The 125,311-nt window shown below is 32.9% G+C and overlaps 2 protein-coding genes across 4 annotated transcripts; one reads left to right on the forward strand and one right to left on the reverse strand.

Moving 5' to 3' along the window:
• The first annotated feature begins 912 nt into the window (after positions 1–912).
• LOC120420698 (homeobox protein orthopedia) lies at positions 913–96,028 on the forward strand. 3 transcript variants are annotated; one of them, XM_039583792.2, is made up of 8 exons: positions 923–2,140; positions 24,829–25,037; positions 25,146–25,307; positions 78,374–78,443; positions 83,548–83,682; positions 83,864–83,989; positions 84,086–84,363; positions 94,724–96,028. In XM_039583792.2, exons 1-8 carry the CDS (start codon positions 2,107–2,109, stop codon positions 94,946–94,948), a joined length of 1,239 nt encoding a protein of 412 aa, XP_039439726.1. In that variant the 5' UTR covers positions 923–2,106; the 3' UTR covers positions 94,949–96,028. The 3 variants fall into 3 exon arrangements, with proteins under 3 accessions (XP_039439729.1, XP_039439726.1, XP_039439727.1); XM_039583793.2 differs by having other exon boundaries at positions 928–2,140; positions 25,173–25,307; XM_039583795.2 differs by lacking the exon at positions 83,864–83,989 and having other exon boundaries at positions 913–2,140.
• Positions 96,029–102,008: 5,980 nt separating this feature from the next.
• LOC120420697 (uncharacterized) lies at positions 102,009–119,824 on the reverse strand. The gene is made up of 5 exons (XM_039583791.2): positions 119,585–119,824; positions 113,275–114,409; positions 112,874–113,213; positions 112,672–112,813; positions 102,009–102,692 (listed from the first exon to the last, which is right to left on the reverse strand). Exons 1-5 carry the CDS (start codon positions 119,649–119,651, stop codon positions 102,223–102,225), a joined length of 2,154 nt encoding a protein of 717 aa, XP_039439725.1. The 5' UTR covers positions 119,652–119,824; the 3' UTR covers positions 102,009–102,222.
• Between the last annotated feature and the right edge of the window lie 5,487 nt (positions 119,825–125,311).

Genomic DNA, 125,311 nt, shown 5'->3' on the forward strand with positions numbered 1-125,311 from the left:
ATTTGATTAAGAACCAACTGAAAGCTCAAGGTGAATATTTGCACAAAACTTTCAGTTTTTTATTTAAAGATTGTTCTAATGAAGATTCAAGAGCGCGAAAAATTATCCCAACGCATCTTCGTCAAGGTTAACCAAGCTGAGGATCGAACCTAGGTCGCTCCGCTTGGAAAAGCGAAATGTCAACACGGAGCACAGGGTCATTTTGCATCATCACTCACCATCGCGCTCTGCTGGGGGTTGTCAGAATCAGAAGAGGAGAAGAGCGAAGAGACGAATGGCTCGACGCTTTTCCAGCATTGAGTGTGTGAGAGAAAGAGAAAAGATGGGATAAATTCACCTAAAAGGTGAAAAATTGCGTATTGGTTGATACTTCTTTAAGTTTGACTAAGTTGATAGGGTTAAAACGATTTGATATTAAATCAAATCCCCTTCTGTAATACTATTTTTTAAAAGTAAATTGTTGTTATCAAGCTGCTCAAAACCACCCGGAAAGTGCCAATTTTTCTCTCTGAGTTTTATCCTCCAACATTCAGAAAACCTCAACATTCGTCCATCTGTTAGCCCCACGCGAGCTTGGCAAAGAAAAATTACCTTTCCACTCAACAGGAGCGATTTTTCTGCAAAAAAAAAGCACTTCAACCTGAAACTGCATTCCAAGACTTTTCCCGCGTTCTGCGCAAGCCCTGGAAAGGAATGCATTCCTTCCCTGTGCCGTATAGCGTTCGCAGCAGGCCACGCCCATCGCCATGGTCACACGGCTACCACACCGGCGGCGAAACGCTTCAGTTCGCTGTCAACTGTCAAAGCTGGCACGGCTACTTCACGGTTTTTGGCTTTTGTTTCGCGCAAACAGGTGTCACGCACTCAGTTATAAGGTTATCAGTTTGACAGCTGCGGTGTTTACATCGCGCGCGTTGATTAAAGTCACGTGTGTTTTCGCCAGGTGGTGGTGGTGAGTGGTTTGGAAGTCACGCCTACTTGCGATGCAGCTGTATTGGTGCGAGCGAGACCACGAGATTTGCCACTGGAACGGGTCGAATGAATAAGTGATGAGCCCACGAGGTGTGAGTGAAACGGGTTGCTTTGTTGTTGCGTACTTTGTGTTGGTGGATGCTGGCTGGATCAGCCGTAGCGATGTGTTGTTATCTGGCGCGTTGATCCCCGTGTTCTGATACGTCGTCGTCGTCGTCGCCTGCTGTGGTGGTGTCATCCACTGGAACCGGTTTCCCCTCGCGACACCAGAGGCCAGACAAGGACGGAAGGGCTGCCAGGTCGTGGATGCTGCGCCGCCTGGGATCAGTACCAATCCAGCAGTGGTCTTGGCCAGCCAGGGTTAGGAGCGTGCGCGTCCGTGTGTGTCCGTTCGTGTCTTAGTGACCTGCCACAGGTTCTTCCGGGGGTCACCCCCGTGTCACCACTTCCTGCTACTCCTGTTGAATCCTCGAAGTCGTCCGGACGGCCAAATCCCACCAGACCTGAAAACAGACCAGACAGCCAGGAGTTCACAACGTGCTGGTCGCTGGAACCGTCGGGACCGTTCTCCGTCGCGCGTGCCACTTCTTCGTCGGAGTGTCCTCCGTCTCTCGCCACGGGCCGGGGCTGTAATGAATTAAATTTGTTAGTTACTCATTTAATTAATACAGGCCCCTAATTAATAAGCGTGAGAAGTGTGTCTCTGCCAGTGTCTTTGAGGCACTTTTTTGTTGCTGCTGTTGCGTCGGGAATTCCGGATCTTTCGTGAACACGTGAACGTGGCCACGTGTGTGCAACTAATTTCGCAAGTGATTAACCTTGCTGGTGTTGGCGCTACAACCGGAAGTGAAAACGAAAACGTGGTGTCTGTGCGATGCATAATTAAACGGAAATGGATAAACGAGTTGGGCTAAAATTAGCAGAGCTAAAATATCCTGTGGCGTCGGTCAACCGACCAAACTTCGACAAAATGATGAACAACCGGTACTGAATTGTGTGTTTGTGCAGTGAATGTGATTGTAAATCGGAAGTTTCTTTGATTTGTGATCGAAGAAGGAACGTCCCATTATCTTGAACACCGTGACGCAAAACTTCAAGCTGTCGGCATTGTCCATTAGAAACTTTTCAGCAAACATGCTGAACAATCTGAGCGCCGCCGGGTTGGGAGGTAAGTTCGATATATTGATGTTTTTATATTACTTTATTAAAACAATTGTCTATATTTTGATTGAATACTTTGAAGTTTGATCATGTTGGTACAGTGGAACTGGACTGATTTTTTTTTTTCAAAAATAATTATTTTATATTGGATCTGATGCTTCTCATCATGTTCACTGCATTTATTTGTATTATGGGATGTTCATTAGGGTGTAATATGGTTGTATGGAAAAAAATAAAGTTGTCCAAATTTAGTGAGCACAGCACTTTTTCAGTTCCTATTGGGGTCCTCAACAACTCCTCAAAGTTTGGGACCGATTGGTTTAGTCCTCACTTTGCGCAAAGCGATTAAATTTTCCATATAAATTTGTATGGAGAAAACAATTTTTTTGGATTTTGATATTTATTAAATCCACGTTTCATGCTATATCAAAACCGGACTCATATTCGGATGCTCTGGAAGGTGCTCTACAACTTTCCAGAAGAGCGTGTTCAAAACTCGTCTAAAACGTGTTTTTTGCTCGAAAATCACGTTTTAGACGAGTTTTGAGGGCGCTATATCTTCTTTCAGGAGCAAGTTAGCACCATACTCTCTTCGGCAAAGTTGTAGAGCACCTTCCAGAGAATCCGAATATAAGTCCGGTTTTGATATGGCATGAACCGTCGAATTGTTAAATATCAAAATCCAAAAAAATGGTTTTCCCCATACAAATTTATATGGAAAATTGAATCGCTTTGCGCAAAGTGAGGACTAAACCAATCGGTCCCAAACTTTGGGGAGTTGTTTAGGACCCCAAAAGGAACTGAAAAAGTGCTGTGCTGGAAAATCGATTTTGATATTACACCCTAATGTTCATGTTTGGCAGGTTATGGAGCCTGTCTAGAATCCATTAAAATTTTATGATTTTCGCTACTCGATTTCAGTTTTAAACTTTTTTTAGAAACTTTATCTAGACTGTAGACTTTTATTTGTCTTGTTTTAAAATAGAATTTACCTTGGTATTCTCTCAAGTATCAGAAAACATGTCAATCTAAAAAAATATTATTCTAAACAACTTGAGTATTTTAATGCAAATTGTTTCTAAATGAACCATAAATAAATTTTAAACTCATAATTAATGTTGAACAAAATTTTAATATAATTTGATGTTAAGCAAATCAGCAATCTTACAGAAGACATTAACAAATGATAGGAAAATTGAATAAATCACAAGGAAAAGAGTGTGTTTTTTGGCTCTTGAGGGATAGAAAAAATACAACTTTGACACAAACTTTCAACAATCAAAAATATTGGATTGGATTGCATTATTGGATGCTTTTTGTTTCCATTCCTTAGGCTTTTGGCCAAAACTTGGACCAAATCCCTGAGATTAACTCGAAATAGTTAGCATCTTTGAACAACTTTTTTAAATTTCAAAAAATTTGTCAAATGCAATTTGAGAGAGAAACCGGACTTGTAAAGAAAATAATTTGAACAAAATGCTTTTATATGATTCTACAATTTCCAAGGGTCGTGACAGGCTAGATCCAACTAGCTGATAAAAACCAAATTGTATAATAAAACTAAATTAAATTTTTTTGACAGGCATTCATTTGAATAAGCAATTCATCAGTGGGAGAGTTTGGGGTAATATGGATAATGAGGGCAATTTGATTTTTTTTTAATCCGTTTTTCTTCGGATATGAAGTAAAACTGACAATGTGAGTGACGAGGTTCTAGTAATGGCTTAGGAGTATGGAAAATAGTGAAACGCTGGAATACACGGAGAAAAAAGAGTTCCCAAAATCGTGAACAAGCGTTCATGAAAATGAGAACCTCGAACAAAGTGTTCAAATCCCATGGTACGATTTTGAAAAACGTACCATGAAATTTGAACACTTTGTTCGTGGTTCCCATTTTCATGAACGCTTGTTCACGATTTTGGGAACTCTTTTTTCTCCGTGTATAGGACAGGTTGTTTTGGTAAAATTCGCAAATGATTCCAAGAGCGTTCTTGGCACCTCCTTATATTCTTATATGTGGGGGTTGTTAAATAAGGTTTTCCTAAGATTTTATGGCTTGTAAATATTGTGCAATTTTACCTTTTTTATCGCTAAAATTTGGATTTTTCGATTGAAGGTATACATTTTTAAATTTTAGTTGATATTTAGTAAGGATTTTAAGATTTAAAAATTCAACAGGTGTGATGATAATCTTGACAAAACTTATTTTAACTTTATATTAATTATATTGTCTTTATTTAGTTTTATTATTTTAATGTCCGATTGGTTTAAAATTGGTAACTAAAAATTTTAAGATAAAATAAACTAATTTTGGGTTTTTAATAAACTGTTATGAAATGACTAGGTCCAATTCAAAATCAAATTTAATTTTGAAGAGCTACTGAATTAGCACTGTTAAATAAATCATTACAGATTTATTATCTGTTTTACTGACTTGTCCCTGGATTTTCATGAGGATTGCTTTAGATTATCAAAATTATAGTTTCACTTGAAACTAATCATGTGCCTAATCCAGTTTTTAAAATTATTTTCAATCCAGTCATTTGATACATATAGTTTGTCTTTCTATAAAATGATATTTTTTCATAATAAAATGAAATCAAATCCTTCAGCAGAAAACTATGAATTAAAATATAAAGCACTTGATATTTTTAGAGCGTCCATTTCCCGTTTTTTTTGTTTACACAAAAACATTCTTTTATACGATCACAATGGCATCGAGGAGATTTTTGAAATGAGTCAATACTTTTGAAAACTTTTAATACAGGCAAACTACATTTCTGGAGTTTTTTTAAAAGGTCCAATAAACCAAATTTCTAGTTTTTGCTTTTTGGGTGTTTTTGAAACCGCCTTGAGTCAGGGGTATTAAAAACACCTCAAAAAGCAAAAACTGAAAATTTGGTTTATTGGACCTTTTAAAAAAAACCCAGATTTTATTCAAGTCGAGGGGTAAAGGTGACAAAAAAACAAAATTTCAAGCCAAATTTTCAAAAAGACACATGTATTTATGAATATTTAAGTTATACGTCTTTTCCGAACTGTAATCCCTGAACTCAAAATTTGTGATAAGTGATAATTTGATTGAAAATACAATAATAAACCTTAGACAATAAAACCAGTTGGTTGGCACATTGACCTCATGTGATTAAATGATGTTAATTTTTTTTTCGTAAAATGAATACATTCACATTCCATATTGAATTTGACAAAAAAAAAACACAAAACAAAAAATTCTTAGACATATTTGAAATTAATTTGAAGGGGAGACTGTTTTTCCGCAAAATCATCAAAGGAAAGTTGAAAGTTGGAAATTTTCTACGACCAAAGAAGGCATTTTGCATCATAAATTCGTTATTAAAAATCTGCATACAATTTTGCAAGCTGTGTGTACAAAAAATCAAAATCTGTACCTTGAAAACGGATTTTTTAATAATTAATAACATAAAAAATTTCGACAGTTTTGTTCCAGCAAGAATCAGTTCAATATGGAGCGTCGGATCAAGGTACTCTTTGTTGCGTTGGGTTCGTATAAGTCCAAGGAAGGTTCTTACGCCAAAGTGTGACAACTTTAGCCACTCTGGAACCGATTCCGGAAAATCTGCAGAATGCATAGGAATAGTTACGTAAAAACAAATTTTGATTACAGGAGGCTGAGTAAGCAAACGAGCTAAAAACGTCAAGAAACGAAAAAAAAGACGTGACGAAAATTGTCGAGTTTAGCTTGACAATCTCTGAAAGTATTCTTTTGAAAAATTGTAAAATTTTCTTTAAATTTGCTTCCAAGAAATTGCACGGCAGGGTAAAGGCAAAATTAAATAAATCAAGATAACTTAGAGTGGTCCAAATCCGGATTGACCCATCACTAGGCTAAATTCCAAATTTGTGCTCATTCTGACCAAGGGAACCCCTCCAATGGTCGCGCAAAAACGTTTTTTTTTTCAAAAGCTTTTAAAATTTTCAGCAAAAAAATCCTAAAAATATGTCTTTGAGAAAGTTGTTCTAAATTTAATGAAGGTTTAATGAGTAGATAAAGAATGGAAGACTGCACGGAGAAAAAAAAGTTCCCAAAATCGTGAACAAGCGTTCATGAAAATGGGAACCATGAGCAAAGTGTTCAAATTTTATGGTACGTTTTTTCTCCGTGTAGTCTGTCCTCCACAGGTTAAAAATCTGGAACAAAGTTCAAAGACTTATAGGGAGGGTTTCCCGTGGTCAGAAAGTTTTTTTCATATTCCCAAATAAATGTCCACGTGGTTTATGGATGGTCCCCTAGTGATGGGCCAATCTTTGAATTCAGGGGGTAGCCCTGAGAAAGTTCAGATTTGGACCACCCTAATAAACATGTTCATTAAAAAGGTTTTGTTCAAAACTATGACTGAAACTAAACTTTAAAAAATGTAAAGACATTCTGCTTCTTTTTGATTTCGGTGGACTGAAATTGAAATTAAACAAAAATTGTGATTTGTTTCATTATTGGTCGTCTTCAACTAAGCCCATTTAGCCGCAAGCAAATCTTGCCGCCGTCACTTTCGACCGTCGCCGTCTGCTGATCAGTTTCAATTATACCACTCCAATTAAATTATCATAATTTCAATTGTTATCGCTCAATTATAATGTCATTAATTACCATGGTGTATAAATGCAAATTTACACTGGCTGGCGCGGTCGAGGCGGATGATGTCTACGCGTGACCATTTAAGCCCCCTCTCCCCCCTGGGGGCAGCTTGTAAAAGGTCTCGTGAGTTTCAAGCTTTTTTTTTTGCTCCCGCCAGAGGGACACACACACACACACAGACATCACTAGTTAGCGTCACATTATGCATGTGCTGTTAATTTATACCAAATTATTATATTACATTTTCTATTTAAGCCCACTGCGGCGGCGACAGGGAAGGTCTGCAAAAGCTTTAAGCTCGAAATAAATTCCACGTGTGAGAGTGTGGGAGAGCGGGGATGACACGTTAAGCGGTTTCGATTCCACTAAACGCACACCACCTACCTGAGGATGGTAGAGGTTGGGCAAAACTTTTACAATTTATGATCATTTTATGAAATAGTTTAGTGGCGCGCGCGCGCGTTGCAGTTGGGCTTAGTTCGCGTTTTGATTTATGTTAATGGCTCAACACTTGGTTCCGTTGCTGTGTGACCATTTGTGAACCCCAATTGTGTAAATTGTGTGTGTGTGTGTGTGTGTGTGTGTGTATTTTGTGCCGTGAGTCCAACGATCGCTAATGGCCACTTGAATCGTTCGCTGCCCAAAGTTTGCGCTCATTTGCATTTGCGACGTTTGGCGGCAAGTTTCTATCGTGTGCGGGGTACAAATTGTAAACAGATTTTCGGGGAAATACTCAACAACATTGTGTTTAATTTTCGTTGTTTTCGTAAAGGTGTTGTTTACACCGTACGCGTTTCTTGATTTGGCGGTTACCGGTCTTACGCGCGTAGGTTTTTGTGCCAACAGGCAACCGGTTCCGATAGTTTGCTGATGTTTTGACACAAATTTAAACATTGGCAAGTACTTGAATAACGGACATGCAATGCACAGAAAGAAGAATGAAAACATCGAAGTTTGAAACGATTTTCTTCAAAATTAACTTTCGTTTTTGGACTGTTTAAAAAAAATCATATCTTTAATCTTATTGAAATGAATTATTTACTACTTGAAGGTAACATTTTGCTTTTTCATATAGAGCAATTCCAGCTCAAATCAGGATGTTTTCTAGTTCTTTTGTACCCGAACCTCTCCGGTTTCAATAAAACTTTTTAGACATATTATCCTAGGCCAATATAAGCCATGTTTGTGTATATAGAGAAAACTGTGCTCAAAAATTACATTTGAGAAGGGCGTGTTAAAGTATTTTAAATATTTTTGTATTTTATAATTTATAAATAACTGTGTCTAGAAACCATTGCATTGTATCAAAAAGTAGTCAAAGACAAGCTTGTATGCAATTGGACAGGCTTTTTGAAAAAAAAAATACTCACAGAAAAATATACACCACTTGTACGAGATTTCTAAATTTTTAAGTTTACAAGTAAAATTTTAAGGTGATGTCACAATTTGTCTTCGTTAAAAAAATTTGAGAAAGAGATGTTACAAAAGACTCACAAAAAATTTCTCTCCTATCCTAAAAATCATTTACTGATACAATTTTTTGAAAAGTTGTCTAAACGTCAAAATTTTCAAAAACCAATAGTGGGAATCGATGCCCCAATGTAATATGGTTGCATGGAAAAAAAATAAAGTTGTTCACATTTAGTGAGCACAGCAACTTTTCAGTTCCTTTTGGGGTCCTAAACAACTCCCTAAAATTTGGGAACGATTGGATAAGTCCCCACTTTGCGCAAAGCGATTCAATTTTCCATATAAATTTGTATGGAGAAAACCATTTTTTTAGATTTCGATATTTTAAAAATCCACGTTTCACGCTATATTGAAACCGGATTCATATTTGGATGCTCTGGAAGGTGCTCTACAACTTTCCTGAAGAGAGTATGGTGCTAACTTGTTCCTATGAAAAGATACAGCGTGTTCAAAACTCGTCTAAAACGTGTTTTTTGCTCGAAAAGCACGTTTTAGACGAGTTTTGAGGACGCTGTATCTTCTTTCAGGAGCACCATACTCTCTTCGGGAAAGTTGTAGAGCACCTTCCAGAGCATTCGAATATGAATCCGGTTTTGATATAGCATTAAACGTGGATTTTTTAAATATCAAAATTCAAAAAAAAGATTTTTCCCATACAAATTTGTATGGAAAATTGAATCGCTTTGCGCAATGTGAGGACTGAACCAATAGTTCTCAAACTTTGGGGAGTTGTTTAGGACCCCAAAAGGAACTGAAAAAGTGCTGTGCTGGAAAATCGATTTTGATATTACACCCTAATGCCCTAGATAATTTTACCTAAAAGTCTTCATATTGATCATAGTCCTATGTCCAATCCTTGTAAAGATACAGCGGTTTTAAAATTAAAAATGTTGAGAAAATAGGGTTTTTGGTGGTTTTTGGAAGTTTGCCTTTAACAACTTTTTAATATGACTCGTTTTAATATTTACTTAAGATTAATTCAGGTTTCTACCACACTTAAACAAAGATACTATTTTCGGTTATGACGTTATGAGCAATTTAATTAAGCTTATACATCCTACTGAAATGCTGCCAAAGGCAAACTTATAGAAAATTTGACGAGCTTTCCGGTAAAAATATTTTTTTTTGCATAGGACAATATGGAAACTTTTAGGTAAAATTGCCTGGGGAATCGATTCTCACTATCGGGTTTTCAAAATTTTTACGTTCAGACCACTTTTCAAAAAAACAGTATTAGTAAATGATTTTAGTTTTTTAGGAGAGACATACCATCCTGCATTTTTCGTGAGTTTTTGTAACATCTTAGGCAATTTCCTCACAAATTTTAAACGAAAAAAATCGTGACATCACCATGAATTTTAACTTTTAAGCTTAAAAATCGCATTGAAGTGGCGTGTATTTTTATTTCAGTGATTTTTTTTTCAGAAAGTTCGTTCAATTTCCTTAAAGTTTGTATTTGAGCACTTTTTGATACAATGCAACGGCTTCGAGACACAGTAGTTTTTAAATTATGAAATACAAAAATACTTAAAACACTTACGCCCTTCTTAAATGTCATTGTTCAGTACAATTGGCTCCATATACAAAAATGGCTTATGTAGGCCTTGGATAACATGTCTTAAAAGTTTTATTGAAATCGGAGAGGGTCGGGTACAAAAGTATCAGAAAAAAACCTGATTTGAGCTGGAATTGCTCTATAGGCTCTCTACTTCTTGTTGCTGTAATACAGTGGATAGAAGAAATGGAAACAGAACTGGTTTTAGGAAAATTATTGGAAAAATTATTTTTTTAGTCTTACCCAAACAGTCAAAAAAAAAGCAAAGTAACGACCCCCGGGTCTTTTGTGGTCCCTGTTGCAAGTTTCTGCTCATTTCTAGGCGTCCGAAGGTTATGAGTGGTGAGTCACCCAAAACCTCTTTTACGCAAATGGACCGACGTTTTACTTCCTCATCCGATAGAAGGCGTGGTCAGGCAAATCTCGTCTCGAAAAATGCCACCAGGTCCGTCTGGGATTAAACCCAGGCTATACTGGGGTTTAGAGATTACCACGCTAACCACTAAACCACCGGACCCGGCACCCAAACATTCATTTATTTTTAATATCTCATTATGATTGGTAAAATTTTCAATGATCAAAAGTTTTCCGATTCCGTTGAAAAATATATTATAATCAAATTAGAATAAAGACACATTACAAAAGGGCATAACATTGTTGCTTTAAAATATTCGTTGGATTTTCTTATGCTAAGATTTTTTTTAAACATTCAAAATCGGACAATTTTCTGCTAAGATGAGGAATAAAAATTGTTAAAATTGAGTTTTTTTCTAGATGACAACCGTTGGTCCAATTTTACAATATTTCAGAAAAAATAATTATAGATTCTAAAATTCAAGCTAATACTTAAAAGGTCAAACATTATTATTTTGGGATCTATTGTTAAAACTTGCACTGTAACGTTCAATTATAGCTCCAAGAACGCGTTTTAAGATGAAATTAATTAATAGAAGTCAGTAAAAGTCTCAAAATTCTAAAAAAAAACATCCGGAAAAAGTCGGGAATTTGTGATACATTGTTGGAAAGTCTGGAAAAGCTGGAAATTTCAAACAAATCTGTCTGAAAAATATTTTATAGCTCTTAATTAACTTTGTGATAACTCGTATAATTTTCAAACCAATTGCACTCAATCCGTCTGGATTGTCTAGATTTTTTTCTTGATTTTAATTCATTTGAGAATGAATTTTATTGACATTTGAATGGAAATAAGTTTAAAAAGGGGCATAATCAAATGAAAAAATGAACGTTTTTTTAACTTTGCAAAAAAATATTTGAATTGTGAAACAGATAATAAAAATTAGAAAATTTTCATTCAGGCAGTTAGTTTGTTTAAAAATTGATTTTTATGAAAAATAGAAGAAAACAATGAACAACAAACCTGATTTCTCAGATAGTCACATTTTTTTTATATTACATAACTGTAATCATGTTTGAAGTGTGTTAAAATTAATTAAGAAACAAAAGTTAATTTAATTATAATCTATTTTTTGCACTCTATTTTTTATTTTCCAGTTAAAATTTAGTAACAAAACTTAATGTTTGCCAATTTTTAGCCTTGACATTTTTTAATATTGTGTAGGCCGATTGTTCAAGTTTTATTTCTGGATCAAAATTATGAGTTCCATTTTTGAAGTTTTTTTTTTACAAATTTCTAGCTTCTTTTTTTGTAATTTATTATCAAAACTTTATCGATGGTTGATATTAATTTATTTTTATTTGTTATTTGGGTAAGAAATGTTGAGAATAGTCGCGATATGAAAAATAGGATCTGATTTGTCACCCCTAACCTATGAAAAGAAAAATTAAAATCACCGAAATTTTTTGGTACTTAATGAAACGAATAATGTAAATAGAGGGGTAAAATTACAAAAATAAAGTGGAAAGGACAACCTCTATTATTGAATGAAAATTATTTATAATTTTATTTTAAATATTTTTGAAACATTTTTTTATTTTTCCTTTAATTCTCTGTAAATGCAACATCTCCTTTAACAGGAAACCCCGTTGCTGCCAACAGTTTTCCACACTTACACACGCACACGTCAATCTCCCTGGGGTCTCTTTCATTTTGAATTATGAAAACTTGCACCAGACTTTTGACACACCAAGCACCACACATGAGTGAGCAGACACAAAAGTTGACTTTTCACGCCGCTGCTGCTGGAAAATCACTGCTTCTGCTCACTCACTCTTACGCTCATTTCCTCGTTCTTTTCTCACTCACACTCACAGACGGGATGGATAATGGAGGGTGGAAAAAGAGGCCGTTTCACGCCTGTTTTCTAGTTTGATGCCTTGCCAGATTTTGACCCCCGGAAAAAAAACGATGAGTTTGCTTGTTTAATGTGGAGGTAAAAAAAGCTTGGCCTCTAAAATTTTCGCTTGCAGGAAAATTGGATCGATAAATCGTTGAATTTTTCGCTGTGTAGAGTGATCAAATTCAAACGCAAACGAAAAGTACAATCTCGCAAAATCCGACGTAAATTTCGCACTTTTGCAGCGTTTATTGAAAATTTCAGCACAATGCTAAAGCTGACAACTTTTGTTCTGCTCCTCCGCGTTACATTTCACACACTGTCAGAGGCTGGCAACGGCGTGGCTCGTGAAAATCTCCAGGCCGTTAAAGTCTCAGGTCGTGACAGCGGGGGAATGTTGAGATTTTCCTTCCCTTTTCCACGCGCCTGGGGAATGGGAAGAAAACGGACGCGAAACCGAACCGCGATCGATACTGATAATTTATGCATTTTCATTAGTGGGAGGGAACTTTAGACATGGCGGCGTGGGCGGTTTGTGATTTTGTGAAGTCCATAACTTGGTTGGGAAATCAGCGGGATTGTAAATGTGTGATGAAAAGTTACATTTGTAAAATTTCAAACCATCCCGGGCAGACGGTAATAACAAAATGCATACCATTTCAATAACAAATACTGTTAAAATAACAAAAAGAGTTATGGACTCTTCTTGAAAAATCCATTTTTGCATAAGAGTTGAATAACGGTTTATGTTATCATAACAAAATTTGTTATTGGTCTGATTTTGATTGAAAGCCAAAACAACTTGGGAATAACATTTTTTGTTATGGAAGAATAACACCAACTGTTATTGGCATGATCGGATTAGTTGTTAAAATAACAAAAAATAATAACAAAGATTTGTTCGAAGAATAACTATAAATGTTATTAATCTGTTATTACAATAAGAATTGAATAACAAAAAATCATAACGACGAATATCAAATCTTGTTATAAATAACAAAAAATGTTATTGGCCTAGTATTTTCAAGTATCAAAAAATGTTATTACAAAGTTATTAACGTCTGCTCGGGATACCTGTCAGAAAAATATTATCGAGCAATTTTGTAATATCTTGTACTATATTCAACCCAATTGCACTCATTTTCGTCTTGAGAACGTAACTCAATATTTGGAAGATAGTTGATTTCCGGAAAAAAACCTAGCTATAAAATGAAAAAAAAAATCTTCTTGAATTATTTTTTTTAATGAAAAAAAGAAATAAAGCAATAAACAATAAACAACAAATCGGAATTCTTAGATATTTTCATATTTTCCAATATTATACAGTTATACTGGAATCATGTTTCAAGCGAGTTTGAATAACAAATTTGATTATGAACTTATTTTACTTTTATTTTTTTTTCTCCTTTTTTATTTTCCAGTTATAACCGAATAACAAAACTAAATGTTTTTCAATTTCTAGCCTTGAAATTTTTAAATATTGTGTCAGCTGATTGTTCAACTTTTGATTTCACTGTGTATTCCGGTGACAATCGAAATTGTTCAATGTTTTTTTTACAGAGACAAGAAGATTATCGAAATAAGGTGCTTTCTATGGTTTACTTTAATAAAGTTTTTAATCATATATCCTTCATTAATAATTATAAATTTTATGTTCCAGACATGACCAGCATGACAAAGAAAAACCAGAAATGTGACCTACTCTGTCCAAATGTAAAGTTTCATGATCAATATCTAAACCATGAAGTTTGAACCCATACCACTTTGCCAAAAAAAATCAAAGAATGGTTTTAAAAATTCAAAAATTGTTAATTTTTGATTTTTTTTTTTTGAACAATTTTGTCATTTTCTGTAAAAATTTCAACCTATTCCATTATTCAATCTTTTCGAGCACCAATTTTTTGAGGTTCACATTTGTGTTTGGGAAGTGCAGTGAAAGTGAATGAGCATTTAAGGTTAAGGTTTCCCTAATAAAATCAACAACAAAAGGTACCGTTAACCGAGGTGTTATTGATTGGATTATTATTTCTGGAATATTTTTTTTGCTAAGGTTTTTCTCAAGACTAATATTTTTAAAACATTTACTGGGGTATGCCACAAAAGGTTCATGCACTATTTAAAAAAACTTGTATCAATTGTGTTTAAAAAAATAGTTGCGTTAAAATTCTTAATTTGAAATCCGGGGTGACTTTGATAGTCTTAGCTTTTCTTATTAAAATCAGACATAAAGTGTTCAAAATGTTTTCAAAACCATGAATAAGGTTGCTGATATAGTTTTCAAGAAAAGAAAAATCAATGTTTATATTTCTTAGTTGAATAAATACGCTTTTTTAACAAAATTTATGTAAATGTTCGGAAAAATTATTTGAAAACTGAATTATGCTTAAAGTTGGTTGAAACTAGTTTTGTGTATACAAATACCAATTTGTATTACATTTTAAACTGAATTAGAAGCACGAATCAAATGTTTTCACATTTTATATGAAATTTATTCTACAGAAAATTCTTATAAATTTAATGGTCTTTGTTTAAAATATGTTTCTAAAACACATAATATTTATTATTTACAAACTTTTTAAATTTTCATTAGAAATCATCCAAAGAATCTGAAAATGCATTTCGTTTTCGAATTTGAAATCATGTTCATTGAGAAAACCATGACACTTTGTGAATTGAAAAATAATGCTATTCATCAACATTTTCATACTTATAATCAACTAATTTTTCAAACGTTTTAAAATTTTATGAAAACATCTCCTAGCAGTACTTTGAACACTTCTCTACCACGGTCAGTATGATTTTTTACCATTCCATACGTAGTTTATTTCTAACCAAAGTTTTGCGGAAAAATCTCAAACCTATCAAAGTCACTCCGTTTTACGGTACTTGAAGTTTGTGACAACGTTTTCATAATTTATTTTTGACAAAGCTTCAATGCAAAAGGTAACAGTAAACTTAAAACTATGAAAAGCTGTTAGAAACCAAAGTTGTAAATAAAGCTTAATTTCAGCGATTTTGACTAGCGTTAAGTTATTATTCTGTTTCATTTTGTCGCATTGCTTAAAGATTTGATAATATTTATACAACTTTAGCTTGGCAATTGATTTTTTTTGCCTTTGTTTTTAAAGTGGTACACTAAATTCTTTAAGCCATTGCAAATATTTTCTACAAAGTTTTCATTAATTTAAACTTTTTTTATGAGTACAGTTTATTAAAAGTAGATAGGGGTTGATTTTCTCAACTCAACTTTTAAATGAAATTCAAACATTTTTCTTTTTATATGGAGTGGAAGTTATTTTACCTTTTGAAAAAATAAAAAAAAAACATTGAAATGTGGAATTGTAGTTTAGGCCTTTACAAATATGGTTAAAGAATTTATCTCTAGAATAATACTAAAAGTTTACAAAAACATAGAGTTAAAGCACGAATCCTTACTTAACTGGATTTTTCATTGAAATAAAATTGAAAACATTGAAATACTGCCAACTTTATAATTCAACATTGATTTTTAGAATTATGTATAAAAAATCATAAAATTTAAAAGGAAACCAGACAAAAGTATTTTTGACATAAATTCCAAGATACTTTAATTTTTTTTAAGTATGCAGCTGTTCTCATGTTCAAGCACTCTTTTTGCCTTCCTCACCTAACTGAGGAAAGGCTATAAAATCACTCGAAAAATGAACTTCTTAATTCGACCTCGTAGACCCACCTTCACGTATATCTATCGACTCAGAATCATAAGCAAATGTCTGTGTGGATGTGTGTAGGTGGGTGGACAAAAAAAATGTCACTCGATTATCTCCGGACTGGATGAACGGATTTTGACCGTATTAGTCTCATTCGATCCGTCTTGGGGTCCCATAGGTCTCTATTTAAAATCAGCAAAATGATTTTGGCGTATGTCCGGAAGATTGTAAAAAGGGTGGTTTTTGCAAGAAACCCTATCATGTTATACATTTTCAGAAAGGTATTAAAAAGACCTTTCTAATGAGCCCAAAACATTGAAGATCTGACAACCCTATCAAAAGTTATTAGCACTTAAGTGTTATTTATACACGTTTTGGAGGCCGGATCTCAGATATTTCAGTAAAAATGATGTCGGGGTCCATCATGCGATCCATCGTTAGTTAGATAATCGAAATACCTTTCAAATGAGCCTAAAACATGAAGGATCTGACAACCCTATCAAAAGTTATTAGCACTTAAGTGTTATTTATACACTTTTTGGAGGCCGGATCTCAGATATTGTGATAAAAATATTGTCTGAATCTTCCATGTGAACTATCGTTGGATAGGTTTTTTTATCAGACTTGCCGATAAGCCAGAAAAATTGAAGGTCATCGAACCCTATCAAAAGAAATGAGTATTAAAGTTTATTTGTTAAACATGTTAAGGGAATGTTGCTATTTTTACTGAATGTATTGACTTTATGAATGTGAGGAAGGTACCAACCACCTAAAGGTGGATTAAGTAACGTTTTTTTTTAAAAAGAATAAATTTTAAAAAAATTACCGTATCGTAAAATTGTATTTGAAAGTTTTGAATTATATTTATTTTTTTATAGTTTAAGTTTTCTCTAAGAATCAGAACTGTGAGAACTTCAATTTTTAAAGGATTTTTGTAATAAATTTTGTATAATTTCTAATTTTGCTGAAATTGTAAATTTATTTCGTTGAGCAATATTTATTCTTTATTTATTCTTATTATTTGAAGTTCTGGAAAAGTTGAGAATTTTAAAATGGGATTTGAGTAGGCATCCTGAGTTAAGAATTGCAAAATGCACTAAAAATTTAATTTTGGAACAATCGTTCTTCGTACTCTACGATTCTTTTTTCTTTTATTTTGTTCCTTGATCAGAAATCCTGAGTTAATTTTTTTATATCTTGGGTCATTTTTTAATTTGATAGAAATTTGGTTTCAAAATAACTTTTATGTAAAGTTGGCCCTCAACCATTTCCCGTTTTGTAACAAACTGATTTTTTTCATATTTTCAATGTTGTTCATGGAATAAAAAACAAAATTTGCCATATTCGGCGATTTTCGGATGAACCGTTTTTGAGAAAGGGCTAAAAAAAGCTTCAAACTTCTTGATCGTTTAACGAAAATAAAAACTGGTTTAGTTCTTCCAGCCAAATGTCTACCCTTTTTCTCGTCCCAAGTTCAAACCCACAAAGTTCCTTGGAAGTAACCAAATCGAAAACATCTCAGTCTGATACTTCAAAACGAGACCAACAAAAAAAACACAGACGTCCAACCCAAAGTGTGTGGTTTACACGCATGACTGACTTTTCAGCTTTCAGAAGTCTCAATATCACACGCCACGGACGACGTTCTGGAAGATATCTCTTTTCTGGCCAGGTCAGTCTCAGCCGGTGTGAGGTGGTCCCCTTGAATGACTCAAGTCAGCGTCACCAGCGAGTTCAGTGAAGCATGAATGGTAATCATAAAAGCCAGCCCAGCAAAACAAACTCGCTCTGTCGAATGTATACCTCATTATAATGATCATTTTATCCCTCTCGGACACAGGTCTTCACAGGTTTTGGATGGAAAGGGGGGGATTGAACGCGCTGCGTTGTAGGACTTCAGTATAAGTCAAAACCCGTGGACAACGCTCCTGGCGGTAGCAGGTCGTCACGGCCTGTCTTCACGTTGTGGCGCGAGATGCTTTTAGGGCCTCCGGAGGAAGTCTCTGGGAAATCGGTATTATTTCACAATTTGGGAAAACATCCTTTTTGAAAGGGTCTTGAACATTTCTAATCAAACAAAGTCAAAACTCAAAAACAGAATTTTGGTCGATTTCCGAGAGAATTTCGTCTCGTTTGCTTGGGGAGAGTCCAGCGAGGGGGTCTTGGAGTCTCATAAAAAAGTGCACCACAAAACGGTAGCCAAAATCGTACACATGTGTTAAAATTAACACCTGCGCCCCCGTGTTCGATGAGGAATAAAGTTGAAATAAAAAAAAACACGTTCAACGGCGTCGAGTTGATGAAGTGGAGAGGAGAGAGACTTCAACAGCAGAGGACATTGGACATCATAATGAAAACACAACGGATTTCATGTGTGGGGTACACTTTTTCATGAATTAACCACACGTTGGAAGGGGGCAAGGTGGGGAGAGTTCGGCGGGAATGCAGCAGACAAGTTTGGTCAACACGAATGCGAAGTGTTGAGTTGCACTCGGTGGGACTGAAAAACGGCTGATGGAAGCTGACAAGTGCATCGATGCGTTCGCGGCTACCGGTTGTAACCTAGATTCTCTCGGGGCCACCGCGTCCCTGGACAAAGAGTGGACGTTGCCAGCGTTGGCTTTCGGGTCTGTATTGATATTGATTTAAATGTGAGACTGGTCGAATGCTGATTTTGACAATTTGTAAAACGTTTTAGCTTTAAAGAACCCAAAAGTTTGTCAACTTCAATTTTCTATTCCGATCCAATCAAACCCTTGCGTGGCTCATTTTTCGAAGGGATCCTGGAAAAAGCCTCAGGTTAGATTACGCCTAGCTTTCTTCTTGTAATTTATTAACATAACGCCTCCGTTTCGTTTGACCAGCCATGAACGCTTTTTCACGATTTTGGGAACTGCATTTCTAACTCATAATCAAAGCTCTGGAGTCGGAGTTGGAGTGTGAGTCGGAGTCGCCAAAACTCGAACAGCTGGAGTCGGCTAAATTTTATGAGCTGGAGTCGGAGTTGGAGTCAGAGCCGAACATTTCAGATAAACGTTTCGATTTATTTATAATCTTTATCAAGGAATAAATAAACAATTCGACCGTTTTGATCTTTGCCACACGACTGCCAAACCGATAAAAAGGACGATTAACAAAAAAGGGCGATTAATGGTTAAAAGGATTTCAGATAAACCAGAGTAGGAGACGGAGTCGGAGTTATCTAAAAATCAACAAAAAATATTACTTTTTAATTGTTCAGTATTTGTAGGTTAATTAACAAAATTTCTTATATTTTCAATTGTTTTTTTTTTAAATCACATGCACTGCGTTGCCATTTTTATTTATTTATTTTTTGATAGAGATTTATCAGATGCCATTATGTTTTTGAGGCATTTTTATTGTGATTGGAATGCTTTAGAGGTGGGCAAAAAATGGATTAAAAAAAATCTCTTGTGCGATTAAACTTTAGCGTTTATAGACTTTATTGATTAAATCTGAATGTAGGAAAAAGTTCACAGAATATTTTCTCCAAATAAAATGTCAGCATCAGTTCAATTTTGGCAAAAACAAAAAAAAATGATCAAAATTTCTTCAAAATCCTAGATTGAAGTTTGGATACCATTCAGTCATTTCAACGTTTAGGTTCGAGTAGAAATCATAAAATAGAGACCACCAAGACCCATAGTTACCAAGGACATCTTCTTGGTCTTAGATATTTTTGTTTTTAAATGATTTTTAAAAGTACAATGTTAATTAACTTTAAAAATCATGAAACGAAAACGAAACTATTGGCACTACGCCCCCCGGGGCATGGCCTTCCTCTAACGTGGGATTTCTGCTCCAGCGCCTCTGACGAGACAGGAGAAACCGGGACCGACGTTTTACTTCACCATCCGATAGAAGCTCAGTGGATAAGGCGGGAATCGAACCCGCGTCTCATAGCATCAATCATATAAGTTTAAAAATTAACCTTTTTATCAACATTTTGAAAAAGAGCCACAGAGCCGTTCAAAAGAGCGGCTCTTTTAAATGAGCGAACGAAAATGAGCGGCTCCTAAAAAAGAGCGGTTTTGCCCACCTCTAGAATGCTCTGATTGAGTTTTTTTCACTATGATCACTAAATGATAACCTGTTAATCAAATATATAGTATCATAACTAGAAAAAAAAGACAATATTGGTTGTGTTGTCAGAACTAATCAATTGATTCTCGACTGCCTCCTTTTACCTATATGAGTGTACCCTTTCAATTTAAATTTGACCAATCCAATTTAATCCAGTTCTTTCTGAAAAAAGTACACACATAGTGTTTACTCCGAAAGCGAATGTCTTGGAGAATTAAAGTACATCATTTTTCAGGAATAAAAACATTAAAGATAAAAATCACTGTTTTTTGAAAATCCAGCAAATAATCAACGATTATAACAATCTGCTACTTGAAACTCAACATGCGCATTTTGTTTATAACTAAGTACAAACAAATTAAAGTGTCGCATTTAAAATATTTGAAACTGCAAAAAAAAAATCAAAAAAGTTGCAACTAATTTTGAAATAATCATTGAATTTATTAAATATACCAATTATCCTAATGTTCCTTGGGCCAACTATTTTGATACTGTTGCAAATTGTCGTTGAACAAATTTCAAGTTCCTAAAAACATAATAAAAAAATAAAAAATAAAAATTATAGGATTTTCATTTATTTTTCAAATTTTATTCAACCGTTTAGAATTTTTACATAATGTATATGTCCCACGCCAATTTGCAAATTGTCTACTATTTTAAATTGTAAATTTGAGTTTTATTAATAAATCCAAAATTTTCTTAAAAAATTGTTCTCCTTAAGGAATCAGCATGTGCTGGTTGTTGCCTTCTTGAAGCCACTAGAGGAATTTTTGATCTAAATGAATTGTGCTTCAAAATTTATATAATTTTGTGGCACAGTCATTGACGTCCTAGTTGGCAATCATTGATTAATGACGATTTCCATAACATAACAAGGAATGGGATAATCGTTACCAAAAGGAATCAGTCACTATTCTAAACAACTTGTTGAAGGAATTTTGTCAAAATATTGAAAGAGACGCAAAATTTATATCTTTAAAGGAAAAATCATGACGATGATGGAAGTCTTCAAAACTGAATATTTTTATTTGTGTTCTTTTAACGTATAAAACTTGTAACCTAGAAACTTTTTTTCCGTTTTATGATACATACTTATTTTCCTTGAGAAAAACTTGTACCTAGAGAGATTTAAAATGATTATATTTATCATTTCTTTGTTCAAAATAATAGCTAACTATTTTTGAAATATTTAAAAATATGTGGCGTCGGAGTTGGTGTCAACAATTTGTTGAAAGCTGGATTCAAAGTCGGAGTCGGCTAGAGTTGGTAGGCCGGAGTTGGAGTCGGTGTCGGAGTCGGTTGGAGCTGAAAGCTGGAGTCGGAGTAGGCTAAAATCAGAAAGCCGGAGTCGGAGTCGCTCGTATCCGCAGCCCTGCTCAAAAGTGATTAAAAAATCATTTGAACATGCTAAATTTTGTAACTGTCATCTCTTGATCAAATTTTATTCGTTTTTTAAAGTATCGTCATCTTGATAAGTCCTGCCATGACTTGCTCCACTTGTAATTAGAACACTATTTCAACCGAATAATTCGAGCTTTATAAAATGCTTGAAAATAAAAGAATTGAAAGAAATAAGTTCAGTCTTTGTTCGTAGAATGTTTTCACCCTCTACAACAGTGTTTCTCAACCGGTGAGGAATTCCCCCCTAGGGGGGAATTTGGCCATTCTTATTACTATGTTTTTAAACGTTTTTCCCAAAATCCTCAATACTAAAGCTGTTTCTTTTAAATTTTATTAAAAAATAATATATGAGCAACTCTCTACGAAATCGGACGATTTCGACCATTTTTATTTTTTGTATTTTTTTTATTTGACTCAAACTTTGTGGGGGCCTTCCCTATGACCAAATAAGCTATTTTGCGTCATTGGTTCACCCATACAAGTCTCCATACAATTTTGGCAGCTGTCCATACAAAAATGGTATGTGAATTTTCTGATCAATTTGGTGTCTTCGGCAAAGTTGAGGACTTTTGAGAAAAAAAAATAGGAACACGGAAAAAAATCTGCAGATTTTTTTATCAATTTTTTTTATAAATCTCAATTTCCCAAAATACGTATTTTTTGATTTTCAAGATTTTTTGATATGTTTTAGGGGACAAAAATCCGCAACTTTTGAGTCATAGAGAAACATGGTCAAAAAATCTGCCGCCGAGTTATGAATTTTTGAAAAAATAGTGATTTTTTGGAAAAAATCGAAGTTGTCTGCAAAAACAAGTTTGACATTATTTTTTAATGCAAAATTGAATTTGCAATCGAAAAGTACTTTACAGATTTTTGATAAAGGGCTCCGTTTGATTTTAGCGAAATATTTGCAGTTTTTCAATTTTTAAAAATAGTGACCATGAGTGACCATTTCTAAAAATATTTTTTTTGAAAAGTTCAGAAAATTTGCTATAAAATTGTCTAAGAGACATTGAAGATTGGACCTCGGGTTGCTGAGATAGAGCCGCTTTAAGAAAAAGAAACACGAAAATTGAAGTTTTCTAAATCTCACCAAAACAAGCCACCTTTTTCTAATGACGATATCTCAGCAATGAATGGTCCGATTTTCAATGTTAATATATTTAACATTCGTGAAATTTTCCGATCTTCTCGAAAAATATATATTGAAAATTTTTAAGTCAAGACTCACATTTTAAAAGGGCCAAATATTGAATATTACGCCCATTTAAAATGCTAGTCTTGATTTTCAAAATATTTTTTTCGAAAAGATCGGAAAATTTCACGAATGTTTCATGTATTAACATTGAAAATCGGACCATTAATTGCTGAGATATCGTCATTAGAAAATGGTGGGTTGTTTTGGTGAGACTTAGAAAACTTCAATTTTCGTGTTTCTTTTTCTTTAAGCCGCTGTATCTCAGCAACCAGAGGTCCAATCTTCAATGTCTCTTAGACAATTTTATAGCAAATTTTTTGAACTTTTCAAAAAAAAAATTAAAAAAATGGTAACTCATGGTCACTATTTTTAAAAATTGAAAAACTGCAAATAATTCGCTAAAATCAAACTTACTGTGGCTATATCTTGAAAACGGAGCCCTTTATCAAAAATCTTTAAAATACTTTTCGATTGCAAATTCAATTTTGCATTAAAAAATAATGTCAAACTTGTTTTTGCATGAAACTTCGATTTTTTCCAAAAATCACTATTTTTTCAAAAAATCATAACTCGGCGGCAGATTTTTTGACCATGTTTCTCTATGGCTCAAAAGTTGCGGATTTTTGTCCCCTAAAACATATCAAAAAATCTCGAAAATCAAAAAATACGTATTTTGGGAAATTGAGTTTTAGTGAAAAAAAAAGTTGATGAAAAAAATCTGCAATTTTTTTTCCGTATTTTTTTCTCAAAAGTCCTCAACAATACCTACAACTTTGCCGAAGACACCAAATTGATCAGAAAATTCACTCAAAAGTTACAGCTGTTTGAATATTTACATACCATTTTTGTATGGACAGCTGCCAAAATTGTATGAAGACTTGTATGGGTGAACCAATGACGCAAAATAGCTTATTTGGTCATAGGGAAGGCTCCCACAAAGTTTGAGCCAAATAAAAAAATACAAATAAAATCCATTTCCGGTTTTGGTAGAGAATTGCTCAGTAGTTAAATTCAATGGATTTGCATGAAGGTAAAAAAAACTGTTGACAAAAATCTTCAAGCATTTGTATTTTTTTGCGAAAAAATTATATAATGTAAAACTTACACTTTCTACAAACATTAAGGCCAAGATTATGATTTTTATGCATTGATGCCATGCAATAAGTTGCAAATTGAAGGGGGGAATCAAGTTCTTGAAAATTAGCCAAGGGGGGAATTTATGGAAAAAGGTTGAGAAACACTGCCCTACAACCACACCTGTAGACCCAAAAATCAACTCTATCATAAATTTTGATCTTAAAATATTTAAATATATTTTCAAATGAATGAACATAAAGTCAGCAAGATAAATGCAAATGGAAATACTGAAAATTTAACTAGAAAAAATAGAACTAATGAAATGAAGGTTTTTAGAGCAAAAGTTACGGAAAAAATAAAAAAGTTAAAACAAATGTTTTGCGTTAGATGGTTAAACGATGCCCAACGATGGCCAACTGTTCAAACTCCCAAATTGCACCAAAAGTTCGAAAATCGTCTCCACAACTCCATGCTCACCTCCACGACCCCTTTTCGACTCAGTAAATGTCCAACCCGACGGCATAAAACACACACCACTTTCAGGAACCATTTTCCGTTCCATATTCCCCTAAAAAAACCCATCCCAGCAAAACGAAGCCGCCCTGCCCCGCTCCTGCACAACCGGTGATAATGTTTAATTTAATTTTATTAAAACCTATTTTATGCTGCCACGTTTTATGTAGATGAACGTGTCGTTGTCGTTGGAGCACCCCCCGTTTCTGCCATCCTATTTTCCTCGATTCCAAGTTCTGGTTGTACGTGACCCGGGCTCTCCCCCCTCTTAAAATTCGTGGCTCGACTTTCCACACCTGCTGGTTTCGGAGTTGGCTGCTGCAGGTAGTAGCCCCGGAATGGGTGGTTGGCGGCGACGGCGATGCATTTATCGTAAAGTAAAATTCCGAAAACTTTGGATTCCGTTTTGGGTGGGTGGGGGACGCGGGGTAAAACGGGGATGTTCAGGACCGAACAAGTGTCTGTTAGTGTCACACACTCTGGCGGTGGAGGGTGGTGAGGTGGTGTGGAAGGGGGAAATGCATTTTCGTTTTTCCAGATGAGAAACTATGCAAAGTGTCGTCGTGTGTTATTTCCAATCGGTATGGCTTGACATTAAAGTAATGAGATTCGAATGTAACTTCTGTTTTAGCGAAGAGATACGGTTTCAAACATTTAACAAATAACCTAAAATTGTGAACTTCATTACGCCTGGCTTCAACATAATTAGCAATGTCGTCCTATTACGGACTCCACACCGTGAAACATAAAAATCAATACGGCCAATTAGTGCAACCCGACACTGACATTCTGATTCCATTCTCTCTATTCCTCCCCAGGACCAAAAGAGTGCGACCTGCCAAAGGGGGGCCTCACCTCGCTGCACGGCGGTGGCAACGGATTCGGCACGGTTCCCAACTCGGCCGGCGGGGCCACCTCGGACAGCAACGGCAACCGGTTGCACGTCGGCGGTGGTGCCAACTCCGGATCTTCCGGGGGCTCATCCGGCGGCGGACTGTGCGAACCCCACAACATCCACCAGGACCAGGTAAATGTAGCATAGCGTCCTGGATTGGCGGAAAGAGGGGGAGTTTCCCCCTTCTATCCCGTTCCAAAAAAAAAGTGATGAACGGCCCGTTTTCTTACTCTCCCCTAGATTTCAATGGACAAAAATGGCAAACAGAAGCGGCACCGAACCCGTTTCACGCCGGCCCAACTGAACGAGCTGGAGCGGTGCTTCTCCAAGACGCACTACCCGGACATCTTCATGCGGGAGGAAATCGCGATGCGGATCGGGCTGACCGAGTCCCGGGTGCAGGTGAGGTTCACGAAATTTTGGAGAGGAAAATTCGTATTTTTGAGAAATCTCGATACATTTTGAAACTCGCTCTTAAAATTCAAAATCTTAAATCAGACGACTCACTCGACACTGTCGTGATAACTTGTTTGACGTTCTGAGAAAAACGCATTTTAATGTTTGACCTTGAATAAACAAAACATAAAGGACACAATGTAAACAATAACAAACACGTTTTGTTTGGTTTACCAAACTGTGCATTGTCCCGAAGTTTGGTTGAATTTGGTTTTCTCAGTCCCGAGTTAAAATTAAAAATGTTTACAGTAGTCGGGCGTGTACGTGTGTCAAACGCGTTCTAACCTGAAAGCCATCTGGTCAGTTGTCGCACTAACAGTAATTTCCAGGGTGTGTCAAGATAGCACGACCGTTAAACACAATGCGCGGAGCTTTTTTTGGTTTTTTATTGAATATCTTAGGATTGAAATTGAATTTTGGGGATCTGTGAAAGTCAAAAGTTGAGGTATTGTGAGCTGCACAAAAAAGCGTTCATAACTCAATTTGACCCACAAAGCACGTGCGACAAGTTAGCACGACAACGATGACTTCTATGATTTTTCGCTCATTCAGTATATACAGAGCATTACAGATTTTCAAGTGATGGCAAATTTTCTTTGAAAAAAAAAAAATACTATAAAAGAAGATGTTATGTATTACTTTAAAGCCGTGAGGTTTTAAAAAGACTGAATAAGGAACAAAATTAAACTCACTTCGGTTATATTTTGTTGTGCCTAATGTGCTAATGTTCACTCAAAGTTAAACGTTATCCAATCTAATCAATTTCGATGATCAGATCCATGTCAAAAATATTGTGAAAATGTTGTAAACTGGTTTTCACAAAATGTATTTTGTGAATTCTAGTTTTGCCGAGCATCTCCGAATATCAAGCTAAACTACAAGTATTTGAGAAATAAACTAAAATTACTCAGAAATGTTACCAACTGGATTTGAACTCATCTTTCTCAAGTCCAATTTGGCATTTTTCACATCTTTATTGAAATAGTTGTCAGAAAACTTTATTTAATAAAAACATTTACTTTGTTTTATTCTGTTTATATTCAAGATATTTCCAGATATTTCCAGAAGGAAACTCATTTCAGAGTTGTATTCGTTTTTCAAGAATTAATTAAGGTTTCATCTAATGAATCTTAAAATAATTTCCTGTTCACTTTGAACAGTTTTTTGGTAAAGAAACAGATACCTTTTTTCCCAACCAATTCCAAGCTAGAGTGTCCAATTTCCCGTCCCGGGAATTCCCAAAACAAAATATTTCCCGTTTCCCGGGAAATTTGTAAATTTCCCTGGAATTCCAGAAATTCAGAATTCAGAAATGTATACTTCCACATTTTCTTATCTTTTGGAACCATTTTATGGGAAAATGCCCTGAAAAAAATAAATGAAAAAAATCAACATGATTTTATTCAAATAAAATTAATGTTTAGTTCTTATAGAGTTAAGCAGATGATCATAAATGTTGATATCAAGATTTATTTCTGATAATATTAATTTCTTAAGCAACTGGAAATAGATCTTGTCTAATGGAAATCAACTATTCGATTTTGGTGTTATTCAATTGAAAAGTATATTAACACCTTACCACCAAAGTAAAATTTAGATTTTGTTTTGTCGTTTTTTTTAACCATGATCAAATGAGATGAACATCGAATTGAAGAATTACTTCAATTCGTTTAATAAGCTAGTATTAAAGAAATTATCATTTGAAGTGATAGAATTATGTAGGTGCAAAAATGGGCGTTAAAAGGTTAAATAGAAAAAATGGAAGACTGATTGTAAAATTATGTTAATTTATCGTAGATTTCAAATCATGTTAAGCTTTCAATAGAAGTCAATTATAACCCTGAAAATCATGTGACATAATAAAACCATAAGTAAAGCAAACACGAGAAGTTAGATTAAAAGGAAAAACATAAAAGCATTGCCATTTTTTTCAAGAGCTTAAACCATTATGATTTGTTTATTAAAGTAATTTTTCATGAAAAACATAATTTCTGCATGTTTTTTTTTCAATTTTAACTTAATTTGTCAAAGCACACTCTCTCAAACTGATCACGGAGATAAGTTTAAAACAAATTTTATGGTTGTGGAGCATGGATTCATTTTACTCACTGTAAAAAATTTGTGATTAAAAAATACTTCTCATAAATTCTCGATTTGAACTTATAAAATTAGAAAAAAAAACTTTCTTGCAGTTGTTTGATTTGGATATGAAGTCAAGTTGTCAATTGATCTTCAGACTTATTTTAACCATTAAAATCGCTGTCGTATACAATTTTTTATGCAAAATATTGATCAGAATCAAGATCAGATCAACTTTCAATGAATTTCAAATTTCCCGGAATTTGTAACCCCGGGAAATTGGACGCTCTATTCCAAACACATATTTCTTAAATTTTACTCGTTTGAGGCCACATTTGACTCAATAGTTTTAACTAATCGTCAAAGATTTTAAATTATTAAAAAATCAGACAGTTCAAGATGTTTTTTTTTGTTTTTTACTTTGAAAAAAAAAAACCTTTTTATTGTTTATTATTAAATTCCTTTTAAGTATTGAGTTTTCAGTCGATGCAAGGTATATTTTCTGAACTTTTATGTTAACTTTACAAAAGAATTTTGAACTAAAATTACTTTGAAATTATCTTAAATACTGTGCTCTCTGTAAAAATATCAAAGCTTTTTAAATTAGGCTTTTCACTATCAATATTTCGATGAAAATTTACAAGTCAACTCGAGTTTTGAAAGCTTCTGTTAGCAATTATCTGAGATTTTGGCCTTCCGATTTTTTCCGTTAATCAACTGGCTATTCAACTTGCAAATTTGTAGGTTTTAATGAGGATTACACCGAAAGAATTGATGCACAAATAATTTTTTTAATTTTGTAACATTTCAAAAGGGCGTAATATTGAATGTGCTAATTTGAAATGTTAGTCTTGATTTAAAAATATGAAAATATTGTTTTCGAAAAGATCGGAAAATTTCACGAATGTTTCATATTTTCACATTAAAAATCGGACCATTAGTTGCTGAGATATCGCCGTTAGAAAATGGTGGGTTGTTTTGGTGAAACTTAGAAAACATATCAATTTTCCTGTTTATAAATCTTTGCATGGCAAAATCTCAGAAACTAAGTGTATGAATAATGATAAAAAAACAAAAAAAAAGAATTTTCTTAGCTTTTAAAAAAATTCCAATCCAAATTAAAAAAAAAAATGAATGGCTGCGACTATTTCCAAAAAAAGTTACCTCAAAATCGCTTTGACTTGAAAACGGCGCACTTTATCTAAACTTCACCAAAGTACTTTTTGATTGCAAATTAGATTTTACATCAAAAAATGATGTTGAAATTTTTTTGCGACCGATTTTTTGAAAAAATCAGTATTGATTCAACATTTCATCACTCGGTCACAGATTTTTTGCCCGTTCTAGTAATTTCTGAAAAGTTGACATTTGGTGTCCCCTAAAACATATCATTAAATAAAATAAAAAAAAGTATTTTTTTGCAAATCAAGTTTTAGTTAAGTGAAAATAAAAATCACCAAAATTTGTTTTACCGTATATCTTTTTTTCAGTGTAGTCCTTACCTACAACTTTGCCGAAGATACCAAATCGAACAAAAAATTCCTTCAAAAGAAACAGATTTTGGAGTTTTCGTATGGACAGCTCCCAAATTTATATGGAAAACTAAAGATGCAAAATGGCTTCTTTGGGTAAGTTTCAGCCGGGTTAAAAAATCCAAAAATTAAAGTTAAAAATTAGTCGATTTCGTTGAGAATTGTTCCCCTGCATCTTGTTGTTTTTTTTTAAACTTTGATGATACGGCCATTGGCTGCTGAAATATGGCCATGCTTAAAAAAATAACAGAAAAAATTTTTTTATCAGTGATGACGAATCAGCCCTCGATATCTTCAACACTTTGGGATCCAACTGTTCCATTTTCAATGCTAAAATATGTTTTTTTTTATTATTAAAAAAATGAAAATAATATATATTTTAAATCTAGCTCAACATTTCAAAATATGAAAAATAAATATTTTTAGCCTTTCCAAAATGTTATTCTTGATTATAAAATTTCGAAGTATATGTTTTTGGAAAGAGCAGCAAATTCAACAAAATTTTCATTTTTTCACATGGTAAAGCGGATCATTGGCTCCCGAGAGTATCGATGGTCAAAAAAAAGGAGCTGATTGAGCAAAACTAACAAAATCTATTTTCCTGTTTTTTTATTCCTTGCATATCTTATGAACCAAATGACGTAGCAACAAAAATCAAATTTAGTAAAATGTAAGAAATTTTCTCAGATTTTTGAACATTTTTTTTTAGAAAAAGGCAAACATGAGCACTACATTTAAAAATTGAGAAACTGCGTCTTTGGGACCATCCATAAACCACTTGCACACCTTTGGGGGTTTGAGATATCCAAAAAAAGTGTTCACGTGGTTTATGGATGGTCCATTTTTTGTGATACTTTTGCTTTATGCTTTATAAAACGGTCGAAAATTCATGAACAATTTATACAATTTTTGCCATGGACGTGTTATTAACTTTTCTATAGTTGGTCTAGACGAGATCAGAATCCAGAATAGAACTGTCAGACCATGGCTGTCAAACGCTGATCAAAAATACAATTAAGAACAAGACAATTTTCAACAAAAAATATATTTACGAAATGTTGTTTACGGCCCAGATGTGTTGGAAAAGAGTGATAGAAAAAACTATCATTTGGGTTTGATAACACTGATTTACAAAAAAATACAAAAATTACGGCGCAGGCTCAACTCGAGAGGAAGCATGAAGTTTGAGGTCCCCAGAAACACGTGCACTTTGAATTTTTCAAAAATATTTAGACACGGCCGAATGGGGTTTCTCCAAAGTTTGCATGGAGAATTATGGCGAATTGAGCCTCCGCAGAAATTTTGTTGGTCGGTGTAATTCCTTTCATTGGGTGTAGATGGTTGATGTAATAACGATTTGCAAGTTGTTCATAGAATTACTATGAAATGTATAAAAATATATTTCACCATATTATTAACAACAGCCGAATTAAATCAATGAACCAAAAATTCAAAACCAAGATTTAAAAAATCCACGCAAATTTTACGTTCAACGGTGAATCCATCGATTAGCAAATTTGTTAACAGACAGTGGCAAAGTTTCACTAATAGCTTCTAAAATATGCATTTGCTACACAAAACTATTCCGACGAGCCAGAAATCCTGATCTTCTAGCTGGACACTCAGGTCGCCATACCTACAGAATGGGAAACGGGGTCCACTCGACTGTAACTGTAGAGTATTGATTTTCCTGGTCATCGTCCATCCACCACCACCGACATCGACAACATGTCTAATGAAATGGTAAAAGCATCCTGTCAAGAATCTCGTCCTTTTGTAACACACGATATCTGGTTGTGTCTGGAAAATGCGGGAAAATCCTTCCAAGATTTGCGTGCGTGCCGTGTTCTGCTCGGGATGGACTTAAGGATTTGACGTAACGTAACGCCTCAACCTGTCACCTGTGGGCAGGCCACACCAGATTTATGGGTAAGATTTCAAAGCAAGACATAGGTCATTAGGGCCAAGATGGGGGGCTGTTGGTTGGAGGTCAGAAGATGGTCGTACATCATGTTTATGCAAATGAGTGATGCTGTAAATTTGTGGTGAGGGGATTTCGAAGGAAATATTTGATGTCAAGCCTTAATCTGTCGGTGATTAGTGAGAGCAAGACACACACGTCTGGTGGTTTGATATTTGTTTGCGGACGTCTTAGGATGATTGATTGCCGTGTAGGAAGGTTTTCAGGTAATCCTTTTTGTATCGTGTAAACAATTTTTCACTGTCAGTATTTTTTCTATATCTAGGTCTGTCTTTAAAATCATATTAAATCAGTCTCAAATACCATCTCTTGAAATCAACTCTATTTACTCTCATCCCAACAAAAAACCCGACTTTCGTGAAATCAATACCCTCGCAATTCCCATCGGACTATCTTATTTAACACTTTGCCACCAATGTTCACCAAAGTCACGCAAATCATCCAGCCATCCCAAAACATTACCGACGGTCGAGGGAGGGTACGAAAAACCCACCAGGAAAAACACCTACATCATTCACCACCACTCTCCTCTCCACCCTACCTCCCACCAACAGTCAAAAAGCAGTCAAACCCGACACAAGACAATATAAAAGCATTAGTTACATTATTATCCTTTTTAGATTAGATACACCATCTGTAAACATTACAACACTCCTCGCGCGCGCACACCGAAAAATCGCATCACCCCTCGTCGAAGGATGCAAAGTGATTTATCGCCACCACCACCAACACATGAATCGAGGGGTGAAATCTGGGCTGGGGGAAAAAACTAGGTGTGTGCGTGTGCGCGGTCGAGGCAAAAACAGCTGATTTTTATTATTCACTTTTCGGCGCAATCAATAGCAAAGTGGCCGGAACGAACACGGTCAACGGGCGATGCAAAGGGGCTCGACCTGAAGGTTGTTCTATTTTATATTGTTAAAGCTGCTCGGAGCTGGGACGATGATTGACGTTTTTATTTTTAGTGTGTGCATAAATTAATGAGGTGTGGATGGGTGGATGACGTTGGCGTTTTTTTTTACGATGCATGGATTTTACTTGAAATGATCATTTTCTCATCGGGAATTTTTTGAAGTTAGATTTTTTTTATATAAAAAAATGATCAAAATTTGTTTTAAACTCTAAATTCAAGCAAAAAAAACTAAAAAAAATCTAAAAAATCTTGAGAAATACAGACTTGAAATGACCACAAAATTTCACAAAAGTTTAATTTTTAAGCAATCCAGAAATCATCAGTTGAAAAATAAGGGAGACTCTAAGAAAAACTAACTTTTCAAAAATTTCAAACTTGTAAGAAGTGTTTTATTACCAACCAGCATTCCGATAAATTAAGTCCGAAAAGGAAAATTGAATACAATTTTCTCAGCTTTTAGAAAATATTTGCAGGAGTGCACTTCCTTCATAAAATTTCTTTAAATAACAAAAAAACTCTACAACTCTCGAAACTGTTGACTTGAAAATAATGCACTTTATTGAAAAGTTTTTTTCCAAATTTATTTTGAATCGCAAAAAAAAAATAAAAAATTTCAATAAACTATATTTTAATCCTAATAATAACCGTCAGTCCTGATTTTCGGGTCAAAGATCAAAAATCACTCACTCATCGCCGAACGAATATCATTGCCGACTAAAGCGCGCAACCATTCGTGAGCGAACACGACTCGCTAGCTACAAATACTTCGTCCCTTTCTTTACCTTCTCCGCCCGTCGGCCAGAGTCAAAAGTCAATATGTTAAAAAAGGAGAGAATGTAGCAAAATACCAACGCGGCGCTCTTTTGGACATCACTACAACATTTTAATTTCTATTTGTATTTTTCATGGTAGAAATAGCTGTCAAATGTGTATAAACAAAATTGTTTTTATTTTTTTTTATAACTTCGAGTTCAAACTTTTAAAAAAAGATTATCAAAAACAAAGCCGATCGCAGACTATTTTGAGTCAGCTTTGAGCGAACCGATTCGAGAGAGAGGAATAACGAAAGAGAGAGAGAGAGAGAGTATTCAGTAGCGATTAGAATAGAGTGACAAACGGTAGAAAACGGTCAGGGCAGTTTTGCGTCGCTTTTTTTAAATGATTTAGAATTTATAAATTCAAGATGGCGACCATAATGGCGGTTATGAAATATTGAGAAAATTCATTTAATATTTTTTAAATGATTCAATTCAAAAATTTAAAAAAATGGTCAAAAATGTTCATGACTCGAACAAACCTTCGGCTAATCGAGTTTGGACTGAAGTCCTTAAAAATATTTCTTTCACAAATTCATTGATTTTTGTTTAATTTACATGTTGTGATACTTCATGCCTTTTTTTAATATAGTTTATTTTTATTGTATTTTTGTTTTTTTTGTAGGTATTTCTGTGAAAATATAAAGTTTTAAAAGTTTGAAATAATACCCGGGCAGACTTTAATAACAAAATTTATGCCATTTCAATAACAAATACTGTTAAAATAACAGCAAGTGTCATGGAAACTTCTTGCAAAATCCATTTATGCATAAGAGTTTATAACAGTTTATGTTATCATAACAAAATTTGTTATTGGTCTCATTTATTTGAAAGCAAAAACAACTTGGGAATAACATTTTTTGTTATGGAAGAATATTGGGGTGATCGGATTAGCTGTTAAAATAACAAAAATCTCGTTATATCCGTCTGCTCAGGGTATGAAATTCCAAATTTACCCGAGCAGGTAGAAATAACTTGGAAATAACATTTAATGATATTTAAAAATACTAGGCAAATAACATTTTATGTTATTTGTAACATGATTTGTTATTTGTCTTTATGCAATTTTTGTTATTGAATTGTTATTGTAATAACAGATTTATAACACCTTTTGTTATTCTTCGAACAAATCTTTGGTATTATTTTGTGTTTTTTTATCAACTAATCCGATCATCCCAATTACAATTAGAGATATTCTCCAATAACAAAAAATATTATTCCAAAGTTGTTTTGGCTTTCAACCAATAACAAATTCTGTTATAATAACATAAACTGTTATTAAACTCTTATACAAATATGGAATTTACAAGAAGACTCCATTACACTTTTTGTTATTTTAACAAATATTTGTTATTAAAATGGTATGGATTTTGTAATTACCGTCTGCTAGAGATATCTAATAAAATTGTTAGTTTCAATATTTTATTTCAGGGACTTATATTTTGTGTCCTAGAAAACTGTATATTTTATATATTTTTGTGTTTTTTTAAGTTAGTCACGAATTGTATAAAATAACACATTTATGCAATAATTTGTTATCATTTTAAAAGTGCATTGAAATTGAAGTGAAATTCAAAAGTTTTGTGACGGGGGCATTTGGATGCTGCAAAATTTAACCTTTTAGGCCGTGAAAAATCACTTGCTCTTTAGGAATAAATTTTGATTCAAATAAAAATATTTAGAGAGTCAACCAGAATATTCAAAAAAAATTACCACAGTCCTAAAATGTTCCATATCAGCTCCTAATGGTTCAGGCCAGTGTAGTTAGACATTTCATGACAAATTGAAAAGACTTTTCTAATGTGAATTCTACATTACAAAAGAGGTTACATGGGAAACCGATTTCAACTGAACTTACAAATCTTGAAAAAGTTCTATACATTATCTGAAACAGAGTTGCCAGATTGTGAAAAATTGTGAATTTTCGAAAAAAATGGTAGTGTTGCCAAAAATTAAATTGCTTAAAAAACTTATTTTCAGCACGTTATTAACAATTCAGTCAAAAAATTTAAATGTTTGTTCAAGCCATTTAAAAAAAAACATTATTTGGTTTTCAAAAGGGTTTAAAAATTAGTTTGTCATATTTTTATTAAAAATCAAACTTACACGAAAATAAAAATAAAAATACCTTGATTTTATTGAACATTTATGTCCAACTATCTTCCCTCTCAATTAACTTTGGCCGCTTGGCTTGGCGCACCAAATCCCGAAAATCGTCAAACCGATCCACTAAATGGCCTCCCCGGAACAACGACACTGCTAAGAAAGGCAATCAAATCATCAAACAAATCGTTTCCAGCTCCCGGAAAGAGCAGCGACCGATCGAGGAAGAACGTGTGGCCAATTCGGCTCGCACTTTGGGCTTCAATTCCAGACACTCGAGAGGGGTGGCGAAACCTCATAAAATCATAATGACATCATAAAAATCGAATCACAAAATCCGGGCAGGGTTTTCCCTCTTTTTTTATGGTGTTTGCCATTTTTGGCGGCTATAGCAATTTCCAGAAAATGGGGCAGGAAAATCGTACACTTTCTTTGTGTCGTCCCCCCACTTTGTTGTGTAAGTGTGTAGAAAGTGAAAAGATAACGGTAGGAAAATCCATGCAATCTGAAAGAGGTTAAATTTTCATACATGTGAGGTGGCTTTTTGCTGCAAGGAAAAGTTTATCCATAAAGGACCAATTGTCTGCGCAGCGGGAATTTCCCTCCTTGCAAGCATCTTCGGGGAGAGCCAACCTGGGAAAACTACACACACTACTAATTACGCGGTTCATTAGTCCACTGCAAGAAGCCCACATTTGGTCCCGATAATAAGGTTGATTGGAAAAGTTGATCCTTTTTGTGGAAACGGCATTCCACTGTTCCTTTGGAAAATTTCCCCAAAAGCATCCGCATGATCCCGGTTAAAGCCACTCCCTTTTCGGCAAGACAAGATAACCTTGAAATATTGGCAAGCATCTGCAGAGCACTTTTCGGCGCAAAGATTATATTCAAAGTGATCTCTGCAGCATTAGGAGACGGCAGATTTTGGGTGGGGGGCCTTGCAGTCTCAAGTTTTTCTGGTGCAAAAACGTGACCAGACTGTGGGAAAAGGACAACACCAGCAGCTTGGGGGTAAGACTGATTGATTTATGGGATACGATAATGCGTGTGAGCTTTGACTTTTTTTAAGCGAGCAGTTTATTGAGCGATTTGGGAGGATTTGAAGATTTTGTGTTAGTGTTGGTTTTAAAGATATTTTTTGCAACAGAGCAATTCTAGCTCAAATCAGGAATTTTTCTGATACTTTTGTACCCGTCCCTCTCCGATTTCAATGAAACTTTGTAGACGTGTTATCCTAGGCCTATAAAAGCCATTTTTGTGCATATGGAGCAAATAGTACTCGAGAATAACATTTGAGAAGGGCGTAAGGTATTTAAATATTTTTGTATTCTGTAATTTAAAAATTATTGTATCTCGAAGCCGTTGCGTCGTATCAAAAAGTGGTCAAAGACAAACTTGTAGGAAATTGGACGGGCTTTCTGAAAAAAATATACTGAAACAAAAATACACGCCACATCTATGAGATTTTTTGATTTTTAAGTCTAAAACTTAAATTTGAAGGTGATGTCACGATTTTTTTTCGTTTAAAATTTTTGAGGAAATAGCCTAAAATGTTACCAAAAGACTGACGAAAAATGCAGGATTGTATGTCTCTCCTAAAAAAATACAAAAATCATTTACTAAAACTGTTGTTTTTAAAAGTGGTCTAAACGTCAAAATTTTTAAAAACCGATAGTGGGAATCGATTCTCCAGACAATTTTACATAAAAGTCTCCGAATTGACCATTGTCCTATGTCCAATCCTTGGGAAGATACAGCAGTTTTAAAAATAAAAATGTTGAAAAAACGGGATTTTTGGTGGTTTTTGACAATTTCTATATGACAGACTTGGTTTTTCAGTCTCGTAAATATTTTTAACGGAAAGCTCGTCCAATTTCTCATAAGTTTGCCTTTGACAGCATTTCAATTGGATGTAAGGGCTTACAGATATAAGCTTAATTACATTGCTTATAACTGAAAATAGAATATTTTTTTCAGTGTGGTAGAAACCAGGATAGTAAATTTGATTACGTAAATATAAAAACGATATAAATCAAAAAGCTTTTACGATACGATGCAACGGCTTCGAGATACAGTAATTTTTAAATTGCAAAATACTAAAATATTTAAATACCTTACGCCCTTCTCAAATGTTATTCTCGAGTACTATTGGCTCCATATACACAAAAATGACTTATATAGGCCTAGGATAACATGTCTACAAAGTTTCATTGAAATCGGAAAGGGTCGGGTACAAAAGTACCAGAAAAAATTCTGATTTGAGCTGGAATTGCTCAACAACAAACCAAAGGTTTTCGAAATGCCAACACTGTAGGTTAAAAGAATCTTTGGATCAATCTTTATTAGGAATATTAGTGGATTAGAAAACAATGCATTTACCGATAATATCTGGCTCAATATTCATTCATTTTTCGATGCATTTTTCAGTCTTTTTTAAACGGCGTAGTTCGATGATTTCATACTCAACCTAGATTTTCTTCCTTCCTTGATTTGTTGATGCTTGGAGAATCGACTGTTCTTGAAATAGTTTACCTAAGGGTACTTTGAACTTACCACACAAAATTGGTTTAGCGTGTAACACAATTTTTTCTTTGAAAATTTTAGAAGACTACAAGATACAAAACATTAAAAATCGAAAAGAAAATTGTACGGAACTGAATAAATTTTTGTTACTTTGTTAATATGTTTCACAAAACGGTCACTGTACTCTAGGGTGCCCAGAAAATTGGACTTTTTTTCAAAACCTCGCTCCACAAGCGGAGTATTGTTCCTTTAGCAATATTAGGACTCTTGGCCAAATATGATGAAAATGGGTCAACATTTACCCATTGATACTCGAAAGTGACGTTTCCATAAAAATTTATGGAAACCACAATTTTCTTACGGTTTGGTCTGTACGGTGCGCTACTTCCATTCAAATATTGTTTTTACCAACTTTCGGGTAACAATGGGTTAATCTCAACCAATTTCGCTCAAAAGTTGCACAGATGTTTAGAATATAAAAAAAAACTGTTTTCTGCTTGTAAAGCAGGGGGTAAGTTTTTTGGAGCACCATACTCTCTTGTTGACAAAAATATAAATAAAATCATGATTATTAATGTCTTAAATATTCATAATTAAGGATTCCTAAATTACTTTTCATAAGCTTTCTAAGATTAAAAAAAAACGAAAAAGAAACTATTAAATAAATGTTGAAAAGTCTCTAAAAATTACGAATAAACAACTTAAGATCCTGAAATTCTATTCAAAATTCTGTAGCTTGAACATTTTTCCATAAAATTATAGATATTTTCCAAACATTCATCGACATTGAATGGAAGTTACAATTCGGATAGTTATTTCTTTGAGATCAATTCAGGCTTTCTGTTTTTCTTTGTTTTTTTTTAATTTTTAAATATTTGAATATCAAACCTGTTCGAGCATGATATATTAATAAATGTTTTTTCAATGAGAAATTTTGAAGAAAGTTTCAAAAATGTCGATGGTTGGATTTTCTGTAGTTAAAATAAATGTTGGTTTTCTCTTAAATGCGGTGAACTTAATCATAAAAACTTTTCGATTGCAAATTTAATTTTACATAAAAAACTTAAGCCATTAAATTTTTTTGACTGAAATTTCTTTTTTTCCAAAAAAACTCAACTTTTTCAAAAATTATAACTCGGCAATTTTTTGTCCATTCCACAGTGGTCCAGATCGCAAAATTAAACGGAAAACGGATTTTCCCAAAAAATATGAAGTTTTTGGGCTTTGGTGTCCTCAGAAGAGTTGTTGCAAATGGAAAGAGCAACTTTTGGTTTGATTCAAAATTAGGGTGGTTCACGGTAAGGGTGATTTTGAAAATCTAACTTGTCAGGAATATGGCGCTTTTCGAGATATTTGAGTTTTAAATTTGCATCTTTTTTACCGTAAAATGGCTGTTACTTTTGACCCTTGAGTCCAAATTGAAGTGTCAGAAAATAAAAAAATATCTAAAAGTGCTCCAAACAACACTTTTCTCTAAAACTTAACCCTGAATTATTACGTTAAAAAACTGATTTTTGAAGGCTTACTCAGATGTTTTCTCTAAATTTGGTCGTAGAAGGCGTAGATTGCGTGATAAAATGTTGGTGTATTCGTCAAAGTAACAACAACTTTTTAGAAGACGAAAAAAATTCCAAAAATATTCCTGAAAAGTTGGATTTTCAAAATCACCCTAATTGTGAACCATCCTTATTTTGAACAAAACCAAAAGTTACCCTTTTCCATTTGCAACAACTCATCTGAAGACACCAAATCTCATAAACTTCACAATTTTTCGGAAAATGCATTTTCCATTTAATTTTGCGATCTAGACCACTGTGCATTCTTTTGTATGGTTCAAAGGTTGCGTTTTTTGTATATCGTAATTACATATCAAAAATATTTAAAAAAAAAAATTAAAATAGATTTAAGGAAATTGATTTTTGATAGCAAATTAATTTCAAAATAGTCAAGTTAATATTTTCTAGTCGATTTGGTGTTTTCGGCAAAGTTTTAGGTATTGTTGAGGATTGTTCAGAAAAAATAGGTACAAGGAAAAAAAATGCCTATTTCCAAATTAATTTTTTATCCAAAAATCAATTTCCTGAAATCTGTATTTTTTTATTTGTGTGATTTGTACAAACGCAAATTTTGAGCCAAAGAAAAGTATGGACAAAAACATTGCCACCTTATTTATATTTATTGTAAAAAAAGAGTGCTTTGGAAAAATATAAATTTCAGTCAAAAACAATATGACTTCAGCTTTTATGTGAAATTAAACTTCCAATCGAAAATTCTTTTCAGATTTATTGATTTTAATTTGTGACTTTTCAAGGAATTTTTGATTGAGGACTATTCAGAAGTTTGTGAGGACTATTCAGAAAAAATAGGTACCCAAAATGTCCCAAAATCCGTTTTTTTTATTTTTGATTTTTTTATATGTTTCAAAATTGTGTTAAACACAATTCACATTCTTCGCAGATTCCCAGCAACAGGTCCCTCTGCACACCGCATCACACCGATTTGTAATCCAAACTTTATTTACTTTCTTATTAAATTTCGCCACGTGTCACCTACTAGCAAAAGGTGGGGTGGAAGGGATGCTGACACGCTCCAGCGATTTGTATCACACCCACTATTGCTTGGCGGCTTCTGCCAAGCAGAAAAAAACACGAACACAGATTTGAAAACAAACCCACAAACAGAGATTTCCCATCTATATTTGCACTGCCGCACATTTAAGGGGGAAGGCAGATCGACTTCGCCACAGGAAACTAATAAAGTGAATATGAAGTCAAATTGATTCGTTCAACGGCGCAATCTGGATAATCTGGAGCTGATGGATGGAATTACATCCCCGTGGTGACGACATTCCTCACCTTTCCCCCTCTTCGATTTGGAAGGAATTTCGAATTTCTCGAGTTGAAAAAGGGGTGAAATTGTCTGCTCGAGGCTGTGTGGGGAGAATGTTTCAGGAATTTCGGAATGAATTGATTTCGACACAAAAAAGATGATCATTGCTACGTCTAACCCAAAAGGTAAACATGGCTTGTTGAGCGAACAAAAAAAAACCTGTCTAAATCGTATCGAATTTCAGTGGTGGTCGCCGACCGCACAGCATACCTGTGGCCAACTTGAACTAATGTCGATGATCTGATTTTTTTCACTTTCGATGGAATTCAAATTATTGGGTTGGGCAGGGTTGCCAAAAATTGGAAACAATTGCGCCACAAAACTTCTCCACGTGGGATCCACAAAATTTATTCACACTCATGTAAGGCGAGGACCACGTGGATTTACGGCCGGGAATTATTCTCCTCGCGCATATATAAATTGACATTGTGGGGATTAGGCGTTGACTTGGCCGGGCCGCCAGTCAGCGTTGGGCAGAATTTATAGCCTGGTGGGAGGTCGTCCCCCTGGGCAGCAGGGATCTGGCGCGCGGAAAATGTAGGGTTAACCATGCTGTGATGGCGTGGAAAGTCCGTTGGATTTTGCATTTTTTTCTGTTGTTGTTCTTGAGCTTTCTGACCTATAAATTTTAGCTGCTCGGGGATCTTGAGGAAGGCTGCTGGACAGATTTGTGACTGTGTGGATTTGGAGAATACTTTGGGGGTTGCTAGAGCTTCGAATTATGGATTTTTGTTTTTGTTTTTTTTTTCGTTTTACTATGGTTTTGCTCGATTCTTTAATCAAGGAAAGTCATATCATTGCATTTGGCTAAAAATCATGGGATTGAAATTCAAGTAAAGATTTCAAAACTGATAGTTGCAGAGGAGAAATCTGGATTGAAAATGAATTACAGAGAAAAAAAACTTGGGAGGTTGAAAACTTGCTACCTTCAATATTTTCCACTTATGAGGAATTTGACAGTTTTTGTTGACACACAATCTGCCACCTTTTCCAGATGTTATAATATCATTTGTTTTGCAAATCACACTTGAGTAATTTTCAACAACTTTACAGTTATTTGCCAGATCTTTAATTTTGATTTTTATGAAACTTTCTCCAAACATTTCCGGTGTAAAAAGAAGCCATTTTGCATAATTATTTTGTCTTTAATTTAGGTCTCCATGGATGCTTACAAAATCTTTAAAGGGGATTTCCTGATCTATTTGTTATCTACGTCAAAGTTGCAGGCCTTTCAAAAAAAAATAGGTACACGGAAAAAACTTTTTTTTATGTTTTTACTTTTTATCCCTAAAAACTTGAGAATTCAACATTTTTTTTTGATTTTCGTTTTTTTAAATATATTGCATAAATAAGGTGCAAAATCTGCTAGCAGAGTTATGATTTTTTTAATATGATTTAAAAAAAAACCCCCTGAAAAACTGTCAAACAAAAATTGAAAAATCATTTTAAGATGGAAAATGAAACTTGCAATCCTAAATGACTTCACCCATTTGTTTTCATATAATAGGTATTTGAAGGTGAAATTGTGTCGAAACTTGATTGACATTTAAAACTACTTTCTTAATTTAATTCACTCCTAAAAAATATTTTCGAAAAGTTGGGAAAATTTCCCACATTTTCACTTTTTGATTTTGTTGAAAGCAGTCCTTTCTGCTTGCTGAGATAACATATCTTAAAATTAAACTTTGTGAAAAAATCTTTTTTTTCAGTTTCATCGAACTAGCCCTAATTTATGAAAATGTCCAAGATAAGTTTTTAGCCTGAAAATTTCACAATAGCTTCATTTATCAACATTGAAAATTGTTTTCTAGATATTAAGCCTTATTAAAGGTACATATTTTGCAAGGTTGTTAACGATAAAATTATCGAGGTTCGATAACGATAACGATAGTTCTATTGTTCTATCGTCAGGACGATAACGATAATCTGTCGTTATCGTTATCGTTATTCTGATAATTATCGGCGATGATTTTATCGACGATAACGGACGATATCTTATATTTTATATATTTCTAAAATAAACTAAACCAACCAAATTATGTTGAATTTTCATGCTTCCTCATAGTACTTATTTTTTTGATAAGTTTCAAAGCATAAATATTAAAAAAAATCATAAAATACCGTATTTTGAAAAAGCACTAAATTTTTTAAAATTAACAATATGGGTATCAAACGATTCGAAATTTTGCATGTATTTTAACTGTTTGAGAGTTTTTTGAAGGAAATACTCACATTTTCACAAAATAACGTATTTTCTCAAAAATACTCAAATTTTTATAATTGCAATACGAGTATTAAACGATTTGAAATTTTGCATGTATTTGAGCTGTTTTAGAGTTTTTTGAATGAAATATTGAAATTTTCACAAAATACCGTATTTTCTCGAAAATTCTCAAATTTTTATAATTGCAATACGAGTATCAAACGATTTGAAATATTGCGAATATTTGAGCTGTTTTAGAGTTTTTTGAATAAAATACTGAAATTTTCACAAAATACCGTATTTTCTCGAAAATTCTCAAATTTGTAAAATTGCAATATGGGCATCAAACGATTTGAAACTTTGCATGTATTTTCACTGTTTAAGAGGTGGGTAAAAGTTCACTTCGATTGATACCCATATTGCAAACCATGAAAATTTGATTTTAAAAATACGGTATATAAATTTAAGTATTGCATTCAAAAAACTCTAAAACAGTGAAAATGCATGCAAAATTTCGAATCGTTTGATACCCATATTGCGAATTATAAAAAAATTGAGTATGTTCGAGAAAATACGGTATTTTTTGAAAATTTCAGTATTTCATTCAAAAACTCTAAAACAGTAAAAGAAACATGCAAAATATCGAATCGTTTAATACCCATATTACGAAATATAAAAATTTGAGTATATTCGAGAAAATACGGTATTATGTGAAAATTTGAGTATTTCATTCAAAAAACTCTAAAACAGTGAAAATTCATGTAAAATTTCTCATCGTTTGTTACCCATATTGAAAATTATAAAAAATTTGAATACTTTGAAAAAAAAAAATACGGTATGTTGTCATTTTTCAAATGTATTTATATTTTGAAACTAACCATATTATCAAAAAAAAATACTAAGAGGAAGCTTGAAGATTGAACATAATTTGGTTGGTTTTAGTCAATTTCAGAAATATATTAAATTTAAGTTATCGTCCGTTACGGTCGAAACAATTATCGGAATAACGATAACGATAGATTATCGTTATCGTTAGACGATAATATTATCTACGATTATTCTATCGATTAAACACCTTGATATTTTGGGAATTAAAGTTAAAGTGATAATATGTCAATTAGATTAGATTTTTTTTCGGTGTACCTATTTTTATTCGAAAAATTCACCAGTCGCCAAATTTATCAAAAAAATTGGAAACAAACGTAAAATTAAAGGAAAATAAAAAAAACAAAAAGTTTTTTTTCATATTTTTTAAGACATTTGCAAAAACTGTTTGCTATTTTTAAGCCTTAAATTTTTTTTTGAATTTACAAACAGGCAAATTTTTATTTTATTTTTTAACATTTTTATGTGAAATTGAAGTAAAAAATATTTTGAACAACAACATTTTGAAATGTTGGTCTTAATTTTATTTTTACGAATTATGTCAAAGAAAATGTGAAATAGATCATTTTCGATTGCATATCTACTTAAGCATTTGATTTGTTGATTTTTTTAGAGAGCATTTTAAGTGTTTTTTTTTAATATTTCCATTGAAAATAATTAAATAACCATGAAAAATTGTTTGTCCATGCTTCTCTTAGCCTCAACAAGGCAACTGTTCGGGCCTTGATAACATATAAAAATACATTAATAAAATAAATATCCAAATCCATTTCCAGTAATTTTAGAAACTTGCTCTATTATTAAAACATAAACAATTTGTGTGACATTTTCAGTTTTTGTTAATTTTTATAAAATAATTTCAAGGATAGTCGCAACCTCTTTATTTCTTACATATGCAAATCTCCTCTTATCTTAAATATGAATTTTCTTGCAATACGTATACGTATTAATACCTAAAAAAGCTCAAAAAGTCCAAGTTTGAATCATTTTTTTTAATGTCAGTGGACTTATTCTGTGTCGATATTGAAGGGACTGTCGTAAGCAGGTAGTATACAATTATAGAACGAAAAATTAAAGCAAGCTACTTGAAGGGACTGAAAAATTAATTGACAGATGGGACATTACTGATATTAAGAGGTTCGCAGCCAAAGAGTCGGCTGTAGTGTATTTTACATTGAAAAGACACTACTTCAAAACGTGTGGCACAAAAGAATCGCAATCATTTTTTTTAAAGCCGCCAAATGATTGTTAAACCACATTTCCAGAATTTTTGCTTTCAACATGCAGTTTGATCTGTTTTCTATGTTTAACAAGTTAAAATTCGAAAGCAATTTATGACTTTACAAAATCATCTCTCTCGATCACCATTCACAAACCCCTCCACTGTTCACTTCCTAAGCTCGTCTATTTTCCTCTGTGTTTGTCCACCTTAAAAGCCCATTTGCATTCGGGAAACTGGTCTTCCGTGGAACTACCGGCCTGCATCTGAGCCTGATTCTGTTGTTTACCCAAAACTTAAAAAGAGAGAGAGAAAAAACAACCTTCAAGAAACCAAGATGTATCATATTCGAGATTTGCTAAGAAGCTAAGAAGACCCTCACGTGGATCACGATCGTCCGCTTCCCCAGCAGCCAGCAGTGTTTGATCTGTCTTCTTCTCTGCTCTGCTCCGTACCTGACTTGAGATGCAACCTGCCAACATGTCATAAAACTGCTGCTACCTTAGCCGGTCGCCGTTGTGTGTAACGTGAGGAAAACGTCATTAGTACAAAATTTCACACCAGCCTGCCAAAATATTTATTAGTCTCGGGCTTTATTTACTCATCCATATTTCAGCGCGCTCTGCAGCGATGCCTGGCCTCAACGTTGGACGTTAGTCTTTTTTATATATTTGGTGTTGTTCTTGTGCTCAATGTTAGCCGATGTCGTCGTTTGTTACCGTTGAATGCCTTCGGGAAGGTCGCATTCCGGGGGAGTTTGAATTTTTTGTTTGTTTCAAATTTTTGAGATTTGTAACTAGTTGGAAAAATGCGTATGAGTAAAATTTTATGAATTATCTTAAAAAAACTGGATATCTTAAAATTTCATTCTGACACGTGTTAAACTCGCTGACATCCCCTAGCAGAATCACGGCAGGAAATTACTGGAGGCGAAAATTTGTCTGTGTTTATCACACACGTCCAAACAGCGGGCGAGGGATGACCGTCATCGTCATTGGAATCCCGGTCTAATAAATAATGAACCAGCAGCAGCAGCAGCAGCCCCGAAAAGCTGAAACCTTTTAACCCTCGCATTTTCAGTTTTGTGCCCAAGGGAGAAAGCCACGAAGGAGAAAGGAAATGTGGAGTGGTTCTGAAGATATGATTTTTGTTTTGTTAATTTTATTCACGTTAAATCTTCAAATATTTTGATTTGAAATTGTATGTGTAATACACTAACATGTTTTGATTTAGCTGAAAACATTTTGCATCATTTGTTCAACCCAACAAATTTTCCAAGAATTTTGATTGCTGTCCGTACAAAAAAATGCGAATATATTTAAATAGCGGTATCTTGAAAACGAAATTTCTGATCGATCTTTTGTCTTCGGCAAAACTTATGATATCGCTTAGAACCTTTAAGAAAAAATAGTTACACTCTTAAAAAATAACTATTTTTTGAATCGAATTTTCACAACGATTTTGAAAAATAACCATTTTTTTTAATCCGACAAAAATGTCATCTTTTGAACTAAGGCACCAGCTTTTCAAAATTCATTTGGCAATGTTGCCATTTTTTTGAAAAAAAATCATGAAAAAATTGGCTAATAAATATTTTGACTTAATTTTAAATGTAAAATTTTATTTCCAATCGAAAAGTAATTCAAACGATTTTCAATACCGTGAACCGTTTTAAGATATAAACACTTAACATATGTGTTTTGTTCATAACTTGACTTTCTAAACCTGTCATGAACAAGCTTTTTTTTCACAAAATTTTAAATAGCTCAACCAATGCATTGCAAAAATATAGCCTCGAAAATAACGAGTTTTTTGTTTAAAAAAACTAAATTTCAAATCTCAACCCCCATTTAAAAAAAAGCAATCGTATGACGAAAAGATGTGGTTGTTCTGAAATTTATGACCTTATAAAAAATTGCAATTTTGATCCCGGGCAGACGGTAATAACAAAATTCATGTCATTTCAATAACAAATACTGTTAAAATAACAGAAAGTGTTATGCATTCTTTATAAAAATTCAATTTTTGCATAAGAGTTGAATAACACTTTATGTTATCATAACAAAATTTGTTATTAGTCTGATATTGATTGAAAGCAAAAACATCTTGAGAATAACATTTTTTGTTATGAAAGAATAACTCCAACTAATATTGGGATGATCGGATTAGTTGTTAAAATAACAAAAAATAATAACAAAGATTTGTTCGAAGAATAACTTAAACTGATATTAGTCTGTTATTACAATAACAATCCAATAACAAAAAAAATCATAACGACGAATAACAAATCTTGTTATAAATAACATAAAATGTTATTGGCTTAGTATTTTCAAATATCAAAAAATGTTATTCCAAAGTTATAACGGTCTGCTCGGGATGAATCTCTTAAATGATATTAAGAAACATTTCAAAAGTTGTATGATTTCCTGTTACATAGTTTTAAAACCAAGAAACAAATATTTTCAATTTTTATTTTGAACTTATTTTGAACTTTTTGTGTACACAGCAAAAAATCCGATGGTAAAATCGCATGCAAAAGCATGCACATCACCTTCGTCAAAATAAACACTTAATATTACACACTGCATGTACAATTTTTGCAAACACAAAAAAAAGTTGCAACCAAAGGAATTAAAACCCCGCACCAACAGTACGGACTGACGCCTTAGCCCACTCGGCCATCAGACCGATGAAAAGCTGTAAGGATAAACGCATATATGAGCTTGACATTTCGGACAAGTAGGTTTCCCATACTAATGGGCTACATATTTCAGGGTGTAAAATCACATAAAATTGCATAAAATAATGCAATATTTAATTTACATCCAGACCTTTTACACGCAGCTGGATTACTACTTTTTTAGCTATGTACATTTGTAAAAAAATGTTTATCTGTGATAATTTTTCAAGAAAAAAAAGTATTTGGAGTTATGCAATTGAATTAAAAAGTTTTAATCAGATTTCATGTTTTCACTTAATTTCTCATGTAATAATCTTATTTACTTTATTTACTAAATTTATAAAACATTCTTTATTAAACCCTTTAAATTTCAAAAACTTTTTTGTTTAAAACATTATTTTGAAAAAAAAATATGAAGATACTCTAAATTTCCAATTATTTTGTGTATTTTTTTATGTTATTTTTCATACATTTTCTATGCCAATTTTGCATATTTTTTTTCCTTGCAAGTCTCCATACAACTTTGCGGTGTGGTCAATTGACATGTGAATATTCAAAATTCGATAGCTTTAGAAAGATTTTTTGAGCCTTCGGTAAATTTGTTGGTTATTGAAACTTTTCAGTAGAAAAAACAGCAAAAGTAGAAAACCCAAAATATGTTTGTTTTGTTTTATCATAATTTATTTGAGGAAGCACAAAAAAGTAAAGCAACTTGACAAAATGTTAAAAAAATGCACAGATTTCAAGTTAGGGGCATTTAAAGTTAAATTATCTTTTTTGAAGGTAAATTTTCATTTAAATTTTGTAAATGAAAATCACACCCTGAAACAATAAGTAAAAAAGTAAAACAAATAGATTTTTTTCTCTTTTGACGTGTAACATTTTCACGAAAAACTAGATGTTTTTTCAGAAATTTTCCTGTAATACAACGTTTCGGATATTTTTGGTTTTTCTGAAAGAGCACACGATTTTGAACCAATTTGCATCACTACCTCAAAAGTGTTGATAAGTGATTTTGTGAAAAATGAGTTGGTACAAATTTTATTTAAAGTTTTTGTCTCCCCCCTTTCAAAGTTGGCCCGAAAATCAGGGGACAATTTTTGTTTAAACTTCAAAATTTCAATGAAAATTTTACTACATTCAGCTGAAATCAATTTAAAATGCGTTTTCCTGCATTTAGAATCACTTTAAGCATGTTTGAGTTGCTTTATAAATCTCTTGAATTTTTAAAAATTTTCGATGTTTAAGTTTTTTTTTTTGAAAATTAATGACTAATGAACTTTGAAAAAAATTGCATTGTCCTTATAAGCCCTAATTTTTAGAGATTTTTAAAGACAGGTATAAACATTTAATTATTACCTAAAAAGACATCAAAGTATTTTTAAAATCGTTTGTTTTGATATAGATTTTTAAATATTTATAAACCCATTTTCTTTGACCAGTCCGAAAAATTGCATGGAGACTTTAACTTTAAAGAATGTACGGTAAATTGCTACCTAAATTGTATAAAAAAAACAAAATCATACATTTCGATTAAAAAAATATATTTTTTCGGTACAAGTCTGTTCATAGAAATTTCTTTCTTTTCAAAAATTATCCTAATTTGTTTGATCTGATGAAAAAAAAAATAAAATAAAATAAAAAAAAATTGAAAGAGTATGAGGAAATTATAATTTTGGGAATAAACTTGCCTCTCCATGGAGAGTGCTGCTTAAAAAATTTCTTCTCAGAAATCTTCACTAAAACGTTTTTTAGCCAAAATTAAATTTTAAGAACCACCCAACCATCCAAAAAGCCTCGCACTGACTCGTTGACGAGCGGCAGCACAACCTGAAAAAGTGGTGTCTGTGCCGAGATTGTCACACACAACAACAACAAAAATAAGACAGGAAAACTTGGCATCCCACCGCGTGTGGCTGATGGAAAACCGCCCTGCCACTTCTCCCTTCACACAACTTTAGGGTGGAAGGGTGTGGGTGGTGGTGTGAAAATAAATCTTTTCCCAGTAAATCTATTTGGGATTAATAGCACATTACTGGCCACGGCACTATTTATCATGTTGGGAAAATCTTTTCCGGGCGCCCGAGATGGAGAGGGGAAATGACTTTTTGATTTTTCCTTCGTGCAACCCCTCTGTGCTGTTATGGGGTAATTTTCACTCATTCACAATTTCACGCCTAATTTCGGCCAAATCAGGTTAGTTTGGAATTTGGCTGCGATCACTCAATGGCTTATCACGAGGATGTTTTTCGGCGAAATTAAGAATTGTTTTGTCATGTAATGATCAGCCGGACAAACAAGCCTGAGCAATTTTTACCAAAAAGGTATTCGGTGTACTTCTGCGAGGGTACGAAAATGAGAACCTGGGCACAAGATAATGCATTAATTGCACTTTCTCATTTGGATGCATGTCTCATTATACCTCATTATGGAGCAATAATTGAACTTGGTAGGTGGACGATTCAAACTATGAAATCTTGATATGAAATTTTTGTTTTGGCAAAATTTTCATGATATTTTCAAGCGTGTTTTTATATTATGTTTTTTTCTCGTTTCATCTTCAGTATCAGTTCAAAAATGCTCCAACTAAATCCAACACCGAACCACACGCAACCTGCGGCAAAGTTGTAGCTTTTAATCTACTTTAATTCTTTCGAGGATTACCAACGAGCTGGTGCTGGAGCAAACTTTGTGCAAAATTGATAATAAATACATGTGCGAATAGACGCAGCAAGCAAGCAGGCAAATTCAGGTGTATTTAGAGCCAGCATCTTTGCTGGGGATTGAAAGGAATTCTCGACAGACTTTAAGACAAAGACTAGAACAAGAAAAGCGCTTCTTGACGACGATTTGCTTGTGCAAGACGAACGGCTTGGGCGTTGACTTCTTATGTGGGTTGCTTACTGCTTATGCAGGTGTGTTTCCTGAACATTCTTGAATCTTTTGCTTGTATTTTTCCTACGATGAAAACAGGTTAAGGGGTAACTAATAGCAATGGCAATGAAAATGTTGCCCCGTATTTTTTTATGAAATCATTCTACAAATTAATTTAATTTTTTATTTTTGTGTTCATTGTAAGGGTCCTGAGACATTCCTATAAGCCAAAATTAAACTGAAATTTGACTAAAATTCCAAAACATTACAAAATTGGTTATTAAAAATTGATTCTTAAGATAATTTTTAAATCGATGCGGGTCTAAATATAAAGTTCAGAGTAAGAGAGTTAAGTTAACTCTCTTACTCTAACAGTGTTGCAAATGAGTGATAGAAATGCTATCAACTGATTATCTTTGCACCAAAAACATCCGAGAGAATAGCGGCCGTTCTTGTGTCTCGTGATTCCTAGCGATGTCATTCTCTCTCTATCACTCCTTCACTTTTCATCGACTCTGCGCTTTCACCGCTGAGTCTCTCAATCTCTTCGTAAACTGCAATTAAAGATGGCGATTAGGATCCGACCACGCATGACGCGTTAGCGAAATTGGTTTTGTGGCGGCTTTTGTGGTTAAACGCTGTTGCGGTAGGATGATCGTGGAAGCGGGAATGAAAGAAAAGAAAAATATCAATCACGAGTGTGTAAACACGAAAACGTGTTCGGCTATGTTCGGCGCTGAGAGTTTCAATGAGGAGAGAAGAGCAGTTGTGTTTGAGGCATGAATATTCAGGCGGGATAATTGTAGTTGCTGAGAGCTGATATTTTGATATCAGATATAACCCTGGAGTTAACTTTTTCTTTCTAGCGGCGTACTGGAGTTCCAATCCAGAGGTCGTGAGTTCGATTCAGGTACCGGGATGATGATTAAAAAAAAATCATATTTCAGTTCTAATTCCGTAGCCCTTACAATTTAAATTTGATTCTATATCTAGACATTTCATAGACATTCATATTTTAATAAAACAAGCGAGTTCTTTTAGTGAAAAATGTCATGTAATCCGATTTCGGGCGTCGATCTAAAAATTCACCAAAAGTTCATTTTCAACCAATTTTGGATATTTAAAAAGCATTGATAAAAAGAAATCTTAAAAGTTAAGGAATTTTAGGGTTGGAAGTTTGAACTGTTTTATGTGACTTTGCCTTTTTTACAATTTTAATGATTATGGTAAAATGTGAAAAACAAATGAAAACTTGAAAAAAGTGTAACTGTAAAACCTTAAAAAATAGGAAAAGCAAAATTCAATGTAGGAGGTGGAAGAGTAAGCTAAATACTATCAAAAACAAACCTAAACGAAACAAAATAAAATTCTCAAACATAAAACAAAAGAAGTAATGTTTTTCCTCGAACAAAAGTTTTTCAAAATTACCTCCTAAATAAGGGAAAAATTAAAATTAAAAAAAAAATAGGCAGTAGAAGGTTAATTTATAAGTGTTTTTACTTTTCATTTTTACTTTTTCTGGTCGATAGCAAAAAAGTTCATAGAATGTTCTACCAAAAATGGCAAATTAAAAAATTTCAGCATACAAAATTCAGATATCATCAAAACAAAAACCAAAAAAAGAACAAAGTTTTTTTGTTAATTGAGCAATTCTCTACGAAGTCGATCTTTTTTTCTAAATTTTAGTTTTGTATTTTTTAATCCGGCTGAAACGTTTATGGTACTTTGGTTGTTCGTTGCCCAAAGAAGTCATTTTGCATCATTAGTTTGTCCATATAATTTTCCATACAAATTTGGAAGCTGTCCATACAAAAAAGATGAATGAAAATTCAAAAATCTGTATCTTTTGAAGGATTGTTTGATCGATTTGGTGTCTTCGGCAAAGTTGTATGTATGGATAAGGACTACACTGAAATAACATGATACACGGTAAAAACAAATTAATGATTTTTAATTTAACTTTTTGTCACTAAAACTTGATTTGGAAAAAAACACTATTTTAATTTTTATTGATATGTTTTAGGGGACGTCAAATGCCAGCTTTTAAGAAATTTTCAGGTTGTTCAAAACATCTTTCAACGAGCTATGAATTTTTGAATCAATACTGATTTAAAAAAAATCGAAATATTGGTCGCCAACATTCTTTATCTTCATTTTTGGATGTAAAATCAAATTTGCAATCAAAAAGTACTTAAGTGAATTTGTGATAAAGTGCACCATTTTCAAGTTATAACCATTTTTAGGCAACTTTTGAAAATAGTTGCAGTTTTTAATTTTTTTTAATTAGTGCACATGTTTAACCACTTTTGAAAAAAAAGAAAAGCTGAGAAAATTCTCTAAATTTTGCTTTTTTGAACTTTGTTGATACGACCGTTAGTTGCTGAGATATTACCATGCAAAGGTTAAAAAACAGGAAAATTGATGTTTTCTAAGTCTCACCCAAACAACCCACCTTTTTCAAACTTCGATACCTCAGCAACTTGTTGAAATATACTAACTTTTCAACATTGGAACCACCCCAGCTAGTAATAGAATTCCGAGAACCACTCTAGGTTACTCGCGAGCTTAGTAGACACAGTATACTGAATTTATAGTAAGCTAATAGAGCTTTATGGCAAACTACAATTAAGTAGTATTTGAAGAAGTGGTGTAAGTGACACATACATGTAAATAGTAATATTAAGTAAAATGTGAATTATGGTATGTAACGATAACGGAACATGTAAAAGATTGTTGATAGGATTAGGATTAATTTAATAAAATTATCTTCTGAATGCACTTGAAGCAAGACTTGAATTCTTATTCTGCGCATAAGATCACAAACTGGTTTCCGGTAGCACGTAACCTTCAACACAACTAATAGTCTGATTTACGATCACATGTTTTTTGAAAAAAAATTTCATTACACGAATAATAAAGATTAATATTTTCACTAAATATACAATGCGAATAATCTCGTATTTTGATCAAAAACATTTTAAAGAGTTTCGAACATAGTTCTTGCAAGGTTTTGTTGCTCTATTGGATTGGAAGTTCCATTTTGAAACCAAATTTGGCAGCTTGATAGGAACTCCGAGAGTAACATTTCGCCTCTAGGTTCTTTACTGCCAATCTTTTAATAATAAAAGATTTATGAATGTAAAATATTTGACATTTTTTAACGGTAGGATAACAGTTATCTCTTTCCAAAAATTTTCTGCGTACATCTAACCCCTTAACGAGAAATCCTCTGTAGACAATACGGTGCGTTTCCAAAGCAAGAAATTTCTTCCACAAAGAAGGTGAAAGTTTCCTCCGAGGAAAATTCTAATGAATTGCCTTTCAAGACGGTCGTCGTCTTCGTCTTCAGTTTGTTCGAGCTCGCACCTTAAAGATGTGCAAATCTTCGAGCTCCAGCAAAGAGACCCCGAGGAAATTCCCTGGGATTACTCGAAGATGCCGCACCCGGATCCAAAGGATTCAACCGAGCAGTTCATTTCAAAAGACGCACCAGGAAAAGCCAAGCTTTGCGGGGACGAAGGAGTAAATTAAATGAAAGCCATGTTTGACTTCAGCCAGGGAAAATCGTTATGTTAATTTTCAATTTTCCGACGTTCAGCTGTGTGGGCTTTTCGGCGCTGCGTCGAATGACAAGTTGGTCTTTCCCGTGGTGATGGATTGCGTGATGAGTCGAAATTTGGAAGAGCGCGTTACGCAGAAACCGTCGACAGTCGAATCAATTCATTTGGTTTAAAAGCGCACTTTTGGAAGTTTCAAATCGCATCAATCAATTTCTGTCAATTAGTGGCAGCTGGCAGTACACGGCTCCTGGGGAGGATTCGGAAAATATGAAGCATCGTCCTTTTTTGCGACAATTCGGTGCAAGACTCGAAACAGCTTCTGGTGGATCTTTTGAGAAGGATTCGACATTCATCGCGCCCGGCGATGACTGATGGCAGTCGAATCAATCTAACTCGCGGTGTGATACCTGCTCGGAAGATTGACAGCTGAGAACGGTGCTGGTTTGGCAAATGCACTTCGTGGATTGTATGCAAATTTTGCTAAATTCACAACAAGCACAAAATGTTGAAACGGTACAAATTCCTATTTACGACAATCTATTCTCCATGGCCAATTTCGAAAACAACCCAACAAAAACACAAGCTTTCAATTTGCATCATATTAATAAATAAACAATAAATCGCCCCGCTCTAATAATACTTTTATTACTGTTTCATTATGCGGCGCAGCGTTTTCCCTGCCACGGAAAATCGTTCGTGTGACGAGGGGATGGAGGGAGAGGAAATTTTGACCCTTGTCTCGCATTTTGGTATTAGAGAGCGAGTCGAAATCGAATAAACGCAGCAGGATTCCCGTCGATAGTCAGGATACGGAATGGAACGGTAGGGGAGGGAAGGTCGAATTTGGTCTGCCAAACCCAGAAAATAAATGTTTTGGGATGTTTCAGTTAGGATAGTGAGGAAGTTTTTTCGTTTGCTGATAGAGAATCGATTTTGAAAGTTTTTTTTTTTTTGTTTCTTGGAGGTGATGGGAAATGGAAAGGTGTGAAGTAGATTCTTTTCGTAATGGGAACGATAACGGGCCATCAATTCCAGGAATAATTTTGGACTTTCGAAAAAAAGTTGTTGAAACAAATTCGAAAAGAGTAAAATTTATTCTTCAAATAAGGATATTAAAGGATTTAAATAATCAGCCAGCTGATTCAACGGGAAAATGCTTCCACAGTTTGTCAGAATATGTCAGAAAATCTTTAAAAGAATGAAAAGAAGGTTGCAGAGATGAGAGGCTTAGTAGTAAAACTATTTTCAAAACCATGAAAACATGTATGAGTATTATTCTCAACAATGGTTCATATCTTTTTGTGATAGTTTGCATAAAATTTCATCTTATTTTCTTTATATGATCCAGAAATTATGATAATGAAAAGTAACTAAATCTACCTTTCGTTGGTTGGTACCTTCATTATAATTATAACAACCTCCAAAAGTTCTATGCTTCCATATTTCTCACTATTGATAGGGTTGTCAAATCTGTTATCTTTTTGGAAACTAATTGGAAATAATCTGGAAATCATTTTCATAAAAATGTCTTAGATCCGGCCTCCAAGAAATTTAAAATTATGACTTAAGTGCTCATAGTTTTTGGCAAGGTTTTTCATCTGCTAAAAAGGCTCATTGGAATGGTCTTTCAAATACCTTTCTAAAAATATATAACAAAATCTTAACAGAACTATTGGTTGTATAATCTTCCGGACTTAAGTCGTCATAGTTTTTAGGTTTTTTTTGTAGTATTAAACTTAACCTAAATATTTTTTTGAATCTTTTAATTTCATTAAAATCAGAAAGCACTGAAAGTTAGTTTTCAAATTTGCAAAAAAATTGATTTCAAATTGGCATGAAAAATCTGGGTTGAAATGGCTTTTTTATATTAATTTTAAAATTAAATTGATTTTACAAAACAATAACGTTTTCAATAATAGTTTTTATTCGCTATTGGACAAGCCTTTTTGGAAATATAATACAGAAAACAATTTAATACGAAAAATTAGAAAAATCCAGCGATCCGTAGTTACCTTGCTATCGTCATTAGAAAAATTCTAGTTGGTAAAATCTTAGAAAATTTTACACTACCCGAGCAGACGGAAATAACTTGGGAATAACATTTTTTGATATTTAAAAATACTAGGCCAATAACATTTTATGTTATTAATAACCAGATTTGTTATTCGTCGTTATGATTTTTTTGTTATTGGATTGTTATTGTAATAACAGAGGAATAACATTTTAAGTTATTCTTCGAACAAATCTTTGTTATTATTTTTTGTTATTTTAACAACTAATCCGTTATTCCAAAGTTGTTTTGGCTTTCAATCAATATCAGACCAATAACAAATTTTGTTATGATAACATAAACTGTTATTTAACCCTTATGCAAAAATGGATTTTTCAAGAAGAATCCATAACAATTTCTGTTATTTTAACAGTATTTGTTATTGAAATGGCATGAATTTAGTTATTACCGTCTGATCGGGTATTCAATTTAAATTCTTTGTAATGCTCTATCTCAGCCAATATTTTTCATAATTGTGAAATGTTCATTTAGCATTATATTTTAAGAGACAGATGCACATTAAAAAAACAAAGGTAAAATTTCACAAAAAAAAAACCTACATTCTCTTATGTTGTTTAAATGCAATATTTCTCGAAAAAATAATTAAAAATTTTGATTGTTGCAATATGGGTATCAAATCATCAGGAACTTTTTATTTTATTTTAGATCAATTTCGAGCTTTGCGACCCCATATAGTCAAATTTGAGAGGTTGATTGCCAATTAAACTACTCAAAATTTTAACAAAATTACTTATTTTTGAAAATGAAGTTTTGTTTTGTTTTTTTTTACAGTATGGGTATCAAATGATTAAGAACTTTTCATACATTTGGATAGTAATGATATTTAAAAAAATCATGCAAACATTCAATATTTCCGTGTGCATGACGAAGCCCGATTTCAAAATTTTGAATTTTAAAAACATTCAAAGATCAAAAACTGGCAATTTTTATATGAAAAACAGAAAAAAATTTTTATCTTTTTTTTTAAATAAACTTTATGAAAATCAACCTTCGTCATGCACACGGGACCGGTTTATCGAGTGTTCACCAAAATTTTGAGCCGATTTGGTCAAAACAATGTTGAGATATCGTGGCACCCGTTTTTTGAAACTGCTAACTTCAAATAGCTATATCTCGGCAATGCTACAATCAAATGTCTTCAAATTTGTTTTGTTTATATATTAAAAGTAATATTTTAATGCCCTGAAAACAGATTTTGAAAAAAAGTTTAAGTATGTGCTCAAACCAACCTCTGACATTTTTGCCGATTTACATGTATGTAACCCCTTAAGGACATTTGGGTTGCAAATTCAGTTTTGCATTTAATAATAATTTAATTAATAAAAATTAGGTCTTTCCAATTTGATTTAAGAAATCTAGAATATTTTCGAAAATTACTATTATTCTAAAAAATATAACTCGGTGGCACAATTTTTCACCATATTTGCATGTTTTGTTCCCTAAAACATAAAAAATGATTTTTTTGTAAAAACAAATATTATAAAATCGTTTACCAAATTGGCGTGCCTGTCAATTATTAAGAGTTCCCATCAATATCTACAACATTGCCGAAGACACCAAAGCATTAAAAAAATCCTCCATGGATGAACAAATGACTCAAGATGGCTTCCTTAGTCTTGGGGAATACCCCATCAAAATTTATAAATTCATTTGAATTGTCACCATTTTCCAGAGCCTTTGGTACGGTATGTCCACGCATCCTTCCTCCCCTGTAGATTCTGTGAAATGTAATCCGTTCTCAGAATCCTCTCTGCGGTAACCACAACGCAGTAGGGCTAGCCGCTTTAGTATTTGTAATACATTTTCGGGTGTTCTCAGATGGACTGCAATTATTAATATTGACAAGAATGGTGCTATGGGGCGTAATCTAATGCTTTCATTAGAATGGCTGAGTTTGTGTTAGATTAGATAATTTCTTTTGATTTGTTACCATTTCGCTAGTTTAAATAGGAAAATAAATCAAAATCGTCGGTGTTATCTTCGACGAAGTACAGCCACGTCAGTTGCCTACAAACGCCGGACTACTCTTAATTGTCATAATTTAATGTTTTGAAACCAACAAATCTCTCATTCATGCAAAAAATTCAACAGAGTTTGTTGATTCCACAGGAAACTATTAAAAAAAATCCAATATCCATTCCAGTCAACCACTTTCGAACCTCTTCCATAAAAGCAATCTCATGTATCGCTCTGAAAAAGCAGTGCGCATGCTTCTGAAATATTCATAACCACCAAGAAAAGTTGCCGGAAAGCTTACAAACCCCCCCAGTTCCAAAACAGAAACTCCGACGGCAAACCGGTCCATCTATTCTAGCCTTTTCCCGTCGGTTGGTTGCTTCTCGCATCGTCATCGTGACTCCCCACGTGACTTCAGCTCGGGGGGGTTTGTATTGGTAAACTCCCCCTTCTCCCCACCAGCAAACAAATACACTCAAACAGACGAAAAACACGATCCCACACTGGAATGCTGCGTAGCAGTGTGCTGGTTGGGGGGAGAATCCACACTGGAATTCACAGTCAGTGTAGAGCACCGATTCCTGTTGCTACAGCAGCAGCATCCGAGCATTTTCCAACTCGTCCGACTGACGAATGGTCGTCAGAGAGCGAACGAGGCAGAGAGTTGTCATGGAAATGGTGTGAGCTCCGAGCGTGGACGAGAAAGGAAAACGTTTTTTTTTTACTGCGAGGAGTTTAGGAGGGGAGGGGGGGACCCTAGATACCAATTTTCAGTGGCACTTGGAGATTTGAAACGAACGACTGTACTGCTCATTTCATGGCAGAGGGTGGTTTTGGATACAGTGAAGTTAGAGCGAGCAGTAAACGACGAACCTGGGTTATGATGAATTAGGGTGGCCTTCAAAAATTAAGAATATTTCAGTAATAACATTTTGAGCATACGGAAACGTAAAAAAAAAACGAAAATTTCACATTACAAAATTACAGAATTTCGTCAAAATCTTTTTAAAATATTTATTCGGTTGGAACTTGTTTAGTTGGCTTGTTCATGTGCCTTTGCAGCTTTTTGATAAAAAGATACTTTTTGGATTTGATAAGACTTAATAAGTATGCAATTTTGTGTTATATGCTTTGAACTATGTTTTAAAAATATTTGTAGCGTTTCTTAAACTAATTGTATAATTTTGAATACTAAATGTGACAACAGCAAAAAAAAAGTTGATTCATCATCCCGGTACGAGAATCGAACTCACGACCTCTGGATTGGAAACCCAGCACGCTGCTAGTCGAAAACCATCCCCTACCGGTCAGTATTCCCAGTTAGCATATTTACTCTTTTAAGGGATCTGACTTGCCGTGCCAGACAGGAATCGAACCCATCACCTTCCGCTTACTAGGCGAAACCCGTAACCTCACGGCCACGGAAGCTCGGCGACTTTTTTCTACTTTTTCTATGCACAGAAAAAAAATTATGGTAATATTCATCAGGAAATGGTGACAGATTTTGCGGCAAAAAAAAAAGTTTAATTTTACCCCAGAAAATGATGAATTTTCATCAGTTTTTTATGAATGTTCATCAGGTTCACATTTTTACACATTTTTATGTAATATTACTCAAAAAAGAGGTAATATTAAACCTACCAAAGTTTCAACATTCCAAAATTCAACTTTTTTTCTGTGTGTATTTCAAAATTGTTTTCGTCGCAAGCGAACTTCTCTCACCGACAAAAATTAGACGATGTTGAATACGATGCTGAAAATCTCATTCATTTCAATAAGTTACACAGAAAAAAAAAATCATGGTAATATTACATCTGGGAAGGAGTACATCTTTTATGTCAGAAAAAAAGGTGTAATTTTACCTCTGGAAATGTGTAATTTTACCACTTTTCTGGTGTAATAACACTTTTTCAGTCTAAATTGAGGTAAAATTACATCATAAAAGAGGTAATATTCGACCTTCCAAAATTACAGCTTCCAAATTTACATTATTTTTTTCTGTGTATCAATATTCATAATAATCTCTGCATTGATTACTATCCCCTCGTTAACAGAGTAGAAATTATCTAATTTGAGACGGTGTGAAATTGAAGTAATGATGTTGAAAAAGTTAAATAACCCATTAAGAGAGGTAAAAATCATCATAAATGTATGTAATTTTACACATTTTCAGAGGTGAAATTTAGAGGTGTGCAAAAAAAGAGCGAGCCGCTCAAAGAACCGGTTCACTAAAAAGAGCGAACGGACCATGGCTCACAAAAAAAGAACCACGGTTCTTTTTAAAACCCCTGTCTTTTGGAAGAACCGTTCCAAGATAGAATGATTATTAAACTTGTTTTAAATATAATTTATCGAATTTCGAACAAATTGCATCACAAAATTTGATTTTAGAATTAAAATGCAATTCTCAATTGAAAAATAATTGCTTATAAAAATTAATCCCAAAATAGCATTGCTGCCATACACCACTTTAAAGTTTTCAAACCTATTTTCAGTTTCCTACTATTCTTTGAAATTGCAAAAGTAAATGATTTCCTAAACAAAATTGAAAAGCTTTTCTTTATATAAATGATCGTACATTAAAGTATTATCCGAACACAAATTTGTGCATTTAAAATTGCATAGCTTGTAAAATATTACCAAAAATCTACTAAATAGCTAATAGATTATGGAAAAAAATTCTCTTGCCTGATTTAATTACAGTGTTTATAGACTTCATCGATTAAATCAGAATTTAGAAGAGAGTTTGCAGAATTCTTAAAAATAACCTTTTTATCAAATTTTTGAAAAAGAGCGAAAAGGCCGTTCAAAAGAGCGGCTCTTTTTAGTGAGCGAACGAAAATGAGCGGCTCCTAAAAAAGAGCGGTTTCGCCCACCTCTAGTGAAATTACACCACGGTTTGTTTCCTATAAAAATCTCTTTCCCGAAATTAACGGGGTCTGGCGAAATATTTCAATACTTCGCCAATTTTTTTTTAGTTTGTTTTTTATTTTATGGGATTTTTTTCAGAAAAGTCGATGAAAATCTATGGGTTTATGTTTATATCAATCAAATTTCTTATGTATGTGCCTGCATGAGACTCTAAATAACAGATTTAACCTTCATCTAAAAGTTTCCAAACCAAATTTACCAGATTTCTAGTTTTTTTTTACAGAAAATCGTAAAATCCAAGCTAGAAATCAAAATTATCAATATTTTCATTTTTTTTCATCAAGACTAACATTTAAAAAGGGCCAAAAATTCAATAATACGCCCTTTTGAAATGTTAGTTTAAATTGAAAATATCGTTTTCGAAAAGATCGGAGAATTTCACAAATAATTTGTTTTTTAACATTGGAAATCGGACCATTAGTCGCTGAGATATCGAAATTAAACCATGGTGGGTTGTTTGGGTGAGACTTAGCAAACATCAATTTTCCTATTTTTTTAAGCTTTGCATGGCAATAGCTCAGAAACTAATCGTCGTATCAACAAAGTTCAAAAAAGCAAAAGAAAGTGAATTGTATCAGCTTTTCAATAATATATTTTCAAAAGTTGGCAAACATGGGCACTAATTTAAAAAAATAATAATAACTGAGTCTTTTTTTTCAAAAATGTTACCTTAAAATGGCTATAACTTGAAAATGGTACACTTTATAAAAAATTCATTACAGTACCTTTTTGATTTCAAATTCTAGTTTACATCAAAAAATGTAGTTGAGAAATTTTTGCGACCAATATTTCGTGTTTTTATCAGTTTTGATTCAAGAATTCATAACTCGGTCAATGATTTATTTGCCTCCTCTTTGTTGAGGAAAATTTTGAAGGGGCAGATGAAAAAACTTGAAATAAAAAATATCGATTTTATAAATTTTGTGTGTAAAAATCTTCAATATCCAACGTTTCAAAAGCATTTAAAATTCAAATTTTCAAAATTTATCAATACTTTTGAATTGAAAAGCAAGTTTATGCACACACATTTACTCTTAATTAATTAAATTATCTTTAAATGATGATAATGTACTGAAATTGACCAATCAATAAAATTTCGGACCATTTTCTGATTACTCAAACATTTGATATCGAGAATTTGCTAAATTTCCCTTTTTTTAATTGCATGTTTTTCGTTGCACATTTTCTGAAAATATATATGATACAACCCATTTTAATATTCCGCACAATAAAATATTATCATTTTCATTAATTGGTATAAATAGAAAATTTTAGGTAGAGTAAGGGTTGATCAATGCCAACATTCATATTACTAAACCTAAGGTATCTCATAAACCTTCCGCAAATCGCTATTATCACTACAGGAGCATTCCTGTTTTAATCTCTGTTCAGCCAAAATTGAACCGCGGCTAAGTCCCCAGTCAAATAACCACTAAAACAGCCCCTATTGCAAAAACGTGGAATCAACGCAAATACCGATCCAACAAAAAAAAATACACACCCACACTAACACTCCCAGATCCACACAGTCCCACAGACTCCATGAAAAGCGTTGGGGAAAAAGAAAAATCCGAAAAAATTCCACCCAGCGCCGGGCTAAACGAGAATGGAATGCTTTTTCCATTTTGGTTTTATTTTATTTGAGCGTTTTTTATAACTCCACCGTTATGGACATATTTATGCTCATAGCTTTATTATTGTGGGTCGAAACGGGACGGGGAGGCGGGAAAACTCGCCATCTTTTTCCTCCATAAAACACGCAACCAAGAGAGGAAAATCCCGAAAAGGGAAAAGAGAAAAGAGCCAAACCGGCCATTTCTAAAGGTCGTCACTCAACGCGTCATGGGGTCTCGTCATGGGGCACAGGCACAACCATTCCATTCCAGACACAAACCGTTTGGTCACGGTTAGGGAAGCATCCAGCATCCAGCTGTGGAGTGGAGATAGGCCACGAGATGAGCGAACGATTTATTTTATTTTTATTTTTATTCCCAGCTCCGTTCGTTTCAGCCAGCGTGTATTGTGTGCTCCTAACCAACCACCCACGACGATGATGGTGGGCGGAATAGGCCCCCCACCCCTGCTCAGCTTATTTTCTTTGGAGAGAGGGAGAGTTGGGTACACAAACACAATGAAAATGCTCAGCGCCATCAACGTTGACTGTTATTATAGGGTGTCCAAAATATTGGGAGAAAATTTTCTGTTGATTTATTTTTTTTTCCAAAGTGGCGTTTTATTTGGAAATGTTAAAAATGATTATGAAGAGCGCGTTAGGCCGTTGCAAATATTTTTCAAACTTTAAATTTACGTTAATATTCAAAATTAATCCAAATAACAAGGGTGCAATTTTTTTTCAAAACACATCAAAATTTTAGTGTAAATTGTAGTCTAATCAACTGAAAACAATCTTAATAGTAGTTTATGCAACAAGTTGCAAAAAGAGGATTTTTTCAGCACGAGTCGTACATTTATCCAACGAGGTTCACCGAGTTGGATAAATACGAAGAGTGCTGAAAAAATCAAGTTTTGCAACGAGTTACATACAACATTTTTTGCAATTCCAAAAAACACCCATTGAGTGAAATTTTAAGTAAAATTTTCATGTGTTTTGTTAATAAATATTTAAATAAAAAAATGTTGAAAAGTGTTACTTTTCGAAACAAGTGCTGAAAAGTTCAACTTTTCAGCACCCATTTGAGTGCTGAAAAGTAGAACTTTTCAGCATTTATTTTGAAAAGTGTTGCTATTCGATTCTTTTATTTTTGGTACAGAAAAGTAGGCTATTTCGTCGTTCAATAATGACAGGAAAAGTAAGTAGTTTTACGACGGAATTGCAAAAATGCCTTTTTCAGCATTGTTCTCGTTTAAAAATGTTTAGAACTTTTATGAAATTACAATGTACAGCACCGCAAAAACTTTTTTTTCTCGCAAAAATAAATTTTTTTGTTAATACTTTTGGAAAATAAATAATTGCAAAACAACTGGACTGGGGTAAAATGCATTTTAAAACACTTTTTTCATTCAAAAGTTGATACTGCGGCCTGTAATTTAATTTTCTTAATTTTTTCATTTTTAAAAAGTTTTAAGTTTAATTGAAACGAAAATAAATAATATCATCAAATTCATCAGCATTTTCAACAAAACTATTTTCTCTGTAAATGTAGACATTATTTAATTCATGTTACAAAACTAATTTAAAAAAAAAACAAAATCAAAGTTTCTAAATAAAAAAAACTTAGGGGAAATATACCCATTTTAATCACACTAAGCCGCTCGACCAATTCTCATCACTTTTGCAGTTTTCCGCTATTAAATAAACTTTTTCAGATGTATCAACAATGGAGAGTTGCTTGCTCACTTTTATTTGAGCTATTTGTTACTTTGGAACAGTCAAAAACACTTTATAAAAGCTGTAATTCATGATCAAAGTGGCCAATAATATAAATAGGCTGAGAAAGGGTATAGTTCCCCTATATTATAATTTTTCAAAGCAAATTTGGCACATTTAATTCACTCAACCATACATTTATATAAATTTCATAAAAAAGGTTATTAAATTAATTTTATTTTGGTCTTTTCGGTGTTATCAGAAACTTGTGAGAAATTAATTGATTATCAAAATTACTCGGGTTTTTGGCATAACTATTTACAACAAAACTATTTAAAGAAAACTTTTTTGAGAAAACCTGCACGAACATTGTGTAGCCTACTGCAGTACATGTTTTAACCATATAAATCTTAAGAAAAGTTTAATGGGTCGAATAATATTTGACAAATGATTGATATCCTATCAATATTATACCGGTTTACGGTACCTTTCAACCAAAATTTGTGACTGTGGCAAAAATCAGCCAAATCGGGGTTGGAAACAAATTTCTAATGCAATACAATTCTGTGCCGACTCACTTGAAATTGAACCTCATCTTCGTAATGCTTTTCCATGAACAACGTGGATACCACAAAAAAAATAATAGTCAAATAACAAGCCAAAGTCTCTACGCTGAAATGAAAAAAAAAAAAAATCTTTGTGAAACCGGTCTTTTATAATTTTAATTTTTGTAGTTATTTTTTAATCCAGCTGAAACTTTTTTGGTGCCTCCGGTAAACCCAAAGAAGCCATTTTGCACACCCAAAGTTAAAGAACGAGGGGATAGTCCTCACGAAAAGAAACGTGAGGAAAATGCTATATTGCGAGAGTATAGTCCTCTCGCGTGTTCATTCGTTCATTGGAACAGTTCATCCTGTGAGTGGCTTATATGGACAAACGACCGCCACTTAGTCACCGAACCATGGTGGCCCATACGGCAAAGGCACGGTTCAATATGCCGAAGGTCTTGGGTTCGAGTCTCGGTACCGGTACTTTTTTTTTGATAGATGAACTTTTTTGGAAAATGAACCATGACCATGAGTAAAGTACTCTCGGTAATTTCGGGATTTATCCTCTCAGTCCGCACACAGTACCATTTTACTACCGAATCGTGCTCTTTATCCTCTCGTATGCCGATGCCCAGTTCTGGGTGCATAAAAAGTTTTTCTATATAATTTTCCATACAAATTTGGCAGCTGCCCATACACAAATGATAAATGAAAATTCAAAAATCTGTATCTTTTGAAGGAATTTTTTTATCGATTTGGTATCTTCGGCAAAGTTGTAGGTATGGATAAGGACTACACTGAAAAAAATATGATACACAGTATAAAAAATTGGTGATTTTTAATTTAATTTTTTGTCACCAAAACATGTTTTGCAAAAAACCACTATTTAAATATTATTAATTTTTTGATATGTTTTTTTTTCAAATGCCAACTTTTCAGAAATTTCCAGGTTGTGCAAAAATTTTTTGACAGAGTTAGGAATTTTTGGATCAACACTGGTTTTTTTAAAATTCGAAATATTGATCGGACATTTTTTTTAAACTTCATTTTATGATGTAAAATCGAATCTGCAATCAAAAAGTACCCAACTGGAATTTTGATAAAGTGCACCGTTTTCACGTTATAGCAATTTTTAGGTAACTTTTTACAAAATAGATACAGTTTTTAATTTTTTTCATTCAGTGCACATGTTTGCCCACTTTTAAAAAACATATTTTTGAAAAGCTGAGAAAATTCTCTGTATTTTGCGTTTTTGAACTTTGTTAAAACGACCTTTTGTTGCTGAGATATTGGCATGCAATGTTTAAAAACTGGAAAATTTATGTTTTCTAAATCTCACCCAAACAACCCACCGTGTTCTGATGTCTATATCTCAGCAACTAATGATCCGATTTGCAATATTAAAATATGAAACATTCGTGAAATTTTTCGATCTCTTCGAGAACATTATTTTCAAAATTCTAAAACAAGACTAACATTTCAAATAGGTGTAATTTTGAATGTTTGGTCCTTTTGAAATGTTATTCTTGACTGAAAATTAAAAAAAAAATTACCAGCCTTCAAAAGAATAAATAAGCAAGCATTTTTTTATAAGTATTATTTTTAAATGTAAAATCAAATAAATTTGGTATCGAAAAATTCTGATTTTTTTAAAAAGTGCACAATATTTGCCTTATTGATTTTCAAAATATGTAACCAGGGGCATATTTCTCCACAAAGCTGAGAAAATTTTTAGAGACTATTCAAGAAATAATGAAGATAACTTTTTCTTTATGAGATACAGCCCCTTAAACATAAATAAACAATAAAATACATTTTTTTAAGTGATTCATTTCAAAAGCCCTACAGTTTGAATTGCCGATATCTCAAAAACTTTCAGTTTGAAATAATTTTTTGAAAAGATAATCTCTCGTTAATTGTTTGTTTTTTCAAAAAAAAATCTGAAAATTTAATTTGTTCAGCATTTAAAAATTATCTTTAAAAATTGGTGTTTTTATTTTCTTTAAAAAAACGATTTTTTCAGAAAAATCATTTTTTGCTCAATATATATTGGCGGCAAAATGTTTACCCTTATGGCTTTGGCTGAAATAGTAGAATATGCAACAAGCTGCAAATAGTTTCTTTTTTAGTATGAGTCGTATGTTTATCCAACGAGGTTTACCGAGTTGGGTAAATATGATGAGTGCTGAAAAATCAACTTTTGCTTCGAGTGCAACATTCTTTGCATTTCCGTAAAACGCTTTTTGAATGGAATATTATGTTAAACATCTATCTGCTAGAAAAAATTACCGTTCAAAACATTAAAAATACTGAAAAATAACTTTTTGCAATTCCGTCGTGTAACTACTTAGGGTAGAGTAGTCATCAATGAGACACGGGGAACAATGATAAAATGGCTCTCACAAGTCGTAGTTTCAACCAATCAGGCTCATATTTGGGGGAAAGGTGTGTCTACTGGATACACGTCTGCCATAATAGTGGCTTTGGTTATGGACGCTCCCTTGACAAGTTATTCATAAATGTTTGATTCTGGGGTGTAAAAGTAAATTATGGACAAAAAATATTTTTTCGCTCGTAGGCTGCCATTTACACCAAAACTAATATTTCTTCAAATTTCTTTCGACGTTCCATAGGGATTGAGTTGGGCTACAAGGTCCTTTCATTAGATTTGGCAATAATTTAGAATATACCCAGAATCCAGGGCTGTCTCATTGTTCCCCACTCATTTCAGCCCATGGGTAACAATGAGACACTTTGATTTTTCTTCAATAAACTTTTCAAAATCGATGGAAATCTTTCAAAACATGAATTAAAAGTGATTTTTGGCATATTTATAGAGTTTAAACTTCATTTAACCAAAAATACAAAGTTATTTGGTATTAATATATGGATTTTACAAAATTTAAATACTTTTTAGTGTAACTTTTGTTAATAAAAGTTTCATGTTGGCAAAATTGCTCTAAAATGTTCAAGGCAGGTCACCTGCAATGGAACAATACAAAAACATGATGTTTTGCTAGAAAAATGTTGATTTCCGTAGAGTGTCTCATTGTTCCCCAGCTGTCTCATTGTTCCTGCCAAGTGCGTCTACAATGAGACAGTTGAATAACTCTGGCTGTAGACGTCAGATCGATCTCATATTTTGGTCAATGTTAGATTACATTAAAGGAAAGATAATGCAACTAAAAGCTCATTAAAAAATGCTGATGAAAAAATTAGAAAAATCGTTGAAAGTTGAAAACCAAAAGTGTCTCATTGATGACTACCCTACCCTACTTTTCCTGTCATTCTTGAACGACGAAATGGCCTACTTTTCTGTACCAAAAATAACAGAATCGAGTAGCAACACTTTTCAAAATAAATGCTGAAAAGTTCTTCTTTTCAGCACTGAAATGGGTGCTGAAAAGTTGAACTTTTCAGCACTTGTTTTGAATAGTAATATTTTTCAACATTTTTTTTTTATTTTAAACGATTTATTGACAAAATACATGAACGAAATATAATTTCACTCAATGGGTGTTTTTCAGAAATGCAAAAAATATTGGATAGAACTCGTTGCAAAACTTGATTTTTTCAGCACTCGTCGTATTAGTCGTGCTGAAAAAATAGTCTTTTTGCAACTTGTTGCAGAAACTACTATTTCAACACCCTCCTCATTGCTGAAACGAGGAATTTTTCAGTTGTGGTTTGGTTGAGCGTTTTAGCAAAATGCATTACTATGAATACAAAGAGACGAGTTGTTCCTTTTAATTCCGCTATTTATTTCAATATCTTGACAGATCCGTATTTTGTCTACAACTTAAGATATTGAAATCTGTAGCGAAATTAAAAGGAACAACTCGTCTCTTTGTATTCATAAAATTTTTCAGTTCTGGTTCTGAAAGGTATTCATTTTCTATCTGTTGATTTTGGTAAAGAAAAGTAGGCCATTTCGTGGCTCAAGAATGACAGGAATATCAAGTAATTTCACGATGGAATTGCAAAAATGGATCCCTTTGAATTTATCAAAAAAAAAGAGTATTAAAATATGAATTCAACATTCAGTAATAAAAAGTTGATTAAAAAAATGGTATTTTTTCTGAATAGTTCTTAACAAAACCTACAACTTTTTGCAAAAAGCACCAAAATTTCAATCCAAGATACTTATTTTCAAATATTTTTAAACCTTTGTTGTAAGGACAATCCAATGGTGTAAAATGACTTCTTTAGTCAATGACAAGCCCCCTGGAAAGTTTTAGTCAAATAAATAAAAAAAAATCCATCTCCGTTTTTGGAGGAGAATCACGTACCTACATGGAATTCCTTTTTAGTTTCCTAAAGCAAAGCTTTCAAAAAGTTTTCTTTTTTTAATTCTGTTTATATTTTTTAATGACTCCAGCCCCCAAGCTCGTGAAAAAGTCAAAAATCCATACAAATACCACCATTTTTGTGGGCTTGGGAGATTAATGGTTATATGGTTATTACGAACATTTATTGTCGAAATCTCGGATTAAAAAAAAGTGAGAAAAAATAATTCTTCTACACTGCTCATTTAACTTTAATTTTTCAATCGACGCTATCTTGCAAACTATTGTATAGATTTCCAATGTCAAAACATATATGTACTATTTGAAAAAAGTTATTCCAAATATCCCTAAATGGTTCAATTTTTATTACCACTTCTCAAATCACTGCCTCGCAACAACAGTGACATCATCAAAAAGTAATAAAATTTATCCCTTTTGCTCCTTCGAAGCATCATCAGACAACCGAACCATGTGTGTGTGTGTGTATTTGTTGTTCCACACCTCTAATGCACAATTAATGTTCATTGTCAGCCGCCTCTCGAGGATTGTTGTTTCCCCTTCTGACTGGTTTCCTTTCTTTTTTTTCTCCAATAAAATATAGCAATGAAACTGGCGGCGAGCATTCTTGCAGTCATGATTGATAAGTCATAAAAAATAAACCACACTTGACGTTTCCCCTTAAGAAGTGCACTTCTCAGCAGTATTGGATGAAATTTTAAAATCCTTCAAAACTATCGCTCTTATCCCTTTCTTGACAGTGAGGATCGTTCGTTCTGCTCGCCTTGCAAAAAGTCAGGACCGATATTTCCCCTGCTTTCAAAGAGAGAGAAAAATCAACAACATGGAAAAACTTTAGCTGCTGTAGTGAGAAAAAAAGGCACACAAAAAATACGACAAAATAAAACAGAACCCTGACATTTCGATATCCCTTCCCTGCTGCTGTTTCATAGATTTTTATTTCCATCATTTATATTTCAGTCAGATCTAAAGTAGTTTTACTTGTAGCATCCATCTCCGCTGGGAATTTTATGGTGTACGATATTTTTCACCACCAGTCGTCGGCGGTGGTTTTTCGTCCTCCTCGTCGTCGAAAAGTCACTGAGAAGGGGCGGTGAAACTCGGGAAAATGGGAAAGCATTTTTCCTGGTTTTTTCGTCCCGCCCTGACCACAACAGCAGCTAAACCCATAGGGATGTCTTCTGCTTCCACCGGACACAAGATGAATTTTCACGAAAACTTTAAGAAGCTTTCCCTCCGGGAGGGGGATTCGTTCGGTGAACGGTCTCTCTCTGGCGAAAGGCGATAAATCTACTGCTGCTGGTGGGAAAGAAAGTTTTCTTGGCGGATCGAAGTCCAAAAATGGCACCCACATAATGAGGTAGGCAATTAATCACTCTTTGGAAAGGTGGTGGTGTCCAGACCGTATTGATCATCAGGGGGTGTTGTGTTGGTGGATGAGGAAAGATAAATGAATTGTGAATTGAGAGAGCGAGTCCCTTTTGGCACATCGGTGACCGATGGCTCTATTAAGGGAGAAGAAGAAGAATCAAATATTGAACTGCAACCTCGAGGTGACAAATGATGTTTGTGTTTAGAACACTATTAGTAGCGAATCATTATGATGGCATTTATTCCATTTGATTTTGAATTAATTATGAAAATTGTAGTGGTAGTTTGCGTAATAAAAACCCCAGGATCAACGCGAAGGCACGGTCTTGGACATAGTAATTTGGCTAAAAATTCTACCCAAAAAAACTCAATGTTAACAATGTTTCGACAAAATTACCTCCACCTTGTGACAAAATTTAGTTATTTCCCTGCCCTATACAATTTTAATAAAGATAACGTTAACCGGGGTGACATTGACCAAACATTGACAGCATTTCAAGTTCCAACTGGTAATGTATTTTTTCGGAACAATGTTGTTTAAAGGTTTTTTTTTAAGTTAGATGCGTTGTAAACTCTTCTTTTGAATTAAAGGGTGACTTTGAGAGTCATTTTTTTTTCTTGTTAAAAATAAATTTAATTTGGTTTTTTTTATTACTAAGGTTGCTGCTATATTCTTAAGAGAAAAATAATTGTTATTTTTTGAGTTAGTTTATAAGCTTTTAAAAATACGTATAAAATTGAGGTAAAATGCATAAAAAGTTTATATTTAGTCTGAATTTACTTAAAGCGAGTTGTATAGATTTATGTTGCATTTTTAAGCTTAATACGTAAAACGAATCAAAAGTTTTCACTTTTGTGTAAAATTTGTTCCACTGAAATGCCAATTTTTTTTAAATTTTGTTTAAAAAATGCATAATATTTTTATTTAAGAAACTAGTTCATTTTTTTTTGAAGTCATTTTTATTAGGAAAACTATGACAACTTGAGAATATTTAATTAATTATATTTTTCAACAATTTCATGATAATGTTTATCTAAATTTTAGAACTTACATAAATTTTTATGAAAATTTCTTCTTGAAGTACTATGAACACTTCTTTACAACGGTCAGAATGATTCACTTCGATTTACGATACAAAATTTAGCAATAAACCAGAAATTGCAGTTGGCCGGTTTTCAGAAATTTTATTATTTCTTGCCATCTTATTGTATTGTTAGTGCATCAAGCAAGCTTACCTTAATATTAAGTTTTTTAGATACTTTTTTTTAATTATTTAATTTTTTATCTATTCAAAATTATTTTTGTAATTTTAAAATAACTGTAACTCAAAGCCGTTGCATGGTATCAAAAAGTGGTCAAAGACAAACTTGTAGGAAATCAAATGGATTTTCTGAAGAAAAAAAAAATACACTGAACGAAAAATACACGCCACTTCTATGAGATTTTTTAATTTTTAAGTTTAAAAGTTAAATTCAAAGGTCATAATTTTTTTTCGATCAAAAGTTTTGAGGAAATAGCCTAACATGTTACAAAAAGACTGACGAAAAATGCAGGATGGTATTAGAGCGTCCAATTTCCCGTTCCGGGAAAAAAATCCCGGGAATTCCCGTGATTTCCCGGAAAAAAATATTTCCCGTTTCCCGGGAAATTTGTAAATTTCCCGGGAATTCCCGAAATACAAGCAGAAGTTTACATTTTCCTACCTTTTTGGCATCAATGTTTTGAAATTATACAAAAAATAATAATTGGAGATTGCAACACCATTTGAAAATAAGATATTTACATCTTCCGGCCAAGATCAACATTGAGATTTGTTTGACTTTTTTTTACCTTGAACATGTTGGATGGAAATTGAACTGATATAATTAAATTAAAAAAAAGGTTTGTGTAAGAAGAATTTGTTTCTAAGTATTCGAGAAATCGCAGATTGAAGTTATAAATTTATGAAGCACGTGAGCTACCAAGGCCGTAAGAGGGTTATATATGAAAACATATTGTTGAATTTCAACCACTTTTAAATGCTCAAAATTATTTTAATCTAATTGATTTATTAGGCTGAATACCATATAACTAAAGTCATATCATAAAACCACGAAAAACCATTAAAAAACAACTTCGTATCAAATTTTCAAGTTAAAAAATAGTGTTTCAAGTTAAAAAGCGCTAGAAATTAGATTTTTAAGGTAAATTCAATGATTATTTATTTATTCACAAGTTGATTTTTTTGGTTTTTTTTTATTTTAACTTTATGGTCACTGAGACAAATTTAAAAGCAATTTTATGGTTGTGAAGCATAGATTTTCACTGTCCAAACACTTTGATTCAAAAAAATCCTTCTCAACAAAAATGCTAATACTATTTTTATCATTTGGGACGATTTGAAAGATTTCAAAATTAGAAAGTTTATATATTTTTTCAAAGTTGCATGATTTTTTTTACAAGTAGTCAGGCCGTTAATTGATCCTGACACTCATTTTGACCATTAAAGTTGCTGTTCTATACAATTTCGTTGCAAAAGATTTATCAGAAACAGGATTAGAGTAATTTTCGTTAAATTTCAAATTTCCCGGGATTTCCCGGGAAATTTTTTGAAAATTTCCCGTTTCCCGGGAATTTTGTAACCCCGGGAAATTGGACGCTCTAGATGGTATGTTTCTCCTTTAAAAAAATACAAAAATCAGCGTTTTAAAAAAATGTTGCAAAAAAAGGTTTTTTTATAGTTTTTGGCAATTTCTGTATGATAGACTTGATTTTTCAGTCTCGAAAATATTTTTACCGGAAAGCTCGTCCAATTTCCCATAAGTTTGCCTTTGACAACTTTTTAATTTGACTCGTTTTAATATTTACATAAGCTTATTTGCTGTCCAGGTGTATACCACACTGAAAAAATATACCATTTTCAGTTATAAGCAATGTAATGAAGCTAATATCTGTAAGCCCATACATCCAATTGAAAACATGTCTAAAAAGTTTCATTGAAATCGAAGAGGGTCGGGTACAAAAGTACCAGAAAAAATCCTGATTTGAGCTGGAATTGCTCCAAAAGGAAACTATTATAAAAAGCATAAACAAATAGTTTAATCTATCACTTTTTTGTAAAAAAAATGTTTTCTTTTTCTTTTTCTTAAAAAGAAGTTGAAAAAAGTGGAAGATTGCAGTTATTTAAGCTTGTTTTTGATATGTTTCGAATCAAAACAAAAGTTCTACTATTCTTCTTGAAAAAAATGAGAGTTTCTAAAATTTATTTAGAAAAAAAAAATTTGCCTTATTTTAATTGATAGTGGAGCGAATTCGCATTTTTTGATTTGGATTATATTTTGTGTGTACTTCGTTTATGACCAAAAAAGTTTCTATATTCAGTTTGTCCAATATGTTATTGGACTTTGACCTCAACAAATTGCATTGCTCAATTTTTTTAACTCCAGTTATTTGAGATGTTTTAAAATCAAAAATTCTATTGCACAGGTTGGTCAAAATTGATTTGACATAGTCTTTTTGTATGGACGGTTGTCAAATTTGTATGGAGACTTGTATGACTTCTTAAGTTATAGATAATGTTCATACTATGTAAAATTTCAAAAATTAAATTTTCAACAGATTTGGTCATCCTTGAGCGAAATGTTTAGTTATCATTCAATGGTTCGTATTGCTTTTTTTTTCTCCGGTTGATTTGAATTTGTTGTCAATGAATTTAAGTCAAACAAAAGTATCCATAAATGTTCACGACCGGGTTATTTCAAGGTTCAGCTGATAAACTTTTAAGTAAATTTTAAAAGCCTTCATTAAAGTCACTAAAGATTGCTTAGCAATTTTTTCTTACAGATTTGGTGAATTTCAAACATATTTTTTACATTGAACATTGAGTATTCTCTTTTCCAAACACATACCATTTCCAATAAGCGCAAAGCCCAGCGTTCGCCCACTTGAAAGCTCCTCGCGTTGTATTCGTTTGATTTGCAAACAATTTCATTTCAATTCTTCTGCACAATGACAATTGCTGAAAAGGAGTGAGGGAACAAAATATGACATTCAATATATACATCCGAGCGACACGGAGAGAGGAGATCCCACTATCGAATTCAATCTATTTCCAATTTGTTTCGATTGCAAAATAATTCCCAACCCGGCGGATGGCGTTCGAGACGGGCCTGTGTAAAACATTTTTCCGCGGAAAATTGTTTTCCGCTCACAGCCAGTTGACGTGGGATCGACACGCGGCGCTGAAATTGCATTTTCTACTGGTATTGGATATTGAAATGATTTTGAAAAACTCAAACTGATTTAGATGTCTCGTGATTTTTGCTTAATTAAGTGCTCTAACTTTTGCAGAATTAGTTTGAAATACCGGACAGTTGCGAAAAACTTAATTAAATTAAACTAGAAAAATGCAAATCTACTAACTGGACGGGAAACAGACGATTTTCTTCATCAAAACGTGGACTTGAAAAAAAAACTTCCATTTAAAACACCTCCCAGCGGGAGATAATAAAAGGGCATATCATCATCATCATCATCATTATTTGATGTGCATTTTATTATCTTGTGCCCACGTGTTTTTGTTGTTCGTTGAAGAAATCCACGTGGTGTATAAAAAAGTGAGTGTCAAAACGAGCGAATAATGTGATGCCGTCCGGCCCCTCTCTAAATGGAAAAATCGGAAAAAGAAGGTGAATTCGCCGCTGCGGATGAGGAAAACAGAAATGAGGCGTGAAATTCACGACCGCAGACAACAACAGCAGCTTTAACACATACTCAGATTTCTACGGATAACAATGAGGGGTGATGTTTGCTGGTGAAGGGATAATTGAACCATCTGGTTAAGGTTATCGTGAAAATGTGTGATTTTTCAAGAAATCTGATTAAAAGAAAAAGGTTACAGAATATTTGAAAAATATTGTTTTGACATAAAAAAAAATTGGGTTGGTTTGCAATACGTCGTAACAGCCAACAAGGTCTTTGAAAACGATTTAGAAAATTTCTTTAAAAATTATCACTAAAAAATAACACTCCAGAACACCTTTTCTTAGTCGATCATGTCTGTATTTTTTTTTTGATGTGAAAAAAAATAAAAATGTTTTCTAAATTATATTATTTCTTTACTAATATTAAGGGACCATCCATAAACCACGTGGACACTTTTTTGGGAATCTGTTACCCCCCCCCCCCCCCCCTTCGTGGACAATTGTCCATACAAAAAAAATCTTTTTTGTATGGATCGTGGACAATCGCCATACCCCCCCCCCCCCTAAAGTGTCCACGTGGTTTATGGATGGTCCCTAAAACAAAAGTAAGATTATAACCATTTCAAACCAATTTTGCAATTTTTTTATTTCAAATCGTATAAAAAAGTACAAATGGCTTAAACAAAATTAAAAAAATTACAAAAATTACAAAAATTACAAAAATTACAAAAATTACAAAAATTACAAAAATTACAAAAATTACAAAAATTACTAAAATTACAAAAATTACAAAAATTACAAAAATTACAAAAATTACAAAAATTACAAAAATTACAAAATTACAAAAATTACAAAAATTACAAAAATTACAAAAATTACAAAAATTACAAAAATTACAAAAATTACAAAAATTACAAAAATTACAAAAATTACAAAAATTACAAAAATTACAAAAATTACAAAAATTACAAAAATTACAAAAATTACAAAAATTACAAAAATTACAAAAATTACAAAAATTACAAAAATTACAAAAATTACAAAAATTACAAAAATTACAAAAATTACAAAAATTACAAAAATTACAAAAATTACAAAAATTACAAAAATTACAAAAATTACAAAAATTACAAAAATAACAAAAATTACAAAAATTACAAAAATTACAAAAATTACAAAAATTACAAAAATTACAAAAATTACAAAAATTACAAAAATTACAAAAATTACAAAAATTACAAAAATTACAAAAATTACAAAAAATACAAAAATTACAAAAATTACAAAAATTACAAAAATTACAAAAATTACAAAAATTACAAAAATTACAAAAATTTCAAAAATTACAAAAATTACAAAAATTACAAAAATTACAAAAATTACAAAAATTACAAAAATTACAAAAATTACAAAAATTACAAAAATTACAAAAATTACAAAAATTACAAAAATTAAAAAAATTACAAAAATTACAAAAATTACAAAAATTACAAAAATTACAAAAATAACAAAAATTACAAAAATTACAAAAATTACAAAAATTACAAAAATTACAAAAATTACAAAAATTACAAAAATTACAAAAATTACAAAAATTACAAAAATTACAAAAATTACAAAAATTACAAAAATTACAAAAATTACAAAAATTACAAAAATTACAAAAATTACAAAAATTACAAAAATTACAAAAATTACAAAAATTACAAAAATTACAAAAATTACAAAAATTACAAAAATTACAAAAATTACAAAAATTACAAAAATTACAAAAATTACAAAAAATACAAAAAATACAAAAATTACAAAAATTACAAAAATTACAAAAATTACAAAAATTACAAAAATTACAAAAATTGCAAAAATTACAAAAAAAATCAAAAGTTACAAAAATTACAAAAATTGAGCTGCTCTTTACAAAATCGGCCGATTTTAAACATTTTTTTTTTAATTGGCTCAAACTTTGTGAGGGCCTTCCGTATGTCCAAATAAGCTATTTTGCGTCGTTTCACCCATACAAGTCTCCATACAATTTTGGCAGCTGTCCATACAAAAATGGTATGTAAATATTCAAACAGCTGTAACTTTTGAGTAAATTTTCTGATCAATTTGGTGTCTTCGACAAAGTTGTAGGTATTGTTGAAGGCTATTGAGAAAAAATACACGGAAAAAAAAATTGCAGATTTTTTTATCAACTTTTTTTTCACTGAAACTCAATTTCCCAAATAACGTAATTTTTTTACTTTCGAGATTTTTTGATATGTTTTAGGGGACAAAAATCCGCAATTTTTGAGCCATAGAGAAACATGGTCAAAAAATACGTCGCCTAGATATGATTTTTTGAAAAATAATGTTTTTTGGAAATACTCGAAATTTAATTCAAAAACAAGTTTGACATATTTTTTAAATGTTTAATTTAATTTCCAATCGAAAAGTACTTATCAGATTTTTTGATAAAAGGCTCTGTTTTCAAGATATAGCTACCGAAAGTTTGATTTTAGGGAAATATTTGCAGTTTTTCGATTTTTTAAAATAGTGTCCATGAGTGATTTTTTGATTGAATTGTTTTTAGTAATAATAAAAATCATAAATAATTTCAATTTTCTTATATTTAAACCCTTACATTAGCTTAAAATCATGACAAAAAAAAACTTCCTAGAAAGAAAACAACTCTCCAAAAACTGGCTCGTTCAGAAGTCAAAAGTCACTCCCGCTTGCAGATCCAATATTCAAATTCATGAATTAATAATAATGCATTTTCCCCCAGCTCGATTAAAAAAGTTGAATTAGTTTAACTTCGCACCGTCATGCCCATCTTTTCGGTGTGTTGTTGTGAGCAAGATTCAGCCGGTTGGTTCTGTAGTATTGTCCTTTCCTCCTGGAATAAGGTTGTTCTGTATCCGATTTTCCCCTTCGTACGAGGTTGGTATAGACTTTCAACGAAAGGTTATTTCAGCAAAAGCAGTCAAAATTCAGCACCGTCATTAGGTACGATTCTTTTTTCTAGGGTTTATTTTTGAAAAGTAAGTTATCCGTATGATGACGATTATAAAATGTCAAACTTCAAATTTTTTTTTAAATTGGGAATGTAACTAAAAATTCTAAAACCCCTTCAAAAAGCTCAATTTCTTTTCCCTGCATGGCTTATGCTCCCATCGGAGAAAAAAAAATGTCAGCTCCTCGAGCAATTTCATACCTAATAATCATAACCGTAATGCTAAACAATAATAAATAATAAAGTAAAAGTCGTGCACGTGGTGGCAAGATCCCACCACCCAGGAAAACATCACACTTGGAGGAGAGTTGTTTGTTGTTTTCACTCTCCCTTCCATTTTTTTTGCAATCTGCAGTTTCATTTTTTTTTTCGTTTTTCCCCTGACACAAAATTGGACGACTTTTTCCTCTGCTGCTGCCGAGCGCGAGACGACACTTTTCACTGGTCACATTACTTTTAACGAACTTTTGATTTGTAACGAGATCTTTAAAATTTATTAAATGGTCGTTTGCGAGGTGGCTTCATTTTCGCTCGTTGCTCGTTACTGAGATTTCTTCTTTTTTCCTCAGGTTTGGTTCCAGAATCGACGTGCCAAGTGGAAGAAACGAAAGAAGACCACCAACGTGTTCCGGACGCCAGGTAAATGACAGGTTTTAGTAGTGATTGCTGTTTGCGAGAAAGTTTGCAAATTAGGGCATAAAGTTGGTTGTTGTTTGGATTAATATTAGTATTTTAATGGCAACTTCTTTTTATGAATTTAAACTTATTTTTCTCAACTGAAATGAAATGTTTGGAGTTTGGATCGATAAAACATTAGCCAAAAAATATAATTTTATCAAAAACCAAATTTCTGTAAACGATCTAAAACTTATTTATTATTCTGTTTATCGATTATGTAATTAATTTTGTTTAAAAAACATAAATTTTAAGTAAAAAGCATTTTTGTGATAATAATTCAGACTCAATCCGTCACAAATTATATAATTTTAAATTAACTATTTAGTTTGATTTTTGAACTTGTTTCTTTTGTTTTAAAAAGCAAAACCTTCTTTAGAAATATTATTAGTTAGTTATTTTATGATAATTTTTGGAAAATATGATTTTTTTAAAAAAAATATAAGAAATTTTTTTTTCAAATAAAATAGTGCTGTTAAACTGTTTTTAAGTTGAATACATTTAAAAAAGATATTTTTCGAAAAGATGTCTGTCCTTAGTTCAAAATATTTCATGAAAAAAATGTTTTTGACTTAAGGCCGTTGCAAATATTTTTTTAAGTTTATGTCCCTTGACTCTGACCAAAGTCGAGGGGGAAGGCAAGGGGAAGGGGGTGCAACAAAAAGGTTTAAAAATTGAATTAACGAGCCACTGTTTCAACATACCTGTCCAGTTGTTTTGCAATCATTAGTTTCCAAAATACCAAAAAAAACGACCCCCGTTTGCGTTTACTACAACTGAACTTGTATGCTAAAACACGTGACTTCTCGAAGGTTAAAGGTTTATCTAAAAACATGTTTTTTAATAATATAGAAAGTTATTCAAAAAAATATAATTTTTATTATTTGCAAGATGGATATCAAACGACGCAGCATTGTTTTGTTTAGTGTTTTAAACTTCAAATTTAAAGGTTTTGTTTTATACTGTTCAAAAAAACACGTATTTTTAAAGAAATATTCTCAAAAAATTGCAAAATCGGTACTTAATGACTTGAATTTTGTATTGATTTTCACTGCAGGTAAAATACTAGAATATTCACAAAATATTGCTTTTTTTGAACACTTAAATTGCAATATGGATGGCAAACGATGGTATGGATTTTCACAAAATTGGAATTTTTATTGTAAACTACTCAAATTTTTAACAGAATCAGCATATTAAGCATTATTGAGTATCATTCAAAAATTTAGCAAATTATAAAAATTGAGTATTTTCAAGAAAATTTGGTCGTTTTACCTTAGCCTCTCGTCTAATATTTGCTCAACAACTCATACAAAAATGTATTAATTCTCTACCAACTCACACGAAATCGGGAAAAGTTGCCCCGACCCCTCTTCGATTTGCGTGAAACTTTGTCCTAAGGGGTAACTTTTGTCCCTGATCACGATTCCGAGGTCCGTTTTTTGATATCTCGTGACGGAGGGGCGGTACAACCCCTTCCATTTTTGAACATGCGAAAAAAGAGGTGTTTTTCAACAATTTGCAGCCTGAAACGGTGATGAGATATAATTTGGTGTCAAAGGGACTTTTGTGTAAAATTAGACGCCCGATTTGATGGCGTACTCAGAATTCCGAATAAACGTATTTTTCATCGAAAAAACACTAAAAAATTTTAAAAATTCTCCCATTTTCCGTTACTCGGCTGTAAAAAATTTTGGAACATGTCATTATATGGGAAATTTAATGTACTTTTCGAATCTACATTGTCCCAGAAGGGTCATTATTTCATTTAGAACAAAATTTTTCATTTTAAAATTTCGTGTTTTTTCTAACTTTGCAGGGTTATTTTTTAGAGTGTAACAATGTTCTACAAAGTTGTAGAGCAGACAATTACAAAAATTTTGATATATAGATATATAGACATGTTCCAAAAATTTTTACAGTCGAGTAACGGAAAATGGGAGAATTTTGAAAACTTTTTTAGTGTTTTTTTCGATGAAAAATACGTTTATTCGGAATGCTGAGTACGCCATCAAATCGGGCGTCTAATTTTACATAAAAGTCCCTTTGACACCAAATTTCTAGCTCATCACCGTTTCAGGCTGCAAATTATTGAAAAACATCTCTTTTTGCGCATGTTCAAAAATGGAAGGGGTCGTACCACCCCTCCGTCACGAGATATCAAAAAACGGACCTCGGATTCGTGATCAGGGACAAAAGTTACTCCTTAGGACAAAGTTTCACGCAAATCGAAGAGGGGTCGGGGCAACTGTTGTGTGAGTTGGCGGAGAATTACCCTTTTTTATTCAATCTTAAAATTTTTATCAAAAAGCTATTTTAAATTATTTTTTCCGAGATGAAATTTCGATGTATAAAAACTTTCACATTAAAAATTGATTTTCACTACATTACAGTTTTTAAGAGTAAAATACTCAAGCTTTCTCAAAATGACATAGTTTTTAAACACTAAAATACTTACATTTAATACGGATATCATGCAACGCGAATTTTGGTATGGATTTTCACAATAATAGATTTATCAATGTAAAATTCTTAAATTTTCGAAAATTACTTTTTAAAGAAAATATCCAAATTTGCTTAATGGATATGAATTTTGCGTCGTTCAATACCCGTATTCTTAACTATGATTTTTTTGAATTTTCAGAAGTAATTGTATTTTGTTTTTTTTGCGAAAATGGCACATAAAATCCTGATGTAGTTATCAATCTGTAGAATATTTTTACATAAAAAAAATGTATTTCTTTAATTATTTTTTGCAAAAAGAAATTTATTGCTTTAATTTTTTTTATTTTGAAACTAAAATGTAGTGAAATCATAATTTATTTATAAATGGATGCATTTTAAAAGCTTTAATTTTGTTTTAAAAACTAGCTCCCATATTAAAAATGTATTTTAGTAACAGTTCTGAGTAGATTTCGTTTAACCCTCTACAACCCAACTCCGCCTTTAGACGGGGTTTGATTTAAAAAATCTCAAAAAATCAATTTTTCAACCAATTTTTGATCTTCAAAATGCATTGGAAAGAAAAACTTTTAAAATTTTAGAAAATTAATGGGTTGGAAGTTTTACTTGTTTTATGTGGCTTTGCCAATGTTTTTTAAAATGTTTAATTTTTTTAGGGGTCAACTTTGGCTGTGTTTTTTGCTAACATTTCCTTCATTTTAAGTTAAAAGAAGTCCCGAACAGACGGTAATAACTAAGTTCGTGCCGTTTCAATAACATATACTTTTAAAATAACAAAAAGTGTTATGGAATATTCTTGCGAAATCCATTTCTGCATAAGAGTTGAATAACAGTTTATGTTATCATAACAAAATTTGTTATTGGTCTGATATTGATTGAAAGAACAAACAAATTTGGAATAACATTTTTTGTTATGGAAGAATACCTCCAACTGTTATTGGGATGATCGGATCAGTTGTTAAAATAACAAAAAATAATAACAAAGATTTTTTCGAAAAATAACTAAAATTGTTATTAGTCTGTTATTACAATAACAATCCAATAACAAATAAATCATAACGGTGAATAACAAATCTTGTTATAAATAACATAAAATGTTATTTGCGTAGTATTTTCAAATATCAAAAAATGTTATTCCCACGTTATTTCTGTCTGCTCGGGGTATGCCAACCTCCTGTGGCCGAATGGTTACGGGTTTCGCCTCATAAGCGGAAAGTCATGGGTTCTTCTCAGGGTGGCAGCCTTAGGTAGCAGCAACCGTATGAGTATAAAACGGTTGCTTCACGTGCTCTTCAAGCATGTGATCGATCTTGGGATATTCCTTTGCGCCTCTTCCCAAAATACTTTCCTCGTGTCTTCGCATGTAAATAATGCCCAGCCGATCGGTATTGCACTGCAGTCCAGTCGCATTGTCCAGATCAGAGCAAAAGGGAACACCGCAAGAGTAGCGCCGCAATAAGACAATTGTCTTTACAAGACCCCGCGCGGCAAATAATAGCTGCTGGGAAGAGCTTGAAAAATGACACGAAAAAATTGTCACCGCGGTTCTAGCGATACATAGCGCACAAGGCACAAGGAATGGAGTTTGCAGCATCTGGATGGAACAGCACTTTTCCTCTCAATAGGAACTGTGTTATAGATCTGGAAATGCTTAATAACAGTAAAAATGGGTAACACGATACAATAGTCCTTGTAATCAGGATTCCGTGTCTTAATACTCAAACAGAAAAAAAAATGCAGTATTTTTTCTAGTGTCCCAGACTATGCCTCTACGCATTTTCTTTACAACTTAAATGATAATGGTGTCATTTTATAGAAGAAAACGTGAAAAACAAGCAAAATATTGAAAAAGTGACTGTAAGAACATGAATAAATTAGATAGGCAAAATGTAACGATAGAAGGTGGTAGAAAAGGCCAAAAATTACAAAAAAAAAACAAACATAAACTAAACAAGATAAATGCAAATTTACATACTAAAAATGAAACATGAAAAACATAAACAAGAGAGGTAAAGTTTTTCGTAGAACAAAAGTTGCTCAAAATGACCTCCTGAACACGGGAAAAATAAAATTTTCGAAAAAAAATTGGGTGGTAGAGGGTTAAATAAGCTTATTTCAAGAAGTTACTTTAAATTAAATAACGTCGGCTAGGCTGGTACACATTTTAATTCAAGTTTTTTATTCCTCGGCTTTGGTGTAGGTCGCCAGAAGGGGAAATAATAAAAAAAGAAATTTAAGCCATTTTTTTATCACAAAATAATAAGTACATTGTAACAGTCAGTCAACACTATCGAAACTATCAATTTATTTATCTATATATTTTTGATGTCAAGTCCCGAAATTTAAACTTGCAATTGCAACAAACTTTTCAACAAACAACTCCATACATTGGCCATGTTATTTTTATAACATATCGTTCGAGAATCGCAATGGGAATCTTACAAGAATTAAAAAAACTGTTTTGCTGTGATTCACTTTGATCAAATTGTGTTTATTATGTTATGTATTGCAAAAACTTTCGTGCCACGTTTTGTACTAAATAATTTTTCAAAATAATATTCAACAAAACAAATTCTTAAACTTCAACTGCTTCTTCATCCCGCAGGCGCACTCCTCCCGTCGCACGGGCTGCCCCCCTTTGGCGCCAACATCACCAACATTGCGATGAGCGAGAGCTTATGCGGGACGTCCATGTTCGGCGGGGACCGGTGGGGCGTGGGCGTAAACCCAATGACTGCTGGTAAGTGCTCCCTCCCCTTGAAACTATAACTAACCACCAAAACCACACGGACCACTAATTGAAACTAATTTTTGCTGCCGCTTTTGCCCTTCCTTCTTGTGTGCTGCTAAATTACTAACATCAACAACATCGTCGACTAACCCTCAACTAACCTGCCCTTATGCCCGGGGGGGAAAAAAAGGATTCGGTCAGCTGAACCAGACCTCGTCCCTGTCGTCCACCCTGAACGGGGGCCTCAACACGGGCATCAACATCTCGTCGGCCATGGGCGCCGGCGGGTACCACAACTACGGACTGAACGCACTTGGTAATGGGGCTTGGTGTAACCTTTGTTTGTCGATTTTTGTTTAATTTGTTAATTTTATAATCTATATCAAAATTAATAACAATTTCCCAATTCCAGATGTCCCCTTTGTCGGCGACAGCATGATGTACCAGCACTCGGTGGGGGGCGTCGGTTGCACCGGAAGTTCACCCACGTCGACCCCGCCCAACCTAGCCGGCTGCTCATCGTCTACACCGCCGCTATCGGGAGGAGGTGGTGGCGGAGGAGGAGGACCTCCAAATGGTGGACAGTCGACGCCAGGCTCGCAACACCATCAGCAGCAGCAGCAGCAACAGCAACAACAGCAACAACACCAGCATCAACAATCGCAGCAAGGTGGAAGTGAAGGGGATATGGTAAGCATCAAACTGATTTAAACTTAAAAGTCTTGATTATATTTCTTCATAAATCTTATAAATAAATTTTGAAAAACGGGAGTGAACCATGATGTGATTGTTAACTTATTATGGGTGATTACAGACCTAAGTCGTACACCAAAAAGTTAAAAATTGAACTGAGCTTTGTATAACATGATTTCAGTTGAAACCGCTTTTTGAAAGATTTAGTTGAACGCCAAATTGTTGATATGGACCTCGATGGAATTACATGCTGTTCATCTATACTATAAAACCCATGATATGAACAAAACTCTATTCTGAGGGCTGATAAATGGAAAACTTCAGTTGGAAAATTTAAAAATTTCTTTAAGATGGTACAAAATTATTTTCTCTGAAAAATTAGACTTTTTCAAATATCAATATTTCGTGTTTACAAAAAAATAAAATCCGAGGGTGTTTGAGCGTTTAAAGTTAATGAAACCTAGTGCAAATAATTCAGCTTATACTTTTTCTAGATATCAGAGTTTGAAAATTGCATATTTTATTTACATTGCAATGCCTGAAAGTTTTGACCAATAAGTTCAACATATTTTTTCAATAACAAAATGTTTGTTTTATAAGCCATCGCAACATATTTTTTCTCTGAAACTTAACCTTGAATTGCTGCCTTGAAAAAACTTATTTTTGAGGGTTTGCTCTGATACTTTTGATAAAATTGATCGTAGATGGCGTCGATCGATAACTAGGACATAGTTTCTTGGATTGGCATGCCCAACTGCTTAAAGTTGAGAAAAAAAATATCCCAAAAATAAATATTCCTACACGGATAGAAATCCTCTAAGCAAATCTGTTAACTCTGTGTTGTTGAATTTGATAACATTGAAATGTTTCCAAAATTGTCAACATTTTTTATTCGATTTTGAACAACAACAACAATGCAAATGCTTTCAACGAAATCGAAAAAAATGTTGACGATTTTGGTAACATTTCAAGGTTATCAAATTCGACAACAAAGAATTACCGGATTTGCGTACATAATTTCTATCCGTGTAACAGTTTAAAGTTCATGCAACACCCAAAAATTTGCGATGTGGACCTTGTGAATTTACACAAAACTACATATTTCCGAAAAATACTCCAAATTTGAGTTGTCTGATATATGGACATACAAAAATCAGGAATTTTTCATGCATTTCGAAAGTTTTGAAACATAATAAAATAAAAACGTTTTTCCGAAATTTTTTTGAACAATTCAGTTGTTGTAATAATGATATCAAATTATCGGGAATTTTTCAAAGATTTCGAAAGCTAAAAAATAGTACTTAAAAAATCACAAAATAACGTATTTACAAAAAATGCTGTAAATTTAAAACAATATTTTTACTTTCAAAATATATGAAAGATTCCCTATCAATCCCTATGCATTGTAAAAAAATATTGAGTTTATTTCAAAAATATATAGTTTTATGAAAATTTTGACTGTTTCCAAAAACAAGATTATATTTATTATCGAACGGCATGAAAATGCCCAATCATTTATAATACTATCAAAACCAAAATATTGAGATTATCTCAAAAATACGTTGTATTGTAAAAATTTGAAATGTTTTGAAAATCAATCTTTTCAGAAATATTTTTGGATTTTTTTGTCTTCTAAAAAGTAGTTGGTTTTGCCAATCCAAAGTTCCAAAACTTAACCATTTTTCCGAAAATCAAATTTCCTATTAATTTTGCGATCTAGACCACTGTGCAAAGTTTATAGAAATCATTTAAAAACAAGTCTAACAAAACCTTTTTCTTCTCTTATCCACGCATGTAAAAAAAAAAACAATAAGGTCGGCGTCTTGGTTTTTTGATGTATCTGTAGTTTTTTTTTCACTATGTCAACTATGACCAAACATTAGTCTTGGAAAGAAAAAGGCAATGTTTACGACTTAAAGCAAAAAAAAAAAACAAAAAAACAAAATAGATAAACGGAAAAAAACAAACTATAAATGTTTATTGATTATCAAAAAGGTTAAACAAGAAATGTCTTTCTATCTTAAGACTAAAATTATTCATCTGAACTAGGAAAAAACAGTTTTTTTTTCTTATTTTTTGAATCGAAAACTGTGGAAAACCCGGATATTTCAAATAACATATTTGGTGGCCATTATGCAATTACGTCACATTTTGCGCGAGCAAAAATACAAATGAGATAAACACCAAACATTCATTTCTGAACTCATTTAAATTTATTAAAATCAGCACTTCTTAAATTTTCACTTAATGAAAACTTGGTAAAGTTGCAGCAAACTTTGTCAGCTCCATACAAATTATAGCTGAATTTTAGGAAAAAAATAACTGAATATTCCAAATATAAGGGGTTACATACATGAGCAATTCTCTGAGATTTCGGTCATTCGATTTTTTCTGTATTTTTTAATCTGGCTGAAACTGTTTTGGTGCCTTCGGTAGCCATTTTGCATCATTAGTTTGTCCATATAAATTTCCATACAAATTTGGCAGCTGTTCATACAAAAATGATATGTGAAAATTTAAAAATCTGTATCTTTTTAGGGAATTTTTTGATCGATTTGGTGTCTTCGGCAAAGTTGTAGGTATGGATATGGACTACACTGAAATAAAAATGATACACTAAAACTTGATTTGCATAAAAAAAACACTATTTTTAATTTTTTTTATTTTTTGATATGTTTTAGAGGACATTAAATGCCAACTTTTCAGAAATTTCCAGAATGGGCCAAAAATCTTCAACCAAATTATGATTTTTTGAATCAAAACTATTTTTTTTTTTTCAAAAAATCGATATATTGGTCGCAATTTATTTTTCAATTTCATTTTTCGATGTAAAATTGAATTTGCAATCAAAAAGTACTTTGGTAAGATTTTGATAAAGTGCACCGTTTTTAAGTTATAGCCATTTATTGCGCATTTTGCACTTTACTAGAGTCTTGCGCAATTATTTTCATCACAGTATTTTTTCATCACAGTGATTTTTCTTCACAGTGATGACGACGATATCCGTTGCTATGGCAGACTGTTTATTTATTTGTTTATTTTTGGAAGTTCAAAAAGCTCGAAAAAGTGTTTGGACCGGCTAAGTGGAGGGACAACGTCTTGTTTCGACTGAGGAATCGTGGTCTTCGGTACCGGGATGCAGCGGTGTTGCGCCGGGATCTTGACTTACGGTGAATCTTTGTCTTTTTGCTGGGCGGATGGTGGACAACCAGCGAACGTCTTCACTACTTGTTGGATCGGTACAACATCCGGCTGATCCGGCGCTGCTAAGAGGGGTCCCTTCATGGCGATGAAGGCCAGTAGTTATCGTCCTCTATGGTCCTGGGGAAGGGGATGGGAAGGTGACAGACGGCGGAGCAGAAGCAACTGCCCGGGATTCAAGCTACCCATGCGGATCAATCCGAGATAGACGGATGTCCGGAGTTTCGCCGTCGGAGAGGGCGATTTGTTATCATTGGCTACCCTGGAGTTTGTTCAAACTTTTTACCAATGCTATTTAGGACATGTAATCCTGTCTAATAAAGTCTTTCGAAAAAAATGTTCTTCCCGGTTCTACCATAAATACGGTAGTTAAGAGAATTTAGTACTGTTTTTACCGAAAAATAAAAAAAAGGCTTCTTTCGTCTACAATCCATTGGTTTTTAGCCAGGTTTTCAGTCAATTCATGGCCTCGGGTCGAGATAATAATGGTACCGTTTACTGACTCATTGAACATAGCTCGAGATGGTCGATATAATTATGCCCTCGAACTCATTAGAAAAAAAAAATAATCCACCAAAAAAACTTAACAGTGGCAACCACAAGAATCGATCCAGGAACCTTTAACAGACCATCTCAATGACTTATCTGCCTCGGCCACCACAGCTTGATGACTAGATTGTGGTCAGAAGTCGATGTAGTACACATGTTTTGTTTTGATGGTGTGATGGAAATTCGGTTTGCCAACTGTGATGAAAATTTTCCCGCAGCACTCTACTGAGGTGCAAAGTGCGCAAAGTTGACAGTTCTCAGTCCTGCAAAGCAGTGTGATGAAAAAATCTAGGCCTAGCACGATTGACACAAAACTCTAGAAATTGCTGCAAGGCGCAATATATGTAACTTTTTTCAAAATAGTCGCAGTTATTGATTTTTAAAAAAATAGTGCCCATGTTTGCCAACTTTTGAAAAAAAATATTTTTGAAAAGCTGAGAAAATTCTCTATATTTTGCTTTTTCAGTTTTTGTTGATACGATCCTTAGGTTTAAAAACAAGAAAATTGATGTTTTCTAAGTCTCACCCAAACAACCCACCATTTTTTAATGTCGATATCTCAGCAACTAATGGTCCGATTTACAATGTTAAAACATGAAACATTCGTGAAATTTTCCGATCTATTCGAAAAAAGTATTTTCATAAATTTTAAACCAAGACGAACATTTCAAAAAGTTTCAATATTACGCCCTTTTGATATGTTAGTCTTGATTTGAAAATTTTGAAAATATTTTTTTCGACAAGGAATTTCACGTATGTTTTATGTTTTAACATAGTAAATCGGACCATTAGTTGCTGAGATATCGACATTATAAAATGGTGGGTTGTTTGGGTGAGACTTAGAAAACATCAATTTTCTTGTTTTTAAACCTTTGCATGGCAATATCTCAGCAACTAAGTGTCGTATCAACAAAACCGAAAAAAGCAAATTATAGAGAATTTTCTCAGCTATTCAAAAATATATTTTTTCAAAAGTGGGCAAACATGGGCACTATTTTTAAAAAATCAATAACTGCGACAATTTTGAAATAAAAATACATAAAAATGACTATAACTTGAAAACGGTGCACTTTATCAAAATTTCACCAAAGTACTTTTTGATTGCAAATTCAATTTTACATCGAAAAATGAAATTGAAAAAAAAATTCGACCAATTTTTCGATTTTTTGAAAAAAAAATGTTTTGATTCAAAAAATCATAACTTGGTTAAAGATTTTTTGCCCATTCTGGAAATTTCTGGAAAGTTGGCATTTGATGTCCTCTGTCAAAAAAAATTATAAATAGTATTTTTTTTGCAAATCAAGTTTTAGAGACAAAAAATGAAATTAAAAATCACCAAAAAAAATTTTACCGTGTATCATTTTTTCCATACTTACAACTTTGCCGAAGACACCAAATCGATCAAAAAATTCCCTAAAAAGATAATAGATTTTTGAATTTTCACATATCATTTTTGAATTAACAGCTGCCAAATTTGCATGGAAATTTATATGGACAAACTTATGATGCAAAATGGCTCTTTTGGGCAAACCAAAGGCACCAAAAAAGTTTCAGCCAGATTAAAAAATACAAAAATTTAACTTAAAGAAAAAAGACCGACCGAGAACTGCCCACATGCAGAAAATCACAAAACTTCATATTACTGAAAATTTGTTAAATCCACCGAAATCATGATTTTCAATTACTCCTGAAGATATTTCATGATTTAACTGAGTTAGAACCGATTTGAGCTCAAAACTTTGCCGTGCGCAAAGCAAACTGTCAAACTTTCTGAGCGTTTTACTCGAAACACCGAGTTGATTTACAAGTGTCACGATATCTCGAGATGTTATGAACCGAAATGGCAGAAATTTGGGGTAAAGACTCTCAAGATATATACCGTGTGCATCTGCTTAAATGTTCTTTTTTGAAAAATACAAAAATCAAAAACTGTCGATTTTTTCTATGAAAAACACAAAAATATTTTCATCTTTTTTTTTTAAATGAACTTTTTGTAATTTAGCTTTCGTCATGCACACAGGATCGGTTTAACGAGTTTAAACGGCAAACTTCAAATAGCTATATCTCGGCAATGATACATCCAAATGTCTTCAAATTTGTTTTGTTAATTAACAAAAATGTATATTTTAATGCCCTGAGAGGATCGAAGTAGCCATGTGCGAGTTCGGACGTGAAATTTGTTCGGTGCCAAAAATTTGACGTTTTTCTTCGGCTTAGAGTTAATTTTCATTGGAAAATTCCAAGAAATTTTTTGATGAGTTTTTCGGATTTGTTTGTGCTGTAATCTACATGCTGAAGACAAAAGTGAAGCTCTGCGTGATTTTTTTCGTGTGGCGTAACGGAAAGGATTTCCGTTTGGTTCCAGCCGTTCCGACAAGGCCAGAAGCTGTTCACAACCTGCGTATTCCTGGACTCGATGATGTTCTAGTGAAGCAACAGCATCGTATTCGATGTATATTCGGTTTGTCGAATGCTTTGAAGAACCTTGGTGAGATCTTTCCATACTTTTTTTTTTGGTAGACAATTTATATTGTATTCAATTAATCAAATGAAATATCCTTCCTACCCCACCCCATCTTTCATGTCCTTAAACCAAATCCCACCCCTCCCTCATCACCCTCATAAAAAAATAATAATTGATTGCCAAATTAACACTTACACACCCAACCACAACTCATTCGGAGCGTTTGGTACGGTATGTCCACGCATCCTTCTGTTGATTCTGTGAAATGTGATCCGTTCTCAGAATCTGTCTCTGCGGTTAATGCAACGCAGTAGGCCTGTCCGCTTTAATTTTTGCAATACATATTCGGGGTTACTCAGATGTAATGCAATCATTAATATTGACAAGAAAGGACGTGGGGCGTAATCTAACCACAAGTTCTTCCAGGATGCTTTCTTCGGACTGGCTGCGCTTGTGTTCGATTAGATTAGATTAGATTAGATGTATATTTTAATGCCCTTAAAAAAATGGAGTTGTAGGCTCATACCAACCTCTGACTTTTTGCATGTGTTTAACCCCTTTACCGAATAAAATAAATATTTTTTGGCTTATCTAACAGTTTTTATAAGAGTTTTTCAGTTTCGCCGAGGTCCGTTTTTTGATATCTCGTGACGGAGAGGCGGTACGACCCCTTTCATTTTTGAACATACGAAAAAACAGGTGTTTTTTTCAATATTTTGCAGCCTGAAACGGTGATGAGATAGAAATTTGGTGTCAAAGGACTTTTATGTCCCAATTTGATATTGTATTTTAAATTTCGAAAAAAAAATCATCGAAAAAAACACTCAACAAGTTTTGAAAACTCTGCCATTTTCCGTTAGGGGTCGTGCATAAACCACGTGGTCTCCTTAGGGGGGGGGGGGAGGGGGTCCGAAATCCGACCGAAAAAAACCATGAAAAGCCATGGGGGGGAGGGGGGGGGGTCGACGGCTGACCACGTGGCCTTTAAAAAAAATCTTTTCTTAAAAAAAAAAACAAAAAATACGCGCTTTGAATTTACTTCTATGCATACATTTTTTGTTACACTTCAAAACCATACAAATATTTTTGTTTAAAATTATTACTTATATTTCAATGTCACACAATTTCATTTTTTTTGTTGATGGTATCAAGTAGCTAAAAATGTGCTTGCAAATTTGCATTGAAAGTAGATGTAGTCTTCGATAGTTCTATTTTGGAACAACTTAAAAAATGAATATTGCTGACAATTTTATAAGATTTTCGTAACAAGGCAAAAAACTAAATAAGTTGAAGTTATCGTTCCAACGTTTTAGGGAGGCTTTGGCATCCGTGTATATTGGACATGCGTTGGGCGTTCCAGTGTTAATAATTACAAAGATATTGAAAAGATTGAAAAATTAACTTATTTAATATTTTTATTGTATTTATTTTGAGGTAATATCTCCAACCAAAAGTTGGATCAAAAATCTTAAATCGTAGATAATTGTCTTTTTAAACAACTGAAAAAAAATGTAAAATAAATTCCAAATTTTAGCTCAATCTTTTTTAAATTTATCAAAACGCGTAGTCGATAGCAAAATCAATTCAAAGTAAGCGTAAGACTTAAACAATTTGGATGTCCATGACTAAAAGAATGATTTTTAGCGCGTTGTCTACAACTTTTCCAAAGACACGAAATCGATTTTCGAGCAATTCTATACAAAATCGGTCTTTATTCTTAAATTTTAATTTTTTTGATTTTTTTAATCCGTCTGAAACTTTTTTTGGTGCCCAAGCCATTTTGCATCATTTTTTCCATATAGTTTTCCATACAAATTTGGCAGCAATGAAAATTAAAAAATCTGTATCTTTTGAAGAAATTTTTGGTCGATTTGGTGTCTTTGGCAAAGTTGTTGGTATGGATGAGGACTACACTGAAAAAAATGATAAATGGTAATTTACTTTGCTGATTTTTAATTTCACTTGTTGTCACTAAAACATGATTTACAAAAAAAAAACACTATTTTTATTTTTTTTTAATTTTGCCAACTTTTCAGAAATTTTCAGAACGGGCAAAAAATTGTTGTTTGAGTTATGAATTTTTGAATCAATACTGATTTTTAAAAAATCGAAATATTGACCGAAACTTAATTTCAATTTTATTTTTCGATGTAAAATCGAATTTGCAATCTGAAATTTTCATAAAGGCCCATGTTTGCCTAATTTTGAAAATTTTTTTTTTTTAAATGCTGAGAAAATTCTTTGTTGCTTTGTTGCTAAGATATTGCCATGCAAAGATTTTAAAACAGAAAATGGATGTTTACTACCCAAACAACCCATAACTTTCTTATGTCGTTATCTCAGCAACTAATGGTGCGATTTTCAATGTTTATAAATAAAACTTTCGTGAAATTTTCCGATCTTTTCGAAATCAATATTTTCAAAAAAAAAATTAAGACTAACACTTCAAAAGGTCGTTATATTGAATGTTTGTCCCTGTCTCTGATTCTTGTATGGTGAAAAAAATTAAACAGCTTGACTTTTTTGGACACACTGAATCATTGGAATCAATGATGCTTAATTAAAAAGAAAAGTTGCTTTAGTTTGGATTTTTATGAATGTTTGGAATAAAATAAATATCTAGTATCCTAGTTTCATAACTAGATATTTTCCTTAAAATAGAAGAAAGTATTTTTTTCCTGAAACAAAACTTTTCTATTTAATTAATTTCTATTTTAAGAAAATATTTTAAAGCGCTTTTGAATTAAATCATGAATGCTGTTTATATATCAAAATAGCTTTAATTCTTAAAGCATATTTATTCTGGATGCAATTAATTGCACTGCAATTCCATAATTAAGAATACATATGTTTTACTAAGGTGCTTGTTTTGTTGAGAGTATTTTTTACTTTGTAACATTTCAATAAATTGTTATACTGTTGTTATTTACCTTAAACTTTGTGATATCATACTTTTTTCACACTTTTAAGTGAATTTCTGTTTTTTTTTATATATTATTAAATTGGTTTTAATGATGTTACAGCACCTACACAAATTAAAATGTTTTCTGTTTGACCCAATGTCACCCCCTCTAAAGGGTGAGTTTGAGTTAATTTTAAAACGATTGGCATTTATGAACGGTGTGATTATACTAGCCATATTCTGGGAAAATGTTCGTAAATTCAGGAGCATTCCCCAACAATATTTATTTCGATATAATTTGAAATATTTTTATTGTGTTAAAATAACAACAGTAATATCGTTTTTTGACCAAAAGTCACCACCACTGACGGTACATCATTTGTGGATAAACATTTTTGAAATCTATACTTATTTTGTTTTTTTTTTTAAGATTTTTCACCTGGGAGGAAAAAGCCACGTGGCCATATAGGGGGGGGGGGGTTGGCGTGAAACCACGAAAAACCATGAGGGGGGAGGGGGTGTCAAAAATTCTCCTAAAAAAGGCCACGTGGTTTATGCACGACCCCTTACTCAACTGTAAAAAAAATGAAACTTGACGTTTTAAGGGAAATTTAATGTACTTTTCGAATCTGAAATAACCCAGAAGGATATTTTTTCATTTAGAACACTTTTTGTTTCATTTTGAAATATCGTGTTTTTTCTAACTATGCAAGATTATTTTTTAGAGTGTAACAATGTTCTACAAAGTTGTAGAGCAGACGATTAAAAAAATGATTTATAAACATAACGGGTTTGCGTGTAACCCTCACAAGTTATTGCAATTTCATGATTTTTTTTTTTTGAAAATGTTGGTCGTCGTTGATCATGGCCGTTCATGGTCACCCGCGACAGACACGGACGACGAAGCAAAGAGAAACGCAAAAAAGTAACTTTTCAATACTTTGTTTTCGTTAAATTGTGATAACTCGTGATGGTTACAAGCAAACCCCTTATGCATAAATATATTTTTTTGTAATAGTCCGTTCTACAACATTGTTACACTCTTAAAAAAACCCTGCAAAGTAAAATAAAAACCTCGAAATTTAAAAAAGAAAAAAATTGTTCTAAATAAAAAAATGAACCTTCTGGGTTGACGGAGAATTACCGATTTATTATTATTATAATTTTTTTACCATGAAAATAAACTAATCACACAATTTAATTGGTTTTCATTATTTTAAATCCATTTTCTCCCCTTTCAGTCCAACGGTGGCCACAGTCTCTCCAACTGCCAGGGTCTCGGGGGTGGCAGCGGTGGCGGCCACGGTGGCGGTCCCGGAACGCCGGACGGTACCGGCGCCGGCGACGAGGACGTCTGGCGGGGCCACAGCATAGCGGCGCTGCGGCGCCGGGCCTCGGAGCTGAACCAGACGATGCCGTCGTACTTGCACGCGCACAATTACGACCACCACAACTCGGTGTATTGACTGCAGTTATTCAAGTAGGACAACGTTTTGCGCCACACCAGTATTACACGAAATAACTCAAATTTTTAGGCAGGCAAGGGATGGATGTGTAAAATAGGACGATAAGTGCTCGAAACGAAAGTGCAGAAACCAAGTATACGAAGGAAAGAAAATCTGTGAATCTTTTAAAGTAACGCAACATGTGTATACGATTTGTCTATAATGATAGTGCAGCAAACAATTGAGGCATGGAAGACATTTTTCCAATGCCATTAACATAAATAAAGAGAAATTTAGTATACGATAGAAGAAGAAAAAAATATTCACATTCGATAATAAGCCAGTTTGTGGTACGAAAAGCAGTAACTAATTGTACTTTTCTGTGAGCGAAGAAAAAGCTATTCATTCCAGTAAATTTATTACCATTAAAAACAAAACAAAAAACAGCCCATTAAAACCGTGTAAGCCAATAACTAATTGTAAATAGAACAATTCCCAGTTATTATAAAACTAAACTTAAACTAATGTAATCGCTGAAGTAAAAGTAACTAAAACTTAGGATGGGACAACAGTGTAATTCAAAGTATTAAGAAAATATTTTTTTGTTCTGTTTGAACCCTTTTTTGTTTGCTCGAAAGCAAAACGAAAGCAGTTTTGTTTTAGTAATTTTTAAAAGTATTTACGTTTGTACAAAGAAAGTAACAAGAATCGATAAGAAAAACCGTAAAAAAAACTCGTGTCTATGAATATTTACAACAAATTAAAAAAAAGAAAAAGCTTTTGAGTTTTTTGCGACACTTTTGTACAAATCAGTAAGGTAAAGAAAGCTAAACGGAAGTGGACGGTCGATTATGTTAGGCTAAGCGAACTGCAGAGAGAACGGAAGTTACTCCACTGAGGTTGCTTTAAAAAAGAGGACGTAAAATTTCCAGTGAAAAAAAAACTAAGTGAAGAACGGTGGAATAAAAAGAAAACAAACATCAGCAACTGCAAACAATGTATACGATTATGGCAACTAAAGGCTAAGATGAAGAAATAAAAAAACAGATGTATGTTAGTAAAATAATTCATTATTGATATCGAATAAAAATTGATAAAATATGCGATTGTGTTGTTTTTTATTCCTTGCAAAAGAAAAAAATAGTTGATTGACTAATTTCTAGACAAATTCTTGCAGTGGTGCAACAATGTCACAAGCTCATTTATTAAATACCTAATATAAACCATGTTACAGTGATTCCACGGACACTGATCAAAAGTGTTCCGATTTGGCCCAAATTTGGTCAAAATAAGGGTTCGTGAGTTTTCACGATTTTGCGGACAGCGTGAAACTTTGAAAATTTCTGTTAAATCCCGTGAAATTTAACAATTTGCTTGAAACAGTGCCTAATAAAACAATTTACAAATATTGTCTTCACAGTGCCACTTTATTTAAATCAGGCCTGCCCAACGTTCGGCCCGCGGGCCGTATCCGGCCCGTGAAGCCATTTCATCCGGCCCGCGACGGCATTTCAAAATAGTTCTATGACTGGCCTTTAAGGCTGGTAATGAAATATTCGATAAATAAATTTAGAATCTTTATTAAAAAAATAAGCTTTAGATCAAATATTTACATATTTTAACTAAAAATTAAATGAAAGCATTTAGTTTTTTTTTATTTAGCAGTGTTTTTGTTTAAAATTAAAAAAAAAATCGTTATGTTTGAATTTAATTTTTATCATTTCTACATTGATGTTTTCAGAATTAAACTGAAGCCTAAGAGAAGAAAATATAATTATCAATTTCGTAAAATTGTGAAATATACGATAAAAAAAACTTGGATTGTTGTACAGAATAATTCTACTATTGATTTCATACTATTTTGAATGTGTTCACTTAAAGTTTTGGTTTTTCTGCTTTGAAGCATTTTATTCAAATTGATTTTTGTAAATAAATGAGTAAGCAAAAACTTATGTAGTTTTCAGAAAACTAGAATATTATTTAAGAAATAAATTTTGTTAGGAAAAAGTTTAAAAAAGCATATGAATTGTACAGATAAAAAAGTTCGCAGCAAATGTTTATGAATTATTGAAAAATGTCTCAAAATGAGTCAAGAAATTAAGCCAAAAAATATTTTTAAAAGAAGCTTCAATAGTTTGAAGAAATTCGAAGAAAAACTATTTAAATTTTGTGTGCGTTGAAAGACATATGATTTTTTCAAGATATTTGCATAAAAGTGCACAGTAACGTAAGAATTGTTTTTTTTTTTTGTAAAGAAGATTTTAATCCAAATTTCGTTTAAATAAATTATAATGGTGCCTGATTTTAATAAATATTTTTGTGATAATCAAATAAATCAAAAAACACATTTAAAAAATATCTTATTATCCAAAAAAAATTAATCTTATTTGCAACGCTTGTTTATTTGTTAATTTTAAAAGGATCTGATGAAAATAATGTTATGATTTTTCTTTACATTTTCAACTATTATCAAACATTAGTTCCGGCCCGCCACTGCTTCAGAAAAATTAGCTGCTCTGGATACCTATAAGGTATCACCTTACTAAAGCATTAGCCAAATTAAAATATCTAGATTGTCAAGTTATCACTTAATGCACCGGGAAAGGTTGATTGCAAATATTCAACTGCCAAGGTTTAGTCACCGAAAATTATTTCAATTACACAAACTTTGGATTTGCTATGTTGTTTTATAATTTTATTGTTTTTTATTTAAAAAAAATTGCTCGGATTTTTGTTTGTAAGGTGAAGCCGTTGATCATTTCCGAAGAAATTTGACCATCACTCTAAAATGCTCTGTATTGAATTCAATTTGACGAATTTCTGCACCAAAAGGAATCAGCATGTGCCGGTTAATGCCTTCTTGAAGCCACTGAAACAATTTTGTGTTTTGAAATTTATATAATTTTGTGGTGCAATCATTGACGTCCTAGTTGGCAATCATTGATTAATGACGATTTCCATAACTTTGCAAGGATAGTCGTTACCAAAAGGAATCAGCATGTGTTGGGCACTATTCTAAACATTTGTAGAAGGAATTTTGTCAAAATATTAATAGAGGCGCCAAATTTATATCTTTGAAAGAAAAATCATGGCAAGTAATATTCGTTAAGTAATATTCAGAAAAAATATAAGCCTTTAAAAAGGGTCTAAAATTTTTACTGAATTAGAGAAAATTTCCTAGGAATCAGAACTTTTCATCGAAAACATAATATATTTATTAGCTTAATGATTTTTCACACTCAAAACTAGTTAATTTCACGGGGACCATAATTATGAAACACAAAATTTCACGAAAAATTCGCGGTACGTGGGAAATGTTAAAATAACTCTAAAAATCTTATGTTAAAATCACAGAAACTACTAATTTCCAAAAAAGTTTCCACGTGGTTTATGGATGGGCTTTTAATATATTTTGAAACATAAAGTAGGGCATGCATGTTCTCATTTATTCAACTGCTATTTGAAATATTCGACTTATTAGATAACAAAGTTTTCACTGATTTGCATACATTTTATCCATTGAATTTCATATCAAAGCAAGATTTAACAATTTTGTCCAGCCAAAATGATTAAAATAATTTGAATTTTCTACGATATATATTTTTTAAGGGTTTCATCTCACTTTTCAGACTAAATCAAAATTAATTTTCAAACATAATTTGATCTGTAACGAAATCTTTAAAATTTTAATCAAAATCAGAACAGAAAACAATAAAATGTGGTATTTTATTAACTTCCACGGGAAACCCTAACAAACAAAAAACGTAAAAAATAACCAGGACTCAGAAAAAAACTGATTTTTTTCAAAATAAAACTATCTAATTAATGAAAACCTGTGGAATCTTTCCGAAAATTGTCACAATATACGTGTCCACTTAATTTTGTTTTAAGTTTTGGTTGAAAATGCTAAAATTTGTAAAAATCTTTTTTATTAAATAAGAATAACTGGAAAAATGATTGATGTTATCTTTCTTGTGATAAATTGATGATCCAAGATTTTTTTTTTTTATAATTTTTGTTAACATGAGTTTAGTATTCACAGCATTCACTTCTCAGTATTTTTGTTGTTAGTGTATGTTTTGCAAACAATTCTTTAAATGGTTTATATAACGCTTTTCAATAGAAAACTAATATAATTTACATTAAAAGTTTTTATGGATACTTTTTTGGTGCCTTCGGTATGCCCAAAGAAGCCATTGTGCATCATTAGTTTGTCCATATAATTTTCCATACAGCTATTGCAGCTGTCCATACAAAAATGATATGTGAAAATTCAAAAATCTGTATCTGTATGGACTACACTGAAAAAAAAATACACGGTAAAAAATCATTTGGTGATTTTTAATTTCACTTTTAGTCACTAAAACTTCATTTGCAAAAAAATACTACTTTTATTTTTTTATTTTCTGATATGAATTAGGGAACATAAAATGCCAACTTTTCAGAAATTTCCAGAATGGGCAAAAAATCTTTGACCGAGTTATGATTTTTTGATAAAGTGCACCGTTTTCAAGTAACTTTAGGTAACTTTTTTCAAAATAGTCACAGTTATTCATTTTTTTTAATTAATGCCCATGTTTGCCCACTCTTGAAAAAAAAAATTAAAAAGCTGAGAAAATTCTCCAAATTTTGCTTTTTTGAACTTTGTTGACCCTTAGTTTCTGAAATATTGCCATGCAAAGGTTCAAAAACAGGAAAATTGATGTTTTCTAAGTCCCACCCAAACAACACACCATTTTCTAATGTCGATATTTCAGCAGCTGATGGACCGATTTACAATGTTTTAATATGTGGGTAATTCTCTACCAACTCACACGAAATCGGGAAAAGTTGCCCCGACCCCTCTTCGATTTGCGTGAAACTTTGTCCCAAGGGGTAACTTTTGTCCCTGATCACGAAACCGAGGTCCGTTTTTTGATATCTCGTGACGGAGGGGCGGTACGACCCCTTCCATTTTTGAACATGCGAAAAAAGAGGTGTTTTTCAACAATTTGCAGCCTGAAACGGTGATGAGATAGAAATTTGATGTCAAAGGGACTTTTATGTAAAATTAGACGCCCGATTTGATGGCGTACTCAGAATTCCGAATAAACGTATTTTTCATTGAAAAAAACACTAAAAAAGTTTTAAAAATTCTCCCATTTTCCGTTACTCGACTGTAAAATTTTTTGGAACATGTCATTTTATGGGAAATTTAATGTACTTTTCGAATCTACATTGACCCAGAAGGGTCATTTTTTCATTTAGAACAAAATTTTTCATTTTACAATTTCGTGTTTTTTCTAACTTTGCAGGGTTATTTTTTAGAGTGTAACAATGTTCTACAAAGTTGTAGAGCAGACAATTACAAAAATTTTGATATACAGACATAAGGGGTTTGCTTATAAACATCACGAGTTATCGCGATTTTACGAAAAAAAGTTTTGAAAAAGTTACTTTTTGCGTTTCTCTTTGTTTCGTCGTCCGTGTCTGTCGCGGGTGACCATGAACGGCCATGATCAACGACGACCAACATTTTCAAAACTTTTTTTCGTAAAATCGCGATAACTCGTGATGTTTACAAGCAAACCCCTTATGTCTATATATCAATTTTTTTGTAATTGTCTGTTCTACAACTTTGTAGAACATTGTTACACTCAAAAAAATAACCCTGCAAAGTTAGAAAAAACACGAAATTTTAAAATGAAAAATTTTGCTCTAAATGAAAAAATGACCCTTCTGGGACAATGTAGATTCGAAAAGTACATTAAATTTCCCATAAAATGACATGTTCCAAAAATTTTTACTGTCGAGTAACGGAAAATGGGAGAATTTTTAAAACTTTTTTAGTGTTTTTTTCGATGAAAAATACGTTTATTCGGAATTCTGAGTACGCCATCAAATCGGGCGTCTAATTTTACACAAAAGTCCCTTTGACACCAAATTTCTATCTCATCACCGTTTCAGGCTGCAAATTGTTGAAAAACACCTCTTTTTTCGCATGTTCAAAAATGGAAGGGGTCGTACCGCCCCTCCGTCACGAGATATCAAAAAACGGACCTCGGTTTCGTGATCAGGGACAAAAGTTACCCCTTAGGACAAAGTTTCACGCAAATCGAAGAGGGGTCGGGACAACTGCTGTGTGAGTTGGCGGAGAATTACCCATGTTATTCGTGAAATTTTCGGAACTTTTCGAAAACATTATTTTCAAAAAAAATAATCAAGACTAACATTTCAAAAGAACCAAACATTCAATATTACACTCTTTTGAAATGTTCGTGTTGATTTATTTTTTTGAAAATATTGTTTTCGAAAAGAACGGAAAATTTCTTGAATGTTTCATATTTATTTTAATAATGTAAATCGGACCATTAGTTGCTGAGATATCGACATTAGAAAATGGTGGGTTGTTTGGATCAGACTTAGAAAGCATAAATTTTCCTGTTTTAAAACCTTTGCATGGCAATATCTCAGCAGCTTAGGGTCGTATCAACAATGTTAGAGAAAGCAAAATATAGAGAATTTTCTTAGCTTTTCAAAAGTATTTTTTTCAAAAGTGGGCAAACATGGGCACTAATTTGAAAAAAAATTGAATAACTGCGACAATACTCAAAAATTACCTTAAATAAAAATGGCTATGACTTGAAAACGGTGCACTTTATCAAAATTTCACTTCAGTAATTTTTTATTGCAAATTAGATTTTACATCGAAAAATGGAGTTGAAAGTTTTTTGCGACCAATATTTAGATTTTTTGAAAAAAAAATCAGTAATGATTCATAAATTCATAAGATGGCATTTTATGTCCTCTAAAACATATATAAAAAAATTAAAAATAGTGTTTTTTGCAAATCATGTTTTAGTGACGAAAAGTTAAATTAAAAATACCCCAAAAAATTTAATGAGTACCATTTTTTTCAGTGTAGTCCATATCCATACCTACAACTTTGCCGAAGACACCAAATCGATCATAAAATTCCTTCAAAAGATACAGATTTTTGAATTTTCATACATCATTTTTGTATGGACAGCTGCCAAATTTGTATGTCAACTTCGTCGTGTTGCTTTCGAAGATATAAAAAACATCGTGTTTCAGTTTCATTTTCATTTTATAATTATGATTTCAACAGAAATTATTGAAACACATTCAGTGCTTGTCAATGGATATCAATAGCATTACCATGTTTAATCGAGCAAGATTTTACAAATCCTTTGTTGGTACGGTAAATTCAAATGAATGTCATTTCAAGATAAGGAAAAAACTTAACAAAACAGCTTCTGTCTATAGCTATCACTTTGGCGCGCATTCCCACCCCTCTATCTCATCGGCAAGTTGAGCGCCTCAACGACCGTGAACACCCTGGAGTTGATAAAATCCGACGGCAGTTCCAGCTTCATCACGAACCGCTGAACAAAGTACCACGGTGCGGACACTTCCTCCAAATACCGCACCCCGAGGGCCGCCCCAATCTTCACGCACACCTCGATCGCTTCCGGCAGTGACTCGAACCGGTAAAAGGTGTCCTGGATGACGATATAGGCGACTTCGATGGTTGAGATGGTCGGCCCGATGGCCACCACGGTCGGGTTGATGCGTTTCTTGAAGCGTTCCAGCTGCTGCTGGCGACATTTTAGGGCATCGACGGCCTCGCGGAATTCACGTGCGTACAGGACAAAGTTGTGGCAAACGTCCAGCCGGGAGGGGGCCCACTTTTTCTCGTTGCGCTTGGACATCTTGAAGAGGAGGGGGAGGATGATCAGGCAGGACGTGACGATGTCGGTTTGGACTGCGGAAGGAGATTGAGAAAAATAGAAGTTAATATTTTTGAAGTCATTTTTTGTTATATTTAATTTTTGAGACCCTCCAAGTTACAAGCACCTATGGTTGAAATTGGAGAGGGTCCGGTACAACCGATTCCCTATTTGGCATGGAATTTCTCTTATATATATTTTTCAATTGATCGTGAGAACCACTCTTAAACAATTTTGTCATTATATACATAAACAGTCTAAATAGACAAGAAATACATAAGGTGACACAAAAGCTAGCTATTGTTCTATATACATCGTCAGATCTTTCGCAATTCGCAATTTTCAGTGTAAGAACGGGCCTTGACCGATCTTATGCACTAGGTTCCCGACGAACACGCACTGCCCTTACACCTACATCTCACCCTTGCTCTGAGTCAGTACGAGCAGCACGCTAGAACACGCTTTGAGTGTTCGTGCCAGGCATGCACACCTTCTTTTCCGGTTACGCATTTTAACTCGGCCGGGGGTGGTACATTAAGTAGGGTTTGATGTAAGTATAAGCGCCTAACCATTTAAAGTGTGCCTAACAACTTTCATTAAAGCAAAAACTGTTTTATTTTTTAGTTTGAATTCAAAAACTAATTGTTATTTACTGTGTATTGTTTTCTCCTGAAATCTTCCATATTGTTGAGTAGTGTTTATCTGTTGCTATTTCTTTTGTCGCGGTGTTTTGTTACAATTTTTGGTCCTAAGCATGTTATAAAAGTTTACCAAAAATACAATAGTAATATTTGTGTTAATCCTTTAACCATTCCATAAATTGAGTAAGGGCTCAAACCTCACTTGTTTGTAAAAAAGGGTGAAGATTGAAAACAATTGACAGTAAAAGAGAATTTATTTTATAAAAATCAAGTATCAATAGTAAGAGAATGATGAGCGTATTTTGAAGAATAAAAATGAGAAGCTAGATGTATTAGATGTAAAATTAGCCAATAGTTAATAAATAGAGATACAAAACAAGCTTAGATTATAGTTATGATAATTTATAGGACAGATAAAGAATTATTCAAATAAATAAATTCGCAATAAAATCAAAAAAAAAAAAAAAGATTAGACGAATGATAAATAGACTTGATATTAATAGTACATTAAGGAAAAGTATATTTTTAAGGAAAAAATAAAAACAAAACAAAGTTTGTTACAGCAGCATCAATTGGTAAAATAGAGTGGAAAAGCGTTGAGAAATAAAAGAATCAAATGAGTAAAATCGAAATCAAATGAAGGATAGCAAACAGAAGCCGCGTTAGAAAATCAGTGAAACAAAATAAACAGAAGATAGGTGGTAGCTGAGAATGAAGAGAAGAGAAACCCCGTTGTGCGATGTTTCAGGTACATCCACAGCAGTTGACTCAACATACTGCGAATCAAAACAATACCGTCTACAATCACAAATTACTTCCCTTTCCCACATTGTCGCGCCCCTTTCTTTTAGCCGTCTCGACTCTGACCCGCGGTGGTCAAAGGTTTACGATCCGTTTCCACAGGCCACCAGCTAGGTCATCATGATAACCAAGCCAACGTGGAGGTAAGAAAATAGGACACTCGCAAGGAACCAGAGCTATACTGTTCTGATCAAGATAATTCGGATGATCTAACAGAACTACGGATGTAGTTAGTTACGCTCCTTCCAGGATGTTCCTTACGTGGACGTCAACCGAAGAGCACGCAACAAGATCAGTGCCATTGCATGCTCTTAGGTATCAATCCTTGGCCTGCACATCGTCAGATCTTTAAAACAAAAAACGACGAAAAGATACATTTTAATGCAAAAAAAAAATGTCAAGACAACATTTTTTCGGTGGATCAACTATGGACCCCTTGGAAAGAACTGTCAAGTAAGACCTTTCCTGTCAAGAAGGACCGCGTGGTTAATTTTCACAAATTCCATTTCGAACTCTGTGTGGTCGTACTAAGGGTCATTGTACTCAGAAAAATAAGCTTTATCGTTGTGAACAATAATATCAGCAATCTTAGCTTCTTTTTTGGACCCAACTGGTCGTCGTGGATGAAAATTTAAATCCCAAAAAATGTTATTCGTTCATCTCTATTAATCTGTATCAAATGCTAACGGTCTCTTTTAGGCTGCAGGGTTTGAAGACCGGTTTTGGAATCTATTGTTTGTCATTCCTAGACTGGTTGATCAGATTGATTTTTGATTATTTTGGAGATGTTTTTGCAGAAACAATTGATATTTTAATCAGTTTTTTCAGCAAATTTGCTTGTTTTAAAATTAAAATTCGTTGTTTCTGTGAGATTTAGCATTTTGTAAAAGAGCAATTCTATGCATTGTTTTTTTCTTTATTTTTTGGAATATAATGCACCGCTTTAAAGATTTTCTTTACCTGAAAGTATCCAGTTTCTCGATGTTTTTAAACAGTGTCTATGTATGATTCCTGATTGTTTTTTTTTCGTTGATTTTTTTATTTCTTTATTTTCTTTTACCCAAGCTCGCATCTAAACGGGCTTCGAACCAAAAAATCGCAAAAATCAATTTTCAACAAATTCTGATCTCCAAAAGCGTTGGAACAAAGAACTTTTAAATTTTTTAGAAAAAAAAATGATTAAAAGTTTAACTTATTGTATGTGACTTTGTCACTTTTGTTTAGGGCTTTGGCTTTGGCTATGTTTTTTACTAAAATTTCTTTGGTTTAGGTAAAAATAAGTATGCAGTAATTTTCAAAGTGTCCCACACAATGCCTCTAAAATGCGTAGAGACAATTAGAATGATAATATTATTATTCTATTGCTGAAAATGTAAAAAACAAGCAAAACATTGAAAAGGTGACTGTACAATTTTTAAAAAATACATAAACTAAACAACATAAATACAAATTAAAATACTAAAAATTAAACAAGAAAAGCATAAACAAGAGAAGTACAGTTTTTCGTAGAAAAAAAGTTGCTCAAAATTACCTCCTAAAAAAGGGAAATATAAAAAATTTCGAAAAAAAAATTTGAGCAGTAGAAGGTTAACATTGAATAAAGGACCAGTGGTCCAGATCGCAAAATTAAGTGGAAAATGGATTTTCCGAAAAAAGTGAAGTTTTGGAGCTTTGGTGTTTTTGCCTTCCTCACCTTACTGAGGAAAGGCTATAAAATCACTCGAAAAATGAACTTCTTAATTCGACCTCGTAGACCCAGTCTTATTCGATCCGTCTTGGGGTCCCATAGGTCTCTATTTAAAATCAGCAAGTTTAGTTAAGTACTTCAAAAGTTATGCTAAAAAAACGAATTTAGCGCATGTCCGGAAGATTGTAAAAAGGGTGGTTTTTGCAAGAAACCCTATCATGTTATACATTTTCAGAAAGGTATTAAAAAGACCAAGGGGTTTCCAGCATCAAGTATTACTGACCAGTCTAAATGGAATTACCAGGATTACTGGCAATATGTCATGAATTATTTTGATTACCCAGAATTACTTGGGATTTCCAGAAACCACGCAGAATTGCTCAAATTTATAAAAATAACTTGGAATTACTGCCTAGCTTCCAGCATATTGAGAATTGGATCGAATGACAGCTGTCAAATGCACAAAACCACGTGCTTGGCAATAGTACGTCCATCCCGGGAATTCCCGGCACAAAATTCCCGGGATTTTTATATGTTGTACGGGGAATTTCCGAAATTAAGCAAAAATCATAATTTGGCCTGGAAATTACATTAGTATTACAATTAATAAGTTTAAACTTTTCTAAAATTTACCTAAATTGGTACCATTTTATTTGTTATCATTTTTGTTTTTAGACATCTTAAACCAATTTTCAAGCTGTTTTATTCATGTCATATAGAAATAAATAAAAAATAAATATTTATAAGATACTTATTTAATTTGAATTAGAAATGTGGTGCATATGAAATTCAAAGCACAAAAGAGAACAGCAAAAATTTGTTTAACACTGGAACGCCCAACGCATGTCCAACTTACACAGACGCCCAAGCCTCCCAAAAAAGGAGGAACAGTAACTTCAACTCACTGGTACTCGGGCATTACTCAACCAATCGGGACAATTCTTGTTTCCAGTGATTTGTAAGAATGTCTAGATCCTAAAATCGTGCAGAACTTAATTCGATCAATTCTGTCATTTTTGCGATCAAAAACATCGTTCCATCTTTTTAAAACGACTGCCGCCGCGGAATTTTTTGCGATTTTTTTTTTACGCGCGAAAAAAAAAGTTGGAACGATGTTTTTGATCGCAAAAATTACAGATTTGATCGAATTAAGTTCTGCAAAGTTCTATAATCATCTTAACATCTAACAAATCACTGGAAAGAAGAATCATCTTGATTGGTTGAGTTATGCCCGAGAACCAGCGAGTTGAAGTTACCGTTCCAACTTTTTTGGAGCCTTGGGCGTTGGAATGTTAAGCTGAGCATGAGCATGAGCATGGTTGACTGCCAATGAGCTGCTACTCCGTTATTGACAGATCAGCTGAAGTTAAACAATGAATCAAAAATGATCAGTGGGAGCCAACCATCCGTTCACTGTTTAACCCCTGAAGACCCCGACTTTATTAGTCAATACCGGCGCCCTCCCAAGAAGCCTGCAGTTCAACGAAAGGGAGGAATATTAGTCCGATAGTTGAAGTTGCAGACTCATCAAGCACATAGTTTTTCGCTATATACTTGTTGATACCGCTTGAGACCTTCAAGCATCACGTGATTATTTTTTTTTTGGGTTAGTAGGATAAGGTATTGGCTTTTCGATGCCTCCCGAGCTACGATGCTATGGGGAGGACTTTAATAACAAACCCGTCGGCGAGCCTTCCGAGCAACGATGCTATGGGAAGGTCTTTCTAATTAGCACACCAAAACACTCGCGCACAGGTATTTAAATACTGAATAAATGTAATTTTTCATCACGATTACCCAGACGACATTGATGATATAGGAAGGACTTTTTTACAGTCATTTACAGTAATACTTAAACTTATTTTAATGCAACAATTCACACGACGTCGTGCCTCCCGATCAACGATGATGTAGGAAGGACTTGAGCAAGCCAATCAGGATGAAACACGAAATAAAATTCTTTTCTTTTCACACACAATGCCACATAATTGACCGCGCGTCACCACCCAACAAATTGAACTCTTGGGCGTTGGAATGTTAAGCTATCTAAAAACTGCTATCCTTGTTTAGATTGATATTAATAGTATTGAGCTAATTCTATAAATTTAAAGCTTGAAAAACATAACAAATATAAAAAAAACATAGATTTTATGACTTTTTCAAAAACTAAAAACTTCCCGGGAATAAATAAATATTTTTCCCGTTTTCCGGGAAACTCAAAACCTGGGAAAATTAGACGTCCTGCTTGGAAATCATCGAACAATTGGGTAAATATCAACATCATTTTGAAAACTCCAAAATCAGTTCGAGTGCATTTAACATTCAAAGCACAACAAAGAACAAAAAAAATCTTCAAAACTATCTAAAAGTGCTATCCCTGTTTAGATTGATTTTAATAGTATTGTGCTAATAGTTTGATTTTAAAAACCTAACTAATATAAAGAAAACATAGATTTCATGACGTTTTCAAAAATTTCCCGGGATAAAAAATATATTTTTTTTCCGTTTTCCGGTAAACTCAAAACCCTGGAAAATTGGACGCCCTACAACTGACAACTGATTTTGACGTTTGAGTGTTTTTCATCCGAATACATTTGAATTAGAGAGCATCCAAATTGGCGGACATTTCGAATCCGCTCTGTACTTCTTACAACCATAAAAAGCATCAAGGAAAAGCAAAATGCATTCTGCCGATTTACCTTTTAAGAATTACTAGTAGTTACTTGAATTAATGGGAAATACACGAATTACTGAGTAACTATGGAACTACTCGAATTACTAGGTAATTCCAGAATTATAGGAATTACTGCAGAATTGCGGAGTAATTCTGGAATTACTTACTCAAAATCCGAATGATCCCGTACTAGCTATAATTTTGATTTCATACATGAAAATTAATAGGCAATAAATAAAATTATAAAAGGTTTATCGAAATTATCTTTTAAACAGTTATTTTTTATTATTTTATTATTTTCTGAAGTATGTTTTCACAAACAAGAATCATGGAATTACCAGTATTACTGGGATTATTAGGAATTACCAGGATTACTCTGGAATTACTCAGTAAATCCGGAATTACAGAATTACTTGCTCAAATTCCAAGTAATTCCGGATTAGTGACCAGTCTGACACGATGCTGGAAACCCCTTGAAAAAGACCTTTCCAATGAGCCCAAAACATTGAAGATCTGACAATCCTATCAAAAGTTATTAGCACTTAAGTGTTATTTATACATTTTTTGGAGGCCGGATCTCAGATATTTCAGTAAAAATGATGTCCGGGTCAATCATGCGGCCCATCGTTAGTTAGATAATTGAAAGACCTTTCAAATGAGCCTAAAACATCAAGGATCTGACAACCCTATCAAAAGTAATTGGCACTTAAGTGTTATTTATATACTTTCTGGAGGCCGGATCTGGGATATTTTGATAAAAATATTGTCTGAATCTTCCATGTGAACTTTCGTTGGATAGGTTTTTTTTTATCAGACCTTGCTGATGAGCCATAAAAATTGAAGGTCTGCGAACCCTATCAAAAGAAATCAGTAATAAAATTGATTTGTTAAACATGTTAAGGGAATGTTGCTATTTTTACTGAATGTATTGACTTTATGAATGTGAGGAAGGCACCAACCACCTAAAGGTGGATTAAGTATCGTTTTTCAGAAGAGTTGTTGTAAATGAATAGGGGCAATTTTTGGTTTGGTTGAAAATTAGGGTGGTTTTTAAAATTTAACTTTTCAGGAATATTTTTGGGATTTTTTTGTCTTCTAAAAAGTTGTTGGACTTGCCAATCCAAGCAATTTTGTCGAAGACACGAAAATTTTATCTCGTAATCAACGCCTTCTACTATCAAATGTAAAGAAATCATCTGTTACAGCCAGGAAGGAAAAAAAGATGCAAATTTAAAACTTAAATATCTCGAAAAGGCGCAAACCAGATTGCATTTGAAAAAGGATATCCAGGACTTTAAACGCTGAAAAAAAAATCAGGGGTATTTTTCTTTAAACTCGAGACATCTTCATTTGTAAAAGTCTAATTTTTCAAGGTAAAAACATTTCGGTCCACCCTAACGAAATTTGAAAATTGCTCAAATATATGTCTTTCCATTAAATTTTTGAGTTCTATAAGTGCTCCGAACATCACTTTTCTCTTAAACTTAACCCTGAATTGCCACGTTCAAAAAACTTATTTTTAAGGTGATTTCTAAGTTTTGCTCAGATGCTATCTATACATGGGTCTAGCTCATTTCCCCGAATGACATTTCCCCGAATGCCATTTCCCCGAAAATCATTCCTCCTAATTGGCCACATCCCCGAATATCATTTCCCCTAATCAGCCACATCCCCGAATGTCATATCCCCGAATATCATTTCCCCTAATCGGCTATATCCCCGAATGCCATTTCCCCCAAACGACCATTTCCCCGAATGCCATTTCCCCGAAGTGACACTTCCGTCAATTGCCGTTTATTTGAATTTAAATTTTCCCGAATTTTCATATCGCCTAATCATCATTTTCGCTAAACCCTTTTTCCATGAATAACAGTTATTTTCTTTCTCAATTTTACCGAACAAACAACTTTTTCGGGTATGCTGTTGATTAAATGTTGTAAATTGGGTACCAGTAAAGCCCTTTGTCATTTTTTATGAAAAACGGTAAGAAACCATTTCTGATAACGTTTTTTTTCATTTTCATGCAAAAAAAAATTTTTTTTTGACAGGACAACATTTTTTCGATGGATCAACTATGGTCCCCTTGGAACGAGCTGTCAAGTAGGAGCTTTTCTGCCAAGAAGGGCCGTGAAGTGAATTTTTAGAAATTGAATTAAAAATCCATTTTAAATCCTTTGCGGTCGTTCAAAGGGTCATTGTACTTAGAAAAATAAGCTTTATCGTTTTGAACAATAATATCATAAATTTAAGCTTAATTTTAGGACCCAATTACAGTCCAGACTCGATTATTCGAAGCCTCCATTTTAGTCAAATTTGAATAGTCGATTGCCTATTAAATAATAAAATGCATTTTTTCAATATTTCAACACCGCCATATTGGCTGCCATCTTGGATTTAAAAGTTTTAAATCACTAAAACGTAGTTTAGGGGTCATACTTAAGCTCGACAATAAAAAATTAGGCACCCTAATTTTTTTTTTCGTGATTCGAATTGCCTTCGGATAATCGAGTCTGGACTGTACTAGATTTTTTTTTGTTCAATTAACATTTGTATTCAACCGCACAATTAGATGTTGTTTTTGAGAAATTTGCAAGGAAATTTGTATTTTTTTCGAATTTTGTTCAAAAACCCAAAAATCGGACAAATAGGTACATAAGGCTGGTACAAATTTTATTTAAAGTTTTTGTTGATTATTCTTTTCGCCAAATCCCAAACCATTAATGTGAATAAAATGATCAGTGTGAACGGGGTTCTGTACTACGAAAATCGCACGGTATGTTTTTTGAATCATAAATAATAACAAAACTTCTTTTGCATTATTATTATCATGTCTATAAGAAAAACATATTTGTGTTGAGAATATATAAAACAAAGTCTGTAACAATATTCATTGTATTTGAATGAATAGTACCAAACCTTTCAACACCCCTTCCCCTCTAAAATGCTACGTCTGTTCTGAATGAAACCAAAAAGAAAATTGACCATTCAGAGCCAATACTAACCTTTCAAGAAATATTATATGCAATTTGATGTGATAAAAATTGTCATCATTTTTTTTTTCTTTTAAAATGCCATTTCCGCTTGACCGCGTTTGGGGAAATGGCATTCAGGGAAATGACTATTCAGGGATATGACTAATCGGGTAAGTGGCATTCGAGATTGTGGCCCATTCGGGAAAATGGCATTCGGGGATGTGGACGATTAGGGGAAATGGGAAATTCGGGTAAATGGAATTCGGGGAAATGACTATTAGGGGAAGTGTCTTTTCGGGGAAGTGGCATTCGGGAAAATGTCCCTTCGGTAATATGGGTTTCGGGGAAATGTCATAGATTCCAACAACTTTTAAGAAGACAAAACAAGTTCCCAAAAATATTACTGAAAAGTTAGATTTTCAAATTCATCCTAATCGTGAACCACCCTAATTTTCAACCAAACCAAAAGTTGCCCCTTTTCATTTACAAAAATTCACCATTTATCGGAAAATCCATTTCCAACTTTATTTTGCGATCTGGACCACTGTGCATTGGTTTCTGAGACTGTTTCGATGAGAATTAACGGTGCACATTAACCACAGCTTTTGCACCCAGATTTTTGTTACAGACATTTTAGTATCTTCAAAATTACGATAACTATCGATATAATGTTGTATTCTTCCCCTAAGCTACTATTTCCGTAAAGATTTAAAACCAAATTTATAAATTTTTATAATCAGATTATTTCAGGATTATAACTTAGAACAAGAACTCAAAAGTGATGAAAGTGCATAAGGGACATCCATGCGATCAGGGGCAGTTTTCGTCTCTTAACATTCCACGCCCTAGGCTCCAAAAAAGTTGGAACGGTAACTTCAACTCGCTAGTTCTCGGGCATAACTCAACCAATCGGGACGATTCTTGTTTCCAGGGATTTGTAAGAATGATCCTAGATTTTTGCAGAACTCAATTTGATCAAATCTGTAATCGACTCATAGGGAAGGTTTTAGAAGAGTAAAGTTGGTCTCTTTAAATTCGAAAAATATAATCTTCAGAGGAAAAGTTCAAAGCTTGATTTTACGACAAATTGAAGCTTATCTCAAGACCGCGTGGCTTATCAGATAATTCTTTCGATCACTCCAAAAATAGGAAAGACATGGAAAAAGCGTCCACGTTGTTTGTGATTCGTCTTAAAGGAAAGTTTTTGATTAAATAAAAATAAGCCTTTGTTGCACTTACAATCTTCTACGTTGAACTCGGAAATGCCAACAAGGAAGTTGGTATCCAGAACGTAACGGTAGATGCTGGTGGCCGTCTGTGGCCAGTGTTCCTGGAAGGTGTTCTTCATGTCCGGAAGCTCTCGCTCAAAGTCTTCCAGAAGCTAAAATAAATAGACTTGCTAAATTTAGACAGTTTTCTCCTAAAAGTAACGTCTACTCACCAACTTGTACCCCTCCGGCTCCTTCAGGAACGTAAACGAGTTCAGAATCTTAACCGGACTAAACTTGCGCGTCATCTCCTGGCGCACCTTCAGCGACTCGGTCCACAGTGGCCGCGCCTTTTCCAGGTCTTGCATCTCGCGCAGCTGCCCGTACTGGGTGCGCTCGTCCAGGAAATCGTCCCACGCCTTCCCCTTGCGCTTCACGTACGTGTACCGGTCGTACAGCTTGCCGTTGACCCGGGCCCGGTTGCACGCCCGCCGCAGGTAGATCGACGCGTTCTCGTTCGGGTAGAGCCGCTCGATGGCCTGCGCGTACGTGACCATTTCGTTGATGGAGATGCTGGATGGGTTTAAGGGTTTTGATTACATTTGGCTGATTTAAAGTTTGTTTCAACACTTACGGTCCACCGTTCTTGTCCATCAGGTAATCGACGATCGCACTGGCCAGCGAGTTCCGCTGATTTGGCGTAAGAAACTGCGCCTTCAGCGTGTGCTTGAGCACAAAACACTTTGAAATGACGCTCCTCAGCTCGGCGACGGTTTGTTCCTCCTCCTCGGGGCTAGCCTCGATGCCACCATTACCATCGCTGGTTCCGTCCTGTCCATCCCACGAGTCATCCTCACTTCGCTGGGCCGAGGACGATCCTTCTCCGGCAGAGGGAGCCGCCGTCGCCGCCATGGCAGCAGCCACGCTGTCCACCGCCGACGCAAACAGGTGCTGCTCGCGCACCCGATTCAACTCCTCCTTTTTTGCTCGGTTCACGTAATGGAACCGATCCTGGAGTCTTCCGTTGCCTTTTCTGAAGTAATCACTCATCACTTGCGTTGGCCACAGCGACAGGATGGCGTTGCGCCAGTACTGGAAGGTTTTCGTTGGAATTCTGCCATCCTTGCTGATCGATATCAAATACTGCACCACGGTGTTGGTCAGCAGAATCCGCTGTGATTTATCCAAACACTTGGCCTCCAGCAGTCCCCGCGTCAACGGCGACTGACTGAGCAACGTGCGCAACCGTTCCGCTCCATCCCCCAGCTCCGTGCAATCTCCCGCGTGAAACGATTCCTCCGAAAACGACTCCATCTGGCCACCGTCAAACCCGTCGTCCTCCTGCCCGTTTTTGGACAGTTCTTCGCCCTCGTAAATCTCCAGCTTGATCCGCTTGATGGTGGGTTCGTCGTCGATGTTCAGCCCGAACGAATCGTTCAGCGGTTCCGGAACCGAAGGTGGCCCACTGTTGTGCGGTTTCAACTGCTGCAGAAAGTACGACTCGAAGCTCTGGGCGCTGCACTGCTGCTGATCTTTGGGTTCGACGCTGGGCATTGGGTACAGGGTTGGGGGGGCCGGTAGCTGGTCAACGGTTTGTTGCTGGTCAGTGGTCAGTGGAATCGATGGCGGTGCGTCTTGTTCCTGCTCCAGGGTTTGTTTAAACTCGGCGTACCGGGCGTTGAAGATGGCCCGTTTGCCCAGCTTCGGGACGAGCTCCTTGATGATGTCCGGGGTGAGCACGGAGAAGGCTTCCTCGTTGACTTCCTCATCTGGGAATAGAAAAATTGTAATTTTAGTACATATAATCAGATTTAATGACAAATTTGAGAAATGAAAGTGTATATTAGGGTTATGGAACATTTCCTGAATATTTATGTAAGCTGACAGTGGAAAAATGGAACTTTGGAAAAACGATGAAATTTTTAATGAACAGGAGACTGAGGTAAAGGGCATTCTAAAAATCTATACAAAAAATTTCAACGGTTTTGTTCGAACGCAAATCAATTCAACACGAAATGTTGGATCGACGTGCTATTTGTTGCGTTGGGTTCGTATAAGTCCAAGGAAGGTTCTTGTGTGTGTGTGTGTGCAACCAACCAAACGGGACCACGCGGCCACTTCTTACAAATTGAGTTGTTTCCATGTATTTTTTAGATCTACATTCTATACATGCAAATAACTCGCATAGGCATTTGGAAGGTGTAAACTCTGCCGAGCTTCGGTGACCCATTTCTACGCTGGCTAGCCGAGCGCGAAGTACTTCAGCTTTATCGACAAGCCCCGCCCTGAAGAACGTTTGCACCAATCGGATTCAAACGTTATTTAGAACTTCCGAACCCTTGTCAAATGGACAAGGACCCAGCGCGTATATAGTTGATAGTAACAGTATTCCTAATTCCAGTCATAGCACACCAAGTCGCGATGGCCTAGTGGTTAGCATTTTTGCTTACCAACCCAAAGGACGGGGGATCGAACCCCGATTCGAGCGACTTTGATTTTTCGTTCATGTTCAGAGTTTCAAGATTTATATTTCCTATACTTTCTCGTTGGGAGCAGATGGGAATCGAACCCAGGACCATTCGCTTACAAAGCGAACACCGTAACAAGTCAGCCACGGCCGCTCCATAAGTCCAAGGAAGGTTCTTACGCCAAAAAGAACTTTGGAAACTCTGGAACCGAATCCGGAAAATCTGCAGATAGTATGGGAAAAGTTACGTAAAACCAAATTTTGATCACAGAAGGCTGAATAAGCAGAAAAGTTGAAAACGTCAACAAACGAAAAAAAAGGCAGAACGAAGTTTGTCGGGTAAGGCTTGTGTTTAATAAATAATTCTAAATAATTCAATTAATTTTGAAGAAGACTTAAAAAATGGTCTTAGTATCAGCGAGCCGACATCGAAAAGAGAAAGTGCAAAAAACAGCAAAACTGCAAAACGCTTCTTCGGCAACCCAAAGCTAACAGGCCACAACGTGGAACTGGTTCAACGTTTTTCAAACAAATATCGATGGCTTTGGTGTCCAAGCTGCCAATAAATGTTGTGATTTCCACAGTTTAAAAGAAGAAGCTAGAGTGCCGCTAGCTACAAATAATTGAATATATCCTCAGGCCCAAAATATTCATCGCAACCTAATCCATAGCCATGGCAATTGTAATTGAACGATGCGAATTACCAAAAGAAATGATGTCTGAGGAAGCACAGACTAAAGACCACGAACGAAATTTCACCGGACGCGTCCGTGTTAGGGATGCGCTATTTTTGCATACAGTCTCAGTATTTAAACTATTATAGAATTTAAGTGTACACTGTTTATGGGATATTGCCCAAACATTTCATCTTGACTGGCGTTGGAAGAATTGCGAGTTTTCAAAAACGATGAATGGTACGATGGTACAATAAGCCCGGCACCGGAAAGAGGAAATACAAACGACGGATATATACCGAACGCTTTTTCAGCAATCAACTGGCAATTACTACCTTTAAATATTGTTTTTCAGGTCGGCAAAACACTAAGGCTAAACAATTCAACAGGGATGAAGAAGATCAGCTCCGGCCTAGAGAGCTTTATCAGGTCACACAATTAAATTCAACCTGGGGAAAAGAATCGACTTAGCATCACGAGGCGAACATCAGCGCCGGGTTTTGATCACTGCAGCCAACTGGAATGATCTTGACAAGGTTTCAGAATGGTTGAAAGAGGTGTCAAGCTCTAATTAAAGTAGGTTTTTGAGTGACGATTCCTGTTTGGAAACGGTCCTTGAATGTAACATTGCGCCTTTTACCCTACTAATTAGATCACTTTGAAAATGAACTGCGAGAGGAAAACTGAAGAGAAGAGAGCCGCACGGGAGAGCCCGACGGCATTAGGAAGGTTCGATGTAAGATCGTAATGTAAATAAAGTTAAGTATTCAGCCAACACCCAAACGGCTCGGTTCACCAGAACCCCCCCGCGTGATTTGTACTCCGCCCGATCGTCGCGAATAAAGTTTAGTGCGCACAACAAACCGTGTTCTTTTTCGGTCGTGTTTTGAAGAAAGGTCGTTGACCCGCGTGTGCTCTGGACGAGCAATGAAACCCCCCAATAATACAGTCCACAAACTTGAAGGGCTCGATCCGTAACAATTCCCATTTAGATACTTGATGTTCCCGTCCGTGTTCGGGAAGTGGTCTGCAACGCAACAAGGAATATCGCCTCTGTTTGAATGTTTACCTAACCATGCATGTTTAGGTAGTATGGCAATCAAACTTCATGATTTTGAATTCTGGACATGAAAATGGAAATTTCAACAGTAATGGCGAATAATTGAAACTAAATGAACAATAATTAATGTTGTGTGCAAATATTTGGTATGCAGATATGATTTGTAAGGGTAGAGAATGTGGTGCAAAGTGTGCAATAACAACCTACTATTTATTTGACTACCCTCTAACGATTTTTCTAGGGATCGTGGACTCACTAAGTAATTAATGGAAGTATATGAGTGGTCTTTAATGAAGAAACACTAGCTACTCTTTACTGAACGATCATATTCAGAAAAAAATCCAGGCTATTTGTTCTTGTGTCGCAGCGGATGGATCGGATTGCATAATAAAAACCCGCAACCTGAAAAATCTGAAAACTTCGTACTATTCTTTGGATGAGGCTTCTCAAAACATGAAATCACCTGGACTTGAAAAAATAAAGGAGCCAGCGAGTTGGGCAACAACGGAAACATTCAAACAGTGGCGATGTTGCACATCACGCATGCATACCGTGTTGACATAGTGTACGTCAATAACTCATATCAAGAAGATATTATTTTCATTGAACAAGAATGGGAAAATCAATTTCATCATGATGAAACATCCCATGGAAAAACTTCGAAAAATATTATTTTTCAACCGTGGCAAGATACTAAAAATGTATCCGAACTAGCGATGAAAAATTAAGAAAAGACTAATGAAAATAAAAAGTTAGCTTTATTTTTCAATTCAAATTGTCTGATGGTTTCCTTGTCCATTTGTCAGCTATATTTTATGGGTTCAGCTTCTCTTTATGCTTCTAGCAATAAAGAAAAAGGTTAACATTGTTTTTAAAATAAGACAACATCATTGTAAGTAATTTTCTTCCATACAAACTTTGAGCAATTCTCTACGAAATCAGTCTTTTTTCTTTAATTTTAATTTTTGTATTTTTTAATCCGAATGAAACTTTTTTGGTGCCTTCGGTATGCCCAAAGAAGCCATTTTGCATCATAAGTTTGTCCATATAATTTTCCATACAAATTTGGCAGCTGGTCATACAAAAACGATGTATGAAAATTCAAAAATCTGTATCTTTTGAAGGATTTTTTTGATCGATTTGGTGTCTTCAGCAAAGTTGTAGGTATGGATATGGACTACACTGCAAAAAAATGATACACGGTAAAAAAAATTTGGTGATTTTTTATTTAAATTTTTGTCACTAAAACTTGATTTGCAAAAAAACACTATTTTAATTTTTTTTATTTTTTGATATGTTTTAGGGGACATAAAATGCCAATTTTTCAGAAATTTACAGGTTGTGCAAAAAATCTTTGAGCGAGTTATGAATTTTTGAATTAATACTGATTTTTTCAAAAAATCGAAAAAGTGGTCGCAAAAGTTTTTCAACTTCATTTTTCGATGTAAAATCAATTTTGAAATCAAAAAGCACTTTAGTGAAATTTTGATAAAGTGCACCGTTTTCAAGGTTAAATCCATTTTTAGGTGACTTTTTTGAAAATAGTCGCAGTTTTTCATTTTTAAAAATTAGTGCACATGTTTGCCCACTTTTGAAAAAAAAATATTTTTGAGAATCTGAGGAAATTCTCTATATTTTGCATTTTTGAACTTTGTTGATACGAACCTTAGTTGCTGAGATATTGCCATGCAAAGGTTTAAAAACAGGAAAATTGATGTTTTCTAAGTCCCACCCAAACAACACACCATTTTCTAATGTCGATATCTCAGCAACTAATGGTCCGATTTTCAATGTTAAAATATGAAACATTTGTGAAATTTTTCGATCTTTTCAAAAAAAATATTTTCAAAATTTTTAACCGATACTAACATTTTAAAAGGGCGTAATATTGAATGTTTGTTTCGGAAGAGTTGTTCAAGACATTCAGGGCTATACTTCTACGGTGTTAGTTTCATGAAGTATTAAAACATGAATTTTGTAAATTTAAAAATGTGAAAATGCAAGTTTTCCCATAGTAATTTCCATACAAATTTCATTCGCTTTGCGCCAATCGTGGGCTTAGCCAATCGCTACTAAATTTTGGGAGGTTGTTTGGGACCCTAAAAGGGACCCAAAAAATGTGTTGCTGAAAAAAACAATTTTCGATTCCACCCTATTAGTCCACTCTACATATATTTTTCTTTGTTATGCTTATTGTTTTATTCAAATAGTTAAATTTTAATATTTATTATAAATTAAACCATGGCTCATTATTTCAATTTTCATAGTTTTTTTTTTCATTTTGTTGCATTTTTTAAATAAACTTTTTGAAGACCGGCTTTCGTCATGCACATTGGACCAGTTTAACGAGGCTACACAAAAAATTTGAGCTAATTTGTCCAAAGCTGAGTTGTAATTGTAATTGTAATTGATTGTTTATTTGTGACGAGAGCCTGTTAGTTTACAACTTTTTATCAGGTTAAGGAGGTAATATGGGCACTCGTATTTTGAAACAACTAACTAATTTTTTTTCTCAATGATTAAACATGTACAATTTGTTCCCATCATGCAAGTAAAAACCTAAATTCACACACTCAAACGAAAGCTTTACGTGACATGACCCTACAACAATAACAACCGCAGCAGCAACAACAACAACTACAAACCCTGTACTTTTACCGAGCGAGCACGTTCCTCCATCCGCACATCACACGAGTACTAATTTACATACCGCCCATTTCAACAAGATTTCCCTTCAACTTACCCCGAAAACGTTCCACCAAATCAGCGAGGTTCCACTTTTGCAGCGTCTGCATCACAAACTCGTCCATTTTGGGGCGCACTTTGCAAACATCCAACACGCGAATTACCACATCAAGAAAAATTACACGCAGCAAATTTACTGTCAACCATTTACAGCGAGACTGACGGAAAAAGTGACGGCGAGTAACGAAAAACAGCAAAGAGAGAGCGAGAGAGCTCGCTGAGTTCTCGGATATTTACATGCATGTAGCGGTAAACAACAACACACGGCAAAGTCAAAGGGGGCACTCACCGCGTGTCGTCGGGTGGTTGGTGAGTTACCGGACGAGATGTCAGTGAAGTGCGGGAATCTCCCACATAGAAAAATGGGCGGAAAACGTCCAAAAAGCGGGGACGTTTTGCCTGAAAGCGGGCCCGATTTTCAGCACGCTTTTTCCCCTCATTGTGGCCCATTGCGTGCCAGAATGCAACATTTAGGCGGGCGTTACGCATTTTGGCCGCTGTGTTACGCCCGTCTGTGGCACGCTTTTGGGCCCGTTTTGACCACGATAACGGGCAAAAAAGCGATGGCGGAACGGGGCGCATTTTGGGGGTGCTTCTTCTTCTTTAGTATTTCCGGATTCAGTTTAGAGTGGTTAGGGTGATCAATACGAATAGGGTGATAAAAAACAAAACAGATTAAAATGTTTATTCAAAGAGTTTTTGATTACAATAAAAGCCAATCAACCTATTTAAAACTAGCCTATATAAATAAAAGTAGAATTAATATGTTTAAATTAATTTAAACTGGTCCTATTGGTTTAAATAACTGAATTTGATAACATTATTATTATAAATTTACTAACCAAAATAGTTTTAATAACTTTAAATTAGTATTAATTATTAAAATTTAGTTGATATTAGCTAAGTTAAATAAAGTTAAATTAAGTTAAATCAAGTTAATTTAAGTTCAATGAAGATAAATTAAGTTGAAGAAATTCAGATGAATTCATCTATAAGTAAAAATAAGTTAAATTTAGTAAAATTTGGAAAAAAAATAGTTTATTAAAACTTAGTAAAGTTTCGTTTAGTTAAATATAGTAAAATTTTGTACAATTTATTAAAATTAAGTGAAATTTAGTAAAAATTAGAAAAAAATTAGCATAATTTAGTGAAGTTTAGTAAAATTTAGTAAAATTTAGTAAAGTTCAGTAAAATTTGGTAAAATTTAGTAAAATTTAGTAAAATTTAGTAAAATTTAGTAAAATTTAATACAATTTAGTAAATATTAATTAAATTTAGTAAAATTTAGTAAAATTTAGTAAAATTTAGTAAAATTTAGTAAAATTAAGTAAAATTTAGTAAAATTAAATAAAATTAAGTAAAATTTAGTAAAATTTAGTCAAATTTAGTCAAATTTAGTAAAATTTAGTAAAATTTAGTAAAATTTAGTAAAATTAAGTTATTCTAGTAAAGTTTAGTAAAATTTAGTTAAATTTAGTAAAATTTTGTTGAAATTTGTAAAATTTAGTTTAATTTAGCTTAATTTAGTTAAATTTAGTTCAATAGTTCAGTTTAGTTAAATTTTGGTAAATTAAATTAAATTGATTTAAGTTAAGATCAGTTAAAATAAGTTTAATTCAGTTAAACTAAGACAAATTCAATTAAATTTAGTAAAATTTGGCAAAATAAGGTTAAATGTTTTAAAATTTTGTTCAATTAAGTTGAATTCAGTAAAATTTAGTTAAATAAAATAAAATTAAGTTAAATTTAGTTACAATAAGTTAAATTCAGCAAAATTTAGCTAAATAAAGTTAACCCAAGTAAATTTAAGTTAAATTAAGTTAAATTTAGAAAAAAATAGTTAAACTTAGTTAATATCAGTTACATTTAGTTTAATTTATTAAAATTTAGTTTATTTCAGTTAACTTTAGTAAGAATCAGTTGACTTTAAATTTAGTAAGAATCAGTTCACTTTAAATTTAGTGAAATTCAGTTAAACTAAGTTAAATTTAGATAAATTAAATTAAATTTCACTAAATTAAACTAAATAAAATTAAATTGGGTTTGCTAAGTAAAGTTGAAAATAGTGAATTTAGTTAAATTAAGTTAAATAAACATATGATTTTAAGATTGACATAAAATTTAGTTAAATTCAGTTAAAGTGAGATTCAGTTAAAGCTAGAATTTAATTAAGTTTAATTGAATTTAAATGAATTAAGTAATTTTTTGTAAAATTACGTTCAATTTAAATACATTAAAAATAAAATTAGGTAAATAAGGATGAATTCAGTTAAATTTAGTTAAGTTTGATTGAATTTAGTAAATTTTTGTTAAATAGAGTTAAATTTAGAAAAATTAAGTTGATCACGATACTTAAGATAAATTAATTTAAATTGAGATAAATTAAGTTAACTAAAGATTAATTGAAATCTATTAAGGTAAATTAAGTAAAATAAATATAAATAAAGCAAAATTTAGTTTAGAATAGATTAATTAGGTTAAATTTTGTTAAATTTAGTTTAATTAATTTATATAAAGATAAATGTAGCTAAATAAGGGTATTTCAGTAAAATAAAAATTAATTAATTGAAATAAAGCTTAATTTAAATAACCTAAGCTAAATTAAGCTATTTGAAGTTAAATTATGTTCAATAAACTAAGTTTATCTAAGTTTCTTTTTAAGCTAAATTTTAAGTAGTTTAACTTATTTTAACTTAATTCAACTTTATTTTACTTAATTTAAATAAATTTTATTCTATTTAAAAAAATAACTAAATTCAACTAAACTGAATCAAACTAAACTTAACTCAATTAAACTTAATTAAACGTAAATTAACGTTATTTAACGTAATTTGATGTAATTTAACTACATTCAACATAACTTAACATAATATAACATAATGTAACTAAATTTAACATAAGTTAACAAAATTATGCTAAATTTAACTCAATTTATCGTAAATTATGTTCAATCAATTTAAATTAAGTTAAACTTAGTTAAGTTTGATTGCATTTAGTTTAATTTAGTTTATTTTTTAAATAGAAGTAAATTTAGTTAAAATCTTTAAAATTAAGTAGAATTAATTTAAATAAAGATAAATTCTAATGAACAAAGTAAAATAAAGGTAATTAAGGTTGAATAAAAATAAATAAGGTAAAATAAATTTTGAAAAAAAAATTGTTAAGTTAAATTTAGTTAAATAGAGTTTAATTGATTCAAATAAAGTTAAATTTAGTCAAATGATGTTAGTTTAAGTTAAATAAAGTTAAATTAAGTTGAATTTAGTTAAATAAAGATTAATTTATTTGAATTAAGTTAAATTAAGCTGAATCAAGTTAAAATTAGTTAAATTAAGTTAAATAAATTTTTATTAAGTTAAATTCATTTAAATTAATTAACATAAATTAGGTTTAATTAAATTTAATTAGTTAAATTAAGTTGAATTAAGTAAAATTATTTAAATTACGTAAATTAAGTTGAATTAAGTAAATTAATTAAAATTTAGCTAAAGCAAGTTAAATTCATTTCAATTAAATTAAGTTAAATTATATTAAATTCAGTTTTATTAAGTTAAATTAGTTAAATTGAGTTGAATTAAGTTAAATTTAATTAAATTAAGTTTGATTAAGTTAAATTAAAATAAGTTAAGCTAAATGAAGTTGAATTAATTTAAATTAAGTTAAATTAGTTAAAATTTAATTTTGTTAAATTAGTTAAATTAAGTTAAATTTCGTTAATTTAAATAAAGTTCAATTTACTTAAATTCAGCTAACCTATGTTGAGTTTGATTGGATTTAGTTCAATTCAGTTATTTTTTAGATAGAATTCAATTTAGTAAAATTAAGTTGAATTACGTTAATTTAGTTAAATTAATTTAAATTAAGATACATAAAGAGACTTTAAAATAAACTAAGTTAAATTAAAGTTAATTAAGTTCAACAAAGATAAATTAGGTAAAATAAATTACTAGAAAAATAAATCAAGTTGAGTTAAATTAAGTTTAATTAAGTTGATTTAACTTAAATTAAGTTAAATCAAGTTTAATTAAATTAATTTAAGTTAAATTAAGTTAAAGATAAATTGAGTTGAATTAAGTTAAATTAAGTTAACTCAAGATAAATTAAGTAAAATGAAGTTGAATAAATAAGGTAAATTTAGTAAAATAAAGATAAATTAAGTAAAATTAAGTTCAGAATAGATTTATCAAATTAAATTTTGTGTAATTGAGTAAAATTTAGTATAATTAATTTAAATAAAGGTAAATTAAGCCAAATTAATGTAATTTAAGTTAAATAAAGATAAATTAAGTTAAATAAAGCTTAACTTAAATAACCCAAGTTCAATTCAGTTATTTGAAGTTAAATTGTGTTCAACTACCTAAGTCTATCTGAGTTTCTTTATTTTTGGATAAATTTAAGGTAATTCAACTTCATTTAACTTAATTCAACGTAATTCAACTTAATTTTGCTAAATTCAATTAAATTTAATTCTATTTAACAAAATTAACTAAATATAACTAGACTTGAATAACGTTAACACAAGTTAATTTTAGTTATACTTAGTTATGTTTGATTAAATTTAGTTTAATTTGGTCATTTTATTTTAAATAGAATTAAATTTAGTTAGATTTGGTAAAAATAAGTTGAATTACGTTAATTAAGTTAAATTATTTTAAACTAAGATAAATAAAGATAAATTAAAATAAACTAAGTAAAATTAAGGTAAATCAGGTTCAACAAAGATAAATTAGGTAAAATAATTTTTGAAAAAATCTTTTAAGTTAAGCTAAATTTAGTTAAATAGAGTTCCATTGAGTTAAATTGAGCTAAATTTAGTTATATATTGATAAACTAAGTTAAATTTTGATAAACTTGTATTAAGCATGAGCATGAGAGACCACCCAGAATTTTGATAAACTTGTATTAAGTTAAATTAAGTTTAATTACGTTGAATTAAGTCAAATAATGTTGAATTTCGTTAAATTAAGTTAAGTTAAGATTCTGGTGAAATTTAGATAAATTTTGTAGAGTTAAGTTAAATTAAAATAAATTAAAATTAAGTTTAATTAGGTCAAATCAAGTTGAGCTTTGTTGAATTTGGTAGAATTCAGTTAGTTTATATTGAATTGTGTTTAATTTAGTTAAATTTAGTAATGTTAAGTTGAATTATGTTGAACTAAGTTAAAATTAATTAAGTTTAATATAATATTAGTAAATTTGACTGAGTTTACTTAATTTTTGTACAATTTAGTTTAATTTTGTAAAATTAAGTTACATTAAAATAAATTTAATCAAGTTAAATTAAGTAGTTAACTTTCATTGAATTTAGTTATTTTTGGTAAATTGTATTGAATTTCGTTAAATTTAGTAAAATTTAGTTAAGTTTAATTGAAATCAGTTTCAACAAGTCAAAATAAGTAAACATAAGTTTAAAAAATAAGCTTAAATTGAGTATTAATAAGTTTTTGAATTTCAAATTTGTTAAAATAAGTTTAATCCATTGATTATATTAGGTCAATTTAGTTAAAATAAGCTAAAATAGCTCAAAATAAGGGAATAGAACTTAAATCTAAGCCAATTTTGGTTTTAATTACTTAACTATGCCAAAAATTGGTTTTAATAAGTAAGATTCAGTTAAATGAAGTAAAGTTTAGGAACATTTATTAAAATTTGGTGCAATTTACTTAAAACGAGTTAAATTCAGTTTAAATTGATTAAAACTATAAATATTTCAAATATTGCACAG

The sequence above is a fragment of the Culex pipiens genome, chromosome 3 (genome assembly GCF_016801865.2).
Source record: "Culex pipiens pallens isolate TS chromosome 3, TS_CPP_V2, whole genome shotgun sequence".
Taxonomy (NCBI): domain Eukaryota; kingdom Metazoa; phylum Arthropoda; class Insecta; order Diptera; family Culicidae; genus Culex; species Culex pipiens.

Coding starts and splice junctions, on each gene's coding strand:
- LOC120420698 (XM_039583792.2), top strand. CDS start 2,107: ATGCTGAACAATCTGAGCGCCGCCGGGTTGGGAG. Junction 78,444..83,547: donor CAACGTGTTCCGGACGCCAG/GTAAATGACAGG, acceptor TTCATCCCGCAG/GCGCACTCCTCCCGTCGCAC. Junction 83,990..84,085: donor CTACGGACTGAACGCACTTG/GTAATGGGGCTT, acceptor TCCCAATTCCAG/ATGTCCCCTTTGTCGGCGAC.
- LOC120420697 (XM_039583791.2), bottom strand. CDS start 119,651: ATGGACGAGTTTGTGATGCAGACGCTGCAAAAGTGGAACCTCGCTGAT. Junction 112,814..112,873: donor AGCCGGAGGGGTACAAGTTG/GTGAGTAGACGT, acceptor TATTTATTTTAG/CTTCTGGAAGACTTTGAGCG. Junction 102,693..112,671: donor CGAGTTCAACGTAGAAGATT/GTAAGTGCAACA, acceptor CTCCTTCCGCAG/TCCAAACCGACATCGTCACG.